Source organism: Diadema antillarum, unplaced genomic scaffold, assembly GCF_040938485.1.
Source record: "Diadema antillarum isolate AM-2024a unplaced genomic scaffold, OU_Dant_1.0 seq00000823_RagTag, whole genome shotgun sequence".
Taxonomy (NCBI): Eukaryota; Metazoa; Echinodermata; class Echinoidea; order Diadematoida; family Diadematidae; genus Diadema; species Diadema antillarum.
In genome coordinates, this window is record NW_027271700.1 from 1 (window position 1) to 112,203 (window position 112,203).

Consider the following 112,203-nt stretch of genomic DNA (forward strand, 5'->3'; position numbering starts at 1 on the left):
TAACTCGCGCGTACTAAGTTAGAGTACTTTTTAAATTCCTCATGCAGTTTGTTGGTATAAATCGTTGCCTATACGGCCGTCACTATATCTTGATTGGAATTGTAAGATTTGATTAGCAAAAAATGACAAGAATTCCATGTTTTGTAAGCTGAAATACCAAAATTTTCGGCTCGTTCGCTGCGCTCGCTCGCCAAAGTTTATAAAAATTCATTACAATTAAATCATCCTCAAAAAGACCCCTTTAAAGTGCTTGAAAAAGCATATCATGAGGACTTTGTTTAAAGTCCCTGCCGGGATGGGGTTGGGGTTGAACCAAAGAGATTAAATCTCTTTGAGTTGAACACTTTTTCAGAAATTAGGGGCGCAATTTTCGCGCTTGCCCCGGGCGCCGTTTTCCCTAGATACGCCACTGGTCACACTTACTAATAAGTGGGACAAAATAATATAGACTGGCAGCAGCGCCACGATCCTATTTCTTTTCTTTAAGAGCACATGCACCTTATATATTTCTTTCCCCTCCTTTGCCTTTATAGCTAATGACCAAAACTCTAACACGTCTACATCTAACGGAGATCGCATAAATCATGTCGCCTCGCATTCAGTTCTATCTCAAACAGCCTCATTCATGTTAAATATTGATCGCTACGCTTAATTATTCTATGTGATGATAAACATTATAATGCATGTTACCTAAAGTGTAATGTCCTTTTGTTTTGTTTTGTTTTGTTTTGTTTTTCCTCGTTGTGTTCTTGCTACCAAGTGACTCTAAAGAAAGGAGTCTTCGAAGCGAAAAGTGAGGATTTCTCACGATGATATGCCAAATAACCACATGCACGAAGAGAAGTGGCAGAGAAAGTGGAAAGCGGTATGTGAATAAAGGGTGAGTGCGTAAGGGCGGAGGTGGGGGGGGGATCTTAGATAATATTCTCCGCCTTGGAAAAAAAAAACACTCACTTTCTGAACTTGACTGAACATGACGTGGCAACAACGCCCCTAAATCGCGACGGCTTTGCAATGCAAGCAGGTCGGGTCGCTGACCATGGTGGCAGCCGAGTGTGACCCGAGGGCCGACTCTGCCCCGACGGCTCCTCCGGTGATGCTCCGGCAATGTCGGAGGACGCCAGTGCAAAATCATCAAAGCGCGGTAAGGAAGTGTAAATCATTAACAAGTTTCGATCAAACCCAAGCAACCTCTTCCGGACACACACGAAAAAAAAAAAGAAATATAGAAATATTAAAAGAAGAAGATAGTAAGAAAAAGAGAGAGAGAGAGCGTGTGTGTGTGTGTTTGCCCAGGGCAGGATAGAGTATAGAATCTCATAGATTCGCTTAGTAAAATAGCTGGCAGCTAGACGCCCTTGTGATCACATTATGTCACTTGATTAGTTTAGCGCTAGATCATGTTCAATATTCTGCTCCCTCCCTCCCCCCCCCCCCTTATCTCACTCCTCCATACTTACACTCATACCTTAATCTGTCACTCTCTTTACATCCTTCTTCAAAGCTCCGTTTCCTTCTCCCTCTCCCTCTCTCTCCCTGTCTTTCCTTCTGTTACTAATAATTTCTCTCTTCTGAACTTTTTTTTTTTCGTTTTCCCGCCCTGTAGCTCTCACTATTAAACCTCTCGAACGTCTGCACGGACTTCCATCGCAACTCTCTCATTCTCCTCTCTTCTATACTGTCTCTACGCATATTATTTTCTCTCTTCTCTCAATATTTTCTCTTTTTTTGTCTCATATATACTCTATATACTATATGCTACCTCTCTCCCTTTTTTCTCTTCCTCTCATAAAAAAAATTTCTCTTTCTTTTTCATGTCCTTCAATTATAAAGACCGCATATACCTCACTCTCCATCTCTCTCCGCCCCCTTTCTTTTTGTACACAAAAATCAAACACACTCATTGTGCATAAAACCGAGATGCGTTATTCTATAGATAGAGATAGGGATGATATGTACCTGACTCAAACTTCTAATCATTTGTATTATTTTCGTTGACACGTTATGAAACATGCATTGAACAGCAATTTATCATCTGGTTGCAAATAATTAGTTTGAAGATGGTTTCAAGGTCTTTTGATTATTTTCCAAAATTTATCAGAGTCTTATCCCAGAATTAACGTCTCATATTATTAAGATTATGAAATCATTTTTTTTAATCCTTTTATGGCTGCAAAGGAACTGGAACATCAAACTTAAGTTTTTCTTAAAATCAAACAATTATTGCTTTAATAGCAGCTCCAACAATTCATTAATTCTCGGCTTATTATAGTCCTCTACCTTTTTATCTTCACACCACGTAATCAGTTTTGTTTTCTCTCTCGCTCTCTCTCTCTCTCTCTCTCTCTCTCTCTCTCTCTCCCTTCTCTGCAGCATGACAGAGTCCTACAGTGTAGGGTTTTGTCCAGGAAGTTTGTTTCAGGTTAGTTAGGTTTCCATGTCTTACAGTTTGTGTCGTGATTCTACTTTATGCATGACACTACATTATCAATTGTGATTTGTTGTTCCTCCCCATTTGCAACATTTCCGTATACTATCAATATTGTGCAGACTTATACATTTCTTTTAATATGCATTGTGATGTAATTTATGCATTACACTCCTGTAAGATATAATTATGTATGTTCTGCTGAAAATGGAAAAATAAATGAATGAAAAACAACTAAACAGCAGGGATTTCATCTTGTTTGTATAGGCGTGGGATCAGTCGCTTTAATATTGTTACTTCATTAAGAGCAGGGTGGAAACCAGTCCATCTATCTATCCACAAAAAAAAACCAACAACAAACAAATTGGAGAATGATGCCTAACCCAATTCACTTGGGCGATATTTGATTTGATTTGATTTGATTTGATTTGATTTGATTTCTGCATTCAATCAAATACAAATTGAATACAAATTTCAAAAGCACAAAGACAGAGGATAACAAGTGCAGTGATTTAAAACGATAATGTAACATTACAAAAATAAATACACATATAAGCAATTGCAGTGTTCAGTACAGAACCGAGAGTTAGTTTATATGAGAATGACATAAGGTTCGTTGATCCGAAAATGAACAGAAGGTGCGTACTATCGGAATTACGAAACTTATTCATTTTTCGGATTAACGAACCTTCGGAATGACGAACCTTTATTTCGTTTTCGGAATAACGAACCTTCGGAATAACTAACTGTAACTGACTGTTCGTCCAAGATGACTATATAGCAATAGTCAACAAACAGTGTTAACCAGCCACATTGTGCCATACGAAGAAGAAGGAGAAGAAGAAGAAGAAGAAGAGGAGGAGGAGGAGGAGGATGAAGAAGAAGAAGACTCAGCAGCGGAAAAGGAATTTTCGATACTTTCGTGTGAGTGAAAAGAAGGGGTGCGTCAAGAGAAGATAATTTCTATTACAGATTGCATACAAAACGAGATTCCCTAAACACAACTGCTAAAGACCGGTAGACATTTTCCCCTCATGTAATCTTTGAAAGGAGAAAGCTACCGATAGAATTACATTGACAAGCCCTCCCTCCCAGGCACACACATGCACATACATAGATAAAGAAAAATAAAATTGATTTATAGTCTTACACAAAGTTATAAAATTATAGAATGAATGCATAGCATGCAAAAGTAATTATCAGCTTTCGCGTTATTATGATCGCAAAAGTGCATCGACGATCGTGAAAGTCTCACAATACCAGGTAGAGTATATTTCATGAAATGGCGGTTGCCAAGCAACGGGAAGAACGATGCGCATTGAGGACTGTGGAATAGATAAAATCTTATACGAAGGAGTCCCCAATAAAAGTAAGAGAGAGAGAGAGAGAGAGAGAGAGAGAGGTTGAGAGAGGGAGAGAATGGAGGGTATTATTCCATGAAATATTTAGGACACATTATCCCACAATTTCATGCTATATTATTCTGCATCATAATTTTCTTTTAACAATTTATTGATCTTTGAAGTTGTCCTTATCTTGCACTTCCGCTCCTCTTGACTTGCTGTTGATAAAAGGAGTAAAATGAGACAGAATGTTAGAAATTTCGTGAAATTAGACGCAGACTTGATTAGGAAATGTACAAGAATATTAAGAATTCTCTCTCTTTTTTTCCAGCAAGCAATTTTGGTCGCAAATACGCATTTGAATTATATCAATTCCTTACGCATTATTCGATACCGGAAAAAAAAAGTAAAGAAAAAAGAGAAAACCCTAGCAGCTGGGATCCATGTAACTGGTCAATTATTTAGCGAGAACAAGTAACCTTTTTTCAAACTAAAAATGACATATATCTCAGTTACTTCAAAATAATAATGATTTATTTGGGAAAAATGCATTTTTTTCTCCGTCATTTTATTTCACGAAAGGTGGATATGCAAGGAATATTTAAGAGATCTAGATAATTCCTACCAACACTATTCATTCAGTTTTATACGTAATTACACAAAAAGGATGAGTGAGGAAGTGGGCATGGATGGCTTATGAAATGAAGATTTTGATCGCAAAGCGGTTTAAGGTGCCATTTTCAAGTATTTTAAGTAAGTCCCTCATCAGAATGATGGAGCAAACCTTGTCAATGATAAACACTGCATAAAGATCGATCAAGTGTCCATCCAGACCGACAGGTGTCAAAAGTACGTTGTGATGGTGTTGAAAAGTGTTCACTTGGCCCTTCGTGGTGTTGATTCGACACTGTAGCTGCATGGAGATATTTTGACACTGCGCTGGTGTTAATTCGACATTGCCACTACATGGTGTTGATTCGATATTGCTGGTGATAATGTCAATGGTATAACACCAGCCCAATGTCAATAGGAGACCACACCAATTGGTGTAACTTTGGTGTAAATGTGTTCACATTTTTTTTCTTTAAAAAAAATCAAGTATTTTATTGAAAAGTTCGTGTTCGTCTTGTTGAACTTTTAAATCAACAAGAAGAACAGCAACTAATCCTAACGTATCTTCTATAAAAGTTTTATGTTTTGAAGTAGCATCCGGAGGTGTTAGCTTAACACCACAAATGAGCACCGGAAATTTAACACCAGCTCCGTGTTTCATATTTAACACGCAACTTTTTGCAGTGAGCTCAATATGCACTTTTTGTACATCAAGAAATGTTAAGCAAATCATGATTGAAAATATACTGTTTGCCATTTTTTCCTTACTTTTTAGCATATTTAATCCCAAATATCTCAAACTGAGAAGAATGGAGATATTTTCCTTTGCGATGAAATTTTTCACCGTATCTTTTTTCCCATGTTTTTTTAATAGATATAATCCCAAATATCTCAAATTGAGAAGAATGGAGATATTTCCTTTTGCGATGAAATTTCTCACCGTATCTTTTTTTCCCCATTTTTTTAGTAGATATAATCCCAAATATCTCAAATTGAGAAGAATGGAGATATTTCCTTTTGCGATGAAATTTTTCACCGTATTTTTCCATTTTTTTTAGTAGATATAATCCCAAATATCTCAAATTGAGAAGAATGGAGATATTTCCTTTTGCGATGAAAGTTTTCACCGTATCTTTTTTTCTACATTTTTTTAAGTAGATATAATCCCAAATATCTCAAATTGACAAGAATGGTGTTACTTCATTTTGCGATGAAACATTTCAAATGCTGAAGTCGGCGTTTTATTTTAGACACAAAAGCCTTCTGAAGCTGTTCTCCACGTTTTGATGACTTTCTAAAAGAGAAACAAAGAACATAAACTGGGTATATTGTAGAAATGTGGGGTTACTGACTTCTGCTATTTTCTGTTTTCTCACGTTTTTTTTTTCTTTTTCTGTTTTTATTCGCGAGGATTACCGTGGTTGTCTTTATTTCTTCATGACAGATAAACTGGGAACGAATTCCCGTTGATGAGTCGGTAATACTTCCGAAAGCAATTTCCCTCCGTGTTTACTTCCTCCACCTGCCCCGCTGTCCGCGGGGCCATTGACCGTACAACGAAGCCCGGCAGCTCCCACCGACAAATAATACTTGTGAGCTCTACTTTTACGGCACAATTTTCGGCGTTCCGTTTTGTTTTGTTTCGTTGTTGTTTTTTCTGCTTGTCTGCCTTTTTTTCTCTTCATCGCCATCACAAACACCAAGATGAAGAAAGCACTTTTCCGAAGGCATATCATGCATAAAATACGTACCCAAGAAAATACAAACAATCAAACAGCAACAGCAACGACAATATAAACTGAAAGAGAACTAAGTTACTGAATGCAGCAAGACTGGAAAAGTGCAGATGCCTGCGATCATGGCGGAGTATTTCGTAAGATTTGAGTAGAAAAAGGGGGTCACTTCGGAAACGAGGGAAGTAAGCTGTAGCCAAATGATGAATGCCACTTAGTCAATGCACCCGTTGTTTGGATGATGTGTGTGGAAAGGAGGACGACAACCATTCAAGTCATATACAGATGTATTGACAATATCAGGATCAGTATCGGAAAAGTTGAAATATAATCATCTCCACACCAAGTTCAATTTTCACACTGTTTTATGCAAGTACGCATACATGAAACGAGAGAAAGATATGTTTTTATCGTGTTTTAAGAAGAGAAGAAGCCTGTTTTGTGTTTTTTCAGAATATAGAAAAAAAGTTAGTATATAGAAAAAAAAATTATTTCATTCATTGTTATTTTTTTTTTTGTTATGATGGTATTTGGAGAATTTTCAGCAGCAAATTGTAATGTTAGAAGTGTATGTGTAGAAAATGTATATTGAATACAATCTATCTTTTTTTTATGATCAAAAAGAAAGGTACAGAGACGGAATGCGTGTGAAATATAATTTTATTAACCCTAATTCTTAGAAAAGCATAATAGGTACACGAGATCGCGCGTGTCAATTAATGAAATAATCAAGTTTTAACAGGGGAACGTATAATGCAGAGCAAAAACTTCTGCAGGACACGATAGTAATCATGATGATGATGATAAGATTCAAAATTCAAGATTCAAATTTATCTTCATTTCTCATCAAATAAACAGAGATTATACAATGTAAATGCAGAGGATATTTGTAATAATTGCAAGATAACAATTGCAAGATAATTGCAAGATGGCATTATAAGCATCATAAAAGTGATACTTATTATTACCAGTTTTACATGAATATGATTATAATATCAATTGTAGATACAATGATGAATACAATTAGTATCATTTCTACTATATAATTATGATCAGAATCCTCTGTAACATTCCTCATAAAATTATTTAGGTCTTGTTATGGGGTATATGAAATTCAACATGTCTCCCAAGGGTGAATAGGTCATTGGAAATAGCTGACCTCTTGATCTCACAGGAATTCTTGGTGTCACGAGATCTTTGACCGTTGAGAGTGCGTGTGGTCATCTTACACACGTGTTGGGGCAGTCTTTATCTTGACCGTTTCTAATCAACAAGGTGACTGGACAACAAATCCAAGGTTTGGAACGGGAAATAACAGAAAGATGCGCTTGTACAGGAAAGAAGAAAAGCACCTCACATCCGGGCAAGCTTGCTTTATTTGGCAGAAGGGTTATCATGGCTATTGAATAAAAAAAAAGGAAGAGAGGGAACAGGTAAGAATTTGATGCGTCAAATGCTCGTGACACGAGTTTAGGAGCGAAGGTATAGTAAACTCTTTTATCAGCGCGCTGCAAATAACTTTAACCTGGTGGTATCGGTGAGTTTGGAGTCACATCCTGTATAGTGGCGTATCAGGACTATCGGAGTTATGTTTAGATCGCTCCGGGCAGCGTAATATTCTCACGCCTTTGCTTCTGTGGGACTCTTTTCTTCCTTGCATTTTGTCAGATTTTGTTGTTATTGTTGTTGCTGTGGTCGTTGATTTTTGTTCATTCGTTTTGTCTTTTTTCTTTTTACCTTGGCTTGATACACTGCACTTTATATGTTTGTAAGTGCTTGTTGACGCAAGATAGCACTACGGGAACAAGACTTGTCGTTTTGCAGAGTCTATCAGATGTTCAAACCACGTTATTCATTGCCACGGTTTGGACATGGCACATGGCTGCGTGATGATGCAAGACTTTTTTTTTTCTGTAGTCAGGTAAAGTTTAATGTACTATCCAAGATACCCGCTCACCGTGCATATTCGCAACGCTTTGGCCCCTGCAGTCTTATAATTTATAATGGCGTTATATGAGGGGGGTAATGTGAAAAAAAAAAATACAATGTTTGCTCCCTGTTGGAAAATGACGTACAGGATAAGTTAATTCAGACGTGTTGGGTGATTTTTGCAGTGTATCGGCAAAAATTGTCAAGGTGGAAAAAATGACAGTAGAATACACTCGTCAATATCATTCCATTAAGCCTATCATTCACTCGGTCAACTTACACGTATTACTTCGTGGGAAAACGACAGCAACAATGATGACAATTATCACAATGATAATGACAGGACAACAACGACAACCATGCCTCGCTGTCACTACCCCGTGTAAACCGACTGCATACGTTATGCATGCAAGCTAAAGAAAAAGCAATATCAACCCATTTGAAGCAAATTAAGGGAGAACATTATTGTAGGTGATCTATAGATACTTGAGCTTTGAGCACCGATTAGCACAGAAAGCCCAATAGCGTTGTAAATGCTGTCCGAAGTCCCTGCACAGAAAGGGTTAAAGGCCATGCAGACGTATAGCCGTATCGTTAACAAGCAGATCAGCGGAGGGAGCTAGGTTTCTCGAAATGTCAGAAACAAAGAATAATAAATGACTTTGTTTGGCAATAATGCAACGATATGTTTGAAGGTCTCATTATTTGTTGTTGCGTGTTTGTTGTTGCTCTATAACCCCATGCATTTGACAGTACGTCTTGCCAATATAGCTTTAGGAGTGCATGGGTAAAAGATTCCTCGATTTCTTCTCATTATTGATGCTCAGGTCTGATGTGTATTAATATCACGTAATTTATTCTCATGTAGGCTTATATCATCAGTGTTATTTTAAGTTCATTTATGAGTCTGATGTAAAGCAATAGTATCAGCCTTCGAGCTGCTGGATTGTTATTTATTACTTGCAAAATAAACTACATTGACTTGAATTGGATATAGGATGCATTGATTGGAATTCATGAAAAAAAAGAAGAAAAAGATTGAAAAATGCCAATGTGTCTCACCGCCAAATGAACTTCATGACATTTTGACACCATGATATCAATTTCAATTCAAATGTGTCGAAAATTAAGGAGGAGACGTCTAACACTAAGCCCATCTCATGTTGTCAGAGGAAGGGCCCGATACAAGGAAATTCAAACAGGAGATTTTTTTTCCTCCCTGTTACCATGGCAACGATGTGACAATTTGGGGCGTCTTTAATGCACGGAAGAAAGTGCTGGAAACAGGGTTTGACAGTGACTCACGTACTCTGGGCGTGGTCGGCCGGTCTGTTTGTAACAAAGCCCTTTGTGAAAGGAACTACTCCGTCCTTCACTTGCTCGAAAGAAAATGTTAGTCTACTCCACTCAGGCCCTGATAAGCATTCAGGCTTTCCGATAAGGATAAAATGAACCCGTTAATGTTTAAAATTATGTACAAAGTGCACTTTACATTGAATATTGAAACCCCGAACGTCAAAAGAAGTATACAAGAGCGTTTGAAAGAATTTCTGGCTAACATATTTGTTTTACCAGTCCTTATTTTAACGGATTGTAAACGGCAAATTTACAATAAATGCCTCAGAAAGCTGTTTCCGATTTTCGTGAAAAAAAGAAAAATTAGGTGCAGTTTTCACTAGCTTCATGTAACATTTGAAGAGAGTTTAGATGTTGAATAGACTGCAATAAAACTGGCAATTAAGATGGTAATAATTGATCTTAAAGAAAAGTGAAGTCCTATGAGTTTACCAACTCATCAAGTCCAGGTATTTTTTTTTTCATTCACTGTCACTGAGATTGGTCAGGCCACATGGACGTTGTAAAAGCAGTGAACAATGTCCAGTGTTGTGCAAAAGGATGTATCTTCTACAGGGCAAACAATCTGGTGCACCCTAAGGCACAATTTACTATTTGGAGATGAAACAACCCCCCCCCCCCCAAAAAAAAAAGCTTTATTGCTACACAATAGTTGTGAAATGTGAGTTGGGATAGAAACAATCAATGTAAAAATATCAATCAGTATAATCAATGTTAAGTATTGTTAAATATTCAAAATGTGAACAATAGTTGTAATGAATTGTTTCTAGAATAAACGATCTTCAGTTATACTTTACTAAGAAAAATAGTGATATCTCCTTATGTTTTAGGCTCTATTGTGAATTATTTATATGTTAGGACGTTTGGTGAAACAGCTTACCAACACATACGCATCAAATGTGATTACTCGAATATTTTTAATCACTGCTACCAATGGTAAGCAGTACCTTTAACTGAAATTAAAAACTACAAAAAAGAAAAGAAGAAGTGAGAGCTCCAATCCTGTTTCCAGAGTCATACCAGCTGAGGAGATGATGTCATAGACGCACAGGTCGAGTATACGTTATAACACTGAGCAAAGCTCCTCTCTCTTTCTCTCTCTCCCTCTCTCTCTCCTCTTCCCTATAATGGAAAGTACACAGTGTCCCACAGTGTGTTCACAGTGTGTTCAGACTGTGTTCACATAGTCTACTATGTGAAAACGCTCGAATTTGGCAGTGTGGAGATGATATCACACTGTGGTTTGGTTTTCACAGTGTTCACAGTCATGTTAATGTTATGTCACACTGTGAATTGATGATTCACAATGTGTTCACACTGTTACAACGCTCGAATTTAACACTGTGAAGAGATTTCGCACTGTGTTCACATTGTGTTCACACTGTGTTTCTCACACTGTGTTTCTCACACTGTGGGACACTGTGTTCTTTCCAGCAGGGTTTCTATCTATCTTTCTTTCTATTTGTCTATCGCTATCTCTATTCGCATGCTTTCTGCTTAACGGAACACTTCTCATGTAATATTCGAGGCAGACGTCTACTCGGTATTTGTTTCGTTTGTTTTTGTTCCTGCTTTTGAGAAGTTGTGTAATGGGCTTATATTTCACACTTGTCTTGTTTGTTAGTTTTGTCTCAATAGGATTAAAATCGTTGGATTCCCAGGTGTCTATCGCTTTGAATTATGCTTAGTACACAGAAATATAGAAAAAAAAATGTATACAAACAAAGTAGGAAAATAGGCTGAAGACATGGTTTACATTAAAAGAAATAAAATGAGATGAATACAGCGCTCCACAGAAAAAAAGCAGTCTCGTTCTTTAGAGAAAAAAGTAATATGAGAACATGGCAAAATGAGGTTTGAGTGATGTAGACTATAGCGGTGTCCAATGTCAGATCGACCTGTTATGAGTATGACTAATGCACCGGTAATTTCGTTCAGTTCACACCATATGGCGTCTAGTTATTGTCGTTACTATTTTCTCTGTCCATTTTTCCAAGGGACGCCCTTCCCTGATTTTTTCTCTTTCACTTGTTATTTTTCTTAGTTTCTCTTGCTTTTTAGATACTTTTCGTTTACGTGGCTGAGTTCCGTATCGACCGCAAGCTGATGTATAACATCTATGTATGACAGAGCGTTCATCAGGTCGGAGAGAAGAAAAAACAGGAGTGAATACGTGTGTGAGTGTGCGTTTGCGTTTGTCTGTATGTGTGTCGTGCCGGTGTAAGCATTTGTGTATTTGTGTGAGTGTGTGTGTGTGTGTATGTGCGTGTGTGTGTGTATGTGTGTGTGTGTGAATGTGTGATCATTCATTTTGTGTTACTTTGTACTGCCATATCAGCTTAATATACTATATTTGTATTGTTTGAATGTTAATTAACTCAGATTACTGAAGAAAAGTGTGCATGTGTGTATGTGTGTGTGTGAGTATCAACGAGACAGGAACAGACTGAGGAGATTGACGGAACGATGTCGGCTGAGGCCGAAAACCTAAATGTTGGACAGTTTGAATTTTCAGCCTCCGTAACATTTGCTGAAGGTAGAATTTGCATAGCTTGCTTTTAAATCACTTATAATTTAAGGCAGTGAGTTACATTGCAGTGACATAAGACTCACTTTGCCCCCCCCCCCCCCTCCTCCACCCCATTGGCAATAGCTAAATAAAGCGAACATACGTTTACGATAGTGATAAATGACTGCTAGTATTGACAAAAAGAGGTGTATGCCTACTTTTCAGTGTGTATGTTTGTAATTCACGTTAGTATTTCTTTCTATTTACTGCATTTTTGTCTGTTTTTTAAATGTTTCTGTTTCTTTTTATTTGTTTTGGTCGTTGTGTTTGTAAAGTTTTTTTTTAATGTTGTTTACTGTAATGTTCTTGTCTATTCTGCTTTGTTTTGTTTTCCAGTGTTTCTCTTTGTATCTGATTTCATTGGTGATACTTGCCTGTCTGTGTAAGTCGATATGATGTGGAAGGCGTGTGGTACTCTTTCATTGAGCACACGTAAAGAAAACATATTCTTGCGGGATAGAGTTTCGACAACAAATGAAGTCACTGGAATTAAGGAGGGAAAAGTTCTGAGAAAAATGCTATCAAAAAAAAAAAAACACATCCATTTTATTTAATCAGTGCAGAAGCTGTAAAGCTGAAATTAAAATGAAAGCTTTACTTGTTCCTAACAGGGAGGTGAGAGGAAAACGTCGCTGTTCCTAATGAGGAAACACTACTATCAAAATCAGGTCGAGAATCCCAAGTCTAGCACTGCGCAATGCTTTGAGCATAACAGTTGAGCAACTCGCCAAGACCTGGAAGTGTGAATAAACTCTCGTGTACCTATCCAGTGTATATTACAAGCCATGTTATTACGTTTGGCGCATGCGCAGTTGGAGAGATGACATCATCCGTGACGCGTCGCACCTTGGCTACTTATTGCCAAGGAGACTGATGGGTATTGGATTACGATCCGTCAGGAGGATGAGTCGGTCTCGAATTACGGCCTGATAGACGTGTTAATCGCATCTCTGCCAGGTTAAAGACGCTCTTTAGCCTCGCGGTTGCTCCATTTCAGTAAATGACCGATCTTCTGCTGAGCGAACTGTAAAACGGTGATGTTCAAATGATTGTATTCAAGAAAAACAAAACGGAATATTGTATGGAGAATGCATTATGCCGTCACTATAGAGGGATTTATGAACAAAATATCATTCATTGAGAATGATTTGTTGAACTGCGCACGCGCACTGATGAGTATAAATAATAATTTTGTTTGTGGTAAATTCGGCCACTCACTGATGTCTCACCTTCTGAAGCATGCATCGTTGTTATCAACTCTCTATGTCATAATCATTTGCATGATACTGAACATCAGTTTTCTTTCCCTTTTGGTCAAACGACTTTGATCTCATTTGAGCAAATTATTCCATAACGACCTTGCGGAGAAATAACCATTTAGCATTGCGGGTTCATCAATAATTCATGAGAGCGATAGGTGGGGGGGGGGGGGGGGCTGGATATGATACATATCGCCTGAAATATTTTTTTCGGCTTATGGGATTATGGCAAACGAATCAAGGGCTGTGAGAATACCATATTGACCTCGTAAGGTCTTGTTGCGCGAGATACCTCCCTAATTTAATTTGCTGCTTCTGACGGTACAAACCATTATGCCTCAATCCGTCTGTGTTATATCTTTCGTTCTCTTAATCGTGTTTAAAATGTTCTGTAAATATCTGGAAATATTTAGCTAAAACCTGTTTTCGGAACGCTGTCGCATTACATTTAAAAAAAAGAAGAAAATAAGTGAAATACAACTTTAACGGGACTGTACAGTACTGGTTGAGGTAGGGATTCATGTTTTGAACATTCCTAAGTGAGATAATGAGAAACCTCTTATGAAATATGAAAGAGCGTGTAATTTTAAGAAGGAGTCAGCGTTTATTTGATGAAAATTAGTTTTCAAATGCCTGAGATATCCAAAAAAGTGATAATGATAAAAGACTACAGGCCACGCCTTTTATTAGGATCTCTTTGTTTCACCTTTTTTTTGATATCTCAGGCATTTCAAACCCGATTTTCATCAAATAAACTTTTGTAACCCCTTAGAATTGCATCCTCTTTGACATCTCATAGAGTGGTTTCTGAATATCTCGCAAAACGTTAAAAGCTATAGATCCTCACCTCGACCAGAACTGTATAATTATACCCTTTAAATGTCTATCAGGCGTTCAGTGACACTCAACTTTCCGACATAATATGATGACAAGGAGAACAGTTGAAGCACACACAAAAAAAGAGATCATCCTGTCTTCAATTTTGCTCAATGTGTGTGGCATGGAAGCGGGTAACGCTAATATCCTCCCAACGATGGACCGGTAGCGGACACCAATTTTGAAAATTGTTCAAAATGGACCAAAGTCGGGTGGGGGGAGGGAAGGGGGGGGGGGTTCAGGATGACGTGTAGGGATGGAGAAAGGGAGATGACTGCTAGTATAGAGTGGAACGAGAAGAATACGCGCGCACACACACACACACACACACACACAATAATGATAATGATAATGGGGTGAAAAAAAGAAATGATGAAATTTCCTCGCCAGACAGGTTCGATTTGAGCGTAATCATCGACACTTTTGCGTCATTATGCGCCTGTGTCATCTCGAATTTTGTCGTTAGGGAAGTGCCCATACTCATTTGCACAAGCTAGCCCTGACGTCGGAATCTCGTTCCCTGATCGCCAACCTGTCCAAATTTAGCACGTCCTCTTCACAGCGCTGGATGCATTTAGGGATCCACTCTTAGCAGCACGCGATGCTCCTTCTGAAGTTCTCGCATTTTTCATATAAAGCAGATTGATTGGATATGGCATCAGTGAACAGTGCCCATATCTCGTGCTAGCATTGTTTTGAATCTAAAAGGGAAACGAAGATGCCTATATTTGAACGCGCTGTACTGAATATAAACCTCGGATGAGTACCGCTACAAAAAGAAAAACATCATAAAAAATCCTTGCCAGAAAAGACTGTACAATACCGGAAGTCAGCGATCTAGAATATTTATGGATCTTTATTGATGGTCAAGGCACGATAAGGCAGTATGTATTGTGGTGATTCTAGATTTGTAGCATGTCACAGATGCATAACTATTCATGTATGTAATATTATGTATATAAATATATCTATAGGTCTGTTTTGTTTAAGAACATAGAAAAAAAGAATCTTATAATGCGAGGCATGGGGAAATACCGAATAACTGACCTTGACAAAAGCGCAACGGTGTGCACTGGCAGACAAAATCATAATCACAAGAGTAAGACTAGATAAAAAAAGCGACGAAAGGATGAGAGAAAGACAGGAGGCAGACAAACAGACAAACAGACAAACAGACAGACAGACAGACAGACAAACAGATGTGTGGAAGGAGAGTGGGAAGATGTTTCACGCATCAGGTCACTGAAATCAATCACGGTCATGTTGATGATTCGGCTCGCGGCCCGTATCGAATTTCTAGAAGAGCAGGGTGACTCGCGCGAGCTGTTCGGCTGACGGATCGAGATGTCAGGGTGAGTAAAACGTGCTCAGCCCACGATTCTCAGCCGATGCAGACTTCATAGTCTACTCTTTCCAGACCGCTATATCATTCACTTATCCACAGGATGTCTGCCTCCGAACATGACGGTGCCATTAAACTTCCCACTTTCTCACGTTTCACCTTCGTTTCCTGCCGCCTTCCATGTCCGCTCAGTGGACACACGCTGCAGCTAATATCATTGAGGAAGAGCAGATATACATCAGCCTTTAAATCCGAGACTATCTTTATAACAACCAGACAGATGACGTCATTGTTCACGGCTACAGACGTGTGACCATATGGGCTTAACTAGACTAAAGGGTCACGTTCGTGGCAGAAGTGAAGAGAGGAAAATATACATTATGTATAACTACACAAGAAGGTGATTACACAAACACACGGACATTCACACGCAAATGCGCATCCACTCAACATGCCCATACACACGCACAAGGTCAATGCGAGAAGTGAAGAACACGATTACGATGATGAAACTATAGAGAAAGACAAGAAAAAAAGTACATTACTCTAGCTGCAGTGCAATTGAAATAAATTCCAAATATCACAAAATTTGCTATTGATTTGAACTTGCATTTTCCTTATTATTTGCCTATATTTGCCAATGTCGGCCTGCTTTTAAAGAGCAAAGTCAAATTGCAATCAGTCTTTATTTATTATCACTGACACAAAGCGTATCCTCACTTTATTTTCTTAAGCCCATCAGTTTTGACAGAGCCTTTCTAACTAACGTTACTGCCGCAACGTCCGCATAGCGTTCGGGTATTTTTTTTTTTTAACCCAACCTGTTAAAACGGTCCCCGCAAAATGTTGCTAGGAAGTTGTCGAGGTAACTTTTACCAAATTCTGCCCTAGGCATCTAGGGTAATTATCCCCACCTTACCAAGACATTACCCCCAACAACCCTTCTATTAGAACGCTCCGGCTATAACATTCCTTTAATACACTCAACACGCATGCGCAATAGTCCAAACAGAATGACACCGCTCGCCGATCACGTTCATGGATTGTAACCACACTCCCTTCGCGAATGAACAGGTAGGTCGTTGTGGAAACTACCCGGAGAAGGTTCTCGGTGTGTGTCTCTTAAAACGGTACCCCTCGCTCTCTCCTGCGGTTTTATTGCCCGAGGCCAGGAATTTTGTTCTCCGGACGTTGTCCCGACGTTGTCGGGGTAAGGTCTCTTAAAACAGCTAGGGCTTTAGTATTACAAATTCAAATTCCAAGTGACCTTGAAATTATATGCTCTTATTGTTACGAGTCACATTATCTCCTCCATTTCTAATGATACCCAAGAATAGCTGATTAACTGAACATTTCATAGCAACCTTAAATAATGCGACTGAGTTTTTATTTCCTGCGATTTGTTGTAGAATCAATGGCAACTAGATTTTGACAGATTTGTGATCAGGTCCGTCCGAAAAGTTATGATTGGTATCGAGCGTAGCTTTCTATAAGATGAATATGAGATCAGTATCAAATTGCTATTAACTGCGGGTTTGAGTCGAATCAAGCGAAACTCTTTAAAGGGACTGTACAGTACTGGTTGAGGTGGGGATTCATGTTTTGCACATTCCTAAGTGAGATAATGAGAAACTTCTTATGAAATATGAAAGAGCATGTAATTCTAAGAAGGGTTTAACGTTTATTTGATGAAAATTGGTTTTCAAATTGCTGAGATATCCAAAAAAGTGATAATAATAAAAGGCGACATGCCACAACTTTATTAGGATCTCTTTGTTTCACCTTGTTTTTGGATATCTCAGCCATTTCAAAACCGATTTCCATCAAATAAACTTTTGATACCTCATGGAATTGCATGCTCTTTGACATCTCATAGAGTGGTTTCTGAATATCTTGCAAAACATTAAAAGCTAAATCCTCACCTCAACCAGAACTGTACACACCCTTTAAAAGGCGCGCAAGTCCTGACTGGTAGACAGACCGGCAGAGGTGCTTAAAGGGACTGTACAGTTCTGGTTGAGGTGAGGATTTAGCTTTTAACATTTTGCAAGATATTCAGAAACCACTCTATGAGATGTCAAAGACCATGCAATTCTAAGGGGAATCAAAAGTTTATTTGACGAAAATCGGTTTTGAAATGGCTGAAATATCCAAAAACAAGGTGAAACAAAGAGATTCTAATAAAAGGCGTGGCCTGTTGCCTTTTATTATGATCACTTTTTGGGATATCTTAGCCATTTTAAAACCAATTTTCATCAAATAAACGGTGAATCTTTCTTAAATTTACATGCTCTGTCATATTTCATAAGAGGTTTCTCATTATCTCACTTAGGAATGTTATAAACCTGAATCCTCACCTTAACCAGTACTGTAGAATTTGGTTGTTCGAGAAACGTGTACTTTGTATATATGCGGCAGCATTAACGGGAAGAAAACGCGAGAGCCTCAATCTTCAATAAAATGCAAACAAACAATCCCAAACTGAAATCGAAAGGAATTGGTGCCACGTGAACCAATCAGCATAAGAATCCCGAAAACAGAGTTGATAGAGACCACTAAAGTTTACGGGGAAATCCAGCGGAAATAAAATAAGAGAAAATAATGAACATGATATCTATTGATACACACATGTTTTTATAGACAAAATGATAGATATGTAGTTTCAGCAGGAACACTGGCACAAACACTCTCAATGTTATTTATGTATTTCTTCTATTCTTCCTTATCCCTCTGATTTTACCGAGAGACACCTACCGTCTTTTTTTTCAGAATGCTAAGTAGTAAGTATCAGCTCCTAAACCGATAAGAGAACAACATTGGAAATCTTAGTCGACGTTAAGATCTGCTGGTGTCTCTGATTATTTTTTATTGCTATGAAAATGTACTAACGTCCAGTTGTCCTCTGAACCTATGATTCACGCGGGGTCCTTGCTATATGGAAAATATGATGATATTTCTGTGGTTGTTACAGTTGCCATGTCTATGAAACTTTTAAACACCCGTAATGTCTGCAGCTGACTGTAGGCCTTCATCCGAAGTCTTGGCTGTGTTTCCATTTAATCGCATTCCTTTGCTTCTGCAACTCTTGCATGTAATGCAGCTATATATAATATATATATATATATATATATATATATATATATATATATGAAGAGTTTGTTCGCAAAAACCGATAAGTCCATATTTGCCAAATGGAGATATTTACGATTAAAGGTCAAGAAAAACAAAGAGAATAATAAGAAAATTTTGCTTCTTTTGACCATAACTTCAAAAATGTACCTTTATATGTAGTGACCAATATATCATTTAAAAGGTATTATTTTGTGCTTTATGACAGAGACCGTACTTTTATTAAGTCTTCTATTAAGTCTTCTTTCAACAAAATCATAGATTTAATCGCATTCCTTTGCTTCTGCAACTCTTGCATCTAATGCAGCTATATTAAGTCTTCTTGCAACAAAATCATAGATAGAGTGATGCACCAAATCAAGAGCCAAAGTAACGTTAGCCTTGAGAATATTCAAGAACGTCACAACAATTTTGTAAATGTGGTTTTAAATAGCCTTATCATTCTGAACACACCTCGAGTACGGCCATTGTCATTATGAACTCTGTTGCATTTACCTTGTAAAAGCAAAATAGATCAAATTAAGCATGAGCATCGGTCGCTTATAATCCGAAATTTTCAACACAGAATAACTCAGAGAAACCCTTTATGTCATCATTTGACTTCTTTCGCTTTATAGTGTTATCCTTCCATTCCTTCATCTCCCTAGTATGTATTCTCATCTTTCTCATTTCATTCCTCCCGTCTTTATTTCCACCTACACTGCATACTCCTCCTACTTCCGTCAGCTGTCAAGAGTTTGTTTCGCACAAAAAGGTGCTATATAAAAATGTGTTTTATATACTCTGTAATTATAAAGAGAAAGGGTAGGGTGTTTCTCTCTCTCTCTCTCTCTCTCTCTCTCTCTCTCTCTATATATATATATATATATATATATATATGTATATATATACACATGTATATATATAATTTCATTTCATTTTATTTAATTTCCGACAAAAGTATACAATACAAATGTGACCCTGCATCACAAAACCAACAAAAAGTTGCCAGACATGGATTTTTAGTTAAGCGCAGATTCTGAAATAGCAGACTCTAAGCTTTAAAATGATGTATAGCTCGATTGAAATGGACTCCCCTAACCTATCTAAATATTGGAAAGAAAACACAAACTCGGGAAAAGTGTGAACTGAGAAAAGAGGCTCTGAAGTACAAGGTCTATTCAAACGCTTAATCTTTTCCAAGCCGTGCTAGCTGTGCGATGAAAGGGACAAAACACAGGATGTTTACAATGACATATACATATATATATCATTGTAATATACATATATGTGTATGTCAAATATATACGATATGATTATACAATAACGGGTATAAATATAAATATAATATATTTTGTTCTACACCTATACTCTCGGAGTTTATGGGCATTTACTATAATAAGAAGAAACAATAAGGGAGAAAATGAGGGAGAGATTTTCCCACTATATCTCCCCCTATAAATATCTCGTACAGAAAATACGAGATTTATTGTTTTCGCTCTTTTTGAACACAAGGATCAACGACCTCGCCTCTAGGCAGTCTAAAAATGTGATACTTGGAATTCTAACTTGTACATTTCTAGGATTTCACTGGCTCCCCCCCCCCCCCCCCCAGTAGAAGTGTCCGAATAAAGTCGTCTGGGCCACGATCACAAGTAGTGACTCATCAGTTCCTTAAAATGAGTCTCTATAAATCATGTTCTTCATTTGGTAACAGACTCCGTCGACAGCCTGGTGTATTTCTATCGATGGGGGCACTCGACCAATTACGTTCTCTGTCCTCTTTCTCTTTTGATTTCTCAAGAACAAACGGTATGCCTCTTTAATTGATGCCTCGAAAAACAGCGATGATGTATCATGTATTCCTCCAAGGGTATGCAATAAACATTTAATCTAGGTTCCTATTCGACGAGAAGTTAGAGGTCTCTATTCACTTGGGAAACAATTAAAATCCGACAGCGCAATGCCAAAAAGAACAGAGTTTAACTCCTGACGTCAAACGACATGTACTAGTAACTGTAGGCCTACCTCATAGGTGCCCACGAATATGCACACATGATTGTGTTCCGACACCCACACAGACAGACATACAGACAGACATACAGACAGACGGACACAAGTGAGGGCTCAAAATACATTGTACACAGAAAAACAGGCAGGAAAAAACACAACACTGTCATATGATTTTTAGGTACTAGTACACTTTTTTTTTTCTTCTTCTTTGTTCGCTAGTAAAGCGACCACGCGCTGGTTTGACGGAGTAAAGTCATTCATCGTGCTGCGCTGTTCCTCGTACACTCCACGAAGAAGTATGTGTATCAAGGGACACACACACACACACACACACACACACACACACACACACACACACACATTTTAGTACTACACTAGTAGACATATACACGCACATTCCGTCTGTCACAGTTACGGCATTCCTTTCCCGAGCTCCTGCGTAACGTCGTTAAACGTGCAGTGCTTTCTAATCTTCATTAGATCGCCCCTGCATCACACTATTCCAGCAGCTTGTGTGTTGACTGTGCGTCTATCTATCCGATTGTATCATGTGCACGTCTTGGGAAGAAGACCTGAAGATGCAGTTTGCGATTAATATGATTCCATGTCAGGTCTACCCCGACCGATCCATTCGTCTTAATTCCGTTTGCCCAGCGTTCCTCGTCTGTTCCTATGGCCGTTGATTGCTAATGGTTTTAGCACTTGAGAAAATGTTATTCCAAGCAGTCACGGCTAATCACCGAGGTAACTCTCGGCTAGCGTGATTACACGGTCGTTGCCCCAAGCACAAGTGTGAAAGACACACAAGCACACACTCAAAGTAACCATCACAAAACTTATCCACACACACGCACAAGCAATACATACACACGAAAATTGTCACACACTTCGCAAATACACATACACCTACGGTGGCGTGGTTGAAGTGTCTGATGATACGTGTGCAAAGCTGAGACCGAATCCAGCACCATGTCCCTTTTGGAAAAGATGTCTACTGGTAGGTTGGTATCTCGTATAAATTGCCTGGTAGAGCCAACTGTATAATTCGTAGAAGAGTTCTCACACTTTGACACTATGGGTAAAGAAGAAACAAAGTAGATATTACAACTGTCTTTATTGTTTAAGAAATCAAATCTATCACACTTCGCTGTGCTCCTGCCTTTTAACTTTTCAATGCTCAAAAGACAGTTTTAGAAAGATAGTAGAAAATTGTCCTGTCCCCTCCAAATAATTTTCCAGTTCCATTTGCTGTCTCTATTATTGCTTTCTGTTTTTTTTTTTCCTTTTCCCAATTCTTTCATTCTCTTATGCATCTTGAGTCTTTTATATCGTTCTTTCCCATCCCCCTGCCCCCCCTTTTTTTGCGGCCTAAAGCTAATCTTCCTGTTGCTAAGTTTTGATTTTGTCCATGCGTTTATTCATTTTTAATGCAGCTTTTCTACATTCTTCTACAGCTTGGCAAGACTTTGCACTCATCTCTCTTCCTCTCTCTCTCTCTCTCTCTTTCTCTCCCTTCTCTCAGTATACCCTCGTCTTACTCCATTCATCATCGTCTGTAGTCTGGCTTTCAGACCAACTGCTTACACTCATTTGCTTTGTTAAATATTAACACCCACTAACGACTATGTTATCATATAGAGTTTGATGTTATGAAATTAACAATTCTTGTATTGACTTGGTTTTTTTTTTTACTCTCCTTTTTTGCATACTATGTATCATTTTGTTTTCATGTGATATTGCATTTGGAGAAAGTAAATGCAGAAATAAAACGAAACCAAACGAAAGAGGTAGCTGGTTGAGCCGTTTTGCGGAAAAGGACTAAAGTGGGTAAGGATCTGGAAACCAGACTACATCGTCTGCGAAGGGGGCAGACAGGACGTCCTCCACACGACACCGAGACTGAGGCACTCGGTCTGCGATGAACTCCTGGATTCAAGATGGCGGACACTTGGGTCTGAAGTGCGCCCTCGGGGGCCACCTTTACCTCACTTCAAAATATTGACTCTCCTTTAAAGCTGTAGTGGTGGTGGGTGCACTTCTGCTATAAGTGGATGATCGGCAGTCTACCAAGATTTTTTTCTTCTCCTTTTTTTCTTTTAAAATGACTGAGTAATGGTAGGAGACGGATGGACGCCGTGTATATGCAACCAAAAAGGAAGGAAGATGAAAAATGAAAAGGGAAACAGCACAAAAAAAGGAAAAGAAAAAAGCAAGAAAACTAGAACGGGTGCAGCGAAAATTTTCTCTCCGTCTCCGCCGGCAAAGATGAGTAATATTGTGTAGTCTATGGCTTTCACAAGTTTCGCAAGTTTGCTTTCATTTCCAATAGTTTTAATTTTTCCCCTAACTCCCTCTCTTCTTCCTTTTCTTCTCTCTCCATCTACTCCCCCCCCCCCCCCACCCCATGGCAGAGAGTCGGACATCGTGTCACCGACCTTCAAAGTCATTCACACTTGCTTCTTTCCCCGGGTCACACTTGTCTTGCGCAATATTTCTATCATCAGTAAGTCAAGAGAGTGGACAAGTAACATGCTTTCTTAATTCCCCCCCCCCCCCACAAAAAAAAAAATCAGCTCCCATCCCCTCTGCTCTGAAAAAGAACCAAAAAAATGTAGTCTGCTCTTATATTGAGTGGCTTTATCTATATTTGATTCTCCAACAGAAAATTGAAAGAAATAGATATCTAATGGAAATGGTTCGGGGTTTTTTTTAGACAAAACAGTATACAAGAGAATATAGTAGTTCTGTCCAGGGAAGTGAGACTCCCCTGTTCTGTCTAATAGACTGCATATACATAGATAGATAGATAGATAGATAGATGGATAGATAGATAGATAGATAGATAGATAGATAGATAGATAGATAGATAGATCATAGATAGATAAAAGTAGAGGGACATACTGGAAAATGCATAATGGGGTAAAAAACTTATAACTATGAATTTAAGTAGAATAGATCTTATAAAAGCTAATTTTAATAACTAATCAATCCATCCTATTTTTTTTTATAGAAGTCCACCCGCTCTACACTCTCCTTGTACGTCATTGTATGTAGACTAGTTTTCTAACGTTAGCATTTCAGCAACGGCATTCTGATTATTCCTTTTATTTCAAACATTATCACTTTTAAGCGTTTGTGGTTGGAAGCTTAATATATTCCCGTAATATCCAGTAACGCTGTAGAGTTTTGTAAATAAAGAATTTCAACAACACCAACAAAAAACAAAACAGAAACAAACAAACAAACAAACAAATAAATCTAAGTTTTTTATAGTGGTTAAACATCACTTGCAACGTCACATGCCTAGCAATCACCATGTTTTTTTTGGGGGGGTTTTATTTTCCGTTCACTTCAGGAGAAATGTATCAAATCACACACAACATGACACTGTGTATCTATACATGGTTTTTGCGAGTTCATAAAGGCAATGGCCACTTACAGTGTGAGAACAAAATGGTGAACTTGTTACTTTGGAATATTGAGGCAGTATAGCAGTTACCTTCTTGATTTTATAAAATTGATACCTCTGAATTTCAATGTACGTCGTGGCCTTACATTGGAAAGGTTAGCTGGAAATGGATAAGTTCATTAGAGCTGTTCGAAATCAGATAGGATAAGCACACACACACTCACACGCACGCACACACACACACACACACACACACTAACAAACACAAACGCGAAGAATGGAGCTACAATCTTCCACAATGTGTACATCCACGGTAATGATTAGATTAAATAGCATAGCAATATAGAGGTTTTTGAAACATTTGCAACAGAAGTAAATTATGCAAGAACATACATGATATACTATCATCTATATAAGTACAGCTTAGTATATGTCTTTAAACTATACGACTAAAATGAATGTTTTCAATTCATTAGATTTTTTTCTTTTAAATTCTATACCTTGTAAAATACTAGCAATGAATCTCGACAGGATTAAATATTCTACTGGGAATTGATTGGTATGACTATCAATCGACCTTTTTTGATTGCTTATTTCCTCATTTGCGGTCATATGCCATCAGCTGAGGGAAGGAAGACCGTCAAAACAAAACAAAAAGGAAACTGGAAGACAAATAGAGGAAAATAATTCTAAGAATACACATGTTTGTCATGTCTGTCAGTTGGTTACTTTCATTCTGTCAATATTCCAAGAAAGTTACATGCACAATAAAGTACACTAGTATTGGCTTATATATAGGAACGGTGATTTGCTCAGATGCGTTCATGTCAGCCAAAAGAAAAAACAAACAGACAAACTTCCAAAGAGAGAACTGGAAGATAATTAACAGAAAATAATTCCAAGAACGCACTGGAGTGTCAGCTATGCCTTTTGTTCTTCTGTCAACCTTTCCAGAAAGTTAAAGGTACAATCATAGTGATACATTCGTGATGAAACATATCTCCGCACAAGTTGTCAATCAAGCCATGAATATCAGAATGTCACTAATTATCGGGACATTTAAACACTAAAATGTCAGGACAACAGGTACTAAATATCTAAACGATTGTTTGCTCATCTGTGTTACTTTGCATCGCGTTGTGTTTCACGGAGTGCCAAGTATTATTTACCATGAAGCATCTATATCCAGACTAATATTATTTAACTTTTACAAGGATATGTTTTGTTTGTTTGTTTGTTTGTTTGTTTGTTCATTTTCCATCTGAGAAGATGACCGGAAAGCCCATATTCAGCTACACTAAGCTGGTCTTCCATGGGGTCCAGTTGGATGTGAGGCGGGACCACTTAACCGGGTTAAACACCCTGGATATGTATATCCATATAGCAGCTGCTGAAGATTTCTTGCTCTGACCCCCCCCCCCCCCATACAATCTCAATGCAAATCGAAGTAAATTCCCCTTTTGAACTTGACTCAGGTGAAGATATCTATACCTTAAGGTAATCGACCTCGAGAAGGAAATGCGTCCGAAAACCAGAAGTCCTGAAGTAATGTGAACTTTATAATGGGGAAAATTTAACATCAACATTGAAAGATCAAGCTAACAAATAATGATGCATATACATTTTTCTTGGTCTTTTGTTTTTCACAACTAAGGACAACTGTGAGGCGACTGTCGTCACAAGTTTAAGGTAATACATTAACCGAGATTGTTTAATGTTTGTTTGTTTGTTTGTATGTTCGTCAGTTTGTGCTTTCGTTCACTTTCAAGCCTTTTATAGTCTTTCGGGGTTTGTGGCCTTGATGTTAATGATGTCAAATTAAACACATCACATTAATCCTAGTAAATGTTACGCAAAATTAGTAAGCAACGTATGCCTTTCTGGCTGTAAGGGGCCAGTCTTCTCTTGTGCCACTTAAAAATCATGTTTGTTCTGTTACATGACATCATTTCACATTCGCTTGTTATATGAGCTCTCACGTGGAGACATTCATTGTGCGGAGACATTAAAGGTCCCTCTATGCACGGAGACATGTAAATAGCATAATGCTGTACATGTAATAATGATAATAATAGTAATGTTTGAGATGTTTGTGATTTCGTCTGGGGCCATTTTTTTTTTCTTTTAATAGGGTGCCGTGTATTTTCTTCATAAACAACAACAACAACAACAACAACAAAAACAAGAACAAGTTAAAAATATACTTCCACGCTATTAGGTGGCTATGTTGATATTGGTTTAATGAACAGAGTAAAAATGGACAAGCAAAATTACAGATGCTTCATCAAAATTGGACCTAGATATGACGTGGTTTTGGGAGCAAGTATGCACAGCAGAGGAGCAAATCTCATAAGTCTCCCTTTGACCTTTTAAAAAATAAATCTTAGGGGTATCATTTTTTTATTTCTCTACTAAAACACCATTTTCCATTGGGTCTTTTATTTTCCTTATAGTATGTGTGCATTATATATATATATATGAAGAGCTTGCTTCCAAAGGGCGCTAAATCCATCATTTTTCAATGGATTTAGCGCTTTTTGGAAACAAGCTCTTCATATATATATATACATATATATATATATATATATATATATAGAGAGAGAGAGAGAGAGAGAGAGACAGAGAGAGAGAGAAAGAAAGAGAGAGAGAGACATTCCGTGGGTTGGCGACATCATTGTCTTTCTTGTTTTGTATGTGTGGTTGCGTAATATCTATATGTACAGTGCGTATCAAAAAAAGGTAATCCAACTTTGGAGGGCTACTATGTCATAATTGTCAGCTATGGAGAGCGCAATGTTAGTTGTGAGGAAACATCAGGCCAGCTTGCACGACTGCAAGTTCATGTTTAGGGTTTCTTCTAACCTTTTATGGTTGATAAACTTCAACATGGCCACGTTGTCGAATACTTGGTCCTTTCCATTAAGGCTAAACCATTATCCATTATCCATGGTTTGTCGCGCTGCGAGCTTATGTGTTGAATATGAACAGAAAAACTGAAATGAACTATGTGGGTTCGCTTCTGTGGGAGTAACGAAGTTATCGGACAGGTGGCCATGTTAAAGGTTATGAACATAAAATGTTAAGATAAACCATAAACACAAAGCCTGAACACAAACCTGCATTCGTACAGGCTGGCCTATTTGGCCACTTTCATTGACAGATCTCATCCATGCAGTGAGACATGGATTGTTCCTTCACAATAACACGCAAACTTGGAAAAAGTGCAATCAATTTGTCATTGTTGTCTTTAAAGTTCATGTGGTCAGTCATACATGACATTTGTAAACATTACTGTTATTAGATATCAATGGAAAGAAGAAGAGTTCCACTTTCTTTACAACCAAAATTGCGCTCTCCATAGCTGACAATGGTAGCCCTCAGTTGGATTACCTTTTTTTTTGATACGCAATGTATAATGTAATTGACCGCAAAATGATACTGCTAAACAGTTGCTTCGAAAGCAAACAAACAAGAACAGGAATTCAACACACACACACACACATACACACACACACACACACACACACACACACACACACAAATGATAATAACTTTCACGAAGATTTTTTTCTTCCTAAATTCAATCCGATTAAACACTCTTTATGTTTTTGCCTCGCTTCGTTTTGTTTGTATTTGCTCGAAAATTCCAGATATTTTGCAATTGGTATTTCTAGCCGTAACTATTTTTAGAGTACAATCTAGATATTCTCCGAAAATATTCCAACAATAAAAGGTCTAGCATGAACCTCGCGTGACAGATGTGTTGTAGATTTCGCGCGAACTCTGTCTGCGCAATAACTTCCTTTGTAGATGTTTATCAAGTCATCTACCCTTTGGCCTGTGTAGATATTTTCCTTTTTTTATTCATGTTCCATATTCCACATTTCATACAAATTTCGTATTCCATTTTATTTTAGAAAAAAAAAATTAACACAACAGTCAATTTGAAACAAAATTGCACAAATGTATAAGGACATATAACAAATGTATAAGTGACGTGTAATATGAGGAACCCACTAAAAAGCAAAGCTTGTAGGATGTAGGTTCCAAAAATATAATATAGGCTTTTAGTATAGGTTTTCCCGGCCAATTTTGCACTTTTGTCAGTCCAATTCCTTATTGCTGCATTCAATTTAGCAAAATTTAGCGTAGATGACATGTTCAGTATTTCAATTTTATGATCTCTTCATTCAAATTCATTTTGGAGCATTCAAATCAGCTTTAACCTCATTCTAATCAACACTTTGTCAATTTGACTTTCGTGAAACAAACACCATTTCGTTATTCGGTCATTCAATTTAGGATGATATGGTCACGTGATCACGTACATGCTGCGATCGTTCATTCGAATTCGTGTTTGGGCATTCAATTTAACATCTTTTGCAGTCAATTTAGCACATGTTTATGCTTTGGTTCTTTCCTTATTTTATACAACATAGATATTGTTTTGTAAGCATTATTACACTTCATATTTTCGTATTTATTTTGGAAATTTTGGCAACAGCTTTTTTTTTTCGATGTGCCTATTGAGTCTCCCAGTCCGAAGATAGCGCATGTGACCACAACTTATCTGGCCGTTGAGCGCTTTATTCCGAGTGTGTCGGCCAGTTCTAGGAAGTCAAGGTTATGATCATCAAATGTTCCTATAATTCTTTCTCTGTCTTCTTAAAATATACGTCTGTATCTAACTTGTGCTGTCATGACTGTAAGAAGATGAAGTTAATCTGTAGTATTGGTACACGTAGGCCTATATGTATGAAAGAAAAGGGGAGTCACAGAACAACAAACTCGAGTTATATCGGGTCAAAAAGTGATACTTTTACTGCTTAACAGTGTGTGGATGAAACAAAAAGTCACATAGAAATGCACACCTATTAAAAAAAGAAATAACATGACTTTAATTTGAATGAAAATGTTCGGAATTTGACTGCCCATTCGCGAAATTAAATGACTCAAGTACCCTTTTCGGCGAGTGGTGGCGAATTTGGATGACTTTTTACGAATTTGAAAGCCACATGTGCAAATTTCATTGATCGAAAATAATGCTAAATAGAACGCACAAGCTGCAATTTTGAAAGACAGACTGTGCGATAACGAGGGGTTTTTGCTAAATTGAATGAACCTTATATCAAATGGACTGACAAAAGTGCGAAATTGGCGGGGAAAACCCATAATTATGTCATTGTCAAAAATGTCGAAACATGCAAAAATGCAACATGTCGAGAATATCATAAAGTTTACGGAATGTGCAAGGTATTGTATGTTCATGATTAAACTTAAGTAAAGTAACAAATGGATCCCAAAAAATGAAGTCATCAGAGCAAGGCATCATTTTGAGTAAGCAGAAATATTTCAAGTGATCACGGCAAAGTAATTAAACGTAGGATTTTAGAAAATTGGCTTTAAGATTTTGCTTAAATTGGGTATGTCAAGCTCTGAATGTATTTTTGGTAAGTTTCTTTCAACTTCTGCAGGCAATTGTGCGTGTGTGTGTGTGTGTTTGTGTGTGTGCATGTGGGTATCAAGGAGAAAAGAAAATGAAACTTAGATACCCATACCATCCTTCTTTATTTTGACATTATTCTTTTGCTGTTTGATAACATCGTTTGTTAGGAAACGTTCGCATATTCAGTATTATTCCCATCACTGTCGAAAGTAAACTTCGTTATTAACGTTATTAAAGTGACCCTGCAAATTGATGAAAAATGGAAAGAAAGAAAGAATTCTCCGCAAGACAATTATTTTTCTCTGCCCTGGCCCTTATAATTCTCTTATCTGAGTCATTCATTTGTGCTTCTGTATATACGATCGCTTTTAAAATTAGGCTCGGACTGAAATTTAAGTCTTCATGTTCGTCCCAATTAGGCATAAGTTAATGGTATGACTTATCATTAATAAACATAAAATACCTTCAATCTTTGAATATGCTATATTTACACACACACACACACACACACACACATATATATATATATATATATATATATATATATATATATATTTATATATATATAAAGAGACAGAAAGAGGGATATACATATTACATCGATATTATGAATATTCATAAACTATATGAAAGTATCCATATACATATATGGATATGTTTGTGCATGTTCTTGTGTTTCAGGTAGATAAGATATCTTTAACTTTTTTGGTCTTAATGGCTACAAAGGCATTTCCATGGTTTAAAGCAAAAACACACAGAAACATACCCACCCACCCACATATCCACACACTCACTGTTTTCTCTCTATATAGGTCCTACAGTCTTAATGTGGTATTATACCTAGATATCACATTGCGATATATGAGACCCCCATTTGTCTCCGAAATAGGTCAATAGCATTTTCGAAACCAATGGGTGCTTTCCTGATCGGTCACATGATTATTAAATCATCTCAACATGAAGCGTATCACATGACCTTCTCGGTGTCTGGAAAGACTGTCAGATACACCACGAACCGGAAGTACTTACGACGATATGCGATGTGTCATATTCCTGCACGCGCCGTGAGAGCGGATTCAAATTCCCCGCAGTCTGCAGGCTTGTGGTTGGAAACCGGAAGAGTCAGCAGCCTGAGATATGACAAGGAAGTCACACTTAGTTGCATCTGTTATATATGTATGTATATATATATATATATATATATATATATATATATATATATATACATATATACATATATGTATATTTATATATATCTCACATGAAGTATTATGTATCGATCGCAAAACGACTTAGCTCCATTCTTGTTTAAATATTTGCGATTAAAGCTGCTAAAAACAGAAAAATTATCAGAAAGTGTGGGCTATTTTCAATCATTTATAAGTTCAAGAATGTGTTTTGGTATTAGCTAAAGGTGAGATATCAGTGGAAAGATTTAATATATGTTTTTTATGTTTATCTATTATATAGTAGGCATATGTGTGTGTTTGTGTAGCGAACATCTATGAAGTGTTATGATAAAGTCATCACCGAATGTTGAAATTCAAGGTTATGTTAGTTTAAAAACTCTCCGAGCATGTGAGTGGGGGCAATGTATAAATTAAAACTTTACTGCCAAGAACCAACCAGGGAAACATTAACAGAAGTTGCAATTAGTAATATTGGCAGTTGCGTTACTTCATCCATCGTGCTACAAAGCTCCATGGTTCACATCATATGCCAATATATTCGCACAATCCAGAATACACGAGGACCCCATGATGGAACACACCCCGTCACCAGCTTATGCCAATCACTCCAATACTGCATAATAGTTCAATTCCCAATGAAAAGAAAACGAGGTGTGGGAAGTCGAACTCGTCCTCCATCTACCCATCTTGAAGAAAGCACACCCTCTCACACACACGCACGCACACACGCACACACATGCGCGCGCGCGCGCGCACACACACATATATTCATAAATATATAAACCACAATCACACACGTGATCATCTCAAGAAAGTTAAAAAGCGTGTCTTTCTTTCATTGACTTGTATATTGAAGCCTTTAACTTACTTTCTTTTAAACAGTTGAAGTTGTGGCCTGACTATTGAATAATATAAAAAAAAAATCTTGCCACCAGCTCCCTTTTAGAGCCAAGGCGGGAACTGGATGACCTCACCTCACACCATTTTGACCCTGTCGCCAAGACGTCTGCCATCTAGCTTTTTTACCAAATTCTGCTCGAGGTCTTGACGCTGGCAACCGCTAAAAGTTTTAAGATTCTCTTTCTCCGACGTCTCTACTCTCTCCATCTCCACCCCCCCCCCCCCCCCCCCCCCCCCCGTCTCCACCTTCGGCCTGCCTGACTTCCATAAGCCAAAATACAACTCCGGTAATGAGTCATATTTCCGGTGGAATAATCAAACGCCACAAAACTCACTCTGTTTAGTTTGTCTCATTTTTCATCGCGATCACTACTTGTCATCCAGGGTCGGGGAGGAAGCGGTGGGAGCTATATTTTGCACGGGCAGTCATTTCCTTAAAATATCTCCCGACGCACTGCGGTGTCCGATTACGAACGATACCGACCATCACGTATAGGCCAAGCGTGTGGAATTACATATACTATCATGTTTTATGTCCTCACTGTCCAGCTTCACTGAGGTTTCGATTGATCGCATTATTTTCACTTGTCTGTTTGAGACGGATCGAATGCAAGATTTGTGTATCTTTAAGTTAAGTGTATACCTGCCTTGGACTCTCTTGAATAGGAAAAAAAAGAGTTATCTTACACCTCTTCCTTGTTTCACTGTAGTTTTCGATGTTTTGTCGAGATAATGGCACGGAATATACGATTGGTGCATGTCCTGACAAAAACGCGCATTATGCATCCCTTAAATATTAACTGCAAATAGAAAAGGAGGATTAAAATTGATACTTAGGCATAGCTGCCTCACTTGTCCTGCTTAAACGGATTATAATTATAGTTTGGTTGAGAGGGGGAATGCAGATTTTTGCTTTCTGAGAGATAATTAGAAACCACTTATGAAATATGAAGGAGCATACAGTTCCAAGAGGAATTCAAAGTTTATTTGATGAAAATCGGTTTTGAAATGGCTGAGATATCCAAAAACAAAGTAAAACAAAGTGGCCCTAACAAAAGGTGGACACCTTTTATTAGTACTACCTCGACTTTAATGACCCCGTTTCACTGAACTTGTTCACTTTTATCACTTTTCTGTCGACATTTTGACGACGTTGACTCATCCTCGTACAACTAATGGCGTTCAATTTCCTCTTGCACACATCAAATCTGTTGCACGAGAGGCTTGAATCCTACCGATAATGATATAGGTATTGATAATCACGAAAGCTTTCTTAATTGTGTCATTATCGCTAACCAGCATCTCATGAAATACGAGAAGAGTAGAATGCAGACCTTGCAGAACAGATGGGTATAGCTCTGAGCAGAGAGAGAGGTGAGAGAGGGGTTGGAGGGGGCGGGGCTGAGGAAGAAGAAGAAGAAAGAAAAAAAAAAGAATACGAACCAATCTGGATACGGAAGAAAAGGCATTGTGATCACTTACTCACTGTTACCGAGCACGAGCCGCGTGCAATTGGACAACATTGTGTTCCTTATGTCCTTGAAAACCCGAGTTTCATCCAAGCATCTGATTGGTCACAAGATTTGTTTTTCTCCCCCGAAAATTAGTTTCACTTTTTCGCGTTCCTTCAAGCTGTAGTTACTTTGGAATGCCGTAAATGAATGTCCATTGCATAGGAACAGCGTGTGCAGTTGAAGAGCTGATTTCTTCTTCTTCTTCTTCTGTCTTTATCTCTTTCGCGCTCTTCCATTGTGAAGTATGATTCTTGATTCTTGAGCCTTGCGCCTTGAGTCTTGAGTCTACAGTCTTGAGTCTTGATTCTTGATTCTTGATTCTTGATTCTTGAGTATTGAGTATTGAGTATTGAGTATTGAGTATTGAGTCTTGATTCTTGAGTCTTGAGTCTTGATTCTCGATTCTTGAGTCTTGAGTCTTGATTATTGAGTCTTGAATCTTGAGTCTTGAAGCTTGAGTCTTTATTCTTGAGTCTTGAGTCTTGAGTCTTGATTCTTGATTCTTTATTCTTGAGTATTGAGTCATGAGTCTTGATTCTTGATTCTCGATACTTTTTCGCGTTCCTTCAAGCTGTAGTTACTTTGGAATGTTATGAATGAATGTTCATTGCATAGGGACAGCGTGTGCAGTTGGAGAGCTGATTTTTTTCCTCTTCTTCTGTCTTTATCTCTTTCGCGCTCTTCCATTGTGAAGTATGAATCTTGATTCTTGATTCTTGAGCCTTGAGCCTTGAGTCTTGAGTCTTGATTTTTGAATATTGAGTATTGAGTCTTGATTCTTGAGTCTTGATTCTTGATTCTTGAGTATTGAGTCTTGATTCTTGATCCTTGAGTCTTGATTCTTGAGTCTTGAGACTTGAGTCTTGAGTCTTTAGTCTTGAGTCTTTAGTCTTGATTATGGATTCTTGAGTCTTGAGTCTTGAAACTTGAGACTTGATTCTTGAGTCTTAATTCTTGATTCTTGAGTCTTGATTCTTGATTCTTGAGTCTTGAGTCTTGAAACTTGAGTCTTGAGTCTTGGGACTTGAGTCTTTAGTCTTGATTCTTGGTTCTTGAGTCTTAATTCTTGATTCTTGAGTATTGAGTCTTGATTCTTGATCCTTGAGTCTTGATTCTTGAGTCTTGAGACTTGAGTCTTGAGTCTTTAGTCTTGAGTCTTTAGTCTTGATTATGGATTCTTGAGTCTTGAGTCTTGAAACTTGAGACTTGATTCTTGAGTCTTAATTCTTGATTCTTGAGTCTTGATTCTTGATTCTTGAGTCTTGAGTCTTGAAACTTGAGTCTTGAGTCTTGGGACTTGAGTCTTTAGTCTTGATTCTTGGTTCTTGAGTCTTAATTCTTGATTCTTGAGTCTTGAGTCTTGAGTCTTGATTCTTGAGTCTTGATTCTTGATTCTTGAGTCATGAGTCTTGATTCTTGATTCTTGAGTGTTGAGTCCTGAGTTTTGATTCTTGATTCTTGATTCTTGAGTCTTGATTGTTAAATCTTGATTCTTGATTCAAGTGTTCTTGAATTTGTGTGCCGAAATAAACTGTTCGTAATATGACAGCATGAACTTGGTTTCTGTTTTATTTTTGATATCATTGCACCAACACGTGGACTACTTACTCTCCCTCCCCCTTCTCTCTCTCTCTATATATATATATATATATATACCCCAAACCAGAGTGGGCGATTGCGTGTTGGCTCTTGGGGGAATGACCTCCTGTAATGAGACATTGCACTTTTATGGCCCAATGAGTCTGATCTCGCACCATGACTCCCGTCCCACACTAGCATGGACGGCGACACTTCGGAGCCAGACATTCCGTGCAGATACAGTGTACATTGCTGAAGTTAACAAAAATACCTCACGTGTTTTACATTCCTGAAATGCCCGAATGCCTCTATGACAAGTTTACAGGTAATCGTTGATAGCTTCTCGCTGTCCGATAAAAAGTGCAATTAGTGCGGTGTTAAAGGGGAATAAAACGCCTGGCTTTGGGTTGAGTAAATGCGGCAATATTATAGTAGAACACGATGTTGAAGTGAAATCGGACGATCCGTTGAGGGGTTATAACCTTTATATAAGTTTCGATGCAGCAATTGTCACTGCATGGATACGAAGATTGCTACTGTAACATCACGTAGGCACAATAATATAACTAAAATGTAAAGACAATTCCACAAAATAATCTTTTATCTATCAAAAGTAAACATTCCATCAACTTGTTACTGACACACTTTATCATTATCATTATTCCCCCTGCTTCTGAAAGAGTTGTAAAATGATAAGTCAAGTGCTGTTTCATTATTCTAATAAATTGAACATACATTTCTTTTTGATATATTTCTAGTTTCCATGAAGTGTTATCGTCTTCTCATCCAGATATGGCTTCACAAAAAGTAAAAGAAATAAAAACTTTTAAACGGATTATCGGATTTTTCTCAAACATCTTAATAAATGTATTCTGTCATTGATGTACTCATTCAATTCACATTTCATTTAGGTTTCATTGGTGAATGAAGATCTTCGAATGATTAATCATTGCACTGTGTCCTTTCCAAATCTTTGGTATGGTATACACCCCCCCCCCCCCCCCCCCCCTCTCCGCGACAGTAAAAAAAAAATGCGATCACGTGAAGTTAGCTAATTCGGACAAGTTAATGTTGGTATATGGGAACTGACACCGAAAGTTGACGAGGAGTTCAGTCTCCACAGTCAAGATTGTGGTATTTAAGAGCTGATAGGTCTGGCCACGAGGTGAAAATTTGGTCGTAAAGCCACCTGGTAAGAGTCACCTTTCTTCGACTTTCTAAAGTACTTTTAATCGTCAACTTTTCCGACCAATCCGAGTGCTTCTTTCACTCGCATTTCAATTTAGACTTTCGCGAAGTATGAATTGGCAAAAGGTAAAAGTCTATCCTCCCCCACCCCCATTGACAATCCCCATGCTTTAATAATCTCCAGATTTTATGTCTTCTACATGTACGCAGACAGCATTTTACTATAACAAAATTGATGAATTATCGACATATTGATACAATCAAGGCTGACAATATCGTTCCACATGCACGTTGAATACCTTTAATCATAGTTTCTGAAGTCATTTCGTCATTGTTCTACACAAGAATATTCAATTCATTTTCTGTTCATCATCAGTTCACACGTAAGTCGTAAGGACTGAAAAATGGGTCCAGCCATCATGGTCATGACCAGCTTTGTGCTGGCTGCTATTACAAGATGCATGGTATCAGTGTCATTACTTAGTAAAATGAATCATGAATACATGTACAAAGGTGTATTGTGTATTGCCTAAATGAATTAGTGTCGTGGTTGTTTGTAGAAACTGCTACTATTACTGCTGCTTCCTGTAGGCCTACTACTTCATCATATTTTTAAGAAAACATAAAAGATATGATAGAATATAATTACTATGTTTGGTATGAGCGAATACAGTTTAGTTTCTTCTTCTGGACATGAAAGCTGTATACAAAGCATTGCTCTCATATAGGTTTCATTATGATTCAGCTTTCGCATCCTCTGATACCATATATCAATATAATTGATATATTGCAGATGTATCCATACGTAATTACTTTTGTTATGTAACCTATGCCGCTGTTGCATGTTATCGTACATTGTTGCAAACGCGCTCTTGTCTTGAACAATATATAAAACAGTGTAGTTTCACTTTATAGTTGTTTTATGAAGAATGTATACAGCCTGTCAACCTACGTAATTCATGCTACAACAAAATTATTCCGCTTCAATTTGAAAATCCCCCTAAAGTCTTGCCTACGAAGATGGCCCACAACTTTCTCGTCCGTGTCAGAACACTTTGCAGCATGCTTCGATAGAATGATGGCGGCTGCTGCTTCAACGCTCCCAATGTGAAAGACACAGTCATTCAGTCACTCTCTTTGAGAGAAAAAGAGCAGCGAAAAAAGCACGAGAAAGTGCACAAGGTATCGTTACGCATATAAAAGAACAGTTGAAAGGTAACTGGCGTTATGGGCAGCGGTCATCGTGAGGTTCATCCGAAATTGAGACACTCAGAGGGTAGGTAAACTCCCACAGACATGACAGACAGAAAGAACAATTAACGTCCTCCCTTTTGCTTTGCTTTGTTTCATTGATGTTGATTGTCTTGTCTCTTCTTTATTTTATTGTTTTTATTGTTGTTGATGTTGTTCTTTTGAGCAAACGAGGAAATAAGAGATCCAAATTCGTAGCGGAAGTAGGCTAAATCGAGAAGAGAGAGGGAGAGCGAGAGAGAGAGGGAGATATATATATATATACTGTGTAGGGTTACCCCTGGTCATGAAAAATTCAAATCAATACAATCTAATAAAAAGAAGTGACACAGAGCTTGAATTCAAGACTATTTAAATTTCTTTTCATTTTCTGTTTTTAGTACATCTGAAGAAAACTCGACACTCGTCATATCATTTCTAATGATGGGTTATGATTAAAAACAAAAGGATTGTGGTTTTCGATTGCTGTGAGGTGGAAGCGAAGTTTATCCTCTGCCATTTCTTGTGTCTTTCGAGTAATGTATCTATCATTTATCAGTCATTCCCATCAGCATAATTATGTGTCTCACCATGGCTCTTTTCATTGTATGATTTCATTTTCCTTGGTATCGCGGCGATGTCTTAGCATTATTTATCTTCAGAAGACGTGATTATCATCACTTTGTACCTTCGCTCTCCGTCTCTCGCTTCTTGTCACTAGTGTGAGGGGTTTCTGAGATAGGATCATCCCATGCACGAGCCCGGCACCCACGAGTCATACGGTCCACGAGTTCGACAATAGGCAAAAAGAAAAAGAAAAAAAAAGCCCACGAGTCTTTCTGCCCCGGTGTTATATAGCCCATGAGCTCCACAATAGGCAAAGAGCCATGAGTCCAGTAGGCAAACAAGGCCCACGAGTCCGACACTGAGTACATTTAAGATGTAATGAGTGTCGGATTCATTGGTCTTGTTTGTCTAGTGTCGGACTCATGGGCCTTATTTGCCTGGCGTCGAGCTCGTGGGCTGTATAACTCGTGGGTGTCGGGCTCGTGGTATGAATCCGTGTAGATCTATTCGTATCTTGCTTGTCTTCCGAGACCGGTATGACTATGACCTAAAAAGTGTTATGTTGACTTTACACTGTAATTTCAAAAACCCATAATACAGCTACATTATCTTTTCAACGCTCTCTCTGTGATTAAGTAGAAAATAGGGGAAAATAAGAACAAGTCACTGCATGCTCACATACAACCAAACATAATCTTTATGTTCGGAGTGGGAGACTATTCGACAGGTTCAATGCCAGCGCTAAAAGAACGAAGACGGGTCATTGAATGATGTTAATCATTAATCCAGCCCAAAGCAGGGACAGTCAATCACTTCAAATCACTAGTCTATCTAGATCGCCTCCCTTCATGGCAAAACTGTTCGACCAACTTCCCACATGCAGCGTTGCATTTTTTCCTCGTGTTTAGACGAAGGACCACACTTTCTCTTTCCCCGGCAAGTTTGCTGAAAAATGGTGCTCTGTCCGTCCGTGACTGGATTAACTTGCTATGAACCACAGACATTGCGATAAAAGAAACATCTCGACAGTTGTTGTTGCTTTATGATGGTATGGATTACATAAAAGACACACACGCACACACACACACACACACACACACACACACACACACACGCTCTGAAAGGATATCACCTAAAGACAACAGCATGGTAGAAAGGTCATGTTACGTTTCACTTAGATAGCAACTGAACAACAACAGCAACAAAAAGCTACATAAGCCCTGATGGAAAAATCATGCATACCTCACTTTCATTTTCATTTTCAACTAAATATCAACCGGTTGAGACCAAGAAGAGAGAAAATTAGTGTCACATGCACATCAAATCCTTTTTAATTTATTGTCCACTGTAATAGCAACTTTACGGAAAGCTAGAAATACAATAATAATAGCCAATCTACGGTCAGCTATTATTTCACTTGTCAATCACGGCCAGAAGAAGGAGGAAGTATCGAACAGTACAAGCTGCATCCAGAGAAATTTTAATCAAACCCCTGTCTAGTCTAACCTTTGCAGACTCAGTTGTGACGATTATCAACGATGAGATCTATTGCGAAATGTAACTTTCATCTATTAAAGTACCAGTGCCACATTTATGTCGGAAGGTAGTTCAGATTCTGAACGTTTTCGATGATGTTTTATCCTCCCTGTATACCGCACACGGCAGTCTCGCACACAACGTCTGTGCTTTCTTCGCCGCTTGGTGGTGTGCTTGCGGGAATTATGGACGGGTATCTTTTTCTATTCATAATAGGCATAGATTCCAAGTTCAAAAATTTTTTATGACTGAGATTTTCATGACTCAGCATCTCTGCGCGCGCGCATATGTGCGTGAGCGAGGGAGCGAAGCGACTGAGCGAGGGGAGGATGTGGAAGGAGGGTGTCCTCCCTCCCACGGTAGGGAGCTTTTTCAATTTTTAGCTCTTAATGGTGCAAGCTGGTGCACACTTAAGTGACTATTTTTTACTTATTTTGAAAGACAAAAGGGAAATATGCCCTCAATTACAACTCACTTTAATCGTTTAAGCTATGCTCCCAATGCGTGAGAAAAATGGGTGTCATGCGTGAGATCGTGAGACAAACCCTAAATGCTTAAATCTCACTCAAAATGCATGAGACTTGGTAGCTCTGAATAGGTGATATACGTTATTCTTCACAAAACTTTATTTCATATCATTTACTGATTAATCCAACACACATATTATCTCACCCAGTTACTGGTTGTGATTCTGAAGGTTAGCTATTTTGAAGGTTGGTCAGTCTGAAGGTCCGTTAATCCGAACATGAAAAAGGTGTTTATTATTCCGAAGGTTCATTAGTACGCTCCTTCTTTTCCTTTATAATCATTCGGAATAATGACTTTATCTCATTTTCGGATTAACGAACCTTCGATATAACGAACAACACCCATCTCACCCTGACTTTTGAAAGTATTTGATTTCAGATAGGATATGAACTCAAACATGTTTCCCTTTTACTGAATGGACAGTCTTAATGTGTTTAAAAGGTTTTGCATTTAATTTCCACATTATTTGACAAATATAATGATAACTAAACTTAGTCGTAACACGACGTACATCATGTACATTGACTTATAGATAAAAGAAGGAAATAGCATAGTTTAATTGTAAACATTTACATATTTCGAGACACAAGTGAAGGGGACCTTCATCAATAAGCAGTGATGATATCTGCAACCTACTAAGACACCTTCACGAAAATAAAACTTTCAAAGATCAGGATTTGTACGATTACTTTTCTGGTCAATTGATATATGCAAATTCGATACAAGCCAAATTCTTCTGTTTTGTTTGTTTGGAAATAATAGGCCAACTGCGAATGATTCCTTTTCTCACAACCAAATATAAGATCAACATTCCCTCTAGAGAAAATAATATACAGATATTCGCATTATTCATACAACCAACGAGTTGAATATCTTTTTGAAACCATACTGTCCAATTTAGCTAAATTTTTCTTCCCTTATGAACAAGAGGGGTGATGTTCGCTATTCCGAAGGTTCATTAGTCTGAAAATGAAACGATGTTCGTTGCTCCCAAGATTCGGTAATCAAAAAAAATAAATAAATAAATAAATAAATAAAAAAACAAGGTTCGCTATTTCGAAGGTACGTTAATCAAAAAATGAAAATGTTTCGCTATTCCGAGGGTTCATTAATCCCACAATGAAAAAAAAAAAACGTGCATAAGTACAGGCATTTACTCTGGAATCTTATCAACTTATTTGTTGGTTTTTTTTTTCTGAAACAAGAGTCTTTTATTTCATTTGTATTCTTGGTATTCTATTAATTCAGTGTGTATTTCAAAATGGTTGAAAGCAAAGCGAAAAATAAAATAGTGATTACAAAAATTAGTCAACACTTGCAAGAAACGGCGATAACCTTGAAACTCCAGTCTTTAGCAGAGACTACGCGTATTGCATTCTGATGTGTTCAATCCGCGATAATTCCATACTGACGATCGCTTTGCACTCTTCAATAAAGGGCTTTTCTCACGGGCATACTTTTGTCCGCCCTGTGACCATCGTGTGTTTCAGATCAACTTCCGCCCGTAGAAAGTGTCTTTGATTCTCAAATAATCCTCGAGGCTACCTATATTTTGCTGTTCAGCTATTTCCGAGCTTATCCAGCTCAGTTTGTCGCATATCTTCTTCTTCTTCTTCTTCTTTTCAAAACGTGCAATTCTAAATTCTAGGGATAAATTCTTCAGCTCTCACGAATAAAATTCAATATTGTGTGACTTGATAATGAATTGAACTGACTGATTTCTAATAAATATTAGTATGAAGTGTCCAGAGTATAAGCTCTGCTTTTTAGGGGACACCTTGCTTTTTTATTTTCTTTCCTCAGACAATTTGTCAGAGCAAATGTAACAATTTTTTATTGAAACTAGGTTTAGACCTAATCTTTTAATTCGTTTGTTACCGCATGGTTACTGCTAGTTTTTCATCGTACTATAGCGTACTCGGGATAATTTGTATTTTGTTATGTTCTGTGGAAGAAGAAAACAAAAAGAAGGTAAACTGAATTTGAACTGAATGCGGGAATATCTAATAAAGATTTAATTTGAGCTTATGTGACCATGGTATGACCGTGTGTGGTTACTGTTGGGATGTCTTCAGACCTTGCGGCAATAACATGGAGCTACAACACAGCGGTCGAAAGGCCCTCTTGAGCAATGGTGTTTTCTTTATCTCTTTTTTTTTTGCGGAGAGGGTTACAAACTTCAACATTTACAATAAATTATACTGTTCAATGTCCTTCCAAACAATCATGATCCTTTCATTAAAACCAAACAAACAATCAAGCAAACAAACAAACAAACAAACATCATTATATCTTCATTTTATAAACCGAAACAATTTAGATGGAAAAGACTGTGTTAATTAAAGAGTGAGATAAAGAGTGTAAAGCTGTTACAAAGGTGACTTGATATACAGTTCAAAGTTGGTAATCCGTTTTGCTTGCGCGAGCATTCTCACCTAAAACAAAAAAAGAAGAAGAATAAAGGTCATCGTAAATTCAACTTCCTTGTTTCCTCTGTTTGTTTCTTGTCTTTTCCTGCCTGTGTTTTATGCTGAAGTTTGGTCACCCCTTCCTGCAGAGTCTAAAATTCGGCACGACACGTACAAAATGCCATGTTCGTGTCATTAGTCGAGTTCTCATGACTTCGTCAGACCATTAAAAAAATGGAGTGATCACCGTTCCATTGTCTGATGTGATCCAGATATAGTTGATGCGTGTCGACAAATTTCCAGGATTTTCAGGCAAAATTAGGACAGCTGTCTTCCGATCATTTTTAATGGCTTCTTTATTCCGTATGTGTGTGTTAAAGTGTGTGAGTTTGTGTGTGTTGTGGGTGTGAAAGAAAGGTGACTGTGAGGAAGTGAGAATAATATGGGAAGATGGCACCAGTAGGGGAAGTGCAGTTCCTCTTCCCATGGCCCCGATGGGAAGTCACGTGGTCAGTTGGAAGTTTTTGGGCACAGTTTGCCCGCCTGAATGCACTTTTGGTTATTTTCTTTGTCAGAATTCAAGGTGTGAAAAACGGACAAGAGCCGCTCTAAGTGTTTCCTATAGGCCTATTGATATTGTACCGACAAAAGTGTGTGTGTGTGTTGGAGGGGGGGGGGGGGGGCGGCGGAGAATTGCATACTGCGATGTCACAGTCCGTGCAATGTCACCTTCACATTTCGCTTTCACATGGACGGATAATGACAGCTACTGCACTTAAATACAAACACGAACACACACACACACACACACACACACACACACACACACATTTTGCCGGCACAATAAGTGCCCGAGATCAAGTTAATGTAAGAGAAAGAAGGTGAAGCTCCCATTAGAAGTATTCATCTTGATGTGATGTGCAGGGAAGGAGACGGACATGATATATAAACACAATAAACACACACTCACATATCATACATGTGATATGGATATAAAAATATTACTGCGTAAGTGTGTATATGTATATATACCTATAGGGATCAACATTGGCGGTGACCTGGTAGCCCGGTGCAACGGATAATTGATGTCGAACCACCCAATTTTCAAAAAGGTCACCTTTTGGTGGTCCGATCGGGCATTTACCAACAATCGAATATGCCTTATTTTTTCTATTTTCCCCAAAAGATATAGTTAACACTCACGGCCGCATAATGATACCAGAGGTATGCCTCGATTTCAAAACGAAATATCAAGCTCGTCAGATATTCTAAATCAATGAATTTGTTTAAGTATACATTTTGATACCAACTGCCTAATGCCCAGTTGTATTCATTCCGCGACCCTGCAGATGATGCGCAATATGATCATAACATGTTTGTGTATCATTTCATCTGCATAAGATATTCGAATTTATGATTTTTACTTACAAATGCTTTGTTGAAAGAGCGCAAGAAACAATAGAAAAGCACTTTGAGAGCGCAGACCTCCACCAAGCAGCTAATTTCCACCCACTGCCCACACACACGCATGCTGAAAATCGTTCAATTTCCCAATATAGAAACCCTTGTTACGTTATTAGCTTTATAAAGCTAGAATGTAAACCCCAAATACGCGCAGCTTGAACTCCCAAGTTTGTTTGTTTGTTTGTTTGGTTTATTTCTGCATTTTCTTTCTCCGAATACAAGTGCAAATGAAAAAAAAAATGATACAGATACATACAAATCAATACAAAGAAAAATCATTTGCGTAACAACATTCAGTCTGAAGTGGCATAATTATGAATCAAAATAACATATTAAGGCATACTGTATCTATTAACAAAGGAGAAATCAATACAGGGGACCGTCATCATAAGCAGAGCTTGACGTGGATGAGGCCCTATCTGAATATGTGATACCAATGTAATACAACACCAATTATATATTGTACTCATAAAACTCTAAATCTTGATACACGAAACACATTTTGCTACAGAAAAAACAAAACAAAAGAAAAACAGTGACTTGGCGCTTTAAAACAAGAGAAAAAAAACAGCACGCATCACCATTGACTACTGCATGGTATAATAGACAATAAAAGTGTAGTTGTGTGCGAGTGACAGTGCGTCGTGTGTGCAGGTGACAGTGCAAGAGAATAAAGGCTGTAGCATGCCTATTTTTGGGGTAAGGTATACTCTTTACTGAATGTATGCAATATCATTATCAAAGACAGGAACGAGAGGGAATGGAAAAAAATTAAAAAAAAACCAAAAAAAAACACTTTGCATGGATCAGGGCTAACTGAGACTTCAGAAAAAAAAGAAGGAAAAACACATTGATCAAAGACTACTAATTGGAAACATATTTCAACAATAAATACTTTTTTAAATGAGCTTTAAAGGAAAAAAATGAAGTACACCGCTTTAATTGATCAGGTAGGTTATTCCTGACATCGGGACCGTAATGTCTAATTGATTTCTGAGCTAAAACAGTTTTGGGGTTTACAAGGTGAAAATCTGTCGAACGGCGAGTTGGATATGTGTGTATATTCGAATTTAAGTGAAAAATATTATGAAATAAAGAGGGAAGTTGATTTGTTGCATACTTGTACATAAATATACCTGTTTGCAAAATGTGGATGTCCTGAAGCTTCAAAGTATGCAAACGATGAAATAAAGGATCTGTATGAGATAAGTATGTGGAATTAGTAATAATACGAATAGCACGTTTTTGGAGTAAATACAATGAATTCAGTTTAGTAATACTACAATTTCCCCATACAATATTTGAATATGATATATGAGGCAAAATTAAAGAATTATATAAAATAATCAGGGATCGTTCTGATAAGAGATCTTTCAACTTCCAGAGTACGCCAATATTTCTTGATAGGGTCCTTTGTAGACAGGATATATGTTCGTTTCATGTCAAATGAGAATCGATTGTAATGCCTAAAAATCTAATAACCTGTTTCTCGCAAAGAGAAAACCCATCAATTGATATGTTGACATTAAGATCCTGTGAGTAGGGTTTTCTAAAATGAACAAAATTTGTCTTATTAACATTCAAAGATAACTTGTTTGATTTAAACCAATTCAATATATTCAATAATTCAGTGTTCAAACGATTAACAAGGGTCCCTATATCATAATCTGATGCAATAATTGATGTATCATCAGCAAAAAGTATAAAATTCAAAGATGGAGAAGAACCTATAATATCATTTATATAAATGTTAAACAACAGAGGCCCTAAAATGGAGCCTTGAGGTACCCCACATTTAATATCAAGTTTCTGTGATTCATAAGACTGAAAACTAACATACTGTTGACGGTTTTGCAAATAATTTATAAACCAGAGCAGAGCGTGACCTCGTACTCCATACGTATTAAGTTTATGTATCAATACTTCATGGTCGATGGTGTCGAATGCTTTCGACAAATCCATGTATATACCTATAACATGCTTCTTATCAGCAAAAGCTTCAATTATTTTATCACACATGTGAGCGATTGCATAATCAGTAGAATATCCACTTCTAAATCCAAATTGATTGGGTATCAATAAATTATTGGTTTGTAAAAACTGATGTAACCTTTTATACACAATTTTTTCAAGAACTTAAGATATACTTGGTAATAATGAAATTGGTCTATAATTACTCATTAATTTAAAGTCATCTTTTTTATGAATGGGAATAACTTTTGCAAGTTTGAATGAATTCGGAAAAATGCCTGTTGAAAGAGACATATTAAATACGTGAGTTAGAGGGCTTGCAATGTAAAAAAATTATTTGTTTCAATAAATGAGCACTGAGACCATCATGCCCACTCGATTTAGTTGTTTTCAGATTCTGAACAACATTGATAATTTCATGATCATTGGTAGGCGTGAGAAATAATGGATTGGGTAAATAATCAGTAAAATTTGTATTATATGAATTCATATTAGATGCCAAACTAGGACCAATATTTATAAAATAATCATTAAATGAATTGGCAATTGTGGTAAAATCAGTAATTTCCTTATTGTCAATGATGATAGAGTTAGTAGTTTCTTTTACTGTCTTTCCCATAAGAGCATTGACAGTTTTCCACAGTGAAAAAAGATTATCCTTATTTTGTTCTATATTAATTTTCGGGACAATCTTATTACTGATGTTAATTGATTTCTCTATTTCCGGTATTTCATAAATGAGTTATTACTTTGATTCTTTATTGCTTGCTTATATAACTTATTACGGGTTGATATAGACCGCATAATACCTTTGGTAATCCAGGGTTGTCTATTTTTCTTTAAAGGTTTCCGTTTAACCAAAGGAATATTTTTCTGATAATAATACAATAATCTGCTGATAAATTTTTCATAAGCAGTATCAGCATTGCTTTCATCAAATACATCGCGCCATTCTTCCTGCGCTAAATCAAATATCAAAGAATTTATGTTACTTTCTGTTTCCTTATAATACATTTGAGATTTTTTATTTTCAAAATATTGTTTTGTTTGCAAAGAACTATTGTTGATGGTAAAAACAGGTAAATGATCGGATATATCATAATAAAATATACCATTTGTGAATTCTGTGTTTATTACATTTGAAAATATGTTATCAATAAGAGTTTTTGATGTACTAGAAATTCTTGTTGGGTTGTTGATATGTGGTTGAAATAAATAAGTTGCCAATAAACTTAGCAGCTGCATTGTATGATTATCAGAATTATTTAAAAGATCAATATTAAAATCTCCCATTATGAAAGTGTCTTTCTTTTCCTGAGAAATAATTTCTCAGGAATGAAGTTCATTGACGTTGTCTGCAAAAAAAAAAAAGAAATCCTTCAAAAATTCATAAAAATTCCCCAATCACTACCAAAACTGAACAATCTGTTCCTTGTGTTATTATCAACTTTTCCTGTAACTTTCATCCCAATCCGTTCACAATTTGTTGAGTTATTTTGCACACAAACAAACAAACAGAGAGGCAAACAAACAAACAAACGCCGATAAAAACATAGCTTCCTTCCTTGACGGAGGCAGATGTGAAGGCTGTATAACTTAAAATGATTTCAAGCACTGTTGTCTTGAATGCCATGACGTGTATTCCCTCCTCATCATGAGAGAAAAATATGGTTTCAAAAATGTCCATTACTATGTATACTTTCGAATCAAAACGTACGTCAAACAAGTAAGGAGAAACAACCTAAAAAACTGAATTCGATAGGAGAAAATGTGTTTTGTGAAAGTTTGGGGGTTTTCCCCCACGCCATGATAATACAGTTCGAGACAAATAAGCTTCAAATGTAGATCATCGTATGACTGTCAGAAGGAAAGATAATTAGGCGTGTTCCAAATTTTCGTGCTGGAGGCTTATCAGGGATTCACAGTATAAGATTTTGTTCTTTATTTATCCGTCTAGACCATCGTATCAGTTTGAAATTGTAAACTATTTAATACCCAACTTACATCCTTCTCTATACCTGTTCTGGTAGTTATTACAAGGGTTTTGTTTTTGTTTTTGTTTTTGTTTTTGTTTTTTGTTTTTTGTTCGGTTGGTTGCTTGGTTTGTTTGTATTTCACAATTAGGAGATAGAAGGAGAGAGAAGAGCGAGAGAGAGAGACTCTTTCCTGTCTAATGGATAGCTCAGAAGGTTTTATACAAGCTCTTGTTTTTTCGAAGTCTCGATTTACAAAATCTACCTTGTCAACGTTTGAACGCCTCATTTTAATGTTATCGTTTGCCAGAGATGCAATGAATTAGAAATAACCCTGTTGATTATATTATTGTAAAAAACATTTATTAGAGACAGACCAAGTTTTGCATGGTTAGCCTTCATAATCTTCATATTATGGAAATGCGCCCCAACGTCTAAAATGGAATAGGTCAAAAGGACAATTCTAAGGTCATTGCACTTTTTTCCCTGTCTATATAGCTAGCTGCTGGTCATACAATAATTGGGCGATTAGCCCGACGTGAGGCTCCGCGTCCTTGGGTAGAGCCTCACGAGGCAAGTGGGAATACGTTCACATCATCATTAGCAAAAGCCCGCCGGCCCGGCAATTCTGCTGGCGGAGAAACCAACGAGTGGATGTAGGGTATGAAGGTCAAGGAACGGTCGGGAGACGATCTATGGTATATAGCCATAAAGTTACCCCCCCCCCCCCCCCCCCACAAAAAAAAAAACACTACCTAAGCGCGCAATTTAAACAGCTCTTTTAATTTCGATACGACGTAGAATTCGGGAAGATAACAGGAGATATAGGAATCTGCTGACTCAGATCATTAATGTGACGAGAGAACATAATATCTGAAGAATTGACATCTTATGAAAGACCAAAGTAAGCCGTTTCTTTCCTTCTGTAAGGATACCAACTTACTCATCAAACCATTCAAACTAGCAGCTCTGAAACAAACATTGGACACACACACACGCACACACACACACACACACACACACACACACAAAGGAACATACAGTTGTAGTTAAGTCCGTTCAATTTCGTACTCTCATGTATAGGCCATCTGTATGACAATTCGAATGTATCTTGAAGTGAAAGGGTAAGAGACAAAGATATTATAATGCGATGATAATTGCTCTCAAGTTTTTCCTTTGAAATCAATTTTCAAAAGGTACGATAAATCTTTCCTCCAAAGGTTGTTCCATAAATAAGAAGCACCAGTAAATACATTGTGCCCTGCGAGTTATCTAGCATAACTTCTATATTAAATGCGTACCTCGTGTAATTCTACAGCGACTCCCTGAAATCCAGCAGCAAAGTAATTAAGAGTGGAGTGGACTTGTCCACTGTGATGTCTCGGGCATACTACGCGTCATCATCAGAAGGGTCGCATCCGGTCATTTGCATTTAACAAGGGGGTTCCCCATTCCCTTCCCACAAAGCATGTTTTTCAATAATAAAGGCTTCGAGGATTGTAAAAGGAAGGGTTGCATGTACTACGGCTTTAAGGAGGGATTAAACGGATCTAGCCGTGGTCCTCAATGACCTTAAATCGTAAGTCCACGCAATATTCAAGCTGAATATAATTAATTGATCTAGATAGGGTAAAAAAGAAGAAAGAAAACAATGAGATATTGTATCAATAGACTTAAAATGAGATGGCCGAATGTTATAGTTTGACATAATTTCACCGAATAGTGCGACTATATTATACGGATTAAGATGTAATTATGCATGTGTTGTATATGCAATGTTTGCATATTATGATGCTACGAAAATCCCTTATTTGTAAAAACATGAATTATGAAGATATAGAATTCCATTGCTTTCTATTTTTTTATGTTCTATTTTGTTAAATCCACTGACAGAGGTATATATTTTTTCCAATTTTACCCTACTTAGTTCAGCTGACTTCAACAGATTGATAGATTGATAGAATAAGATGTTGAGAGGGAAAGTGATTGGAGAGAGAGACAGACACACCTACATACACACCCATAATACAAACAAACACACATACTCCAGTACATATTACCTCATGGCATTTTAATTTGGACATCTATATTCTGATCAGTGATTATAATATAACGATGATATTGATAACAGTGTTATGAAAGGTAATTTCGGTTTACAAAGCACATTAATTACGATTATTTCCATTTCCAAGATCAGCTTCACATTGTTTGAAAAGCTAATCATTAGTGTACATTTAGTGGTGCTAATAATAAATTATAGGCCTCGTATCAATTTCAAACCAGCATTATGTTTTAGATACCCTTATAATCTTGTATACTTAGAAATAGGAATGGAACATGCAGGTGGATCGAAGTATCTACAAAGTTTGATGACGTTAGCATATGCTGAAAGAGGGGGTCTTTTTTTAGTCAAAGCCATAATTCCATCTCAGTATCTGCTGCAAAAGCTCGATGTCTGTATAAACTCAATGGAAAACACAGACCCTTTCTCAGAAATTCGCGTTTTCCACTTGAACTATTAAAAGCCATATGCGGGCGGAGTATGCGAAGGAGACAACATGCCAAAAATATCCTGGCGACTGCAACTTATTCCGGAGAAACAGTGCAAGAAAAACATGTTGAAAATAGCTTGAATAAAAAAAAAAGGAGGGGAGGTTGATGAAGGGCAACAATTTCAACGATTCGATGGACCATCAGTAATCTATTTTTCCCTCGAAAAATGACGGCGCGCCAGAATCTAGTATGCGTGTGTGTCTAAAGAGAGTTGTTGTCGTTGCTGATGATGGTGTGGTTTTTCTTGCTCTTGTTTTTGTTTTTTTTTTTCATTTTTCTGAATGCGTCAGGCATGTTTCTATAGGATGAAGTTTGAAGTTTGTTCGCGAGGTCTGTAACAATTGAGCGCCTTCGAGACCCCATGGTTCATCGCCGCTATTTGGTCTGCCCGCTAGACTGGAAACAATGTGCGGCGACGCCAGCGGCAGGAGGAACTATCGCTGTAATAGCTGGTTCATGAGGCCAGGAAGGTGACAGAACTCATCAAGTCAATTCTAGACTATTTATGGAAAAACTCTAAAAAGGGGTATGGAGAAATGATAACGTGCATAATATAGAAGGTATTTCATATGCTATGTCTATTTTTCAGTACATCAAGGAAGACACATGCACACACACACACACACACACACACACACACACACACACACACACATTCTAGTATTTTGGTCTTGTCATGCTTCAAAAAATAAAAAGAAGGAAATCACAAATTAATTAGGATAAACCATATTGAGATCCTGTTGTTTCTAATCACATTCTGATGAATACGATTTAAAAAAGGGATTATCTTACTTCATGAGCTTGGGCTTGTCACTTTGTGCTATAGATAGCGATGATTGCGCCCTCGCACTACATTGTTCAGGTTTTCAATGTTAAATCAAGCGATATCTACTTCGCGTTAGTGCAAATTTTGCAATCATGTGATACTAGAAGTATGCTCCAGTCGTTTCGCTATTTATTGCTTATTTTTTCTTCATTGCGGGGGGGGGGGGGGGGGAGGGGGAAAGGGGGTGGGTCTGCCAGGAAGACAAAACCACTGTTAAATATTTGGCTACTCAAAGCCTGCGAGCAAAAGGTTGTAGGGTGTAAAAGTAATCCTGACTACAGTATCAGTCAGTTATCTTTTCCTGAGAGAGATGTGCAAGATGAGGTTCATTCCCTTGCAATTAATCACATTTTCGATGTATGTTTGGCTTCTTTTCACCCTCCAAAAATGTTGAATCTGTATCGTGTAACTCGTACAAAATGCCCTCATGTCCCTGCTTTTATAAAGACGAGGAATTTCATCATAAATTTGATATTCTGCAATGCGCAGGAATTGCATGAAAAGCACAATTAAAGAAGGAGTCCACTCAAAAATTTGTTCAATTTTATACGAAAGAGAAAAAACCCTGAAACAGTACAAAACTTATCTAAATCTTATGAGAAATGAGGAGGTTATGAAATTCTGAAATTTCAAAATTGTTGGGAAACCACTTCTTGACCAGTCGTAAGAGATATTCAAGTCAGCAAGTTGATAATGTCATTCTCACAATTTCTTATTAATTCAATATACAGAAATTACAATAATCTCATATTCTGCTGTATAAAGATAAAACTTGCCCCAACCCCCAAAATTACAAAGAACAAAATGTTAACTATACATGCAGTATACAACTTTAATATTCTAAAATGGGAGTATGCTTTCACCTGTAACAGCTAAAAATAATAAATTTTCCTTATTTCATACATAATATGGTATGTAAGAAATTGTGAAGGCACGACGTCATCAACTCGCTCATTTAAATAGTCATAAGGATTTGCCAAGAAACGTTTTCCGAAAAATATGAAATTTCAAACTGTCATATCTTGATCCTTATTTCTTATCCGAGTTTAGGTCATTTTTGGAACGTTCTGTAGGATTTTTTTTTTTGTAACTTTCTTTTGAAGTTTACTTATTTTTGGGGTAGATTTCCTCTTTAAATGCTCCAGTCATAATCCAACTACACAACAGACAGAAAATAAATGAATCGAAATGGTAATTATCAAAGAGTCTGACAAAAATGTCATTACACTATCAAAGGGGATGGCTAGTAACTGATCAGTGGGAATCATGTGCAGTTTAATGTTTCCAGGTTAGCATGCCTGTACAGTGACGGGGCATTAAACTGCACATTACTTGAATATGAGACCGTTCTGAAGCAAATAATTTTCACACAACAACAGATATATATTGTACTCTTAAATGAATCCCACAAGAATTGGAACAATCACCCCGAGCATTCCCACTGATTCCCACTGATCAGTTACTAGCCATCCCCTTTAAACTAAAAAAGACGGTCTAGGAATTCATGTCGGTTCTGACATTCCGTAAAGAGAGAGTGAGAGAGTAGAGAGGGAAGAACACTATGATTATTTATCAACCCTTTGTATACTACGTTCATTTCCTGTCCATAGGTTAATAGTGTGTGAAGTTTGTGCACATTTCATTCATTGGCACAGAAACGGTTAAAAGGGATGGTATTGTTTTGGTTGAGAAGGGATTTCAAATTTTAACTTGTTGCGAGATTATTGAACAACACCTACACACATGAAATACAAAGAGCATATACTATTCCAAGAGAAATGAAACGTTTATTTGATAGATATTGGGCGAAAAATGGCCGAGATATCAAAACACAAAATAAAACAAAGAGGTCCTAATAACAGGTGAGACCCACCTTTCCGACTCTTTTTGCCGCAATACAAATGCATGTAGGCCTACTTTTAAACGAACATTGTTAACTGCCTTTACCTCAATAAAACGATTCGATGTTTTTGAACGTTGGTTTGGGGATGACAGATATTTCCCCTCAATTGTTCTTGTAAATAAACATTTTCTCCCAAGTAGCTTGTTCAAAGTTGCCTTATTTTCAGCCCCTCCCTATAATAACAGTTATACATCATGAAATTATGAAAGAGATCTATTATGAACTTTCTACAGTCACGCAGGCTATCAGTATCACCATATTACATGGTAAAAGAAATGACATAAAATCAACAACCATTCGTCTCATGAGGGTGGAATTAGCGTGCCTTTACAGAGCGAGTATTGTTATGTATTAGTCATATCTTAGGAAACAAAATGACGTTCATACGTTTCTAGATAACCGTGCCAGAATGGAAATTTCAAAGAATGGTATAAATTAAACGTCATCCAAATCAAGGCTATACAGTGGCAGATCACAATTCATTTGCACCACAATGCCCTCGTATCCACATCACTTGATACACTATATCCCAGCAAAACTTCCAGTATGCCCACTTGTGGTTCTCCACCTACAGCCAACAACAGGGAACAAGAACATAAAGAAAAAGTCCAGCGACATATCTTTGACATTATGGGTTGATCATCCTTTCTTACCAGAGAACATCGCCAGGTATTCACGTGGCTCCTTTGCCTCCTCGATTTAAGTGTTGCCTCTCATACTGGTATGAATCTATGAATCGCCGGGTCCTCCCTCCATGCTCCGGATATTATCTTATGTGTAGCTTGAACTTCATCATGGTCAACATTTTCTGCAGATGTCAGTGGGTACCTCGTCAAGATCTAGTTGTTTATCACGCAGGCACACATGATGATCAAGAACTTGAAAGTCTCTTGCCTCTGTTGAAATGTAGTCAGGAAACGTCAGAACCTGATATGAAAATGTTTATACACATAGCAATTTGTAGATAGGTATTCCTATTAAACATGTATACAATGAAATAAAGTTAACAGATGGTAGAAAGACTAAGAATATAGATGTCGAGATTATATGCCTGTGAGCCATGATGCCAAAGGCATTTTCCACGACCCTCCTGGGACGACTCAACCTGTAGTTGTAGCTGGTTGTAGATAACCTCTCTGGGAACTTGGGGTTGATGAGAATAGGGCTTCATCAGCCATGGTTTGAGAACGAAAGCATCACCAGCAACGAACTGGTATGTGATGGGCCTTTCATCGTTCGGGATTGGTTCTGGTTGAGGCAGTCCTGATTTGTCCCCATCTACTGCTTCGTACAGGTTGCAGTACTTCCACGTTTCTCCATCTGAGATGCCTCCCTCTGTTCCAACGGTTACAGCTCGTTATTCCGAAGGTTCGTTATTCCGAAGGCTCTTTATTCCTAAGATTCGTTATTCCGAAGGTTCATTGTTCCGAATTTCATTTTCAGATTAACCAATCTTCGGAGTAACGAACCTTCGGAATAACGCCTCAAATATTCGGATTAACGAACCCTTTTTCATTTTCGGATTAACGAACCTATAGGTATAGGGAATTTGCGTGTTTCGGATTAACGACCCTTCGGAATAACGAACCTTCGGAATAGCGAACCTTCGGAATAACGAACCTTCGGAATAGCGAACCTTCGGCATAACGAACAGCACCCGTTCCAACATCCACATAGGCCTACAGGAATCTTTAGGCCTATCCTGCATCTGCGACTGCCATGAGAATATACAACGATGTGAAACGGCAGCTTTGTAATTGAAAAAAACGGACCCTGAATTTGATGGCTTTTTAAATGCCAATGCTTGCCGTCGACAGCATCCAAGAAATTATTGAGGTAGTTCCATCAGGGAGGTGGAATCTCTTGCACTTCCCTGGTTCCACCTGGTGTTGAACCCCAGAGCCAAATCCTTCCATTCATCCTCCGTTGTTGGACATCTGAGCACTTCGCCCTTGAAGATCTCAACTATTGCACAGTACACTTCGGGCAAAAAAATTGGAGTTCGTGCTCTCACCAACTCCATCCAGTTGTACAAGTGGCAGACGAATTTTCCGATGGCCATAAATCGGAGGATGGCAGCCACTTTTGAGCCAACTTCGAGTGGTTCTCTCACAAATGTTACTTGCTTCTTAAGGTGAGTGGTCAGCCTTTCATCCATCTCTTCAAACAGGCAAGGTGTGATTCTCAAATAGCTTTTGTATCCTTTTGGGTCCTCCCTATATGCAGCTAAGTCAGTACTGGTCAAAATGCCCTTTATACACATTTTATACGTCTTTTCCCTCGCTTCTCTTTCTGCTCCTTTTGAAGGTGTTGTTGCTCCTCAAAAACAATGAGCCCACATATAATCACGTTGCTCTGCAACAGCTTCCCGACTATTCAACACATTGAATGCTCAGTTGTGAGTTTCTTCAATTACATTTTGTCTCCCTCTACAAATTACATTTGTTAAGATTGCAACTGCTGATCTGTAAATAAACAAACATGTCGGAAAAAAAGGAACCAGAGGGACTCGAACCTGTAATCTACTGCTTTCCGGGCAGCGACACTACCACCAGGCTGTCCTGTCACTACCACCTGGTTTCTGGCAGTGACACGATGAACATGGAACAAATACACAAAGCGAAAGTTTTCGAATGATTTTCCCCTCAGCCGAAAGACGAATTTTGAATGTTTATAGTTCGTAGCAATCAGAACATAACGTAGTGTTATCTGTAACAAGCAAAAACAAAAAACAAAAAACAAATAAAAACAAAACAAAAAAAAACTCGCATGTTTTTATTTTAACCTACTATCTTGTCGCGCGAAATGCTACAGTACATTAGCTCAAACAAGTCTCCATCGTGACGGAAAAGAAGAAAATTGTGATCCGTGACAATGAATATCAGTGTGTGAACAACTCGTGAAACAAAATCCTGATTATGCCGTAGAAATGACATAACAATGAGACAGACATTTCTTAAATTCAACATGACCGGCACGACATGCATGGTGAGGTGAATCGCGTAAGCCCGAATTCGTGTAAGTGTCAGGGTGACTTATTTTACAACAATCGTATACGAGATGTTGATTACTAGTTCCAGAAGACACTGAAAGTTACATGTTTTGATTGCCGTTTGGGACAATGACTAAATTGACCGCATAACCCATCATTTTCACGTTATCCCTTCCCACAAATTAAAAAATGAAACTCAACTATTTTAAAAGGGAAGAAAGATAATGAAAACACATAGAACCAAGATGAACCTCACCAGAACGCTACAATAAGTATGACTCACGAGGGATTGATATATTTTCCAGGAACTGTTACCATTATTTTTCATTAAGGAATAATTATGCAAATGCAGCTCTATGGCACACACATGCATCACTGCACGAGTGGCCATTTTTCTTCAATAAAAAGATACACACGACACTATCAGCTATGCTTGCCTCTTCCATGTCTTTTGTGTGTGTGTGTGTGTGTGTGTGTGTGCGAGAGAGAGAGAGAGAGAGAGAGAGAGAGAGAGAAAGACGGGAGAAAACAGACTAACCGAAAGAAAAGGGTACGAGGAGATATGCTGAGGAGCCTTCTTTATACCGCGTAAGTCAATATTGCCGGAAAAGGATTGAACATAATCTACCCAGCTTTACGTACTGTCTGCACGCGAGCTCTAATGATTTCACGTAAAGATTATCCGAAGACTGGCGCGAATAGTGATACATGAAAGGGAAATGAGACACATTTCGCGAAGCCAGCGATGCGTGGTACAAAAATGGCGCCATTAGTGCAGCCAAGTCCATTGCTTCGTCTGCCTCCACACGACCAGCAATAGGCTCTTCTGGCTCCCTCTCTCCCCCACTCTCTCTCTCTCTCTCTCTCTCTCCAAAGGATCGCTCAGGTCATTAACCTCCGATCCCATCCTCCAAACTGCCCGCGCCCCGCCCAATTATGAATGCATCCCACAAATAGTCGATATCCTCGAGCAGGTGGGACTGTTCGTATGCTCGGAATGCAACGAGCGCACCCTCCTGGCACGTCTATTCGTAGGTGCAATTTCGCGGAAAGTCATATGGCGCGGAAGAGCGCTTCTCAGAAAAAAAAAATCCTAATACACAGCGCTTTGCAGAACACAAATCTAGGGGCGAGAAAATCGAAGTCTTTGCACTATTAAAGAGGATTTCTTACTTCTGTGAAGAGAATGCATAATCGAAGAAAAGGAGAGGAAAGAAGGCCGAATCTGGTACAATCTAACGCAAAGTTTCACGGGAATTCTTTTCTTCTCTCACATTTCTCAGATATATTCCACTCGGATTGAAGTCCATGTTTGTTTGTTGTTGTTTTTTTCTCTCTCTCTTTCTCTGACTTTTTTCTTTAATCCAACACGATTCTTGGAAATCATCTGACCTCTGCTCAGCTTCCGTCAACATAGGGCTGCATTCTGTGGATTCGTCAAGGGCTTTGCATTTAAACGTTAACAGGTCAATATACAAAGATACATATTTTATTTCATCCCCCCCCCCCCAAAAAAAAAGAGGAAACATATTGACGTAATTAACTATATACTCCACCATCCTCAATGTGAATTACCTCTTCTCTCTTTCTCTCTCACTCTCTCTCTCTGTCTCTCTCTTTCTATCTATCTCTCATTCATCTTTCATCGGCGATACTCAGATTTAAGCACAAGAGTTAAGCATTTTATGTTATCTGTTTTACTCTATTCATCTTTGCTCTAAATACGAAATAGATTGTTGATACAATTTCTTTTAATGACATTATTTTGATATTCTTTTTAGTAGCCAGAAAGGATAAAGGTTTGCTTAGAAACACTGCTTACTTCAAAATCTTCGACTACCCAAAGGGTTTTTTTTTTTTATTTGATTATGGATGTCCAAATAACGCTTATAAAATATTTCACAAGAGTAATGTTAATTTAACTCGTTGCTTGATATCGGTGTAACAATAATTGTGTTATGTCGTGTAATAATCTTATGAGAATTTGAATATATTGGCGGCAAACTGTTATTGACCAAGGTTTAATCGTTTTGAAATAAATGGTGAATCAGAAGTAGCGTTACAGCTCTTTATGATAATGGAAGTTCGGGACTCCGAATAACCTGACGAAAATGGTAATAAAAATAAAAAACACAGAACAGAATCATTAAGTTCCGTTAATCAGACTAACACATGATTCTTTCATCCGAGAATAATATTTGTAGGTGTAGTTTCCAGTTTCACTGAATAAGAAAATACAACCTGTTTCCTCCTCGGACATTTTGTCTCCGGAGGATAGGTCTGATTGGACAGATACATCAACATCTTCGCATGACGAAGCCTAACAAAAGTAGTAACAGTAAAGGGTTGATAAAAACCGGCATCCAGCATATCCAGCTCTGATTCCTTTTCTGTCTATCTTTGCATGTTTTAGGTGCGTGGGTTTGTGTGTGTTTTGAAGCGTGCACATTCGTTTCAAACATTTTGATTGAGTGAAAAGTTCATGGAAATAAAAACCACCGTGTTATAGCCAGAAGCAAGAGAGGAACGTAGCCATACGTATAATTAATTAATTGAAGTGTGTGTGTGTGTGTGTGTGTGTGTGTGTGTGCGCGCGCGCGCGCGTATGTATAAGTGTGTGGCTGCAGGTTTTACAATGGGCAATCATTTTCTTTACCTAGAGAGAAAGGGGGTATTAAGATGTCTTTCAATGAGAGTATGATTAAGGCCTATGAAATTATGTTAATCCTGTGTGTAGACCGGTTACAGCTCGTTATTCCGAAGGTTCGTTATTCCGAAGGCTCTTCAGTCCGAAGATTCGTTATTCCGAAGGTTCGTTATTCCGAATTTCATTTTCGGATCAACAAATCTTCGGAATAACGAACCTTTGGAATAACGCCACAAATGTTCGGATTAACGAACCCTTTTTTCATTTTCGTATTAACGAACCACGAGGTATAGGGAATTTGTGTGTTTCGGATTAACGATCATCGGAATAATGAACAGCACCCATAATGGTTTGCTAAGGCGCCTTGCAAAATGTGCTTTTAAAACTGGGGATCGCGCAGAATAAATCATGGCAACATGTTTTGCGTATGTGAATATGAAAAGAGGGGGAGACACGTCTCTCTTTCAGGATAGAGGCGAGAAATGTAGCTGAGAGGAGTCTTAGAGAGACAGAGACAGATAGAAAAAAACAGCAACAACATTAGACAATCCATATAGGCTGTGTATAGTAGCATCATGGTACAAGAAAAGAGAGCAAGAGAGCATAAGGAAACAAAAAGTGGAGGAAGATAAAGAGAGATAGGCAGAGAGAATACACACACATACACACACACACACACACACACACACACACACGTACTCTCTAAAAAAATCGAGTGAAAATATTCATTCTTAAAGGAGTGAATACAAAAACGAGTGAATTTAGAGTGAAATTGGAGTGACTTTGAGTGAAAATGTTCATTTTCACTCATTTTGGAGTGACCTCAGGTATCACTTGAAGATTCTTGAGTGATCCCTGAGGTCACTCTAAAACGAGTTAAAATGAACATTTTCACTCAAAATCAACGTCAATATCACTCTAGATTCACTCTTTCATGTATTCAATCCTTTAAGAATGAATATTTTCACTCGATCTTTTTTAGAGAGTAGAATAAGATTTACAAAGTAGGAGAAAGAGAGAGGATGGGATGATATAGAATAAAGTGAGAGAGTCAAAGTGCATTTCAATACAATCTTTACTTGCATGGCTTCACCACATAATACTTGTAGTTTAAAGAGATTCTATCACAATTGGACCTAACAGAAGAAAGTTATGGAATTCTAAACATTCACAACATGTTTTTCACGAAACAGCGATATAAGCATAATTTGATAATATCTTTACAGTTCTCTTTGTCAAATGTTTATTCTGTTTATCAAAGCCAACATGGGTATGCTGTTTGATATGGACAAAGGGTGGGGGAGGAGGAGGAGGAGGGGAAATTTAAACACACATACAAACACAACGCACATATTATTAATTATTTGGGATATCTGGAGCGTGTGTCCATGAAAACTGAATCTTAAAGGACAAGTTCACCTTCATAAACATAAGGATTGAGAGAATGTAGCAATATTAGTAGAACACATCATTGAAAGTTTGAGGAAAATCAGACAATCCGTTCAAAAGTTATGAATTTTTGAAGTTTTTGTGCAGTACCCGCTGGATGAGAAGACTACTGCAGTGTATGAATAATTTAGATGTCACATAAGTACAACAATATAAGGAAAATATAAAGAGAATTTCACAAAATTCCATCTGTTGAAAAAAGTATATATTCCCCTGACTCGTTACCGACAAATGTTATGGGTAATATTATTCCCCCTGCCTTTAGAAAGAGGCAAGTCAAGTTGCTCTTTTATTATGCGAAAAAAGTGAAAATATGTTGAATTTTCTTTTACATTTTCTTTATACTGTTGTACGCATATGACTCACAAGCTGTAGTAGTCTCCTCATCCAGCGGTTCCAAGACAAAAATTTAAAAAATTCATAACTTTTGCATCGATTGTCCAATTTTCCTCAAACTTTCACTGATGTGTTCTACTGACATTGTTGCATTTTCTCAATCCTTATGTTTATGAAGGTGAACTTGTCCTTTAAGAAGAATCACACTCCTCATTCTAGCTATACTGATAAGGAAAATAGACAGGTATAGAAAAGAGAAGAAGAACAGAGGCAATTAGCTGAAAAGAAAGGGGCTAATAAGAGAGAGACAGAGAGAGAGAGAGGAATAGAGACAGCGATGGAAGTAGAAAAGGATTTCGCAAGAGCTACTGTCGCGCACGCGTGGTAACTCGATTACAATACGAACACCTTTAATTCCACGAAAACGGTCCCCGCTGAGCAGTGAGCGGGGTCTGATCGTTCACCCTCACTTTTCCTGGAACCCGTCGACGCTTTGGAGACGGCGACCTTTTCTTCTCACCCATCCCGACGAGTCATGCGTTAACTCATTTGCTTAAATGCCTCTTCCCTCCGCACTTTCTTACCGGGCAAATTGCCCCTACTGCTTGTAGATCGTACCTCCCTGTGGGTTATAATTCCCATGCTGTGTATCCGTCTTCTTCCGTAAACTTGTAAACGTGTTACGTTGGTTCTGATTATGCATGTATCCGGAAGATGTCACTGAAGTATTGGATTTCTTTGTGAAATCAATTATCCGGTGGTGAGTTCACGCGCTCGACGGGGAGATGGACCAGAGAGATGAACTATACATCGCCCCGGTGACTCATTAAAAAACCTCATTACTCCACACCATGCCGCTGTGTAGGTACAAAGAAATAGTCTAATATCCAATCTCTGGTCATTATGAATTTCCCGCTTTCCCGCTTTCCAATCACATTTGCCTCATTTCCCTTACATCGGCAAACACGTCGTAATCATCACTTCTTCAGTGGAATACAGTACATGAAGGAGTCAAGACTTGTCAAGAGCTACAATGTGATAAGAGAATGAATCGAGTATAGAGGAGCAGGTTAATTGTGCACTATCTGTAGGTAGTAGTCAAGTCCAAAGAACCGAATTTTCGTGGTTTGATGCATCTTTTTTTTATTATACAGTGTAATTTCACTATTTATTATCAGATAGGGTTTTTTTTTAAGTTATAGTAAAAATAAGATAATTTGGCGTTTGAACCTTTTGTTCATACAATGGTTTGCTACAGAAACAGATATTCTAAAAGCCCCTTTATTGCTATTTTTATATACATGATTATAGAAACATTTCAAAATATCAATCTTTTTCCTCTTTCTCTCATGCAAAATTTTGTAGCTTTGTACAGACTTTTAGCCTTCTCAATAAATTACAATCTTCCCCACTGTGACATAATTATGCTAATAAAGTATTTGTATTTTATTTCCCTATTTGCTGGGTTACCACTTCAGAAAAAAAACCACAAATAAGTTGGAAAGAATTGTCTTATGTTTGGAATGTATGCAATTATGTCCCACATCAGCATGTCTTGTGCTGCGTCTCCTTTCTTCTGAAGATATACGTGAGCTTAAATCAGTGTTTATTACGTCACGTGGGAATGGAACGTTTTAGGGTGTCACAAGAAGATATGTCCGAAAAGAAGAAGAAGAAGAAGAAGAAGAAGAAGAAGAAGAAGAGCAACAACAACAACGGTTGGTCATTGCTCAGAATTGACTCTTCCATGAAATAAAAGTGTCAATCACGTTTTCAAACTTGAAATGACCTCGTTTAAACCACAGCACCTCTATGAACCTCCACCCCATTCTTCTTTTCCGTCTTTCTCTCTCGGTCCTCTAACCCCCCCCCCCCCTCTCCCTTTTTACGTGTAATACGGTGTATCTTCCTCTCTGTAGCTATCTATATATATATATATATATATATATATATATATATATATATATGTATATATATATATATATATATATATATATATATATATATATATATATATGGGTGAGAATTTTGAACGATGTACAATTGCCAATTTTCGTACCTTATGACATTCTTTCCCTTAGAACACGCCAGGATGATCTAAGAAACCAGATTTTTTCATGTCATCTGAAAGATTGGTAAATTTCCTTTCAGGAAATATATGGTTTGGTTGACTTTTGCCTGATATTTTTCATTTCACAAGGACTTAAAGCGTAAAAATACGGTAAAAACGCTATTTTCACAATAATTTTTGTTTTTCAAACTAATGATGTGCATTTTTAATGGTACGTGGCATCTAATATCTGACCATGTTCTGGATCTGACATATCATGGGTATGTACCACAAAATTATAAGAACTTTATGAGCACGTACAAAATTACAGAGAACAATTAAAATATCAAAGTCCTAAACAGACGAACTTCCGTGATGCTTTTATTTCTATCGCTGCTGCAAATTCTACTTTGTTGTCCCAACTGTAACGTAGGCCCTATACGAAAATTTGGTGTTCCACCTAATGAACATATCCTGCAAAAATTGTACGTCTGCTGGCTGTACATGGGACGTAATATTCTTTTGTGCAAAATTATACTCAGTTTTCGTCACGGACGTGCTTCCGCTATTTTCTAATAAAGATCGTAGCCCATGAGACGTTATTGGCGATATTGTTCTGAGTCGTAATCAACTAAGGTCTAGCAACACGATAATATGTTTGTTTTGAGTTTCTGTCCATCCTTTGTCAAATAGGAACCGAAATTGTATTTTTAGACGAACCTCCAAGAAAAAAAGAACGTCCGTGATGATTAAAATGTTTTCGAGTGGGACACCATCTTGCTTTGATGGCGAAGGTGCATTTTACCTTTGGCTCTCTTGCCGAGGAGCTGCATGCCATTTTTGGAGCGGACTGAGGTTCGTCCGCAGTTTTTGGACCATGCAATTCACCAAAAACCAAGCAAATGATTGATATTTTCTCTGAAAATTCACCTCCTGATCCCCCTCTGAGCAATACATATGTTGTAAGAATGTCAAATTTCCTATAATTTGCATTGACAATACCTTTTCAAATTTTTGAAAGAGTTAGGAAGGCTAGGTACTCTCTGCCGATTAGTTATCCGTCCTGGAACATGACCCTAGTAGTAGAACGAACGTGCGTGATAATTCCAGAGAACGTCCGTGACGTATGCAATCCCTCCGATAGGGATAACTTGTCCCGAAAGTGTCCTGTATTCTTTAAAACTTTTGGCTCGAATAGCGACAAATAAAGTTTTACAAAGTAAACAGTGAGTTTAGAGCAGTAGTTTCAGAATTTTTAAGGCGTTATGTGATCATGATGAACAAACAATTGAAAATTAACTCACAATTTTACGCTTGTTTTCCCTCTAATTATACAAAAACAGCTAAACACTTAAAACAAAGTTATGGGAAAATGGAATTTTGCTTAATCTGTAATTTCTGTACGTTTAAATTTCTTTCTAATGAGGTTCTTGAGACAATTTGTACTGTTACAGGTTCTGAAAGTTTCGCTCACGGACGTTCTGTCCGAGAAAGGAAATTTCTGACAATTACAAATATATCACTGCACATAAGATTAAAGTTAGTTGAAAATATTACCAAATCACCGAGCCGCTCATACCCGAAAGTGAATAGCGTTCAGCACTAAATTTACCTTTAATAACAAACGGAAAGTGTTTTTTTCACGGATGTTCGTTGGTTGAATAAGTCAATGGATTACATAATAGGAGAAAGAGGATCAGTGCCACTTTTTAGTGACAGGTGCTCTAAGTGTTTATCTTTTGAGTATGGTAGCTGCCGTCTCAAACAGAACACATCCAGTTTTGGTCTAAATAACGGACGTTCGCTGTAATTGTCATGATATTAAATACCTTAATTCATTCTTATTTTTCTCTTCATGACGATTTTTCTCTCATCCCCTCAATAGCCTGAACATGCTGCGACCAAACAGAAAACAAAAACAAAACAAAACAAACCAAAACAAATCCGAAAAGTGCTACGCAATCACATTCACGGAAGAAGTCTGTAATGAGCATGTGTTGAATAAGAAACCCGAAAAGTTTCAAAAGGACGTGGAAGCAGTTGAATGAAAATGACTGAGAAACAGAGAAGGGATCGAGCTCCAACACACAGAGAAAAGAATTGCCAGTGCACTCCCGTTATACCAAATCCCTCTGGAGAAGTTTTTGTTTGTTTGTTTATGTTTTTTATTCATCGAAATGCCGTCACAAGCGAACAAAAATCATGCAGTATACAATTATTGTCTGATGAAAACACACAAATCCTCCGCTTATCATCACATGGTGTTGTTTTATACTTATCAATGAAAAGCAATATTCATTTGTAATTTTTTCCAAGATTTTTTTTTTCATTTTACATTTGAGAGACAGAGAGATCGTCAGTTTGTGCTTTTGTGCTTACTTTGAAAACACATGTTAAAAAAAGTAATGATTAAGAATAGGTTTAAGGTTGCACTTTGATACGTTCGCTCTTCCAAAGATTTGTTACTCCGATGTCCAGAGGTTTGTTATTCCAAAATGAAAAAAAAAATTAGTTAATTCAGGAGGTTTGTTATTACCAATGTTCTTCGAAAAATAGATATTAAGGACCATTATTTTTAGGTCCGTTCTTCTAAAAGTGGAATGGGCCTGTTATTGGTTTAGGTGAAAACGGTTATTATGAGGTTTTGAAATTGGAGGATTTTAGTTGTTAACTTGTTTCTCCACATTTGGATATTAAAGCGAACATAAGTTTTCATGTTCCAATTAATAAGCATTTCGGATAACCTTCGGAGATTCCTATCATTTACCGAATAAAAAAGTTTCATAATTATAAGAACTCTATTAATTTTCGTATTGACAAACTGTATGAATAACGAGCCTCCGAAACGACGCGTTACAAAAGGTTTGTTATAACAAACCATATTGTATAATATCGAAGTCACAAACATCCATCCAAGATATATGGACTTATTGTGTCTTGTTATGACGAAACTTCGCAGTATCGAACCTATTATCATTTCTGACTAATATAATAACACAAATTTTTCTCGGTAACAGTGTGTAACACAAGGAGCAAACACAGAGGGATTTCTTCCCAACGTATTCGTTTGCCCTCCCCAGCTAAACTTCGTATTTCTATAACGGAGCACATTTCTGTTGTTTTTCTATATCAATTCTTTGTCATAACTTTAGCTGTGACCATGTTCGTTATATAAAAAGCAAATTTTGCATTGTAGACTTTATTGAAGTTTAGGACCTGAATATTTACTTCATGATAGCGAAATTTTGATAAATATATTAGTTCTCAAGGATGGACTACGTCACTGAGATTACACGTACGTTTGTACGTTCATTTACGAGAGATGGAAATATTGTTTTCTTTGATTCCTCAGTATGAGAAGATAAGCAAGCTTATATAATTGAGAATTGGTAATATCTATTCAGGATTTTGCAGAGGAGTTAGTTCTCGACATGAAATTGCTGTTTGTTGTGAGTAGAATGCGTTTCCAACTCAAGAGAGCTGCATTGTTCAATATCGTGTTTGTTCAGAACGTCCGTGAGCTACATGCGAACCTCCGTGATGAAAACTATGCTATGTTTGTTGGGTTATAGAGACTGCCCAGATGAGATACATCTTAAAAAGGTATATTATTATTTAGGAGTGAGGATTAAAGTATAGGATAGTGAAATAAGAGGGGAAAATATTGAGTTTCTGTAAAATGCTCGCAAAGTGGAGAAAGTGTTTAGCGGAAGAGCAATATTTTCACAGAAATGACGAATTTAGTTAAATCATCAGTTGTCTACCATTACGTACAGGTTAAGAGTACAAGCTTAATATTCTGCAATCACGTACACATGTCCCTTAAGATATTTCGTTAGGATTTTGAACTGAATCAGATCTTTGGAAACTATGTTAAATGGTATTCAAATGTATGTGCAGTACTATTCCTCACGGACGTTCGCTGCTCTGGACATGGTAAACTTCAGCGGTGAATAAAAACTTGTTCCTCTGGGAAAATCCTAGTATAATTGGGTTCATATTAAAGCTTGAGTTATACTCTTTCAGGTAAGATGAATGATTTGGAGAATTTCCTACTTTTTAAATTTTGCCTTGTTTTGGCTCAATTGTACATCGTTCAAAATTCTGACCCATATATATGTATATATATATATATATATATATATATATATATATATATATCCCTCTCTTTAACTGCTCAGCCCGAAGTTCAAATGTCGCTTCTCGGAAACCAGTCGGGACGCTGGTCTCCGCGAAATACCCCGGAGCGCTCAGCTGGCGTTGGGACGCCACGATTACACGCATCGATCTGTATTCTTAGCGTTTACCTGTCCGATGTGAGGGTGTTTTTTTGTGTGTGTGTGTGTGCGTGTGTCCCTGATTCTAAATGAGTACGTGTAGATGTGTGTGTATGAATATATGGTGTGTGTGGACGAATTTCAGTGATTTCCGCAGCTACGATGATTGAAGTTAAGATAATATAGTTGAAATTAGAGAATGCATGAAATAATCGTTCCCCTCTCCTTACACTTAACCCCCCCCCCCCGAAAATAAGAATGGAATAATATGTAGGTAAAAAATCTGATTGCAATTATTAAAAAAAAAAATGTCAAAATCGACCAAGGAACCTACAGCATGGAACAACACTTTTGTCTCAAGTTCAATGCCTCACAAACATTTTTACTGCAGATCATAATCTCTTCCAATATTAAATCTAAATTACTTGTGCATTCAAATTAGTACTTGGTCAATAGTTTTCTTCAAGTTTGTACCTGCTGACAACGGTATTACCCGATAAAATGTCTTATATACAAATAATATAAATTATCGCTTGTTTTGTTTTGCGTTTTATTTTGCTTTACTATAATATGGTTAAGTAAAAGAAAAATTTATTGATTGAATAAAATAGTTTAGATAATAATAGAGGTTGGAAAGTCTGTGAAGATAGGATTCAATATACAACGTGTACGGTATTAAGAAGGAATAACCTGCAGGCAGGAGAAACGTGACCAACTGCAATTAAATTCATATGCTAACCTCTTGAGATTTTTAGAGCCATAGGAGAGATTCCTGTTCATGCGCGTCAGGAACATTTCATCACGATCCAAGCAGACTAAAAAGAAAGAATGGGGGGGGTGGGGGAGGGTCTGCAATATTTTCGAGAATCGCAACTTCCACTAAGAAACAGAAATAATGATATTTTGACAAAAGTACAGCGACCGCAAGAAGTCAGTTGTGTGCAGCATGCCAATGATTACAAAATTCTTCATTCTAGCTGATTTTTTTTTTTGTCGTTGAAACATTACACCCATTTACACTGACTCAGTGATGTTTACATATCATTTTTAGCCGGTGTTGAACCGTAAACACTTTCCCATCGAAACAATTCGCATTCGTTTCAGCTTACAGAATCGATACGGGCAATAACAATAATAATTCGTGTGTGTGTGTGTGTGTGTGTGTTGTTGTTGGTTTTTTTTTTATCTGTCTTGGTGTCTTGGGTTTTTTTTTTAGTTACTTCAATACAAACGTGTGAAATATCACTGTGTGCGTGGTTTCCTTTTTTTTTTTGCATTTATGACCTTTGACATTTTGTTGTTTTGATTTGTGCATTTCAGATTACACGCCATTGTAATGGTCGCCCAAGATTAAAAAACAAACATAGGTTGTTCAGCGTAAATTAAGACAACGTTTAACTACTGAACTGTAAAGCATATAGCAATTAACGCGGTATTCTTATAAATTGTATTGATATACAAACGCATACATGAACGTATCTAACATCTTGAGATATTTGATGTCAGATCTGCTGAAATACAAAGAAAATAATTACAACTTCCATTATACGATAATTCTAATATCTTCCAAAATATTTCGTGTTATGTAGCTCGTGCAAGCAGTGTCAGTGAAAAGAGTTGTTTCTATACAGATGATTGCCTAACTTTACAAAGATTTGAAATTGACGTTTATCTGTTTTTGCTTTTAAACTCTTCATATAATATGCATTGTGTGAGTGCGTCTATATGTGTGTTATTGCGAGCGTCTGAAAAGATCTAAAGTGACAAAAAAACATACCAAGGTGATGACTTTTCGCGGCAATTTCCTCGTTTGGTAATGGTGATCTGTTGACTTTTATGCGAGACGCCATTGAGGTTATGTTTACATATCCACTTATTCAATTTGCAGATACCAGACACCAGACCAGACCAGGTTCATGCTCTAGTGCAAATTGTTTATTTGTTTGTTTGTCGTTGTTAATTCTCCTTTGTAATAATGATAGTTTCCTCCCACGCGGTTATATATACCCTCGATCAGACTATAGAGCCGTATTATTAGTCGGCGTCAGGTTCTCTGTGTGAAACGCATGACTAAGATCTTTCCTTGGTGGGAGGTTTGGAAAATATTGTTATAATATAGCCGTGCAGTACATTAATCTGAACGCCGGTGGCTATGAATATTGTTATATACACACATGCACAATGGCACATATACAAAACTGTAATTATGATATATTTATTTCATACATCATTATGTGTTATATACTCATACTAGCCTAAGTTCTCACAGGTCACACCTATTACTTGATATTTATCTGCAATATCTGTCTATCTATTTTCATACTTGATTTTGATACAATGTATAATGCGTACTGCCGATACATTATAATTGCATGGATTCCAAGACAGACATAATTCTATGCAGTTGGAGAGATTTGTTAACTATAAATAACTTCGAATGAGGTTCTGTATTCATTTCATTCATTCACTCATTCATTCATTCATTCATTTAATCATTTATTTGTTTTCTTTATATCATCCTGCAGGGTTGGCCTATTCAGTTTTACAAAATTGCTTTCCAAAGGTGCTCTGGTACATGGATTCATACATCGTGAAATTATATGGAACGTACTAAATGTATACATGAATTGCACAAATCAACTTGGGCAAGTAGGTAATGAATGAATATGCTTGTAGCATGCAGATGCAAAATCAGCATATCAAATCAAGTCAAATTCTAAAGGTTTCCGATATTTCTTTCATTTTAATAGCTATATTGGTTTGATGTAGAACACGGAGACGGTTATGAACTTTCTTTTATTCAGAGTTGATTGACACATAACTCGCGTGGCAGAGTCGTGTCACGGTGTAATCACTGCATGAGTTAAGAGATTTGGCTCAAAATAAAAGCAAGCAGCCTTTAAAGTAAATACCTTCCCATGAACTCCAAAAGAAAATCCTATACACGCGACAACCAGAACAAGGTCACGGTAGGGCAGCCGGCGGTCACGCTGTCTACATGCCTTACCATGTTCATTTCATTGCTATTTTAAAAGCCACACCCTCCTGGTTTCAATAATTATGTTTTGGAATTTCGTCTTTAAAAGGGCGTCTATCGATGATAAGTCAATACAAACTTTTTAAACACATAAATGTCCTGCGGCATAGTTCGTCATCCATTACTTATGTCTTGTACAAAATAGATTTGAATCATACATGCGTTATTTGTAAATTATATCATTGTTGAATACTCTATCAGTCTTCTACACATATGTTCCGAGCAAGCTATTATGATAAATCATAAACATACATACAATATTACAAATTAGCAATTGTACATATTTCTTGCTGTCTTCTCCCTATCTTTGATTTCTAGCTAGTCATTGTTTCGTTATTTCCTTATTTACTTCAATCTATCGATATAATACCTGATTATTATCATGACTACGTGTGTGATACCTTCATACCATTCCATGGCTTAATATTGAATATTGATCCATTTATTCCAAGAGCATTCTTAGTAAACTTTTATCGTGTCTATTTCATAATCAAGGGCTCTGTCCCTCTTTATTCTCGCAAAGCCCTGACCCCCCCCCCCGTCTTATTCTCTCTCTCTCCCTCTCTCTTATTGACTAGAAGTACATTGTAACTTCCCTATCACACACTGCGCTCTCCCTCTCCCATGCTGTCCAAAGTCAATGTTACAAGAAATGCTCGTGTGATGGCGCCCGTCTGGAAGTTAGTGCCGTTCTATTATCTCCTCAATAATCCTTTTAACGAGTGGCTGCAAAGTGCCAATCGAATCTTAAAGGCTTTATTTACCATTTGCAGATGAAACAAAAACCCAGCTTCCGTGCTTAGAAGTAGTTGAAAAATGTGAGTTCGGGATAGAAACAACCAATGTAAAAATTTTATTCAGTATAATCAATGTTAAGTATTATTAGATATACATTTACAAAATGTGAACAATAGTGATAAGAAAATTATTTCTAGAATAAACCGTCTACAGTTATGGTCTTACTCATAGAAATAGTGAAATCTACTTATATTCTAGGATTTATTGCGATTTTTATGGCAGGATGTTTTGGGATATAACTGACCTACACATATGCATCAAATGTGATAACTCGAACATTTTGAAATCACTGCTCCTAATCATGCTAATGGTAAACTTTAAAGGGATGGTACAGTATTGGTAGATATGAGAATTGGGCTTTTAACTTTTTACGAGATACCAAGAAAAAACTTTTGATATAGTACAGAGCATACCATTTTAAGAGGAATTCAAAGTTTATATGATGAATATCAGGTTTGGAATGACTGAAACATCCAAAAACAAAGTAAAACAAAGCGATCGTAATAAAGTGTGGGTCCCACACTTTATTAGAATCGGTCTTTTTTGGATATCTCAGCCATTTCAAAACCAATTTTCATCAAATAAACGTTGAATTCCTCATAGAATTACATGCTCTTTCATATTTCATAAGAGGTTTCGCATTATTTCACACACACAAAATGTCAGAAACCCGAAATTAGGTCTCAATCAAAACTGTACGATTCCTTTAAGCTTGATTTTTTTTTTGGGGGGGGGGGAGTGGAGACATGCTTATTGGAGACAGCAGATTGAGATGAAACACAAAATTCAATGCCAGTTTGTACAATGATAGAATTAACAATAACCACCTTCATTGTAATCAAACTTGATTGTTTCTACAATCATAATTGCGGAGGAATAGATATCACTCTTTGACTATTGAGTATTTTGTTGTTTATGTTATACTGCCGATGCTTGCTATTGAAGGTACTTTTTACCATTGGGAGCAGTGATTTAAAATAATTATGTTTGAGTTATCACATTTGATGCATATGTGTAGGTCACTTGTATCGCAAAACATCCTACATATAAAATTATGAAAGTTTTGCAGTAAAAGGTATGAAAAAAGGAGATACCACTATTTTTCTAAATTTGATTTGATTTGATTTGATTTATTTCTGCTTAATTCCGTTACATCAGATATGATTATATACATGTCATTTATGACAAACAGTATATCGACACATAATTTTTAGTACAATTATACAAGACAAATACAAACAGCTTATGGAATTTGAAACAGAAGGGTCTCCAAAATAAGCCGAGGCTTGACGGTATGGAGACTATATGCTTACCTACTCTGGATAGAATAGGGAATAGAGAAAGAGAGAAATAGGGAAGGGTAGGCCTGGGGGAAAGGGGGAAAGTTACAGAGTGTAGTGTACCACTCCAACTACTTTACAATAAAAGAAATGGTAATAAATACAATATGATAATGATATTAAAGTTAACACGTTCAGTTGCCTTTGTCGGAGTAATGACCGAATATGCACTATGAAAATAATCATGTGTGAATACAAAGTATCCTTTACATTTGGTTATCTGACATGGAATAAAGTATATCGTGCTTATTTTATGTGCGCAGTAATGGTAAGCCACATCGTATACATTCATATACATGCTCATATAATATACATGATGTACCTATCCTATACATACATATACATACTCATATTCATAATATGGATAGATAAATAAATCGATATGTGTATGCACACATACATGCATCATGCATCACGTACATGTTCATATAGATTTGATTATGATACAATAAAGAAATCCGAATGTTATCCTGGGGAATACTGCTTAAGGAGGTGAAGTTTTACAGCCTTCTTAAATAAACCGTGACTATGGACGATTTATTCCAGAGACAATTCTATTATAACTATTGTTCACAGTTTGAACACTTAAAGGGCTCGTATAGTTTTGGTTGAGACCTAATTTCAGGTTTCTAACATTTTCTCTTTTTTTTTTTGGTGAGATAATGAGAAACCTCTTATGAAATATGAAAGAACATGTAATTCTATGAGGAATTCAACGTTTATTTGATGAAAATTGGTTTTGAAATGGCTGAGATATCCAAAAAAAAAAGAGCGATTGTAATAAAGTGTGGGACCCACACTTTACCACGATCGCTTTGTTTTACTTTGTTTTTGGATGTTTCAGTCATTCCAAACCCGATTTTCATCAAATAAACTTTGAATTCCTCTTAAGATGGTATGCTCTGTACTATATCATAAGTGTTTTCTTGGTATCTCGATAAAAGTTAAAAGCCCAATTCTCATATCCACCAATACTGTACCATCCCTTTAACAATGCTTTACATTGATTATAGGCCCTACTGATTATCATTTTTGCATTGGCTGTTTCTATCCCTACATCACATTTTACAACTTTTTGATGTACTCAGGTCGGGTTCTTGTTTCATTTGCAAAATAATAGTGAATAATGCTTTAACTTTCTCCTTTCTGCCACTTTACCGAAAACTAGATCTTCCTGGGAAGAAACTACCGGAAGGATACAAAACATTTAACACGGCTGCCCCTCTCCGATATTATGTAAATTGATCTAATTGACATTTTTACTTTCCCACACTAACATGATGAGTCAGATACGAGAGCGATAATGTAAGGAGGGTCGGAATTATTGTCGCCTGTCGTAATTTCTCATTTCCGTCTCTCGAATCGAAAGGAGGGTGGTCACATTTCAACTCAAATATACGCACACGCTGTATATCGTAAACGCCAATTCTCCGTGTACGTACGAAAAATAACAAAGAAAAGAAGAAGAGAACAGACTTCCGTGAATTCCTTCCTTAATACGGTGTAATGGAGAAGAGCTCCAAAGGACATTTTACATTATATTATTATTTTTTCTTTTTCTTTTCTTAGCAACGCAAGCCGTCATGTACATCCTCCTACACTCCGTGGGAATCTAACCTTTGTTACTGTTCCTCGCTCTCGGACCCTTTTCCTCTGTCACAGAAGAGGAAGAGGTCACTGAACTCTCAGATTTTTTTTTCCTCTTTCTGTTTCTTTTCCCTTCATTTCTGATGTTGTTTATTTTTACTTTTGTTTTTGTATGTAGGGGTGGATTTTTTGCAACTTTAGATGAAGAAAGGATTTCATCCCTCACAAAAAAAACCTTTTTAAAGGGAAAATAGCTTGTCCACTCCTGCCGACGACGGACGGTTACTTTTATCCTCGAAGGGATTTTTATCTATACGAAAAGAAAACAATCACATTGTTTTTGTTTTGTTTTGTTTTGTTTTAAGTTTGTGTGTGTGTGGGGTTTTTTTTGTGTGTATGTTTGTATTTGCCATACAGACGATGGTGGGTTGACGACCGAAGAGTTACTGACACCTTCATGAACTTTATTTAGGACATATAACCCCATTTATCATTTTTGTTGGTATATGATTCATATGTTAAATGTATATATATTCATTCATTTCTATGAATCATACAAATATGTAGGCCCCCTATTACAAATAAATAAATATGTATATATATATATATATATATATATATATATATATATATAATTCATTCATGGATATGAATCATACAAATATATTACTAATGAATATATGCCTATACGTGTATATAATAGTGTCAATATGCAACCTTTCATATCGTATTGACTTTCAGTGACTCTTAATAATAGGGTAAAAAAAATAAAAACAAATGTTATAGCAGGGGATATTAGTGTTGGCAAGAAAATTATTTCACCAGCATACCAATGATATATTATCTTTCCGGACTATTTTTCTTATTCTGGACCTTGCTTGCATGATTGTGACGATATGATGGGGATGATGATGATTATAATGATGGTGATGATGAATATGATGATGAACAAGAAACAGAAGGAGAAGGAGAAGAAGGTGAGCAAGCAGAATGGGAGACCTAAAGAGAGTACACGCTTAACAAGGTAATTCTTGCTGCTGAGCAAATCAACGTACATATGGAATAAAGGAATCAGCAGCAATAACAAAAACAGCACACCTGCAAGAAAATGACTGCCTAAAAATTATGCGATAAGGTGAAAACGCCCTAACGCCTTCCTTTACCTTGCAAACCTCCCCCCCCCCCCCCCCCCCCCCCCCGCGGTTTCGCGGATGGCGACTCGACGACTGTCAGTCGTAAACCGATACGGGTTTCTTCCACGCGCTGCCCAGTGTGACGCCATTAGTTTTGTAACAGCGGGGTGGTTTCCCTGTTAGGACCTCGTGGCATACGAACAAACCCTTGACCGCAGTCACATAAACCTAACCCCCCCCCCCCCCCCCCCAGACTCCTTCCGAGTTACATATCCATCTCAGCGGGAATGTTATGATGACGAGTACCGTTTGCCCCTCCCCCCCCCAAAAAAAAATAATAATAAATAAAAAAATGAAGGTTCAACTGCTATTACAACCTCGGTTACTGTGTCACCACAATTCGATGGAAATTGTTTGCATGGCAGTTTTATGATATTGTTAACAGCCGATGATGTGATGAATTGTTTTCATAAAATCATCAACTTTTATTGGTATGATTGTAGTCGAACCATTTCACATATCAAAGTCTTCTGGTGTTAGTTAAGATGTCTCTATATGAGAAAAGAAATATCAAATGAGAGTACCTTTGTATTTCCCCAACCCGGGCTCGAACCGCACACACGGCCCACTTGTGATATCTATGTCGGTCATTGCCAGTGACAAGTGCATGGAAAGAGTGCGTCGAACTTTTCTGCCCACGGTTTTGACAGCAAACGAACTGTGCGAAAAACGTTCGTCTGTCGATACGTTTCTGTCTTTAACAAATGGTTTCGATACTATCTTGGTGTAAATTCTGTATTATGCTCCATTCGCCGTCATCAAAATAACACTTGACTCACAACAACAATTTCATGTAACAACAATAAAGCAGAAAGTAGAGCAGAGGTCAAATAATAGCACTCTACATCTAGAGATCGCTATCAGCAAAAGAAAAAAAAAAGTAGGGAGGGATGTACTTTTATTAGGTGTCACCATTCATTGGCACATTATTTCTGCATGAAAGAGGAAGTACGAGCAGAAATTAAATAACAATGCGGCAAGTTGATTTAGCCACCTTTAGAGGGCGCTGTTACTGAAAATTGAACAGCCTTTAATTTAGTAGTAAGATTTAAGTTCAGGTGAAAGGAAGACGATGCATTATCAATATACAGGGATATCGCAAAAGTACTCGTAGTTAATTACATCGTATGTTAAAGGCATTATTTACCATTTGCAGATGAAACAAAAACTCATCTTCAGTGCTCCAAAATAGTTCTAAAATGTGTGTTTGGGATAGAAACAACCAATGTAAAAAAAAAAATCTATTAGTATAATGAAATATTAAGTATTGTTAGATATACAAAATGTGAACAAAAGTTATAACAACATTGTTTTCAAATCAAACCGTCTACAGTATGCTATATTGTTCAATGGGAAAAATAGTGGTATCCCGTAAAATGTTAGGTTTTATTGCGAAACTTTCATATGGTAGGATGCTTTGTAATACAAGTGACTTACACATACATTATGCATACACAAAATAATGTGACAACTCGAACATTTTTATATTACTGCTCCCATGGTAAACAATTTCTTTAACATTGGGGATCTGTCTTACTGCTGGTTCGTTATTGCTATTTCCAGCTTTTGTATTTCCCTCTTACCCGACTCTTACAAATGTCAACTTTCTCATCCGGTGCTTTGAATCTATTTGTGTCATATATTTTTATTTATCTCTTGTTTATCTTATCCGTCAGTTTATCCCCTCCCCCATCTTTCTTTCGGTAGAGAGGGCAAATAATGGAATGAAGATCAAGAAAGAGATTTGCTGCGCGACAGACAGCCTATATTAGCAGTTACAAATATTTTATACGCGCATTGAAAAGAGTGACAGGCTGCAGATTGAAGACGCATAAAAAGGAAGAAGAAGAGAGAAGCGCAGAGGAGCGAGGAAAGGAGAGAGAGAATATGAGAGAAGGAGGTAGAAGATGGGAGAAAAGAGACAGCGGATGATAATGAGAAAAGAGGAGAAAGAAAAGAAATAACAAGAGATGGGCATAAAGAGAATAAAAAAGTCAAGCGTAAAGAGAAAAGAAAAGCAAGTACAATGAGAAGAAAAGGCAAGAAGATTAAAAAAAAACAGACAGGTTTAGAAAAGAAGGGAAACTGAAGAGAAAGGAAGAACGAAAGAGAAAAAGAGATGAGGAAAGAAGACAAAACAAGAGAAGACGTCCGTGTAGGGGTGGGTTATAGATGGGGCCACAAGAGAAAACTTCTTCTCGTGCAAGCGGCACTTTCGTTGTTCAAGTTTACTTGAGGTCGCGAGCTGCCACTGCTCACCGTTAATGACATTCCCTCCTGACAGACAGCCAAAGCAGAAGATCCACAATTTAGTTAATTCTGTCGTCTCCAGAGGAGTTGCTCTAACAGGTTTCTCAGAAATTTGAGGTTCAGCATTGAGGACAGTATTATTTTACCACAAAACCGTCTGTCACCGGTTACGAAGTCATAATACGGGAGATTCCTTCGCGATGAGTAAGGATGTTCATTTCTAATTTGGATTTGATTATGTAAAAGAGGGAAACATCTGTGAATGCGAAAGAGGCGGAGAGAGAGAGAGAGAGAGAGAGAGAGAGGGAGAGAGATAAAAATGATACAATTATCGATCTGATGCGTGGATATTTTTGGCGTTATTGCGCACATTGACATCTGGCGACGGCGAGCGCCGCATAATGATCACGCCCGTCCTTTGTGCCCTTCCATTTTCCTCAGCAAATATCGTATTTTTTCACCCTTTCAAAGAGTCAAATACTAGTTTATTTCTCTTGCAAACACACAAAGAGACACAGCGGTCCATGAACTCTGCGTCATGGCCTTTTATTTCTTCAGAATATATTTATGCAACCCTTCTTTTGTCATTTTTTTTTCTTTTCATTGCGACGAACTTGTATTTGGTCATGCGAAAGGTGTAAACGGCACTTGTAAATCGATGGCAGCCTCAGCCTCTGTGCGAGCATCCAAGCTTGAAGAACTGTAGTCTATACATAAAAACTCACCTGTCATCACCTATCGAATTCATGTATTACATATTCTCGAAGACAATTCTTCATGACATTGGCTATACATGTATTCCAATAGCATTTTCTCTGTTAAACGATACGTCCTTTGGGAAAAAACCCACCGGCTTTATTTATTTATTATTTGGGGGGGGGGGTGGCTAGAGGGGATGGTTACACAGAGTCTGCTAAAACGACTACGATATCACGTGTAGTAACGCGGGCGGGGGCAGTCACCTCCTTGGCTATGTCGTGTACAATAACTACGGTTTTTCTGCGAACATGTTGAGGACACTATTACGAATAATATTTGGCGTTGAAACCTCTGAACTATGATATAACAATCGTACGAGGTGCGCAGAGAAAATAGAAGACTGCACGAGATAAATTGCAACTACATGTATAGAAAAATTGTATTTATCTTTCTTCTTTTTTTTTCTAGACGTTGATCACGTGTTACCCATTAAATTTTCATTATGCTCGCCTCGTAATTAAGATGGACTTTATATCAATGATTATGTAGGTTAATCTACTCGGGACACTATCAGTGTGCAGCTGCATCATATTTAGGCTTATTTACGTTTCCATTCGACCAATCAGAAATTTTAGGTTAAAAACCCCTTTTGGGATATGAAGCAGAACTACAATGTACATTCATAGTGTGCATGTTTGTATGCATGTGTGTGTGTGTGTGTGTGTGTGTGTGTGTGTGTGTGTGTGTGCACGCACGCGATTGTCCCTTTTATCTGTGAAATATAACAGCCTGATAGTGTTTGTTTTTGATTAACTAGAGGTAAGCATTGATGGAAATTATTTTTCTTTTCTTTGCTTTTGAAAGAAAATGTGTTCGCACGGACATTGATGATAGCAATTTGAGTTTATTGCATATACCAGAATATCACTGCGATATCGCATTAAAGGGCCCCTGAATTCCAAATGCATGTTGATTTGCGTTGATTTATGGTACCCTCAACATCACTTTTGCGGTGAAACGAATATCTAGAAACATTCCATATATTTTTAGCGATTTTTCCGTCTATTTTTCTTCAGATTACTGAGGAACGCCCACAAAAAATCCTTCCAAACCAATATTCCTCAGATGACCTCACCTGTCAATCATTGGTTAAGTACTGAAATGTTTAAAAAAAGACATTGGAATGCACTTCCCCTCGACTCAGCATAACTTGCATGTTCCCTCGCCATGTCTTTTGTTAGTCACATTAATATCACAGAAACATGCAAGTTATGCTGAGTAGAGATGAAGGTGCATTCCAATGTCTTTTGTTAAACATTTCAGTACTTCAGCAATGATTGACAGATGAGGTCATCTCAAGAATATTGGTTTGGAAGGATTTCTTGTGGGCGTTCTCAAGTAATCTAAAGAAATAGAAGAAAAAAATCGTTGAAAATATATGGAATGTTTCTAGATATTCGTTTCACAGCAAAATTGATGTTGAGAGTATCATAAATCAACATAAATCAACATGCATTTCGATTTCAGGGGCCCTTTAAACAGTTACCGGTTGATACTGATAATATGTATTTATGACGTAATACAACGTTCATGCCATAAACAAACTTGAAAAACGTTCTCGGTGGAATGACCGCTAGGTCTATGGCTCTTATTCCCTTCGATTGCTATACAATGTTCCCGAGAAATATCGAGAATGAGGGGGGGGGGGGGGGGGGGTAGGGAGTTGTGGAGAAGTCCATCTCAAGTTTGAATTCCTGGAAGGTGGTCAGTCAATTTTTGGCTTGAGAGCAATGCCGAACTTGACCAACGTTTCCTCATACGCAGCGGTCATTGACCCGACCCTCCGGAGTCATTTAATTCCACTTAGCCCGAAACGAGAGGGGTCAAGGGACTTCTCTCTCCCCTCCTCTCTCCCTCGCTGTTGAAAAACACACACTCAAACTTGCACGCGACGAAATTGCAATAATGCTACGTCACCATTAACCAAGAAATTTGAACGTGTTTTCTTACCTCACATCACATAATTAGTATAGATCTTTGTTGTTGCTTTTCATTTTCCCCACTTGGAGATCAAAATACGGGGTCAGTGGACGCGTCAGCAATTAGTCCTTGAAGTGGGCAACCTCTCCCGCTGACAAATTTAGCTTTGCTGAATGTTTTTCGTTTTTTCTCAGTCTAATACGTTTGTTTGTTCCCCGATCTTGTTTACCCAAATAGTCAGGGGCTGTTTCCCAAGTCAATCATTTTCGCGCGAACGAACCTTCTGTGTGCGGGAAAAACGCTCTAAAGTAACGGCGGTTGTGACTCACAACCTAGCGCGCTACTGTGCGTTGCTACCCAAAGAGATTTTTTTTCTTTTTGGTTGCTACCCTCGTGGGTTTCCGCATCACCTCATAAATATAGGAGATACAGAATTATTCGAAAATACAAACATCCAAATGAGACGACGTGCAGAAGTTGGCACTGGCACCTTGTTTTTAGAATAGATAGATGCATCGTATCTCGAACTACTCGTAGCTTTTTTTTTGATGAATTTATACGGACTACGAAAACAATGTGCGCGGAAATTAAATAGGCCTTGTACTTCATCCAACTCTGACAACTTATCTTTTTATTTGGAAACTTAATTGAAAATCAAACATGATTTCATACTGTTGATGTCTTCCTCTTTTATCATTAGCAATGCCATAAAATGATATGCAATTCATATAATGATGATGATGAGATTATTGAAATCATCTTTGAAACATATAAACGTGTTAAATACCTAGTTTGCTGGTGAGATCTTAATCGAGAACTAACACGTTGATCGGTGATACAAAAATAATGTTTGACCTACTATCATTGCAATCCTACCAGATAGTGCAATCTGACAAATTCTATTTGTTCGTCATATGTGAGTGTACGTGTGTGTGTGTACTGTGCATCGATAATGACGTACAAGTGCAGTATGAAATAAAAGAATACGCGAGCTATATATGCCAAGATGTTATTTTAGATTTGAATAATCACATGGGTTGATTATTACTATTTAGAAGAGAGAAGTTTCCTCAACGAAACAGAAATTGGGCAAAGCCAGGAATACAGATTTGGCGTACACTAGATGACTATGTGAAAGTTGCTCGCTGATAAAAACAACAACAACGTAATTATTCCGGTTAGAGCAAAGATGACGACACATTATACCTCTGGTGGAAATTGTGAGAAACGAAATTATTGGTCATTTTCAGCGAGTGAATCAGTCTCTTCCAGGAACGCATTATTGTTATCCATAGTGGATATCATTATCTATCTGTTACTGTAGAAAACATATTCTGTTCTCGATTCGATAAATTGCTTTCAACGCGAGCTCTCGGCAGTGCTTCGATCATACCGAGGTACCGAAAAAAAAGTATTTTAGAGATGACCTTGTGTTTTGTTCGCTTACCCGGAAACTCAGCACGCCCGTCACTGCGAGCGTTTTGTTGAGTTGACAATAACGACAATACGGTATTGGACTCGTCAGTAATCTGTTGTAGAGGGGGATACGACTTTTTTTTTTTTTTTGGCGTTGTTGCTGTTAATTTTGATTAAGATAAAAAAAAAAAAAACTTATTCGCGCTTATCTAACACATAATATTTTTGATGCGCAGTGAAGGCTGTCAAAAGAGGTCGTTGACACATGACGTAATATTATCATCCGTTCAACTCGATGACAAATATCAATACTCCATAAACAAAAAGATATATTTGCACTCACAGAGAGAAAAAAAAAAACAACCAACAGAAACAGCTAAATAAATGAACTTTTCTCCCTCATTTATATTAAGCAGAAAGCAGTGATTTCGAGGAACCAAAATAAAACATGCTCTTCAGAGCAGGGTCCACCTAAACCGAGAGAAAATGAAAAAACCCAAATAAATTATATTTCTTGTTTTGCCACTAAATTTTTGCTGAATTTCCTTTACATTTAACGTTTAACCTGAGGGGCCCACATTCTACAAGCTTTATCTTTTTAGTGGGTCCCTCCATTTTTTTGCTTATTGTTATTTCGTCTTTATCACGTCAGTTTCCATGACAACGTAGGTCTATCATTACTACAAGGTTCAACAATTATATTCTTCTCAGTTTACTTTGTTTTGCTTATGTACCCTTATTCTCTGTTACCAAGGAAAGTGAAATGTCTATGTTCTTTTCGAAAAATGAAATAAGATTTGAATTGAATTGAATTGAATTGAATTGAATTGAAATGAATTGAATTGAATTGAATTGAACTGAACGTAAAAGAAAATCTTAGTCTTTGGCAATCGCAAGTATTGACATGAAATGTAATTAAACATAAATTATGTAACAGATGCTCTTGTAACATCATGTAGAGCCGAAAAAATAACAAAATTTCATTGCATCTCAGCATCAAAACATCCCTCATATTCGTGGCCTTATTCCCTAGAATCGCAATTTTCTATTTTTTCCCCCTGAAGTTCTGTATGTATCCAAGAATAGATAGGTTCATTGGGGTTTTTTTCCCGCAATGAATTCTTCCAATAGATACGATAGACTTTATAGTTAGACCAGAATAATGGTCTTTGATCCGCCCGCCCGGAGACTGTACAAGGGCACACTTGTGTGTGTGTGTGTGTGTGTGTGTGTGTGTGTGTGTGTGTGTGTATTGTTCCATACTCGTCCACATTTTCATTTCCCGAGCTTCCTTTCTCTCCCTGCTTTTCCTTTTTTTCCCCTTTTTTTTTGGCTTCTTCCTCTCTCTTTCTCCATCTCTCTCTCTCTCGGGGGGGGGGGGGGGGGAGAGAGAGATATAGCTTTTTATATGTTTATCTTTATTATATTATTCATCTCTATCTCCATTATCAATCTCTCATTCTGTATCCATATGATATATATCTCTCCTGGATCAGTGTCTTTGGTGTTTTGTGTTTTTGTTTGCTTTGTTTCAATAAGTTTTATTGCTCCACTAGTAAAAAAGAACCAATATGAAAAACACAAATTTTCACATTAACATATAAAACATATGCTCTCATCTGAGTTTGCGCTTCGTTCTGTCTTATTCTCACTGGTGTCGTCGATTTTTTTTTTTTTTTTTGTCTCTTAATTCCTTCTTGTCCCATCCTTCTTTGTTGGGTCACAGCCAACCTTCTCGCGCACGAACACGATAGAGGTCATGTATTCCAGCGGTTTCAATGCCCAGGTGTGAGATGTGTTATGGCCATGGAATGCGCCATGTCAATTTGCTGTCATTGAACTCGGAGGAAAAAAAAAACCTACGATGGCGCCTCGAATCGACGTAAATAGTTTAAAACTCCAGCACGTGTGGTGTTGCTGGCCTGCCACCCACCGGCCAGTAACCTTTTGAAAGTTGAAATTCTCACGCGAGACTCGGGCAGGGTGGTTGATGCGTGGGCGTGGTGCGCGTGCGTGCGAGTCCGTGGTGTAATCTCTTTAGCAAATCCCTACCCTCTTTTCGGGCAATAATGAGAGATGTATAATAAGGTATTACAGGTAGGGCTTTACGAAAGGAAGCTATTCGAACTTGACACAATCAGCTTTCATGACTTCTATGAGTTGCGAAAAACAAACAACAAACGGAATGGGCAAGCCTTAATTGAGACCATGACAAATAAAAAGTAATAACAACATTATGGTGATGATAAATGGATGAATACAAATCGTAATCTTCAGCGTATAAAACATAATCGTGAGAAATTATGTCAGTCTCAATTTATGTAACAGCAAATGTGATAGATGTTGTTTCATTAAATTCTCAAATATCTACAGTGGTAATCTGACGATATTACGAGAGTCTGAAAATTTACAACCTACATTCAGCTTCAGTAACACTTTCTCAGAGTGACGTTTCTCAGAGCGCAAAGATTGATTTGTTTACCATTGACACTCATAATTATGTACTGAGTAATAGGCACCTCTGTGCTACATGAACAGCTTCATGAATAACGCCCTCTCTGGGCACTATCGAGACCATTCTCTTCTCTTGAGTGGATTGTGTGTTTGAAATATTTTCGTTCTTTGTGTGAAATTTTCCTTTTAAAGCAAAGAGTCCATAGAGGAAGCAACCTTCAGAGCTACCAAGTCTCACGTATTGTGAGTGAGACTCAAGCATTTAGGGTCTGTCTCACGATCTCACGCATGACACTCATTTTTCTCAAGCATTGGGAGCATGGCTTAAAAGATTAAAGTAAGAGTTGCAATTGAAGGCAAATTTCCCTTTTGTCTTTCAAAATAAGTAAAAAATGGTCACTTTAGTATGCACCATCTTGCCAAAAATTGAAAAAAAGCTCCCAAATGTGGGAGGACGGACACACCCTCCCCTCGCTCAGTTACTTCGCTCCCTCGCTCACGCACATGCGTGAGCGCCGAGATGCCGAGTCATGAAAATCTCACTCATAAAATTTTTTTGAACTTGGCATCTATGAACCTTAATAATTTCAAGAACAAGTCCGCAAAACTCAAAAGGGCAGTATTCAATGATGATCCTTCCCTTCACCCTTTCACAATATTGGTTTTGATTTAAAAGATTTAAAAGCACGGTGTAAGTTTAATCCTAGTTATAACTCATTGCATTGTTCAGTACAATGCATAATATGATCATATTCTTAATGAAAGTTCCTGTTCAACGTGAAAACCTTAGTGATCAAAATAGTAACATATTGACTCCTATCTGTGTATGCTGATTAAATGATTTAACATGTAACACCAACAGATGAAAATGGTAAATTATTGTTATTATTATTATTATCATTATTATTATTAATTATTAATTCTAATCTTTTGTCAGGGTAGCTCATTCACCAATAAGTAGTTGTCTTCCACGGAGCCCTGAATGATATTGATGAACATAATATAATTATTATTATGTACATTAAATAGCAAAACGTATCATATACAGATGAAGATAACATATGTACATTGCTAAGTAACATAAAGAATTCCGTGTATATTGATTATATACTGAATAGATGAATTCAAAGAGGAAAACCAAAACAATGAAAGAAAGAACGAAAATTAATAAATAAATAACAGTTGGAAGTAGAAGCAAAACAGTGTGCATTGGCCGGGAATCGAACCCGGGTCGCCCGCGTGGCAGGCGAGCATTCTACCACTGAACCACCAATGCTTGCGGCTGGCGAGGTGTGAGATTAACTCTTTATCTGCCATGTTGGCATGCCCGACTCGGCAGCTGACGGCGTGTCATCTTGACATATTCATTGTTCAAACGTACAAACCCGCCCAAACCGATGGATAGATCGCCAAATGCCACAATACAATGAAAAAACTTCCCACGATTCCTTTCTTGTTCACAATCCACAGTCAGTATGGTTGCATTTTATGTGGTGATAGACTGAAGTTGTGTACACCGGATTTGCGAGTAAATTCTAAGTTTTCTTTCGGCCACTGTTCTGTGTGCAAATGTCATGCCTCTACAATAATGTAGCTATTGGTCACTAATTGAAAGAAAAAATAATCATAGATTTGCCATGCAATCTACATCAAAGTAAAGCTTGTCATCTTCTCTACAACTTTGCTCATTACATGTTCTGGCTAACAAATACTTGTCAGAAGTTACAAGAATTGAAAAGAAGAATATTTTCCCAAAGCATTTATTACCTAAGTTGCTGTCGCAGAAGTGTGGCACACAGGTTTACGCCGTTGCATATTATGAAGAGTTGAATTGGTCTATGAACTCTGGGTTAAAGGTATAACACTGTAATTTGCTACAAAGTTGTATGAATGTGATGACATTAAATATTTTGTTTTGTTTTGTTTTCTGGATGGATTTTTTTTTCATACAAAAATTAATCCCTTGCCAGCAAATTTCTCATCGCAATCTTTCGACACATGTCACGTTTTCATTCCCTACCATTAGATGGCGCTCTATCACATCAGGTCGCGGTCATGCCATATGGCACGACTGGCATTTAATTATGCTAGTCCTGCGTTTCTTTGAAAGAAGACCATTCTTCGGATTGTGTCATGTACATGAACAAGGCTACAAACAAGAGACTAGTAAAGAATTTCTTAGGAGCCTGCAATAAAGTTAACAGACATTACGCTTTCCGTGACTTCAATCAGGAGCACTAATTGTAATAACGTAAAATTTTTGTTCTCTGTCCGAAATGTGCCACATATTAAGATATGCCTCTATGATTTTAATGACAGATTTAGATAAGGGTTACAAATTATTCCAGCAGCAGCCTCAATAAGAGAGAAAAAATGAGTCATTATCCGAAATATTAATAAAAGCTTGTTGGAACCAACAAGCTTATTTAATTATGGGCATTGATAGGTATTACATGATGACGAAACATTGTAGGTAATGATTCGTAAGATGTCTCTTTCATCTGTGAAAATTAAAATCTCAAAATGTCGACTTTATTTTTCTATAGTTGCAAGCCCAATCTTGTGCCCTTCACAGCACGATGACTTGGAGTAGGACCTACGTGCTCTATTCTCCTACAACGGACGTGGACCCATCTTTACCTTGCATAATCCAAACAAACAATGATGTGGGATAATGATAAGAGATTGAACACCTGTTACGTTTCCCTTAAAGCAAGGAAGGGGGAGTGGAAGATGTTTATACCTAGGACGGACCTGTGAGAATCACATGTCAGCACAGTGGAAGCCCCAATCTCTTAAAGTAGTCTTCCATTAGGGTCTAAACAATTGACATCATTTGTTTAGATAATGAAAACGTGCATGCATGCATACACGGTACATGCTTATTATACAGTCATGATACTTGATAGGTGGGGCATTGTACAACACATGAATACATATTATTATAACATGACGAGTATGATTACAAAACGAGTTAAGGGACACTTTTAAACATTTTAAAGTAAAGGCCTCCATCAGATAGAGCAAGGTAAAGCCTTTCAGTGATATCCGACATATGTAACATAACAAGTGATATTCTTGAAGTTTATGATGACCCACATTTTCTTTTTGTTTTCTTTGTTTTTTAGCAGCTTTAATCGCAAATATTTCAAACTCGACAAGAATGGAGGTAATTAATCGTTTTGCGATAAAACTTTTCATACACTGGTAGTGAATGTCCTACGGACAATATTCATACATGCATAAATACACTCATACATGCATACATACATACATACATACATACACAGTGACGTATACATACGTAGTTGCTTACGTATACGGATGAGCACGTACATAACACTCTTTCTGTTGTATTCTAATCATTATCTGTATGATATGTATGTTTCATATTTTGTATTTTCATCTGCAGTAATAATTCACAACATATGTATATCCTTTCTTCCTATCAGATTTTGCCTTTGCACTATTGTGTCATTTGTATATTTGTGTGTATATTTGACTGGATTTTTTTTCTTTTAATCTAAAATCATCCAAATTGTCATTTCATCGTCTCCATTGCGACCACGTAAAATAGATACAAACACACGATTAAAGTACTTCTCAAAAAAAAAAAATCTGTCAGCTTAAAAGGAGAGAAGTAGGCCTACTTACGTAATGGTAACAAAGTTTAACCTTACTATATTCCGTATGATCTGTCCGTTGATATATTTTGCTGTTAAAAGTTACAGCTAGAATCATGACAGGTTTAGGAAAAACGTTGGTTAAAAAAAAATCAGGAATTTCATCATCCTCTTTTCTATTAATATCTTGAAATCTCCCTCGCGCTTTCAGCCATCACAAACTGATCACATGCATCCTTCACTGCAGACTTGAATTAACACACTTATCTTCTTAATCATAATCTTTTGCGAATTTACATTTCCATTTGTGTGATAACTAACATCCAAAGAGAAAGAGAAAAAACCAACAACAACACCGAAGGTGTTTACATTTTAAATGACAAGGCAATTGAGTGTGTGGTGAGGAAAATGGGGGCTAATAATTTCGATTTAGTCTGTATGAAAGTGTGCATCTACTATTGATAGAAATCAAAAGTTATAACGAAAGAATTTGGAGATTTTAAGAGTCGAACAAAGAAGATGAAATCTTGTTTCTATTTTCAGTAATTATGATTGAATGCATCCATCTTCGTCAGACTAAACCACCTTCTTGCCTTTGGCATGCCATAGTGCTGGACAGAGTTTGTATGTTGCACTCTGGTTCCCTGGGAGGAATCGGTTAATGGGATGGTATAGTTTTGGTTGAGGTGAAGATTCAGGTATTAATTTTTTGTGAGATGATTATAACCGAGTTATACGAAATATTGAAGAGCATACGATTCTAAGAGGAATGAAAAGCTTATTTGATGACAATCAATTTTGAAGTTTGTTTGTTTGTTTGTTTGATTTATTTGTTGAGATATCCAAGTTGTTGAGATATCCAAAGATAAAGTGGTCCTGATAAATGGTGGGATCACCTTTCATTTGGAAAACTTTGTTTTGCTTTGTTTTTGGACATCTCGGCCATTTCAAAACTGATTTTCATCAAATAAACTTTGAATTTCTCTTACAATCATAAGCTCTTTAACATATTAATACAAGATATTTCTGATCATCACGTAGAGATCAAAACGTGAATCCCCATCTCAACCGAAACTATACTATCCCTTCAATTTCCTTAAATGCAGGTGCTCACAAGATATGGCGCATAAGATAAAATGATGACAAACTAAAAATAGATCTTTAGACCTGTATGTCAATCTGGAGAAAAAAAAATAAAGGCTAATAGGCTTGGAATGGGCATTATCACACGATTACGTAATACGTAATCCACGTGTGTCTGTATTCGTCGCAACTTATATTATGTTCACCTCATAATGGCTGGGAAATAGCTCATATCAATACACGTCTTAGGATGATATGAAGCTAGTTTATAAGCCGTCGGTAAGAGCAGACGACCAGCAGACGATATTTTGGCGCTTTTGCAAGTACCTGCTCTCACTTCGCCACGGGCTGTCCGTTCACTTCTATAATTATGAAGCTTTCCACAGGGGTAGCTTTGTGCTTTCTATTAGTCGTATCTCGGACGTGTGAGTTATGTACTTTTGATTTTGTCTATTGCATGGAAGGGAGTCTACCGATAATGTAAAGAAGTGATGGTAATCGACTTTAGTTAAGCCTCTTCAGTGTTAACCATGCTCACCCAGAGGACACAGACATTATCATTGCCGGGTACCCATATACAGCTCGGTCAAGAGGGATGCTCGGTTTGGAAAAACATCTTATCCAACGATGAGCGCATCTCGCAGGATTCTAACCCTATATCTTAATTATTCGTCCGACTCCAGACCCTTTTCCGTAATGCCACCTTCAATTGCATTGTTTATCATAATTTTAGTACTAAAAGTATGTAATTCTTCCAACAATGATGCGAGCACGTCTGAGCACATTTCTGAACATCACCATGATGATTATTGCGTCCTATGAAGCAGGATAAGGCCAGCCCCGTAGAACGTTATTCTTCTTGACTTTTTGGCAATCTGCGCTCGACATATTTCATTGAATTCTTGAGTATCTGCTCTAGTCATACATCTATGAGACGCATCCAACTATTGAATATCAGCGGAAAATGATAATAATGATTGAAATTGATAATGGTCACTATTAGGTTTTTAAATCAAAGAAGTAATTATGTTTGTGTATTGTCGTATATCAACGTTTCCTTCTAATTCAGCGACATATCTTGATACTTTGTAGATGCTGCTGACTCGTGCTCGGGAAGATGTGGGGATAACAACTCAAACTACGACTGCCAGTGTAATTCCTACTGCGAACGGTACAACGACTGCTGCGCCAACTACTACAGCCTGTGCAAAGGTGAGACGGATTTCACTTCCCACCTGATTTCATCATATAAGGAGTGCAAAATATTAATCACTATTTAAAGAAAGGGAGGAGAAAGATGTCCATAAAAGTGATAAATGGATGATTGATATCAATGCAGTGTAGCAGACGCATATAATTGTTTTGTTCACACGCTTTTTACAAAACAAAATATAAGATACAATTTCATAAAAAGCATTTAAATGACATATAAGACAAAAGAGAGGTAGCTTTCTGCCAACACTATAAAACATTATTATTATTATTATTATTATTATTATTATTATTATTATTATTATTATTATCATGTTCACACTGCGGCAAGTTAAAAGAGAACAAATACTTGTAACATTTTATGAAAAATTCTAATATGGACTCCGGAAGTCCACATTGGGCAAATCCTACATGGCGCTTGTGGCATTATATCCGGTCCACCTTTCATCTTTTTTTTTTCAATTCAGTTGACATCTATTGAATTCACCCACAAACATCGAAAACAAAATACAAAGTGTACATTACAGAATTATAATTTCATCATTTTGTAAGAAATACACAATAAAAGCATCATGAAATACATTAAACTATAAATTCAATATCGTTAGATAACAAAGATAGCAATGCACACTTTGGAAGGTGATGACAGAAAAGTAAATACCATGATGGAAAAGTGGTCCACTGAAAAGAAAAGTTTGCAAGACGTGGGTCACTTAAGACGTAATGTGTATACTAAATATCAGAAATCAATTCATATATAACAAGTAACAAAATGATCATCATTATAAACGATTTTTTTTTCAAATACAACCATGAAATACTAATTAAAAATAACAAATTAAGACACTGCCAATAAATACGTTACAGATGTTACAGTGTTACAAATGTTATAATGTTGCCCTACAAGAAAGAACACAGTGAAACACAGTGTGAACACATTGTTAACAGAGTGTGAAATCTCTTCACACTCTTAAATCCGAGCGTTTTAACAGTGTGTACACATTGTGAATCAATTCACAGTGTAAAACAGGATATTACTATGTGAATATCCTGTGAAATTTCACACCACAATGTAAAATAATCTTCACTTTGTTCATTCGAGCGTTTTCACATAGTCGACTGTGTGAGCACAGTGTGAAGACACTGTGGGACACTGTGTTCTTTCCAGCAGGTACCTTCTCCTCTGAATCGACACTAGATTCTCACAGGCGGCGTCACATGCACTGTCCCGGAATTGACACAACATGGCTTAGGGATATCGAATTTACAATTTCGTGTTTCCAAACATGCATTTGTCGAAGCCAATCAACAGCCGCAGCAAGTTACGAAGCCTAATAGAAGGTCACATAACGGCAGCCAAATCACACACGATAGATAGTGAATCTGTAATTAGAATTGAAGGACGCACGAAGGAAACATAATGGCTACACGAAAATTTGACCACCCTCACGAAGTTGCTGCTGTAGAGCCTGGGAAACCCATCTGCAGTCATTTTACGATGCTCTCACGAATGGTCCAATGTCTATACGATGAGAGCTAAATTTAAATATTTCCTTTATGGTGTGGCTATCTTTGCTCACTTTCGGGACACTGTGATTCCTGGATGAAGAAATATTTTTATTTTGACCAAGCGCAATGCATAATTATGCTCGGCTATAGCTTTGTATCAGTCAAGTTCTATTACTGATGAGACAATATCGCATTTCACCGACTTCACAATTTGCCATAAGTACAGGATGAAATCAAATGTATTCTTATTTTATGACCATTATTATTGTTCTGACGACGGTTTAAGTAACAAGGCCAATTAAGAATATATTTGTGGATGCCAAGACCGGCTGAACCTCTAAAAGTCATCACTATGTAACTACCACGTGAGACGTTGCATCGAACATCGATATCAAAACTTTTTTTCTGCCATGGTCAGCTTGAATACTTATGGAAATTGTCCTTATAGTTGTTCAAGGAAAGCAGCGGACTACAATCTATGGATCTTCACTGTGAGATTGGATTATACGGACATTGCTATAAAGTTTACGGTGGGGTCTACCGCCAAAACTTTGGTACGGACTGAGCGTTGAGGACTGGTTCCAAGGCGTCGTCCGAGAATGCTTTCAGTGTTGCCTACTGACAGCCTTAGCAACTGCTGTCAGAGGCCTGAATCAGAGCTACCATGTTCCTCGGTGCCGCAACAGGAGATTCCCTAGAAATGTGAATAAGAATGTCTTTATGTTGTGACAATATAAAATAAAAACCTCGCTGATTTGAGAATAATTTGAGCTCATCGAGATTGATGCAAGACGCAATTATTATTTTCTTGATGATTGCTCCCTGGTGCTTCTGATAATGTGGATCACAAAAGAATATATTCTGCATTTTATGGCCATTTCATAGGCCTGTATTTTCAGATTAAGTAAATGCGCGCTCCTGCCCCCACTGGAAGTTCTTGGGACGAGGATCCTGTAGGCTACAGGGTTTGTCTGGGACTGAAGTTGATTCTTCAGCGTATTGCTTTGCGGACTCCTTTCATCCTATGTATGAGTGGTCTAATGTGTTTAATGCTGCAAATTTGTAACACAAGGTCAGCTTAGCATCTCTCAATTTAAAGGGGATGGCTAGTAACTAATCAGTGGGAATCAGTGGGAATGCTGGAGGATGATTGTTCCAATCCTTGTGGGATTCATTTAAGAGTACATTACATATCTATCGTTGTGTGAGAATTGTTTGCTTCAGAATGGTCTCATATTGAAGTAATGTGCAGTTTAATGTTTCCAGGTTAGCGTGCCTGGTCAGTGACGGGGCATTAATCTGCGCATTACTTGAGTATGAGACCGTTCTGAAGCAAATAATTTTCACACAACAGTAGATATATAATGTACTCTTAAATGAATCCCACAAGGATTGGAACAATCAACCCTCAGCATTCCCATTGATTCCCACTGATCGGTTACTAGCCATCCCCTTTAATGCCTTCATCCCCGATCCCAGGAGCGCAAAGCATCTCGCAGTCAGAACTGTCCAACCTTGCTCAGGAACTGTGGGACAACGACGTCAACCGTCTGAGTAGCAGCCAGTATGAAATCAACCTTCAGACCAAGCTCTCCAACTATGGCGAAAAGGTTGACCGCAGTTCAAGCAAGTAAAAAAGGATTGAGCATTCAGATTTCTAATCAATGATCTGAAGCATTCAATTGATGCAATATATGTTCAGATATCTAGTGACTTTCAATGACTTAATTGGTAAATTGTTATCCATCTAGTTTTTTTATATCACATCATGCATTCTGATGATGTCATGTAAAGCGCAGTGAAATAACTTTATACAGTTTGTAAGACTGTTATATAAATATAATTGTTGTAGATAGATTGTAAAATTGTAACCCATTTCGATTCTCGATTTACGACTTGACCGTCATGATGTCATGTCTTTGCCACTTTAATTACCAGCGATTTAACAATCAGTGACATTATTCCTCTTGTACATCGATCAAGTAGCTACTAGTTTCTTGTGTGATCAATGTCAACACGCATCTTCCTTTTCTTTCCTTTCTTTTTCTGTGGTAAGAATTTGACGCTTTAGACCATGACACTTTTATTTAGACCCATAGGGACCTACATAGCAGAATAGCCATGAACGTAAAGTCAAGTCTGTAGTACTTTCAGTGGCGTTTAGAAATATCTTCATAAACTTCACCCTGTCATTGGTTCCTGTCAGCTTTTTCACATCCGTGAACACGTGGCGACTCCGTGGAACCTTCGACGCCTTCCAGGATCTCCTCGACAACTACGTGCTGAAGACCGGCACGGCCGAGTCGGTGTCTAGCGCCGAGGGGAGAGAGATGGACACATTCCTGGACGATGTCATGGCAACCACCGTTATGCAGAGAACCTACAGTCTCCTCCAGACCAAAGGTAAGTCCTTGAGGAACCCTTCAGGAACCCCCTGTGGAACCCTTTTTGCCTCCGGCAAGGCATCAGGTTGTGTTTTCATCCGCGTTTGTTTGTTTGTTTGTTTGTCTGTCTGTTTGCAAGGTAAGTCCAAAGGTTGTGAACAAATTTGCATTAAACTTGTAGAAAAAGTCGATAATGACACAAGGAACAAATATTCATGATTTAATTTTAATAGTGATCCGGGAATTTGCATGAATTTTGAAGGATTTTTTTTTTTCAGATAGGATCAACGAACTTGGGAGCTCAAGTTGCGTGTAGGCCCCTACTTGAGACTTGCATACGCGCACTAACGTGCTCTGCTTAGGCGAGGAGCCGCGCAGCTGGAAGCTATGACGTAATCATTTTAGTGATAAGTTCCTTTATCATCATGCAATCGAGAAAAAAACAAGATTCTTACAATTTGGAAAAGGCTGAGTTAACTATAGTCCGCAAAAAAGGGATAAAATTTAACCAAAAACAACAAACAACAAGATTATCCTTCGGACGTCTGCGAAAAATGGTTCCACATCGTCTCGGTGCATTTGACAATAGTATTCAAGTTTTTGGCCATTGAACAGATTGGTATAGTTCGATGGTTTGGCTGACACAAGCTATTGGCATCACATGGGCTGCGTTTATCAACTTTCCCCAGTTTAAACGACTTTCGAAAGCCCTTTCGATAGCCCTTTCGATAGCCCTTTCCATAGCCCTTTCGAAAGCCCTTTCCATGGCCCTTTCGAAAGCCCTGTCCACTCCCTGAACTATTAATGTGCCGATTGTTTTCGTCGGCTGCGTTTATCAACTTTCCATAGCCCTTTCCATAGCCCCTTCCATAGCCCTTTCGAGAGCCCTTTCCAAAGCCCTGACTGCCTGTATTAATGTGCCGCTTGTTTTCTAAGAAGGGACGGCGAAAAGCAATTACCATCATAAAGACATATCTTCCTTTGAGAGTGACGAGTCATGATACAATGGCACATGAATCAATTGTCTTCCTATCTGTGAGGCAGCTCCAGTTTAGCACATACAGTGTACTTCAAATATTTCTGAGTGGCAGCATGAGACATGGGATCAAAGGGAATGAGACTGTTGTTACTCTATTTCTCAAACCTTGTTGGTGAAAGAAACACCTCCTTGTTCCAAGCATTATGCGTGCATTACACACAGCGAGTGTGCACTTTACGTGGCGCGCGTCTTTTCAGAAACTGGAAACGCATGGTTGCGTAACCGCAGTAGGGCGACCTAAAGGGCTTTCAAAACAGCTTTGCGTTTATCAACTTCGAAAGGCGTTGACAAACAGGTTTCTGATAACCTGTTTAGGAAACCTGTTTGGATCGTCACAAATTTCGGGCTTTCGAAAAGGCTTTCCTAAAGGGCTTTCAAAACAGCTTTGCGTTTATCAACTTGTGAAAATTCCTTGAAAGCTGTTTGGATAACCTGTTTCTGCCGAGAAACGAGAGTTGATAAACGCACCCTTTCGTAAAAGGCTTTCCTAAAGGGCTTTCAAAACAGCTTTGCGTTTATCAACTCGTAAAAATTCCTTGAAAGCTGTTTGGATAACCTGTGGACAGTATTAATAGTCGAGTCTGCATTCATCTGCTCACTAATCGTTTTGGGTCTTGATCAGATACTAGGCCTACATGTAGTAATAAGGAGCTTTAAATTTTCACGATGTAGACGTTCAGAGGAAAACCTGTTATGGGCATGCTCAAAAACGCTTCTCAAAAACTCTAAAAGAAAATAGCTCTCGTCGTCTGAGTTTTCACTACGCGTTCTGGGCTCTTTATACGTCTGCTCAATTTACGACGAAGAGAACTACTTGATGCTCCGATCATATGGGGACGCCATTTTAATTCTTATAGGTTGCGTCAGGGAGATCAAGAGGAGAAAGTCCAACGCAGTCGTCGTCGCAAACGTCTGGGTCGCAAATCTGAAGCTTCCTAATGTCGACGATGGTGACGATATGACTTCTTTAAAAACGAAAATAAAAGTCTACAACGCGAGGATTGAACTCTGTAATAAAGGTTCATGCTTTTGGCTACTACTACAGGTTACTTCAGCTCATTGGAAGGATTTCGTGATTTCGTGAACAACGTGTGGTTCACCCTATACTCACGGTCATCGAATCGCCTCGACTCCTCGGCTTTCGAACACACCTTCGTCGGTGAGGTGAAGAATAGCGCCGTCAGCGGCTTTCACAACTGGCTCCAGTTCTACTACTTGGAACAGGACGGCAGGCTCAACTACTACGGCTACGTCAGGGAGGCTAACGTAAGCTAGGTCGAAAGTTTTCTGAAAACTGTTCTTGTAAGTCTTTGCTTACAGGAACCTATTGGATCTTGTGATAACTCTGTCGGGGGTTTTGTCACCTCGGAGGCAACGGATTAACTGAAGGTCTGCACGCATTGTGGTGAAACCTCTATCATAGTCTGTGCGCACAGACAGTGTGTCAAAAACGGCGAAACAAGAGTCTCAGTGTTTTATTTTGTCGTTCAGACAACTTCAAGATTGAAAAAGGAAGCATTCAACATTCATCTGTTTTTACCTCTCTTTTTTTTTTTGCTTTATTTTAGCATAAATAGAAAAGGGATACCTACAATACAGACGGATTGGAAGGGGGTAATATGAGTATCTATTTCACCTAGATTCAACAAGTTCAGAATGATCTGTCCGATCGGTGTGAGAAAAAGAATGAGGTGATTTGTAATATATTCCAAAGTCATTCGTTTAAGAAATACTGGAGGCACAGGAGTTGATCTAGGGAGGCGAGTCACTTAAGTGTGTGTAAACTGCGGCTATGATTGCTTCCGCCGTGTTCGTGTGCCAATGTGCATTTATTATCATGTTTGTTGTGGAAAGTATGAGATAGGGTTGTGCATTTGATGCTGTAATTGTGTTTTTTTCTGTTTCTCCCGTTTTGTTTTTCAATTTTCCAGCCAAACCAAATCCTGCTCCAGTTCAGCGTCGACGGCTACGTGAAGACCCTGTCGTCCATCATGCTCGGAGTCAGCCCCGAGTTCGAGCTGGCCCTGTACTCTGTCTGTTTCGTGTCGCAGCCCAACTCGCTCTGCAGGTTCGACCTGGAGGGAAACGAGGTGCAGATCCAAACATACGACTACACCGGCGGCTACATTGGATCAGCGTACTTCAACGTTTAATCAGGATGAACTTATGGGGAACAATAAGTGTGGGGTGGGGTTCATTCTCTCCATCCCTCTCTTTCCTCCCCCTCCCTCGCGTGTAGATTACAAATAGCTGTCTCATTATATGGTAAACTCTTCCAATACCGAAATTTAAAAAAGTAACAATGCGACCACATAACTCACCGAATAAGCCAATTTTTAGTTCCACTTTGCGCATGAGCAGAAAAAAAGGGTCATTCGTACCAGCATGCACGTTGGTTTTTAAATTCACTGTGGTAAGCATCTGTGATGTCATGATTATTGATGTTATCCTTATAAATGCTGCTTGCCAGCACATCCATCTGACAGCTATAAAAAGTGGTATTTGGCAATATCATTAATACATTCAATGCAAAATGATGAAATGGATGCCTCCCCAAGGGTGAATTGACGGGTCATTCTGGTCATTCTGGTCATCTGGGGACCGTTTCATGAAAGTTGTCAGTCTCTGATAATCAACATGGTAACAGTCGGTGACCAGAGCTTCTCAACCAATCAAATCCACGGATTTTGCTGAAATTGTCAGAGACTCACAACTTGTCAGCGCTGACTAAATTGATGAAACACCCCTCTGGTCTACGACATGCCTATTGATTTTCGAGTACGATTTTAATCAAGTTACCCCCTGTAAACTAAATGTAATAATGTTATGTATATAACAAGTACAAGTTTGCCCTTTCACCAGAGAGGAAATTTACATACTTGTGGGAGGTAAAAATTTCCATTCCTTTCAATTGACCAGAAAAGTTTGCCGACATAAACACAGAATTACCATTTCTAAGGTTGTGTTGTTGTTGTTTTTTTTGTGTGTTTTTTTCGTTTCTTTGTTGATGGTATCCCTGCTGGAAAGAACACAGTGTCCCACAGTGTGAGATACACAGTGGGAACACATTGTGAACACAATCACAATATGAACACATTGTGAACACAGTGTGAAATCTCTTCATACTGTTAGATATGAGCGTTTAAACAATGTGAACACATTGTGAATCATCAATTCACAGTGTGGCACAGAACATTACCATGTGAACACTCTTTGAAATCCAAACCAAGGTGTAAAATCATTTCCACACTGTATAATTCGAACGTTTTCACATAGCCGACTATGTGACCACACTGTGAACGCACTGCAGGACACTGTGCTATTTCCAGTAGGGATGGTTTTGTTTGTTTGATTTTTGCGTTTGATGTGAAAGCTCTGACTTAATGTTCTTGAATGACCTGGAATGGCGTCACTCCAAAAAAAGGGCTTGACCAGTTGAGTTAAGTCGTCTACACACTAAATAATTATTATAGAATGATAACTTGCATTCCGGCAGATGTATACCAAACGAGGAGGAACAATGTCAATGGGATTTCTTATCAGAGGGAAGAACACATATTTTGTTATATACACGATGGCTGATACTGACAACGTCGCACAAACACACTCACACACACACACACACACAAACAAACAAACAAACAATAACAGATCGAATCTCGCCTATTAAAATACAGACGACCAAAAACGACACATCCTCGAGTTACCAAAGCATACCTGTGAAGGATTTAGCGCTTTGATCTTTAAAGGACGAGTTTACCTTCATAGACATGTGGATTGAGTAAATGCAGCAATATTATTAGAACACATCAGTGAAAGTTTGGGGGAAATCGGACAATCCATTCAAAAGTTATGAATTTTTAAAGTATCTGCACAGTCATTGCTGGATGAGAAGACTACTACAGTGTATGATGTCACATGCGTACAACGTTATAAGGAAAATATAAAGAGAATTTCACAAAACTTTACTTTTTGAATAAAGCGCACATTTCTTCGACTTGTTACTGACGTATGTTAAGGGTAATGTTATTCCCCTTGCCTTCTGAAAGAGAGAAGTCGAGTTTTCTTTTGTAACGCGTGAAAAGTAAAAATATGTTGAATTTTCTTTATACTTTCTTTATGTCGTTGTACACATGTGACATCACAAGCTATAGTAGTCTTTTCATCCAGTCGTGACTGAGCAGAAACTTTTGAACGGATTGTCCGATTTTCCTCAAACTCTCACCGATGTGTTCTACTGATATTGCTGCATTCACAAAATCCACATGTCTATGAAGGTGAACTTGTCCTTTAACTATTAAGACGTCTGGAACTCTACCCCTCGTGGTGACATTTTTTTTTTTCAGTTCAGTTCAGTTCGTTTATTCATTTCTACGATAAAAACAAACAAACATGCAATGCATACATAAATAAATACAAAGCATAAAATAATTGATAAGAATGTATAGCATAAGAGATATAACAAATTAACAGAATGACGCACTTGGACATTTAACTGAGGAATACAGCCTTTGTTAAAATTAAATGTGAAATGAAAAAAAAAATAGAACTTGGAGGAAAGCTTTAGAAGCCTTGTGAGGATGCTATTTCTCTTAAACATTCTAATGAGGTATTTTACCGGCATATGTTACAACAAGTCATATTAATGAGGAAACACACAAAACACACACACGCACACACACACAAAATGCAAAGATTATATAGATACAAAATAAGGGAGATCAACTTTTCATGAATAATTCAGTAATAATGACCTTTTCAGGGATTTTTTAAACAATCTTAATGATGATGCATGATATTCATCGAAAATATTATACGAACGCCTGCAAGATCCATAATGTGTTACACCAAGGGCAATCACAACAATATCAACAACAATAACAACTATTGTTCCATTGTATACCCCGTGGTATACTAAAAATAAGATCCCGAGATAGGGCAAACCACCTGTTGAGTTCCCTTCAATTGGGGTGACGCAGGGTTTCTCTGGTCGAAATGGACTGGTTTGTGAACATCACATGTCTCCAGTGTCTACCTCAGTTAACCCGGTGTGTGCTTTGCGTGCCATTTCCCACAGAAAAGCCCATAGCATTGTACACACTGTCTAAAGTCCTTGTATACAAAGACTTCATCACTTGTGGAAGGGATTTCTATCATATATATCACGGGTAAAAAATGTTAGGATTATAGATTTATATGCTGTGCATGGACCTCTATAGGCGTTTTTAATATGATGTCTATTGTTTATATCATTTTATTTATCTGTCTATTCATTTTGTTATTTAATTACTTTATCTTTTTTACGAGCAATGCCTTCACATTTTTCCAGAATAACAATATTATCATTTACTCTCAAAATTCATCTCAGCTTTTTAATGAAAGTAAAAGGATGCTAATTTATATTTGTTGTTGTTGTTGTTGCACACGCAAATTTTTCAAATACATGATGATCCAACACATGTTCATGCACACACGCATACCCACACACACACGCACACACACACACACGTATTAAATATGTACACACAGACATTATACACATTCACTATATATATGTATATGATTATATTCATATTCTTATTTAATTTTTAACTAGAATTATACGTATACACAATATGTATGTATATAATTATATGATATGATTATTATATATATCATTCTTATATTTTGAAAACTAGAATTATATATATTCTAGTTTTCAATATTTCAGTAAATTGTGTTGTACCTTGTTTAGCTCCTCTTCGGATGGGCTGCTTGAATTTGAGGAAGGGTTTCTGTTTTCAAACACCGAATTATGATGGCTTGCTTTAGCATACGGAGAAAAAAAAAATAGATTTTATTATACCTCATGAGTGGGAGCATTGTGAGGGAATGAAGATAGAAGAATAGGGAAGGTGGAGGAAACGGAAGGTGAGACTAGACAGCCATCGCCAGGCAGAGAGAGACCAACATTTTAGTTTCGAAATAATAAGTATTGACTGATTGGAATGATCGTTAAATTGTTTGTCAAATCACGCTACGATTGTATCGGAAAGATAAAGTAAAGGACGTAGAAAGCAACCATTATTTTTGTATCATAATAGCTATAACAACATATTGCTGTATAATATTCAAACATAAATGCATTTCAACACAGGTAATGCCATCTTCTATGGTAACACGATAGCTGTGACGCTACAACTGTTACATGTCAACCAGGCTTCGCTGCCTGTTAAGAATACTATCACGTGATCGGACAGTGTCCAATCCATGCCTTCCAGGGTACTATACTGGTTTATTTGCATACCAGATAACTAGTGCACTGGCTGTACATGCTTATTTTGCACGTAGACCTCTTACACAAAAAGAAGAGTCACGATTATGATATAAATTATAAGTTGGGAGCACTGCAGATGTTAAGCAGACGATATCTTGACTTCTGTCACCGACCAACAACTCATAGCTGCCAGGCGCCATGAAGATCTCCATAGTAACCTCAGCTTTCTGTCTCTTCGTAGCTGTTTCACGATCATGTAAGCATTACATTGAGGGTGATGTCTCCCTCATTTTCAAGTTTCATTCATCATAACTTCGGATACATATTTTAACATATATGTTAATTTCACGTCAGTTCAGACCTGTTTATATCTGCGTTTCATTTTCAAATCGGGATAGCACCTATCTACTTTTCCGGCCAATAAAACTGCATGATTCAGCCATCTAAGAATTGTAGAGCACCGGCGACATTTCTGTAAATTGAGCCTGATAACATTTTACATGATTACTAACTCTCTTTCCCGCCCACTACGGAGGGCTTAATTTTATAAAGACGACAACTTACAATATTCACCACAAGTTAAGATTTTTTGATTTTATTTTATTTCAGTTCTGATGGAAACTAGAGAAATTAGAAGAGACTACCTTCCAAATCCGAGAATTCAACCCGTTGTTTGGTGTGTGTGTGTGTGTGTGTGTGTGTGTGTGTGTGTGTGTGAGTGTGTTTCAAATAATGTTCTTGTTCTTGTGATAGAGACCTGAGAACTTACCTACATGTACAGCAATAACTTCAGTTGCATGCCTCCGATACATTGTGCTTTCGGCAACTTACTGGGCAAATTGTCCCAGTTTCACACCATAAAATCGATGTTCTTGTATCAAGCATTTTCCATTTATACAATACTCTTATAGGTTGTTTGCGTTGAAGTGAATTTGGTGTCTGATTTTGCTTCGGACAACATGTTATTTCACTTATAAAGAAAAAGGTCTGTACGAGTGGTTACAGTTTTTGAAATCAATATGATGATAATCATGTAGTAGTGTTTCATTTCTCCCAAATTAAATGCTTCCTTGTTGCATCTTTAAATTTGAAAATGATAGGACGGAACGGACAGAAGAAAAATTCCAAGTTTCCTAACTTTGATTGTGGTTCAGGAATTGCTACATTGCGAGCTTTGTTGCTTGGCTTTTTTCTTGTCATCCTTACTCGTCTAATAGTGTGTACAGTCCATGACATTAAATGAAATCTCGGAGCAAGCTTATGATGTTTATTTTAAAAATAATGGAAGCATGTAGGCACTGTATGTGAATAACACTTTAAGATATTTTCCCTCCTAGAGAAACAACGTTGTTGTTGTTGATGTTGTTGTTGATGATGTTTCATATTTAAGTCCCTCATCATTATATCCTCAGTCGACCATTACAGGCCTAATGATGTAGACCTGTCAGTGATAGAATAGATTGTCTCCCTTTTGCATGTAAGAACTGATTTTATACTCATGTTTATTTTTTTTTTCCAACGTGGTTTTGTGATATCGTAATGGGATCTTACATGACAGTTGTGCCGTTTCCTGGCCAATGAGGTATATGAATTTATCCTTCTTTCACATTGCTTTATTTTCATATCTATTTTCCGAATTGTTTTCTTTTACTAGAACTAATACGCCTGCTGGAAAGAACACAGTGAAAGACAGTGTGAGATCTCTTCACATTGTTGAATTCAAGCATCTTTAACAGTGTGAACACATTGTGAATCGTCAATTCACAGTGTGAAACAGAAAATCACTATGTGAATGCTCTGTGAAAAACCACACCACAGTGTGAGATAATCTTCACAATGTTGAATTCGAGCGTTTTCACATAGTCGACTATGCGAACACACTGCGGGATACTGTGGGACGCTGTGTTCTTTCCAGCAGGGACATTTCAAACAATATAAGATGAAATGAGGGGACTACTGTTCAACTACTGTACATGGTATATACGAGAGTTTGTCGACTTGTGCGTGTGTGCTGAATGTGTCGTGTTGTCTTTCAAACATCATTTTTGTCCAATGTTCTACTTTGGCTTGGTGACACTCTATCCGTACACTCACCACACATACATTGAAAATACACTTACACACCACCTAATGCGCGCTTTCTCGGTCAAAGTTGCACAACACGCAACAATAAGGAATATTATTTCATACCCCCATTCCACAGAGATGAACAATCGTGTGTTCGTGTCACCAGCTCACACACGATTTAGTGTGCAAAAAGTTTTATGGCATCTAATGTGTGTGTGTTTTTTTTTAACATGAAGTCTTCATGCAAATAATTAATGTTTCTTAATGTGCATGACACATAAGCAAGTCATTTGTTGAATTCGGAGCCAAATCAGCATCACAGTCAAATTAACCATCCTTAGACGCTGCCGACTCATGCTCGGGACGGTGTGGTGACAACAACTCCAACTATGACTGCCAATGTAACTCGTACTGCGAGACCTATAATGACTGCTGCGCCAACTATTACAAACTTTGCAAAGGTAGGTCTGAATTTTGTTTGTTTGTTTGTTTTTTGTTTATTTGTTAGTTAGTTTTTGCTTATAGCAGGTGTGGTGCAGAAAAGTACAATATGTGCTTTTGAATGTTTACGCTGTGATGCATTTTTTTGTTGTAATACATTGTACCTTTTGTTTTCATTGAATTTGTACAACAAACATGTTACTGGAAATAAAATTTCATTTGAACTGAATTGAAATTGAATAGGTGTCTTGCGCCAATCGATTCAAGACAAAAGAAAAGTGGACATTATGAAATGCTTCATAAGTGACATTGAAGGATTGTATCAGTTAAAGAGAATTGCATCTTTTGCTTCTCTTGATTCGGTGAGGTGATATAATATTACACCAGTACACACTATTTTGATCAATTTCAGGGAGCACATGATCAGGGTATATCTTTTATTATTCTAATCATCTGCTGAGTTTTCACATGTGCATGTATTTGATCAGTCAAATACAAACATCTATATTCATCTGTAGCCAGTTTTTTTCTCTCTCTTTCAATATGATTGCCTGTGTGAGTGATAACATATATATATATATATATATATATATGCGAGTACACTGTCTTGCTAAAACAAAGAAAATGCTATAAGAAAAGATGGGATATTTGTCGCATATCTCTTAGCATGTTCCTTGCTAAACAAATATATCGCAGTATCCTCGGAGAAGTTTTATTTTGCTTTATCTGATCGTAAGGTACATTAGGGTATATCGTTTTATTATCTTTATCATCCGCTGACATAAGCGTATAACTTACACTGTTGAGCCCATTGTAGCAGAAGAGAAATAATCGAGAAACGGGTTGGGGGGGAAATGTATAGCAATATGCAAGAGCAGAAAATGTAGAATTAAAGGGGAAAAGTGTGTTTAACGGTCTCTCTAGAATAATTCGATTAAATCGTGTATCATTTCGGAGTGGTTTTTTTTTTCAGTCCTCTGTAGACCAACCCCTCGAAAAATCATTGACATTATATAGGCCCTATAATTAAAACTTAACATCGGCGGTACCAAATGCCAGTACGAGTCTTCATCAGTTGAAATTTATAGACAAGATAAGGTATTTAAAATCTTTGGCGTTACTCCGACTCTCAAATGCTATCACACGTGATGTCCGTATGGATTGTTTGCGCAGTGCCACCTTTGTTTAGTTTGTGTATGTGTGTGTTTGTGTGTAGACCCATATGAGTGTATTTTTGGAAGATCTATTAAACGCATGTGCTCCCCCTTTCTCTCTTTCTATCTACCTTTCTTTCACACACACCGTGCAGCTTCTCAATGGTGGCGTCACACTGTCCCAAAATTGACACACTATGATCCAATAGAGATTATTCAATTTCGTGCAAATTTGGCTCCGAATTTGGTCAAAAGCCAATCAACAGCCGAAACAAATACGATGCCTACATAGAAGATCGCATGATGGCACCCGAATCACACACGACGGCTTCATGAAGATTGGGAATCTATGTTAGAAGTGAAGGACACACGAAAGAAAAAATGGCTACACGAAAATTGTGCAAACCCTCGCGTAATTGCTGCTAGCATGGCTGGAGCCTGAGAAACTCCATCTGCAGTTATTTCAAGATGCGTGCTCTCACGAATGGTCCATTTATTTATACGATTTGAACCAAGTTTAAACATTTCCTTCAAATTGTGTATATCTTTGTTTAATTTCGGGACAGTGTGACGCCTAGATGAAGAAATATTCTTATTTTGACCAAACGCAGCGCATGATTATGCTCGGCTATGTAGCTATTGTATCAGTCATGTTCTGTTACTGATGAAACAAGATATATCGCAATTCGCCGATTTCACAAATTGCCATAGGTACAGGATAAGAACAAATGAATGTATTCATATTCTATTATCATTATTATTGTTCTGACGACGATAAAGTAACAAGGCCACTTTGGAATATACGTCAAGATCGGTCGAACCTCTCAGTGCTCAAAGTCATAACTACAACTTGAGATGTTGCTGATGTTGCTGGGCAACCGGATGGTTACCAAAGATGACCTTATTCAGCTGCCGCATCGAACTCCGATGTCAAACAATGTTTTCTCTGTCATGGTCAGCTGGAATGTTTTCCCACTTGTGAAAATTGTCTTGTTGTTCAAGGAAAGCAACGGACGACAATGGATAAACACTTGAAAATGGCATACAACACACACATACTGAAGCTTTTCGACATGCACTCATCAGAGTAAAATCGCATGAATGAACAGAAAGCCAGAAACGAAACAATATTAAGGAAGCGAAGGAACCATAAGGGCGAAATGGCGAGCTGTGATTGGCTGCTAAGGTAAACAAATTAGCCTTGCTGCCAGCCGTTTGATTGATTAATGCTAAAATACTAAAATAATGCAAGTGTACTTACGAACTCTTTCTGGCGGCACAGAATGGGGTCCGTGAATTGGATGTATACTGCTTCGAGTATGCGCAGATGCGTGAAACTTCTCGCTCGGCTGAGAACCTTAAACCAAGATGGACAGTATTGTTCGGCGCACTCTTGGTTGTTCATCAAGTGGTGAGCAATGGCCGAATTGCCACCATCCACCGTCGTACGCACACTAGGCCGTCTACATGCGCGCGAAGGTAGGGAACGCACGTTGGTTTTGCTACTAGTATTCCGGATAGAGGCGGGCACATGTTGGTTCATGCGATCTGCTAACCGTTGGGTTGTACGCCCTATGTACCGAGCTTCACATCGGCACTTGTACTCGTAAATAACATTGCTACATTGCGTAATAGGGAGCACATCCTTTCGGACAGACGACATCATTCTGTGTGTGGTAAATACCACGCGCGCCTCAACACAAGGGAAAGTGCTGGATACCGCTTGCTTGATTTGTTTCTCAAACTTTAGGGAAGCCTTCCCTCGCCAAGGAAGTTTGAGATAGATAGGGCATCTCTTAGGTCCAAAGGCCGGTGTCTCTGTGGGCCTGTGCAGTTTGCGTGAGACATGGTAATCAATCACACGATCGGGATAGCCATTTTCGCGCAAGATATCCTTAACTCGATCAATCTCCGTAGCGAGCTTGCACGGAGAGCAGATTCTCTGTGCTCTATCCACGAGAATACCGATAAGACCGGTTTTGTACCGAGTGGGACTAAAAGAGTCCCAGCGCGTGTACTGACCTGTAAATGTAGGTTTCCGATAAACGGAGGTAGTGAAGCCATTCGCCTAATTTTCTACTAGTACATCTAGAAACGGAAGTGCACCATCACATTCGATCTCTATGGTGTATTTGAGAGACGGGTGGAGCGCGTTGAGATGTGCAAGAAAATTCTCACACGCCGTGCGGTTGTGAAACAGTGCAAAAGTATCATCAACATAGCGATAATACATTAACGGGGCACATTTAGGACTCACATCAGCGAACACACGCTTTTCATGATAGCCTACAAAGATGTTCGCAAGTATTGGGCCCAACGGCGAACCCATAGCAACGCCATCAGTCTGCGCGTACATGACATCATCAAAACTAAATAAAACATAAACACTGCGAAACACTGCAAAAAATAAACATAAACACTGCGAGATTGGATTATACGGACCTTGATACAGAATTGACATTGGTCTACCGCCTAAACTTAGGTATACAGAGTGAGCGTCGAGGACTGGTCCCACGGCGTCATCCGAGAATGATTTTAGCGTTGCCTGCTGACGCCCTTAGCAACTGTTGTCAGCGGCCTGGATAAGAGCTATCATGTTCCTTGATGCTGCAGCAGGAGACTCCCTGAAAACTTGAATTATTTCTGTTGTGACAAGAGAAAATAAAAGCCCTGCTGATTTGAGAATAATTTGGGCTCATAGAGATGGGTGCAACCTGCAATTATAATTTTCTTTAGGATTCCTTCCCTAGTCCTTCTGATAATGTGGATCACAAAAGGGTACATTCTGCATGTTATATGACCACATTATAGGTCTGTATTTTCAGATTAGAGAAATGTGCGCTCCTGCCCCACTGAAAGTTCTTGGGACGAGGATCCCTTGGGCTTAGATTTGTCTGGGACTGTCGCTGACGACCATGTTTGTTGAAGTTGTTTCTTCAGCGTGGTGTTTCCGGTCTCCTGCCATCGTATAATATGATTGGTCGAATGTTTTTGATGCTGCAAATTTGTAACACGAGATCAGTTTATCAACTTTCGTTTTTGTACATCCACCCCCAATCCCCATGCAGGAGCACAAAGCATCTCGCGGTCAGAACTGTCCAACCTTGCTCAGGAACTGTGGGACAACGACGTCAACCGCCTGAGTAGCAGCCAGTATGAAATCAACCTTCAGACCAAGCTCTCCAACTATGGCGAAAAGGTTGACCGCAGTTCAAGCAAGTAAGAAAGGATTGAGCATTCAGATTTCGAATCAATGATTTTGATATTTGATTTATGACCTATACATTCATATCTCTAATGAATTTCAATGACTAATTGCTAAACTGTTATCCACCTACTTTTTACATCACAACATACAATGATGTAATATAAAGCGCAGTGAAATAACTTAATATAGATTGCACGAGCACTGTAGTTCTTGTACAATACTGTACAGTGTTTATATCATTTCGATTATCGACTCACGACGTGATCTTCATGATGCCATGTCTTTGCCCCTTTAACCACCAGCGATTTAACACTCAGTGACGTCATCCCTCCAGTACATCAATCAACCAGCTAGTTTCTTGTGTGCTCAAAAGACAATCAACACGCATCTTGCTTTTCTTTCCTTTCTTTTTCTGTGGTAAGAGTTTGACGCTTTGATAGCATGGCACTCTATTTAGACCACAAGGGAACTAGCAGAATTGCCATGGACGTAAAGTCTGTAGTACTTCTGGTGGCGAATAGCAATTCCTCAGACGCTTCACCCTGTAATTGGTTCTTGACAGCTTTTTCACATCCGTGGACACGTGGCGACTCGGTGGGACCTTCGACGCATTTCAGGATCTCCTCGACAACTACGTGCTGAAGACCGGCACGGCCGAGTCGGTGTCGAGCGCCGAGGGGAGAGAGATGGAGACATTCCTGGACGATGTCATGGCAACCACCGTCATGCAGAGAACCTACAGTCTCCTCAAGGCCAAAGGTGAGTCCATGAGAAACCCTTGTGGAACACTTTTTGTTTCCGCCAAGGCAGGATGTTATGTTTTCATCGGGGAAGGTTTGTTTGTTTGTCTGTGTGCAAAATCACTCAAAAACTTGTCAACGGATTTGGATGAAACTTGCAGGAAAAGTAGATAATGACACAAGATTCAATTTTGGTAGTGGTCCGGGAATTTCTATGAATTTTGAAGGATTTTTTTAATATTTCACTAGGGTCAATGAACATAGGAGATCAAGATGCGTGTACTTGACGCGTGTATACGCGTACTAAAGTGCGTGCTCTGCTTGGGCGAGCGCCGCGCAGCTTGAAGCTGATGACGTAAACATTTTTGTGATATGTTCCTTTATCGTCATGCAGTCCAAGAAAAAAAAGATTCTTTCAATTTGGAAAATGGTGAGTTATAGTCCACAAAAGGAAAAAAAAATCAAACCGAAAACAACAACAAAATTGCCTTTCCTCGTCTTCAAGTTCAAGTTCAAGTTTGTGAAACATTTATTTTCCATCTTTTTCATGTAAGAAATCACATGCATGAAATTATTGTACAGGGAGGCAGAACCTCAAAAAAGCAGAGCTTGTGGTGAGCTGCCTTACAAAATACATTACATCACAAACACAAACACAAAAAAACAACAAAAACATAATAATAGTTCCCATGGCAATATTGAAATGAGATATGCCTCAAAGGGGGATATTGTAGTCTAACAGTGAGATATTGTAGATATTGTAGTCTAACAGGGAGATATTGTAGTTCGTCTTCGAACATCTTCGAAAATGGTTCCATATCGTCTAAGCGTACTTGAAAATAGTACTGGTATTCAAGTTTTTGGCCATTGAACTGATTGCTTTAGTTCAATGGTTCGGCTGACACAAGCTATCGGCACCACCAGGGAGGGACCTCCCTGGCACCACATGGGCAGTATTAGTGGTCGTGCACCGGCGTAGCCAGGATTTGATCGGGGGGGGGGGGGAGCATTTAGTATGTGAGGGAGCGAATCGAGCGAGGCGGGGAAATATTGAAAAATTATGATCTTGCTTTATAAAAGATTGAAAGGGAGACCCGCTTCATGCACATGCTTACGGTATACACGCAATTTTTCTTCTTTTTTTTTCACCTTCCAAATCCCCCTTCCAAATCTCAGAGGGGGCGGTCTTCATTAGATAATTTGACAACGATGGCGACAATTCTTTCTTTAAAGAAAAAAAAAATAGTCTACAACGCTAGGACTGAAGTCTGTAATAAACAGATTCACATTTCGGCTACTACTATAGGTTACTTCAGCTCATTGGAAGGACTCCGTCAGTTCGTGAACAACGTGTGGTTCTCCCTCTACTCCCGGTCATCCGGTCGTCTCGACTCCTCGGCCTTCGAACACACCTTCGTTGGCGAGGTGAAGAATAGCGCCGTCAGTGGTTTTCACAACTGGCTCCAGTTCTACTACTTGGAGCAGGACGGCAGGCTCAACTACTACGGCTACGTCAGGGAGGCTAACGTAAGCAAAGTCGAAAGTTTTCTGAAAACTGTTCTTGTAGGTCTTTGCTTACAGGAACCTATTGAATCTTGAAATAACTCTGTCGGGGGTTGTGTTACCTCGGAAGCAACGGATTAACTGAAAGTCTGTACCTCTATCATAGTCTGTACACGCAATATGCTGAAACCTCTATTATAGTCTGTGTCCAAAGACAGTGTGACGAAACCGGCGAAACAAGTGTCTCAGTGTTTTATTTTGTCGTTCAGACAACTTCAGGATCGAAAGCGGGAACATGATGTATTCACTTTTTTTTTAATATCTTTACTTCTTCTTTTTTTCGCTATATCTTCGCGTGCGTAGAAAAGGGGTAGGCCCTACCTACAAAACAGAAGAATGGGAAAGGAGTAATAAGAGTTGTGTTTTTTTTTTTCATTAACAATCAACGAGTTTCGAATTATCTGTCTGATTGGTGTGAGAGAAAGCACGAGGTTAATTCGTATATGTTCCAGAGTAATTTGTTTAAGACATGCTGAAGGCGCAGGTGTTGATCTAGTGAGGCGGGTCACTTTAGTTTGTGTGTAATTGCGTCCGCCATGTGCGAGTGCTATATGTAGACATGTTTGTTATGGAAAGTCTATTTTGATAGTGTTGTAGTTATGTCTTCTTTCTGTTTCTCCCGTTTATTAATTTCCCAGCCAAACCAAATCTTGCTCCAGTTCAGCGTCGACGGCTATGTGAAGACCCTGTCGTCTATCATGCTCGGCGTCAGCCCCGAGTTCGAGCTGGCCCTGTACTCTGTCTGTTTCGTGTCGCAGCCCAACTCGCTCTGCAAGTTTGACATGGAGGGAAGCGAGGTACAGGTTCAGACGTACGACTACACCGGCGGCTACATTGGATCAGCGTACTTCAACGTTTAATTCAGACAAGCTGCCTGGTGATACTGTCACCTGAGCCCTAAAGATTCTTGAGACCTGGACCGGATGGCAGCTGCTTTATGGATGAAATACTATTCATCATTTCTTTTTTTTCCTTGTCAAAATCAATCAATATAAGACCACCAATCCGTAAATGTGTCTTGAATTCATCGTTAACATGGTTAATACACACCTGTGATATCTTCCTGTAAGCAAGCTACAATACTGTTTCCTTCGTACAAACAAAGTCAAATTTAGTCAATTATGAATTCATATCTTTCCCTAACATGGCCTAATTTGGAATAAAAGATAACTGAAGAACATTTGATAGTGCCAACAAATATAAGGGAATTCACATTGATGTAGGAAACAAGAGAACTCCAATATAGCAACGAATCTTGGCAATACGAATAATCTTTCGCTTAGTTCGCAGGAACAAGTATCGAGAACAGATTCAATGTTTATCATGTTCATCCTCAGATCCATCAAGTACGTCTGAGATCCGGCTGTCATGTGGTCTCATGTCATGTCCGTTGCCATGACGACAATCAAGAGCATCGCAATGATGAAGATGCAAATGATGAAGATGAGAATAATTCCAGTAGTTGCTCATAAGAGAATGTTCCAACTGAGTTTGCGAGGCTAATACTCATATTCACAATAACAATGCAATTTCAAACGAATCGTTGCAGGGCATAAATTCTGCAAACAATCAAAGTTATGATAACGGAAAACGCTGATGACATTTTGAAATGTTATACTGTATATTAAATTTCTTGGCACGAAATTCTGTGGGATATCAAACAGCCGACTTTAATTTCCTAGCTGCCTCGTGTTGAATGTTCAAAGAAATCATGGTGGAATAAAATACTGTCTGATATAATTTAAAAGTACGATTATTTGACTTGTCTTATTGAAACATTAAATACAGAGACACTTATTCATGTTTTGATTTTGAGTAGGGTAGGTCAACCTTGAGTGATAATGTACTTATTTCATTTCTTATTAATTTCATTTAATTTCATTTCCAACAATACAATACACTTACATACACATAATAACACAATATCAGTACAATGTTGTAACAGAGAAAATACAGTGTGAATTGAAAATACTCTGCATCCTTTCTGATAATGCTGAATTAAAATTAACTGCTGGCAATGGAAGAGACATGCTGAAATGGCAAGTTTGTATTTTGAAGTCTCCTAGTGGACAGTGTACCACTAATTACTGAAGTAATAAAAACATGGAGACAAATTGCCTAATAAGGGAAAAACTCTCGCACCCAAATACATGCCTTAAGCAAACAAATACATAAACACGAGGAAGCAGACATACGACATAGTTTAATCTGGTCTGGCATTCCAGCTTAAGAATATAAAGTAGAGACATAATTGTGGTTCACTAAAAAGCACACAATGTATAAGAAACTCACGTTATAAAAATCTCACTGTAGAATATCTTTGTTTGTAAAGAATGTTCTTGGTTGAAAGATGATAATAAAAGACGAATGATAGAGAGGGAGGGAGAGTGTGTGTGTGTGATAGAAAAGACTTGTCGATAAGACAAACGAACTTAGCGTAATCATTCTTGTACATCGAATTTCTCCTTTTTCACAATACATGCATATATGCAGAAATGTAAATTAGCAAGTATCCAATGTTGTACAGTGATGAAAAGCTTATGCAAGGACTGGAAATAACCGGATAGGCCTACAGACGTTACTCCTTTATAACGCGAGTGTAAATTGCATGCGTCATTCTGTCGGTAAAGAGAATATCTTAACTTATGCCAAAGTAAGATAGAAAGT

The 112,203-nt window shown here is 37.9% G+C and overlaps 2 protein-coding genes and 1 non-coding gene across 3 annotated transcripts; 2 read left to right on the forward strand and 1 right to left on the reverse strand.

Annotated features, from left to right (window-relative positions):
- The first annotated feature begins 1,039 nt into the window (after positions 1-1,039).
- LOC139739979 (uridylate-specific endoribonuclease-like) lies at positions 1,040-96,260 on the forward strand. Its single transcript, XM_071650577.1, has 6 exons — positions 1,040-1,109; positions 89,056-89,175; positions 92,164-92,314; positions 92,891-93,087; positions 95,153-95,373; positions 96,039-96,260. The coding sequence occupies exons 1-6, from the start codon at positions 1,040-1,042 to the stop codon at positions 96,258-96,260; spliced, it is 981 nt and encodes a 326-aa protein (XP_071506678.1).
- Positions 84,463-84,533, reverse strand: Trnag-gcc (transfer RNA glycine (anticodon GCC)). The gene has a single exon. It is a non-coding gene; the product is annotated as a tRNA-Gly (tRNA).
- Positions 96,261-100,561: 4,301 nt separating the features above from the next.
- LOC139739980 (uridylate-specific endoribonuclease D-like) lies at positions 100,562-110,396 on the forward strand. Its single transcript, XM_071650578.1, has 6 exons — positions 100,562-100,619; positions 102,772-102,891; positions 107,094-107,244; positions 107,796-107,992; positions 109,280-109,500; positions 110,175-110,396. Exons 1-6 carry the CDS (start codon positions 100,562-100,564, stop codon positions 110,394-110,396), a joined length of 969 nt encoding a protein of 322 aa, XP_071506679.1.
- The last annotated feature ends 1,807 nt before the right edge of the window (positions 110,397-112,203 follow it).

What these genes read in the sequence shown, in the direction of transcription:
- LOC139739979 (XM_071650577.1), top strand. Translation starts at nt 1,040, where the DNA reads ATGGTGGCAGCCGAGTGTGACCCGAGGGCCGACTCTGCCCCGACGGCT. An exon ending in TCCGGTGATGCTCCGGCAAT is followed by an intron (nt 1,110 to 89,055) that starts GTCGGAGGACGC and finishes GATACTTTGTAG; the next exon opens with ATGCTGCTGACTCGTGCTCG. An exon ending in GCTACGTCAGGGAGGCTAAC is followed by an intron (nt 95,374 to 96,038) that starts GTAAGCTAGGTC and finishes TCAATTTTCCAG; the next exon opens with CCAAACCAAATCCTGCTCCA.
- LOC139739980 (XM_071650578.1), top strand. Translation starts at nt 100,562, where the DNA reads ATGAAGATCTCCATAGTAACCTCAGCTTTCTGTCTCTTCGTAGCTGTT. An exon ending in CGTAGCTGTTTCACGATCAT is followed by an intron (nt 100,620 to 102,771) that starts GTAAGCATTACA and finishes AACCATCCTTAG; the next exon opens with ACGCTGCCGACTCATGCTCG. An exon ending in GTTGACCGCAGTTCAAGCAA is followed by an intron (nt 107,245 to 107,795) that starts GTAAGAAAGGAT and finishes GGTTCTTGACAG; the next exon opens with CTTTTTCACATCCGTGGACA.